Genomic DNA, 137,407 nt, shown 5'->3' with positions numbered 1-137,407 from the left:
AGGACCTTAAATCCCATCTGATTCCACCTTCCACCAGCCCAGGCTGCTCCCAGCCCTGTCCAGCCTGGCTTTACCCTCCCTTTACCACATCTGCTGCCTCTGGGGGGTCCCCCCAGCCCATTTTCCCAAATTCCTGCAGTGCTGTGCAGCTGCTCATGGATTGCTCCCAGCTGATGTATTTGATTTCACCTTCCTCAGTTCCTCCTCCCTGCAGGGAGGCTCAGGCTATTGGTTTCAGATCATTTCTCCCACTTATCAAGATCATTTGGAGTTGTGATTCAGTGCTCTGTACTGTTTGTATCTCTTCCCAGCTTGGTGCCCTGGACTTACATTGTACTCCCTGTTCCACCTGCTGCATTAATGAATATATTACAGGGAGGCTGATTGCAGGGAAATGAAAAAAATCTGCTTTTTCAAAATAGAAATTTGAGGACTGTCCCAGGCTGACAGTGCCCATCTACCCCATCCAGCCTCAGGAATAACCTCACCTTTATCACATCCTTCATGTCATTTCTCAGGTCACTCTTCAGCACCTATTTGGTGTCTCAATGCTTTAAATAACCACACACAAACATTTAGTCTGCTTTTGCCTATTCTGACCACGTTCTCTCTGTATTTACTCCATGTTTTGATAAACTCAGCTCCTTTGCAGCATTTGGAATCCACATCCCTGTGATTCCAGCTTTTTTTGACCACAATCTGCATGTGGTTGCAGTTTTTCTCCACATCAGCCTTGTTTGGACTGTGCACACTGCAGCCAACACTGGCACATCTCATTTTCTTTTGATGAAACTGCATTTTCAGGGCAGAACTGTGCCATCTCTTTCCTATTTTTTCCCCTAGCGAGCCTTAATTAGGAGAACAAAGTTGTTGAAAGCCTTGTCTTGCCCTTCTCCTCCCTTCCTGCACACAAAGTCCTTTCACTCTGCGTTGCTGGATTTTTTTGTCAGCAAAGCTGACAGATTGACAGTCATTAAATATAAAAATTTATTTTACACTACCCATAAATTACAAGTTTCAAATGAAGAATGACACTTGCTCAAGGCACTGAGTCTGATTCTTATCTCTTTTTTTTCCTACTTCTGCCTTTTTCTTATGAAGACTTAAAGTATTATTCTTTTTACTATGGTAATGCAAAAACCTCTTTTCTTGAATCTCAAATTAAAAGAGGCAAAGCTCGCTATGTGCCTGGGATAATGATTCAGCTATTGATCCAGAAGATGCTTTATTAGATTATTTTGAGGCAGATGAATGTAATTTAATACCAATTTATTTTCTATTCCTATGCTAGTCCAAGATACAATCTTTTCTGCATGAAATTAGCACTTTCTCCTTTCAACCTCAAAGAAACATTACACTGTGCTCCTTCCTTGGATTAGTTTGGGAAAACTTTTTCAGCAGAACATTGATCTGGAGAGTTCTCAATATTATTTTCTTTAAGACTTTAAAGCCAAGACCTCAGCTGGGACCAGCAGGTTTTTGCCTTGTCTTTCCTATTATGCATTAATGCAAGAGCTAGTGAAGAGAGATAAAGGGGAAAGAGATTCCAGAGGAGGAAAAAAGAAGCAAAAAGGGAAAACAGAGCAGGTTTAATGCAGGCAGAGAGAAGGGAGAGGAGCTGCATTATGTTTACACAGTCATCTGTCACCTCCAGGGGACACTGCAGGGTGGTCCTGCCCCACAGCAGCAGGACAGCACCTGGGATATCCCATCCTGCTGCCCACACCTCCCTCAAGCTGCCCCACAAACCAGGAACTGCTGCAATTACCAAATCCTGCCTGCTCCGGGGTCAGCTGGGCTCCAGGGTGGGAGAAAACAACAGGAGCCCAAAGCTGGGGATGACAGGAAAGGGATGGAGGGACTGCCAGCAGCTCACTGGGCTGGATCTGCCATGAAAACAGCTCCAGATTGAATGAAGATCATCAGGAACTGTGCACTGACCTCACAAAAGCAGAAAAACGAGGAATTTAAGGTTGCCAAATGTGGGCTTGCCCCTGGAATACCCTGAATTCCCACCCAGCACAGCCAGCCTGGCAGCTCCAGGCAGAGAAGGGAAGGGCTCCTGGACCTCCAGCAGCAGGAAAATGTCCTCACCCTGCTTGGAGAGTGCCCAAATGCAGCTGCCAGGGGAGCCCCTGCTAAAGCACTGCCAGCCAGAATTGCTGCCCCACTAATGAGAGCTCTCTGGACTCCAGGTCTGGGGTTAGAGGTGATTTCCTTCCTTTATTTCATCAGATCACAAGATCAGAGAACACCCTGAGCTGGAGGGACACCAAGGATCATCAAATCTCACTCCTGTCCCTGCCCAGCCCCCCCAGCAGCCCCAGCCTGGGCACCCCTGGCAGCGCTGCCCAAAGGCTCCTGGAGCTCTGGCAGCCTCGGGGCCGTGCCCATTCCCTGGGCAGCCTGGGCAGTGCCAGCACCCTCTGGGGGCAGAGCCTTGCCCTGAGCTCCAGCCTGAGCTGCCCTGGCCCAGCCCCAGCCGTGCCCTGGCTCCTGTCCCTGGCCCAGAGCAGAGATGGGAGCTGCCCCTCGGGAGGAGCTGCAGCCCCGGGGAGCTCTGCCCTCACTCTGCTCCAGCTGAGCAACCCCAGAGCCCTCAGCTGCTCCTCACAGCCCCTCCAGGCCCTTCCCCATCCCTGTGTCCCTCCTTTGGACACTCTCACACTGCAGTGCCCCCAGGAGCAGGAGCCAGGTGCTGTTTCCAGGGATGGGAGCCCAGATCAAGGCAATCTCACAGTGGTGTGTGGGCCCAAAGCAGCTTCTGCTCTTTCTGTGGTACACAAGCAGGCTGTGGCTCAGTCCTGAGGGATTTTCAGAGACCCCCAGAGTGGTTTGGGTTGGAAGGAACCTCCAGAGATCACCCTGCCTTCCCTCTGCCTGCAGGGACACCTCCCACTATCCCAGGCTGCTCCAAGCCCATCCAACCCGGCCCTGCACACTTCCAGGGATGGAGGAGCCACACTCCTCTGGGTAGAGGAGCAGCAGGAAGAATTCAGATACAAATTTGTTCTAACAGCTGCTGTGGGCTTCACTCCTACTCCTCAAACTTCCTGCAAAATGCCCCAAAAATCAGATTTCAGGGGCAAGAAGCAGCGTGTCCCACTCCATACCTGTGTCAGGATTGTTCCTGCAGAGCATTTCCCTGGCACAGCCTGGCTTAGGCACACAGAGCAAGATGAAAGAATCTCAACTGGAAATAAAATCACTGCACAGACCAAGGCAGCCTTCCTGGAGAGCAGTAATTGGAAATGCTTCCTTCAGTGCAAAGTTGGGAGTCACTCTCAACAGTTAAGTTTCAGGGAAGTATTATTGAAAATTATTATTCTTGTAAGACATTAACACTTCTGCATGTTCTAAAGGGAGCTTCTTCACAGCACATTTGCCAAGGAGATATAATCATGGTGGATTTTTTCCCCCCTTTTTCTCCTGCTTCTGTTCTAAAGAAGAATAAAAGTCCTCATTAACCAAGGGAAACTTATGAAGCAATATGAGAAAGTGGAGCACACACTTCATTTTTTCTGGACAGAGTCTCAGTCTGTTACTGATAAGAAAGGGAATGAAATTGCTAATTACAGCCTGGAGCAAGGAGGGCTTTAGGAGTGTCCTGCTGGAGCCTGAGCACCTGCTCTCAACAGGGAGAAAAGTCTCATCTCCAAAGGACACAGTGAAATTACCATGGCTGCAACCTTTTATGAGGCCATAACACCTCTCCACATTACAGCACATGGATTAAAACTGCTTTGATCCTGTTCTGCTTGTACCCACCTGGCTTCTCCCCTAGCCTGGCACATTTCACCTTGCAAGAAGCGTTTGTTTGAATTTTACAACCCGTTTAATAGCTTCAATTCCTGAAGAGATCCTTCCAGGAGTACAGTGCACTACCATAAAATATGACAAGGAGACCCCAGAGCTGCCTGCAGGTCTCACATCCACATCCATCCTGCTTTTTTCCCTCCCTAGCACAATTCCAGAGGTCCAAGAGGCTTTGCAATGCCTGACTGAGGAGCTGTGGAAATTAAGATGTTCTGTCTGAGGAACACAACAGCATCCAGGAGGCTCCTTGCAAAGACCCCAACCTGCACAACTCCTGGGCCAGATCAGGGACATGCTGAGGTCCCTTTTCCACAAAAAGCCAGGAATTTGAACTCAACAAAAAAGCAAAGCTGCATTTAATATTCTGCTGGTAAGAGGAAGAAACCAAATTAAACCTCTCAATTATTTGTGCGTATCTTTGATTAAAGAGCTGGAAAGTGATGCAGACAACTCCAGAACTCTTCTTTCCCTCTGTTCCCAGGCACAGGATGCTGCAGGATTCAGGATGACCTTGGTATAAACACGCAGTGACCAGCACTGGACCCAGGGAAGGGTAATTACTGTGCAGCACCTGGCTATCAAACTATTCCAATGAACTGGCACCATTTTATTTCCCCTAATGGTCACAAGAACATTTGTTCCTGAAGGTTTTCAGAATGATCTGGCAGGTAAAGCATCAGACTGGAGCCAAGAGGAGGAGCTCTGTAATGGGTTTTAACTTACCTGCTGTGACCTTCAGATATTGGCTGTCTCTCTTAAACTTTCTTTTATCAATACTTGATGGTCACTCTGCAGAGTCCAGACTTGCAAGGTGCCCAGCAAGACCTGCCAGCATTCCCAGAACAGGTAAGCAGGAAGAACCAGACTGAGCAGAGGCTTTGGAGTGAAGTGTTTTACTTTCAGGTGTCATAGTGCCAGACTTGTACCTCAAGCTAACAGCAGAATATACAGAGGATTCATTACAGAGAAACTCAAGCACCTGAAAATGTTCAGCCAGGATTTGTACAGCCAGAGAATTCTTCTTACAGGGTTTAACCTCTGTGCAGAGGTTTAACAACACACTGAGAAATGCAGTTTGGTCAACAGGAATACAGGTACACAGGTTTAACAATTACTGACACAGGCCAGCAGCTCTCTCCCTTTTCTATTTCACAGAGGGAAACTTCTCATTGAATATTATCACCATGGAAAGGGATCACTCCTGTGCCAGCTGGAAAATATCTATTTAATAACTCAGCACACATCTGACACATGGCCACTTCATGTCTCAACAAGCTCTGAATCCGTGTCAAAAGAGAAACTAAGAGAACTCCAAGGGCTCACTGAAATAATTTAACACATGGACAAGCAGGGCAGGGAAGGTATGGCTAAGAGCTGTACATTGCACCTGAAGCTCAGCCTGGACTCCCAGCAGAGCCAGGACTCTGCTCCCTGCTGCCAGCACTAGCCATTGATGCGGTAATTCACGTGGATCTCGGGTTTGATGTCACACACCAGGGACAGCAGCTGGGACATCACCACCTCCCGGTTCTTCTGGAAGTTCTGCTGGATTACACTCATCTTCTCCTGAGTCTCCTTCTCCACTTCAGTGGTGCAGCTGCCATGGGAGCCAAGGGCCTACAAACAGCAAAGGAAAAAAGGAATCACCATGCCAAGCTCTGTATTTTGTTATTCTGAAGCATCTCACGCATTAATCTTTTTTGAGGGAACATTAATGTTAATGTTAACATAAAATAAAGTACTGCTGCATTTTTTGCTCAGATTTCACCTTAAACTTGTCCACATATTTCATCATTAGCCCCTCTGCCTTTTATCCTCTTTTATAGAATCATCAAATGGTTTGGGTTGGAGGGGACCTTAAAGATTATCTTGTTCTGACTCCCTGCCATTTATCCCATGAGTTTCCAAGGTGTGGAGAGCCTGGTTCAAGCATGGCTTAAAGAAAGAGGCCATGAAGGTATACAGCTGATGGGAAAGTAAAAGGCAGCTGTAAAGCAGCAGTTCCCAGGCTTGATTTTGTAAATAACTAGGTTCTCAGACACCTTTTCTATAAACAGCAGGATTCTCAGACAGTCTTCTCATAACAGTCCTTGGCTGCTCTGGGATCAGATATGAAGGTTTTGAGAACTTTTCATATCACAGTGAGAACACAAATTTTGGTTTCAATAAACAACCACGGGTATTGTAAACAAAAGGAGGGGTTAGAGTTTTCTCTGTAACCTATCGTGAGCTCGGATTTTGCAATATGCATGAAGTTAATTAACACTATTATAAAAGATGACTGATTTGATCAATAAATCGGAGTCGATGATGATCAACAAAGATGGGTCGTCTCCCTTCGCTTTCAACACCAAGGAATGCCCAAAATACAGGTCCTTCTGTACAGACAGCTGGAACCCCTGGGCACAACTGCACTAGAGAGTGCAAGAAAAGTAACACCCAGGAGTCACTTCAAGCACAATTCCCCCCATCCCATTGCTCCTACCCTTGGAGAATCTTTATAAAAATCTCACCCTTCCCTTCTGGTGACCAGGGACACAGCAAGTGGTCTCTGCCATGTCAGCACCATAGGAAATGAGCCTGTGACAGGAGCAATGAGCTCAGTCTCTTTTGGACACTGCTGCACACAGCAGCTTTTGGGAGGCTGTCACTCAGGAGCTCATTAAGCTCTTTCCCTGCCAGTTGAGACCAACACACCCTGCCCTGAGCCACTTCCACGGGATTTTCTGGGACACGTGGCTGTGCCTCACAGGAAGGCACTTGGGGAAGTGCTCTGCTGTAACTCACTCCACCCTGAGGGTGCAGCCAGGGCAAGGCAGCCCCAGGGGCTGGAAACAAGAGAGTGATGGAGAACACCAACCGCTGCCTCCTTGGCCTTGAACTCCTTCTCCCTCTGCAGGCGGTACTGCTCGATCTCGGCCTGGGCCTCCTCCTTGGCCTGCTTCAGCCGCCGGTTCTTCCCTGCTCCACAGCACACACCAAGGCAAAGAAACAGGAGAAAACAGGAGAGCGTGTTTTCCTCATGCACAGCCACCACCACAGTGTCTGCTCCCTCTGCAGGAGCAAACCAAGCTCCTCCCTGAGTGTGCTGATGTCAGGAGGAGCCCAGCAAACCATGGCCAAGGTCACTGAGCCAGGAGCTGCCACCACGGAGCAGTGAGAGCAGGGGGACATATCAGGCAACATCAGGTCTGGCTTAGTCACAGGATGAGTCCCAGACTGGTTTGGGCTGAAGGAACCTTAGAGATCATCCCATCCCACCCCTGCCATGGCAGGGACACCTCCCACTGTCCCAGGCTGCTCCCAGCCCCAATGTCCAGCCTGGCCTTGGATCCAGGGGCAGCCACAGCTGCTCTGGGCACCCTGTGCCAGGGCCTGCCCGCCCTGCCAGGGGAGAATTCCCAATTCCCAATATCCCACCTAACTCCACTCTCTCTGTCACCTTCCATATAAAAAATCTCTCTCCCTCCTTTTTTTTTTAAGGCTCTGGAAGGGGCTCTGAGCTCTCCCTGGAGCTTCTCTAGGTGAGAACCTCCAGCTCTCCCAGCCTGGCTCCAGCCCTTGTAGCAGCTCTGGAGCCTCCTCTGGATCTCTGCAGAAGCTCCAGCTCCTCCCTGTGCTGGGCCAGGGCTGGGGCAGCTCTGCAGGTGGGGTCTCACCTGGGCACAGGCACAGGGCACAATCCCCCTGCCCTGCTGCCCACGCTGGGCTCAGCCCAGGCTGTGTCTGGCCATGAAGGCACTACAGGCTCATGTCCAGCCCCTCACCCACCAGAACCTCCAAGTTCCTCTCTGCAGGGCTTCTCCCAGTGAATTATCCAAGTGTGTACCTGTGTTTAGGATTGCCCCAATCCACGTGAGTGTGCAGCTTTTGTGAGATCCCCAAAAAAAGCCCAATAGAAAGAGCATTAAACCTTAGTTTTGCCAGACCAGCTGTGAAACCAAGAGCAGTCCTGGCCATTGCCTCAACTTCCCCTCCTGGACTTCCCACCACATTCTTCCCTCCCAGATTATCACCACTGGAGTGAACTGCAAAAATCTGCCTCTTGCAACATTGTCAGGGGGTTGAACTGCAAGCCAGAGCAGGCATATAAACAGGGATATACATATGTACTTGTTTAAAGCAGAAAAGATTTGCACACTTGGGAGTCTTTGCAACCAGAATTTCTCTTGCACAACAGGAGAACCGAACTTGGATCTATTAGGAATGAACAGCTCTATTAATTACTGATATGGAAACAGACTAGCTCTATTAATTACTGATATTGAAACACACTGTTGTCACCACCTGAAGGCAAGAAGGACAGTGAGAGGCACAGCCAAGCCCCAACCCAAGGCCAGGTTATGGTGACCATGCCCTCCAGAGAGCCAGGAGCCCCCAAACTCCTGAACTGGGCTCTGCCAGGAGGGTCCCGGTGCGGCTCCGACCCTCACTGAGCCACTGAGCCTTCCTGGGGAGCCTCCAGCGCTGCTTTCTTGGGGTCCCACAGATCCCCGAGCACCCTGGGGCAGGGCTGGGGGATCCCCGAGCACCCTGGGGCAGGGCTGGGGGATCCCTGAGCACATCCGGGCTGGGGGATCCCTGAGCACATCCGGGCTGGGGGATCCCTGAGCACACCCGGGGCAGGGCTGGGGGATCCCCGAGCACACCCGGGGCAGGGCTGGGGGATCCCCGAGCACACCCGGGGCAGGGCTGGGGGATCCCTGAGCACACCCGGGCTGGGGGATCCCCGCTGCCCGCCGCCCTCAGCGCCGGGCCGCAAGGCCTGAGGCGGCCGCGCCAGGCCAGACCGGGCCGGGCCGAGCTCTCTTGCCACCACATCCCCGCGGCGGGGCCCGGCATGCCGGGCCGCGCCGTACTCACTCTTGCGGGCCTCGGCCACCTTCTCCGCAGCGCGTTTCTCGGCCTGCAGCAGCTGCTGAATCCCCTGCGACTGGCTCGCCATGGCGGCCGCTTCGTCCGGCCGGGCCGCGGCAGCGTCTCTGCGTCACGCGGGCCACGCCCACACCGCGCCGGCCACGCCCTCTGCCACGCCCCCTCATAGTGATAATCCATGGAGCGCGGTGTAAGCCCCGCCCACAATTCCATATCTGGCGTTAGGCCACGCCCACCAACACTCGCATTACCGTAGCCGCGCTCCTGTGCTGCTTGGCCCCGCCCCCATACGGCCAGGCCACGCCCCGTGGTTGTGAGGGGAGCCCCCGGCCGAGGCCGGTTTGGGGCCTCTCCGTGCTCCGCTCCTGAGCCCCTTCGGTGCCCAAAATCCACTTAAACCCCTGCAGGAAGGCGCTTCTGGGGTTTGGTTTGGTTTCTTTCGTGCTTTCTAATCGCTGAAACTGCGGCAGCCCCTGGATGAGCAGTGACAAGGGCACCAGGGATGCTTTGGTCTCTCCTGGGCTGTGGCATCTCCTCCCTACTGCTGGTGTCACCCACCTGTGTGATACCAGAGCCACTGGTGCTCTGAGGGCTTTAAAACCATCCTGGACATCCTTGGCCAGGGGCTCCCAAGCATCCCCCAAACACCCCCATCCCACCCAACCCTCACCCATCACATCCCAGGGGCCATTGAAAGCCCTGAACGCGGGTCCCCCGGCACTTTCAGAGCATAAATTACAATTATTGTCAAATAATATCGCTCTGATGAAGCCTCTGAGCCAGGACAGTGACTCATCGCTGCCGGGAGAGGCGGGGGGGGGCTGCCGGCCCGCCTCCTCCATCCCCCGTGATGGAAGGGACAGGAGACAATGAATCAAATGCATATTTATAGTGCTGAATAGGAATTATGAGTGTTTTCAGGGTGACCTTCAGCTGGGCTCAGCGGTTAAGTGAATGGGTTTAGCGTGCCCATCCATTCAGGGGGATTTTTGCTTCAGTGAAAGATAAAAGGAAAGATGGGGAGAAGAGCTCAGACCATAATTTTGGGGTTTGAAGGAAGGCTCGGGTGCTGGGATGGGGCACTGGGAGCTGTGGCATCACAGCCAGGCTGTACTGGCTGAAGGAAAACCCAGGAAATCTGGTCCTACATCATCTGTCACAGATGGGGCAGCTCCAGCAAGGGGACACGCTCAGGTTGTCACAGGAAATGGTTTGGGGTGGAAGGGGCATCATTTACTTCCAAACCACCCTGACATGCTGTCTCTATTCCAAAATATGTCACAGCCAAAAAAAACCTGGTGGGGTCAGCTGGGGCAGATCCAGGCTCCTTTAGAGCAGCAACAACCCAGAAATGAGATTCTTCTCATCTGACCCCAAGCCCCAGAAGCCCCTGCCCTCCTCTCACCTCACACCAAGGCCACAAAATCATTAAAGTCTCCCTCTGACCCCCTGAGCCCCAGTCCCAACCGAAACCCACCATGCTCATTAGCTGCTCCTGTGTTGTCAGGAATGTTCCCTGTTAATTAAATCACTTGAGCTGAACCTAGAGGTGACCCCAGAGCAGGATGCTCTGAAGGGGATACCAGGGATCAAACAGGGTTTGGAGCAAAGAGGTCCAAAGGGGTCTGGCTCTGCCCTGAAGCCACAGGCAGCACTGGGGTTTGTTTTTTCTCCTGGGTGATGGTGATTTTCACACTCACAGCTTCGGTCTGTAAGGTGATAATGAGAACACTGCCCTTTTCTGCCCCCTGAAATACTTTGGTGCTGATCACACTAAATTTTCAGACAAAAATCCCTCCAAATTTCAGCTCTAGGTTACTTTAAAAAAAACACGTGATGAGTTTTTAGCTATTTCATTTTGACAGTTAACAAATGGAGACAACAACAGTTCATAATTAAAACAACAACAGTTCATATTTAAAACAATCTTTTACTTGGTTGTACTAGTTTACAATTGCCCAAAAGCTAATTGAAACCTCATGGTGTGTGTCACATGAAACGCATGTGAATCCAAAAGCTGTTGGAACAACTTCCCCATTCACTTAATGTTTGAAAAAAATCACTTCTTGCTGGTTGCAAAAACAAAAACAAACCAAAACCCATCATTTCCAACCCTCAGACTTGCACAGGTATAAATAAAAGCTGCTGGAACCACTTGAATTTTACCAGAAATTGGTTGATAATTAATTAGCATCAGGAGCACTTCTGAGCTTGGCTTTTATTCCCTCAGACTCAGGGAACATGGGCTTGCCACTTGCTATTAGAGGAGGCAGCTCTTGCTGACACTGACATTGTCATTCCTTTATTTGTCCAGCACTGGGCAAAAGATATCAGAGGATGATAAACTTCACCAATCCTAAATTTCATGCACCTCACATTCATCAGAGATTGAAGGAAGGATATTTATAGGAGGCTGAGGCTGGTCATGCTCTCTAGGATGGGAAAACAAATTATTAAAATAAACAAATGAAAGGATTTTCTTTTTCTTTTAGCTGTTTTCACAGTTCACAATAATGAAAATTAAATTAAACACATCTCTTACTTATTTGTCATTCTTTTTCCAAAAGCTTTTTTATTTTCCTGCAAGCAATAAATACTTATTTGTATTTTAGAGATGCATCTCTTCTCATTCTGCTTTTGTTCTACACTGGGTCACAACTCCAAGCTTGTGTCACACAGGTTCCTGAAATACCAGCAGATATTTCTAGATTATAGGGCTTTCTATATTTCTAGAATCAAGGAAAAAAAAAAAATACAGCTTGTTTTTGCTTTTCTCACATGCCATGTCTCATGATCCTGCTGTCATTAAAGATTCCCAGACATATTTGGGAAGAATGAGACTTTAAACAGTGTCTGGCTCCTTTCCAGAGCAGGTAATTACATTTTTTCCTCTCTAAATTCTCTTGCACTTTCAATTGGATCCGTTATTATTCTCCATTCCCCGAGTTAAACTGTTATTCTGTGCAATTGTCTGCTCTTTCAAAGAGGTTTTGTGTTCGCCCCTGGGAACTGAGCTGATCTCTCTCTTCTGAGGTTTAATTCATTCACAGAAATGCACTGAGGTGATGCAGCTGCTGGATGTTGATAAAACATCATCGGTTGATTATTAAAATATGGTCGGTGAATGATTATTAACCAGCATTCATATTTTGGATGAATTTTTCATTTATGAAAAGAGTATTAAAATCAAAGTACTGCATAACAGTAGAATTTACATAGAAAAATCAATTAAACCCTGAAATGCACAAATTGGTGCCACTTATCTGTACCTGACCTGTGCCAAGAATTTGGCCCAAATATCCCAAAATGAGAAAGAAAGCTCCATTTATCATCCGGAGCTGCTCTGTGATCAAGGACGATTTAAAGCCTGGAGTAACCCGATTGCAGTGATGGAATTACACCAGAATGGACTTACATTGATATTGTAAGGATTGATTTTTTTAAAAGCAGTTTAAAGAGCCATATTTCTGTGTCAGCCCCTGTTCTCCTCCTTCAGGATAAGAGAGCTGCTTTGGGGTGATGCTTGGCTGTGCCAGTGCTTTACATCACCCACCAGGCTCAGTTTCACATAAATCAGGATATTTTGTAAGAGCCAGCGTGGGAGCTCTGTTTATATGTTCTTCTGTTGGGATGAAGTGTCAGCAGAGCTTATTAATTCCTTGTCCACCAAAGGAAATCTCCATTCCTGTTTCCCTGACATCCCCTGGCCTCCATCCTTAATCAGAGGTCAGGTGGCCTTTGCAAAGGATGTGGCTGGGAAGATAAATGGACACGAGACTGAGTGTTCCCCATGGGGCATCTGTGTCCAATCCACTGGGATTCCTCCATCAGGGAAAACCTGGGAGGGCCCTCATGAACCCTGGTCTGGACCAGGATTTTTGGATGTGACAGCACAGCAAAGCAGCTCCTGAAGTAACTACAGCAATAAACAGCATCTCCTGTTGTCACTGACATATTTTATTAAAATCCTTTTGCTAGGATTTTTCTCCTGAGAAGCTGAGAAGTCTCAGAAAAGAAATGTAAACAATAATTATCTGATTGCTTGGAATGTGGTTTAGAGGTTGCTTACCAACAGGTGAATCTTTGATTGGTTCCATGTGAATTGTTTTTACTTAATGACCAATCCCAGTCCAGCTGTGTCAGATTCTCTGGTCAGGGGTTTTTATTATTATTCTTGTTTTAGCCTTCTGATGACGCTTTCCCCATTCTTTATATAGTTTCAGTATATCATTTCTTTTAATATAATATATATCATAAATTAATAAATCAGCCTTCTGAAACATGGAGTCAAGATTCTCATCTCTTCCTTTGTCCTGGGGATCCTCAAACACCACCACATCCTGTAATGGGCAGCACCAAAGTTTTGTCTGCTGAAGGCAACTTCCAGTTCTTCACTAGAGCATTACCCCCACTCCACAGGGAAGAAACACACAGAAAATTTTCATTTTCCCCCACCATAAAAGATCTTTTGGCTTTTCAGTTCCACTTTCTCTGCTCCAAATCCCTGGGTAATGTCACTGTGCACCGTGGTGCAGTCACACTGACTCGCAGTGATGGATGAGACAATCCCTGTGTACGGAGATTGTTTGGTGCTCGCAGCTCTTTGAGTAAATGACACAGCACAGCACAAGCTTCATTATCAATATTGCCTGGAAATATCAAAAACATTGGAGGCCGCAGTTTAATTTGGATGCTTATCATAAGCTCGGGAGAAATGGAAATGTGTGACAATAACAAAACACTACAGCAATGATGCCAAGCAGCCTCGAGCAGCTGATGAATTTCCAGGCCATGAGGGATGGAGCTGCGGGTGCAGGGGGATCCTTCTCCAGCACTTGTTCAAACAAAAGTGATGCCTGGAAGTGACAATGTCTGGAGCTCCAGCAAATATCCCTGCAGCCTCTGGGGCCTGAGGAGATGTAGAACAAGAGTTGCTGGTGTCATGGGACTGTTCACATCACTCAGCTGCAGGGCTCCTGCCTGCTAAATGAAGCAGATTTTTCTCCATAAAGGCAGTGGAGCGATAGACTCTTCACTGCACAAGTTCAACCAAACGCTTGGAATTACCCCAGGAAGGTGAACTTCCCTCTCTCCCAGCTCAGAAAATTTGGAGACTGAAGCCAGACAACAAATAGCTCCTCCAGGAAGGTTTTTCAGAGGTACATAAGCACCTAGGCATGCAGATAGGTACCTAGTGGAACTAATTTGTTTACAACATTCACGGAAAAATCTTAATAACCAATGTCTATATTTAGCCTTAATGCCTTTGAAAATCCAAGCTCTACATCGCTGTGCTCACTATCCCCATCCACTGCTGCAGGACTATGGGAAAAAGCCAAAAATAAACCCACAGCCTGCACGACCTGGTTCTGATTTTGTCAAAACCAACCCAAAGGCTGCTGCCCAGTTTGGACTCTTAATTACCCAGCTCATTACAAAATCAAGTCCACTCAGTTTACCTGAATTACCCCCTGCTTCTCCCACTGCTCTCCCCTCCCCAGATCAAACCCCTGCTCCATCCTGCTTGATTTCCATTGTGATTTGCCAGACAGCTCTCAGCTGCAGGGGAAAATAAAATCAATCTATTTTTCCACTCCCTCATCCAGCACCTTCACGCTCTGCCCAGCATTGAGCCTCACGCTGGCAGAATGAGCTCCCCAGCAAGTGGCCACCACCAAAGCAGCCCAGGGCCATTTGGTCACAGAATTTCAGAGCTGCTGGAGCAGGGGCTGCAATGATCTGCCTGACTGTGCCACAGGCTCAGGAGCAGAGTTTGGGCTCTGTGTAATGGGATTGCACTTCAGTGGTTTCAGGATATTAATAGCAGGATTAACCTGAAACAGCTGCAGTAAAAAATTGATTATCAAGAACAATAAATCACACATGCAAGTAGCCTGGGGCTTTTTTGCATTGCAAAGCCATGAGATTCTCTACAGGACTGTAAATCCCCCAGAACAGAGCAATACCTAGGAAAAATCCAAGCAAAATATGATTAAACTATTTTGGGAATGCAGAAGGCAAAGGAGGAGAAGGCTGCTGGATTTTACAGCTCTAAGATACAGACACAAGTAATGTGACTTCTTTTTCCTGCCCCTCTCCACCTCTACCTGCTGACCAGTTATTTCTAGAAGACTTTGGGAATGACTTTGCAGGGCCTGGAGCCAGGACAAGATGTGGCTGTTCTGGGCATGAAGGACATGGGAACGAGTGTGGCTACTTCAGCATCCAGCAGCTGAGTGCTGGCCTGCTCACCCTGCATCCCAGAGCCCTGAGCTCCCTGGATTTGCTCCTGCAGTTTTCCATACACAACCCCTGGAATGCAGAAGGGCCACTGCCAAAGGCTCAGCCCACAGGAACAAGAATCCAACAAAGCTGCAATGTTTGAAGGACACTGAAGTACCAGATACCCAAATCCGCCCCACAAAATCCACAGCTGGAACGTGAACTGTCATTTCCATGCAGGCACAAGTGAATAATTCCTGCACGTGGGCTGAGTCATCAGCTCCCAGCTCCTGATCCAAACAGGAAACATTGAGTGAGCCCCAGGAAGGGCCCTGCTCACACCGAGGGAGCTGAATTATTTCTTGCATTGGGGCAGAATCCTTGTATATATACACACAATATCCCTTTCCTGTCTTCCCCTCATTTAGAGAGCACATGGAATTCAGGGCTGACACTCAGGATGGATTGCACTGAGCTAAAAGAGACACCAGATACACATTTATTTGCAGAAAGCCCAAACTTCCCTGTTTAAATCCCTTGGCCATGACTGATGGTTGGTATTTAAACAAGAACATTGCGTTTTCTGAAGCACTTCATCCACTTTAATTAAAAACTTGTATTTCTAGAGCAGGACAGGTGTGCTGTACACCAGCAGGAAGTTACAGTCCCCACTTTGGGTTGCAGGTGGCTTTTTGCAGTAACCAGCACATAATCACTGCTAAACTGGAATAAGCACCATCGATTGCTGTCTCTAATAGAGGATATGGTTTTAAAGGGCTCACAACAGCAGCCTGCTCAAGCTGATTGTATTTATTGATCCAGACTGTGAGGACTGTAATCACGTGTGAAGCACCAGGTTATTCATCAGCTGTTGGTTATTCAAAAGGAGAACCCAAAACTGCTCAAATGGCATCAAAGAAGAGCAAACGCTGCTGTGGGAGGGCTTTGTCACCATCCCATGACTGCAGAGGGCGGTGGGGATGCTCCAGGCAGAGCTGGCTCCTGACCTCTGCTGGGTAAAAGGCAGAGCAGGAAAAGCCAAGCCCCACACCTCCCACAAAACATCTCACCACCAGAAACAAGAGGGGAGGCAGCCTCTGGCTTCAGGTGCCTGCACAGCAAAGCAAAAATAGCAGCCAGCAGGTTGGGCAGCCTCTCATCTAAATCAGATGACAGGAGTTTCCTCTTCAAAGCTGAACCTGGCTGCTTTGGTGGCAAACACCTCCTTTTCATGCCCTTTTTAACTTGCCTCTTCTCATCCAGTGACTGCTGCTGCCCAGGCTCTGGAACTGCAATGTGACAACACAACTGATCAATGATCACTCCTCACCCTTTTTTTTTTTTTTTTGCCATATCACATGGCATACACCACCCCACAGCCTGGGCACAGCATCACAGCTCCTTGGGGCATGAGATCCCTGCTGGGAGCAGCAGAAAGGAGTTGTTGTTCCAGGGAGGATGAACAGGGAGCATCCTCACTGTCTTGGTTTGAACAGCCAGGTGTCTGCTAAGGAAGGCAGGAACCTCCCATGAAATGGAAAATGTAAACTCCTCCCTCTGAATTATTATCATTTTGAAATTAAGGGGCTCTCAGGTAAAGATATGGGAGCAGGAATAACAGTTCTTTATTAGGGAAGAAAATATAAATAAAATAAACAATGCAATACAAAACACCACTGCCAGAGTCAGACCATGCCCTGCCCCCTGTGTGCCAGGGCGGTGTCCCAGCCCCATCCCAGGGGGGCTCAGCCCTCCTGCAGTGCCAGCTGTGGCTCTGCTGCAGCAGGGATCCTGCACAAGGGGGGAGTTTTCCTCTGCAGCTCCAGGGCTGCTGCAGATGGGCCTGGGCTCCCTCTGGCCATGCAGGGCAGCAGAAAGCTGCTCCTCTGGCAGTGCAGGGGGCAAAGGCTGCTGTGCTGTGCCAGGCTCAGATTGGATCCAGGCAGGAATGCTTGGCTCCTGCCCTGGGCGCAGCATCTCCCCATGGGATGCTGGGGTTGGATCAGCCCTGCAGGGACACTCAGTGGCCATGGACAGCAGAGATCTCCTGGAGGGAGGGTTGGCTGTGGGAGAGAGAAAGGAACAACTGCCCCATGGACAGCAGAGAGCTGCCCCAGCTCTGACAGATGATGATAGAACACACAGCCCCATTTCCAACCTGAGGCATTCACCAAGGAGAGCACGGCACCTGTGTGAGAAGGAGAGGAGCTCTAGGTTGGTCAGGAATCATTTCCAGACATCCAGAACTCTCATTTCCAAATAGGTCCCCAGGACACCAGTCAGGAACCCAGGCACAAACCCACACATGACACAGCACAGCCTGAGCCAAGAGCTGAGCTGAAATTCATCTCCTGAGCCCTCCAGAGAGAGCCAGGAGTGACACCCTGGGTGGGGCTGCCCAGGGCAACCAGAGCCAGGTGGAACACATGGATGGAGTTTCTTTAAGGACTGATTTTGTTTCAGAAGTCCTAAATTACCCTGGCCAAAGGGTAGGATGTGCAGATGAAGCGTGTACCCTGGCTGTGGTACTGTCCTCCCCTGTGTTCCTTGCAGTCAGCAGTGTCAGTGGCTGCTGCCATCTCTTCTTTCCCCAGATCACTCTGTTCTCTTCATCTCTGTGTTCCCCAGCCTCACTCCAACTTTCCCACCACAGCCTCACGACAGATGCTTTTCCCAAGGAGCACTTATATGATTTAATGCCTTTCTGGTGCCCAATCAAACATTCTACTTAAAGAAGTCCTAAATTAGCCTTGAGTGTTCCTTGTCAGATCATTAGCCACGTTGGCTTTCATGCTATTTTCCACTTAAATCTGGGCTTTAAGGGTTTTCTCTCTCCAAGCTGTTCTAAAGACTCCTGTGCTATATATCAAATAAAAGGTCTCAGTTGCTGTTCTGGTGTCACAACACCCCAGTGTTGGGGATTTTTGCAGTGTCCTGATGTGACACTTAGACTTGAGCTCCTGTCTGCTCTGTGTTGCTGTTTATAGCAACAGCAAGCGCTCAGCCTATTAAAATTTGGGGTTTTCTGTGCCTTCAGGAGAAGGAGGTGACCAGAGTCTGGTGCTTGGGGAATGAGGATCTTTGGTGTAGCAGGCTGATATTTAAATATGCATCACTACAGACAGTCCTGGTTTTGGAGGATGTGTCCCTATGCCCCAAATCAGGGAAATTATTTGGTTCTTAGAAAGCCAAAGGAAGATCAGTGGTGTTTGCAAAAAAAAAAAAAGTATTTTACAATTTGCTGCAGGCTGCATAGTCACCCATGAGAGAACAAGCCTTGCTTTTTCTAGAATTTCTTGTTAAAATCCCTGCCAAGTCCCCTGCCTAAAGGGTAATTCAAAATTCCCAAGGTTAATAATGCTAGCAGCCTCCTGGCCTATGGCTCTGCATTTTTATACATATCCCAAATGCATCTCATTTACCCCTTAAATGCTCTGGGTTGTACCAGGGGGAGAAAAGCTCCCAAGATCAAACACTGAGCAGTGTCTCCTAATAAACTCTGCTAAAATGCTGTGGAACAGGGCTCATCCTGCAGGGAGAGCAGCTCAGGAGCTGCAGGAACAGCCTGGGTGGTGCAAACAGAGCTGCAGCCTCAGCCCCAGCACTGACCACTCACAGAGACAAATTAATTCCAACAATAATTACTGTGCCAACACTCAGCAAATATCCTGTCACCAGAAACTTGTTTGAAACTAAAAATCTCCATTTTCTTGGGAAGGAAAGGCTCATTCTGAGCCAGCAAGGCTGTGAGCAGTGCAAGGAGACAGAAGGAGGGGTGGGAAGCTGAGGTGGCATTGGAGACTCTACCCTTTGGTGTCCCCAAATAGCCCAGAGGGAGCTGCAGATGGGACTCACCCAGCCTGAGGTTCCTCTGCAGCTCTGAGAGCCTCTCTGTGCTATGGGAGCAAAGGGAAAAAGGGGGGAAAAAAAGGGGAAAAGGGGAAAAAGAACCATTTCCATCAAGCAGTAGAGAAGGGGTCACCCAGCTGCATCTTCCTCCATAAAAATCCTGCAAGGGAACACGAGAAGGAACTTGGATAAGGAAAAATTGAAACCCTGGGAGTGTTTATTGGTAGCAGGAGAAAGGGGACTGGAGGCTGTGAGAAGGGAAGGCTCCTGGCAGAGCTCAGGGAGGAGAAATTGGCTGCACCAGCCTTGGGTTGTGTGGATTGGAAGAGCTGGAGGTTTGCAGGGAGCAATAATACAGTAATAACTTCACAAAGCTGGGGAAATGCTGGGATCTGGGACAGGCACACTGCTGGCAGGGCAGGGATGGGAGGTTAACACAGCCCCTGTGGGCTGAGGTGTGAACACAGATCCTGCTGGAGCCCCAAAACAGCAGCCTGGCTGCCTTCCCAGCCCACCCTGCCTGTGTCCAGGGAGGAGGAGGGTGACAGGAGCTGTCTGTCTCTCCTGCCTGGCAGCTGGCAGCTCTCCTCCTCCTTTATCATCCTGCCCTGCTCATTGCCAAGTTTTTATGCAAAGCAGAAAAGCCTCATTAAGTGATGCTGAGAGCACTCCCCTCTTGGTGTTAGATGTGACACCCATCTAAGTGAGCAAAATGTTCTGGCTGGGTTAATGCTTTGTGCAGGTACAAAATGACTGGGGAAGGTGCAGAGTGGGATGAAATCCGGCCTGGGGAGGAAGGAGAACTGACTGAGCTTGCAAAGTATGTCAGTCTCAAAGCTGGGAAACAAGCCCAGACATCCTCATTGTAAGTCTGATATTCAGCTGCACATGCCAAATGCCTTCTGACTTCCCTGACAGAGCTCCAGGGAGCAAATCCAGAAGGACAGTGACATCTCCTCTGGTTTAGCAGCATTTCCTGCAGTACATGGACAGGCAGAGCTCGGTTTCATGCTCCAAGCCCCATCCAGGCAGCCTTTGGAGGGATTCCCTGGGGTCTGGTCCTCAGGGGTTCAAGAAGCATTTCGGACAATGCCCTCAGGCACAAGGTGGGATTGTTTGGGTTGCCCTGTGCAGGGCCAGGAGTTGAACATTGATGATTCTTGTGGGTTCTTTCCAGCTCAGGATATCCTAAGATTTTCAATCAGGCAGCTCTGTTGCAGCCAAAGGTGCTGCTGCAATTGATACTGGGTGAGTTTGTCCTCATGGCTGGAACTCCCTCTGTCCATCACTTTCAGGAGCATCTGACCCAAAAAGTGTCAGCTCAGACCAAATCCCTGTGGCAGATGTTGTGCTGTGTTCAGAGATAGGGTGTGTGTAGGAGTGTCGGGGGTAGGATGGTCGGGATGGACAGAGATGAGAGATCTCTGCAGCCTGGGCTGGAACTTGGGGTTTATTGCAAAGGGCCTGGGTGCAGGGCCCTGCTGGGAGCTGCCAGACACAGCTCAGAGCAGGACTGAGAGAAGAGAGGGGGAGAGAGGATGAGAGGGTGAGACAGTAAGAGAGCAAAAGCGTAAGAGAGTAAAAGCGGTAAGAGGGCCAAGTTCTCATTACAATACAATAAATATTCTTCTGTGTTGAATATTCTCATTCTCACTAACCAATCTAGTCCAATATACAAATCCTACAGCATTTCCATACAGCCTATAAGAATCATTACATTACCATAATGTGTTACATTTTAAACCCTGAAAACTCCTCTTTGGGCCCCTTCTGCCAAGCTGTAGGGTCTGCTCTGACCCTTGGGCCTGTCTGCAAGCAGAGGGTGTTGTTCCATCAAAAGGGGATCACCTTCAGCTGGCCACACCATTGTTTTCCAGTTGTTCAGTAACTGAGGGATCTCAAAGCTTGCTTTCATTTCAATCTCACTTATAGTTTCCATATTTTCAAAATCTTTTACCAGGCAATCACATTTATAGGGCTTTCCTGTTTCATCTTCCCCAACAGGTGGGAACTGGAGCACCCCCAGCCATGAGCTGGGCACCCACAGAGCCTGAAGAGCTTGGGGTACCTCTGGAAGGAATCCAAGGGACCAGTGTGCCACAGGGCTTTGATTTAATTGTTTTTCTCTGAAAAGGGCTGTGCTGAGGGTGTGGTGGGAGCAGAGGGCTGGGACAGTACCTGTGCACCTGCAGGGAGTCCTTCCTACCTGGGCAGCTACAGGGAGCACCAGCACCTTGCACTGCTGGCAGGGGGAATGGCAAATTCTGACTCTTCTGGATAATAGGAAATGAGGTGCTGAGATGGAGAATCCTAAATTAGAGCACTCTGGGCATTGCCAGTGGTGCTTTTGGAGCTGCTGGGAAGCAGGAGTGGTAACACCTGTGCACAAAGAGCTCTGGGAGCTGCTGCTGAAAAGCAGGAACTTGGAGCTGCTGGGGGAAGATTCTCCTGAACTGGTGCCTGAGTGAATCCCAAACACCTCAGAGCACCTGCTGCCCCCAAAATGGGGCAGACAAGGATTTTATCTCCCTTTTCTTGGTAGTTCCTTAATTATGGACATCTCCAAAGGTTACAGAGGTGGTACCTGTGCTGTTGAGTCTTGCACTGGGAGCAAGAGTTCATTTGCTTCTCCTCTGCTTAAGCCGTGTAAAAATTGTTTCCATCTGTCTGCTGGAAAGCGGAGTAGAGGATGTGTAATTGCAGAATTTGTCAGATAAACCAGTGTTTAAAGTATCCCTCCTCCCTGCATCCCATTCCATCTCCTCTCCCTGTCTCTTGTCTCACTCAGGATGTTATTAACTCTCTCTCTGCAGCCATGGCTCTGCTCACAGCACTGCATTAAACCAAGCAGAGCAACAGCTGCTTGAGATGCAGCAAAATTCATCTTTGCTCTCTTAGCTGGAGGCCTTGGCCCACACCAGGGAGAAGGTAAGAAGCAATTCATCCAGGAAAGCTGGGAAATTCAATCTGTTGTAGCAGGGAGGGAGGTTTAGGCCCCATGAGGACCCTTCTGCTCCCACAGTCCCTGCTGGCATTGCTGCTTTCCAGCAGGGACACAGTGACAGGCAGATGTTGATTTGGAGTCTTCATTCAGCTGCCCAGGTGAGCAGCTACTCAAAGCCTACTCTGAATTCAGTTATCTTAATATGGTTTAGGTTGAATGAAGATATTTTTATTCCAGGCTAAATGAGGTGTTTTTAATGTCAGCTACTAAATTATCTCATGTAATCTGCTCGCTGCCTCCTGCTGAAGCAATGAGTGTCTGTGCTTGGGAGAGGCAGAGTAATTTCCCTGCAAATGTCTTCAGAGCAGCACGACTGTGACCTTACACTCTGAGACATGTGACAGAGGTGCTGTGGAGCTGCCAGGAGCAGAAATCCCTTCCCCAGCCCAGGGGGGATCCAAGAGGAGGCAAAATAATTCAGGAGAGGGCTGAGACTTGTTGCTGGTTCTGCCTCTGTAGAGAAATCATCTCCTCACTCACCATTTAGATTTTATTTATTTACCAGTATTTTTTAATGGGAATCTCATTGATGGTACTTAGGGGCAGAAAGTGGATGGTGGGGTGGGCAGCTCTAGCTCAGGTTGTACAATCACAGACTGGTTTGGGTTGGAAGGTGTTGCAGTGTGTCGTAAACTTCCTTCCCCACGTGTGTCTATACCACTCTCCCTTCCCCCTTGCCCCCATGCTGAGTGAGTCCTGTCAATCAGGCTGAACATTCCAGCAAGGCGTCGTGTGGTTGGTCAAGTTCAAAGGATGCCCCTATGCCCAGGGGTCATTGGCCTGTCTGGGTGTCATCTTCCCCTGAGACCCTGCCCCTCTCACCTGGTTGGTGCTCACCTGTACCTCCCCTCCCCCTGTCCCTGAGCTTAAAAAGGTGATCAGACCATGCGGCTGAGGTTCTGTTGGAGCAGTTGCTCACGTTCAGACCTCTGTAACCATGGAATAAACCTCTGGACGTTAAACCCTCCAGCAGAATCCTCTCCTTTTTCTCTTCACCATCGCCTGAAGCCATTCCTCCTGAGGTAAATGGGGTTCCTAACAAGCCTGGACTTGTTCAGTGCCCAGCTGCAATCTCCAGCAAGCCAAGGTATCTCTGGGGTGATACACCGCAGTTGCTGCCTTTGGCCCAGCAGCGAGGGTCAGACTGGCCCAGGCACAATCTAACTGGGAATATTGGGATTCATATTCCAATAGAAGGGACCTTAAAACCATCTTATTCCACCTCCTAGAGACCAGCTTGCTCCAAGGCCCATCCATCCTGCCTAGATCCAGGTTCAGGCTGGTAATTCAGCAATTGACTGATGGCAGCAGGAGGAAGGATGTGCTGCACCACAGCAGCCTGAAGCTTAGCCCCTCTTCTTCTCTTCCCAGCTGGCAGCTCTTCCCTCTTCTCCCACAGCAATTCCCTGACTCATTCCATGTGTGTGTGGATGTGTGTGGAGCAGTGGTTCCTGCAAACCCTTCATCCTCTATGGGCTGCTGAAACCGCGGCCACTTATTTTGTTTCTTCAGCTATAGCTGTGCTGAGAAGGCCCCAACGAAGGAGGAATGATGAAGAGGACTCTATTGATATTGGGCTAATTTATTATACTTGATTATTATACTTTATTATTCTATATATCTAAAACTGAATCTCCCAAGCACTCAACTCTGCACACACTGCACTGGATCTCGTGACTGTCCTAACACACACACACACACACCTGGCCCTGATAGCCAAGGAAACAAAACATCCTCACTTTGGGTAAACAATCTCTATACTGCATTCTACTTTTGCACAAACACAGGCACAGCAAATGATAAGAATTGTGTTTTCTTTCTCTGAGGTTCAGAGAATGTGAAACCCAGAAATATTATTGAGAAGAATTGTGCCTTGCTTTTCTCTGGGAAGAGAAATGTGGCTACATTCAGCACCTTCCCTATCCTTTCAAGGAGTGTGTGAAATCAGGGCCTGGGCTCTGGTGTCTCTGTGCCACCCCTGTGTCACAAACATCTTTTCATGAAAATCCTTTTCTTAGGATTTTTTCTCCTGAGAAGCTGGGAGGCCTCAGGAACAAAATGTAAACAATGGTTATCTGCTGCTGTGGAATGCAACAGGTGCATCTGGGATTGGTCTCATGTGGTTGTTTCTAATTAATGGCCAATCACAGTCAGCTGGCTCTGACTCTCTGTCTAAGACAAAAACCTTTGTTACCATTCTCTCTTTTTCTATTCTTAGCCAGCCTTCTGATGAAATCCTTTCTTATATTCTTTTAGTGTAGTTTTAATATAATATATATCATAAAATAATAAATCAAATCTTCTGAAACATGGAGTCAGATCCTCACCTCTTCCCTCATCCTCAGATCCCTGTGAACACGGTCACACCCCTGTGGCAGAGCTGGAGTGTCCCCAGGTGCCCAAGTGACCACTGTGCAGTGCTCAGGGTGGATTATCACGTCACAGCCCTGCAGTGGCTTTGCTGCCTCAGAATTAAGTCCCTGAGGGACAGAGCCCTTCTTACTCCCTCCAGGAGGGAAGTTGTGCTTCCAGTGAGAGGAACCTGCCTGCAAACAGGCTGGGCATGTTCAGCCTCTGGAAGTGGCTCCGGAAGCAGCTCGGGCTGAGCCAAGCAGGGAACTCCAGCACCTGGAGAGAGATTCTGAGTGGGGTTATGCAAAGGGTGTTTAACATTCACAGCAGTGCTGGCTGCAGGGTGAGCTGCTCCTCCTGCACGGCTGGGAGCTCAGGGAGGGCCACAAAGGCAGCTCCTGGGGAAGGAATAACATCATTCCCTACAGAAATCCTTTCCCCAGTCCAGGGGGGATCCAAGAGGAGGCAAAATAATTCAGGAGAGGGCTGAGACTTGTTGCTGGTTCTGCCTCTGTAGAGAAATCATTTCCTCACTCACCATTTAGATTTTATTTATTTACCAGCTTTTTTTAATGGGAATCTCGTTGATGGTACTTAGGGGCAGAAAGTGGATGGTGGGGTGGGCAGCTCTAGCTCAGGTTGTACAATCACAGACTGGTTTGGGTTGGAAGGGACCTTAAAAACCATCTCATTCCACCCCCTAGCTCCTCCTGCACGGCTGGGAGCTCAGGGAGGGCCACAAAGGCAGCTCCTGGGGAAGGAATAACATCATTCCCTACAGTAATCCTGCTGGCTTTACCTTCTGCATCCAAAGTGGTGAGATCAGGTGCCATCTAGTGTAAACCCTTCCTCTTAAAGCACATCTGACTCCATCCACTTCTTTCTGTTATTTCTTCCTTTCCCTGCTTTCATAAGCAAGCTCTGAAACCCTCAACTGCTGGAACAAAAGCAATTCAGCCTTTTCCCAGGAGATTCTGCAGCAAAAAGCTCACCAAGTCCTCCTGGTGTTGTCTGCAGTGCTGAAGGGAAGGTAAGAGGGAGATCTACAGCAACACAAATTCCACAGCCCTGGGGAAACCAAGATGGGATGGGATGGGATGGGATGGGATGGGATGGGATGGGATGGGATGGGATGGGATGGGATGGTTCAGTCTGTGGCTGGGGGATGGCACAGCTGCTCTGGGCTGTCCCACATGTCCCTGGACAGGTCTTCTCCCTCTGTGGCATCTACAAAATGGTTGTGGAAATGGTTTGTTGCAGGGAAGAGTGAATGGGCCTGATGTTCCCTCCCCCTGGACAGGATGTGTTTGTGACCATTTCCATGTGCCCTGCCCTGGGTTTCAAGGCATGAGAGCAGATTCCACAGCCCTCCCACCCCTGCTGCTCTCTGTGCTGACTGTTCCTGGGTATTCCCTGATCAAGGTCCCTGTGGGAGGAGTTCCAGCCCTTCCAACCCCCCCAACCCCACCAGCAGGTCACTGGGCACTGAAGGCAAAAGGCTGATACCCCTCTTTGAGTGAGAGCTCCTATAAATCCAGCTGGCACAGATCAGTGCAGGATATGTCTGTAAATATTTATTCTTTTCACTCCTGCCATTTGACTCAACAACCATCGACTCCTCATGCTGCCAAGGTGTTCTGTGCTTACTGAACTGGAGTGTGCCTGCTCATGCAGGGATACACAGCCCCAAACTCCCTCCTCGTGCAAAGGTGACTGGAAAATACTCAGTGGAACCCCAGTCAGAGGTGTAAAATCATGGGGAGAATTAGGGCAGCATGAACTGATATGCCTTGAATGTTCCCACCAGGGGATTCCTCCTCTTTCCCGAGGACCCGGGTTAGTTTAAACAAACAAACAAACAAACCAACAAAAAAAAAAAAAAAAAAAAAAAAAGGAAAATCTGTTCTTGATATTAAAGTCTTGAGTTCTCCTAAAGTGACAAATGGCCAAGAGAAAACAGATCAAACAACCCTCTCAGAGATGTCATCACACCCAGAAGGCAGGGGCTCAGTCCGGCTGCGAGAGCTTTGCTCGGAGCAAATCCCGGGATCTGGAGCTCCAGGGCACGGCAGTCCTGCCTCGGGGGAGGAGAATGAATATTTCCAAATGTAATCGGAGTCACTGGGGAAATGTGACAGGATTTAAGCGATGACATAACACGCTTGTCTTGTCTTTGCTGCCGGTGCTAATGAGCAGAATTGAGAGCATTAGCGATCCACCCAGGGGCATTAGCGCCTGCGGGGCACGGATCGCAGCCCTAATTGGTCTCATCCTCGGCTGCCATCCTTTTCCTGCCCGCTGCTCTGCAGTTACTCAGGCTTTACCACAGCACTGCCCATCACCTACACCTGGTTGTAGCCGGGTTTTATCACTTTGTCTCCCTAAGAGACGCCAGAGTGCTTTTTCCTGCCTTCTGGGTGTGATGACATCTCTGAGAGGGTTTTTTGATCTGTTTTCTCTTGGCCATTTGACACTTTAGGAGAACTTAAAGGCATCCAGAACAGATTTTCCTTTTTTATTTATTTTGTTTGTTTGTTTATTAAAACTAATATTTGTTCTCCCAAAAGCCTCATCTCTGCAAGAAAACCAACAAACAAACAAATAAACAAACAAATAAAAACCTGCAGAGGAAGGACCCAGGATTTAAGCTTGTCCTGCCTATTTTTCCTACCTCTCCAAGCTCCCAATTCCTCACTGTGGGATTTGCAGTGGAACCTCACAGATCCCTATCAGGAGGTCTGGGCTGGGCACAGTGCGATGGGTAAGGGAGGGAATGGTGCCAGCTTTTGGGCAGGAGATTGGGCCTCTGGCATCTCCCTGGTAGTAGGAAATGAATTTTGAAGAATCAAATGGCCGATATGATGGATTAGATGTCTTTGCCCCACTACATTTAATCGATGGCAGTGGGTATTTATGGCATTATATACTACAAATCTATAATGATTAGCACCTCATTAACTTTTTCTTTTCATTGTCTTCCTGCAGGGTTGTAATAAGGGAGCCCAGAGCTCTGCATCCCTCTCCAACCTGGCAGGGATGGGTTTGCAGCCTGGAGGAGATGACAGCGAAGCTTTGGATGAAGAGTGTGACCCTGCAGCCCCATTATCCTCTGAGTGAGTGGAGGAATCTCAGTGTAAATCATCCCCACCAGGAGAGATGCTCATTGTTCCAGCCCTCCAGGATCTCAGTCCTGTGTTCCTGTGGCAATGGTTGAATTGGGAGCAGAATTCCCAGCAGTGGGAGTGGGGATTGAGGATGAGTTTCCCGGTGCTCTGGCAGCATTCCAGGGCTGTCACAGCAGGACTGAGATGCTCCCTGGGGAATTTTGGTGCTGCACTTTCCCTGGGGCACAGATAGATGCACAGGGAAAGGAACAGTCTCAGTGAGGAGCTATAAGGAGCACCCCCTTTCTGCCCTGGTGTTTGTCCCCCCAAATCTGTGCAATCAGACCTTGCAGCTGAGTTCTCCTGCTGGCAGGGCTGAGTTGTGCTCCTGATGCAAACTGCAGGGATAGTTTGTACCACTGCAGTCACTTCCACCACTGCAGAAATGCTTGGGAAGCTGGCCCATAAATCCTGCCAGACTGACAGGCTTCCACAACAAGACTGATAAACGTATTTGAATTAGTAAATGTTTTCAAATGAGATAAATACCTTCCAATTAGATTAGCTCTGTGTGAGTTTGGAAACTCCCAGTGTGAGTGAAGCCCCTGGTTTTCCCACCTGCTGAGAGGCTGAACTTGTGCAAATGAGCTCTGCAGTGCTCAGGTCTGATGTGAAATTGTTGGATATATTAACAGAGCTCTTCAGAAAGGGACTGTACTTCTCCCAAATTCATTTGGCACTAACCAGCCAGCCCCTGACATAAGAAGGATGTGGAGCTGCTGAAGTGAGTCCAGAGAGGACTGTGAAGGTGCTCTGGAGATGGAGAGAGCTGGAGTTGCTCAGCCTGGACAAGAGAAGGCTTCAGGGAGAGCTCAGAGCCCCTGCCAGGGCCTGAAGGGGCTCCAGGAGAGCTGGAGAGGGACTGGGGACAAGGGATGGAGGATCAGGACACAGGGAATGGCTCCCACTGCCAGGGGGCAGGGCTGGATGGGATATTGGGAATTGGGAATTGTTCCCTGTGAGGGTGGGCAGGCCCTGGCACAGGGTGCCCAGAGCAGCTGTGGCTGCCCCTGGATCCCTGGCAGTGCCCAAGGCCAGGCTGGGCAGGGCTGGAGCAGCCTGGGACAGTGGGAGGTGTCCCAAGATGATCTTTAAGGTCAACCCAAACCATTCCATGGTTCTATCAGTGAAGCATCCCTGCCTGAGTGTGAGTGCTGCACTCCAAGAGCAGCCAAGGCCTCCAGCAGGGTGAAGTCTCTGCCTGAAGGGTAGAGACTGGGCTGGGCAGTGATGGACCCAGCAGGAGGAGAATTCAGGGTTGGAGACATCACTTTGCACCTTGTGACCCCCTGAGCACAAAATCAACCCCAAATCATGCAGGAAGGCCCCACTGAGGACAAAGAGTCTGTGCTCCCCCTCCATGCTGCAACTTCCCAGGCTGTCCTCTGCCATCAGCTCATCTGTGGGAATGTTGGATTTGTTCTACAGAGTGAATAAACCCAGTCCTGTGCAGTAAATTATTCACAGCTCCAGGGCTGCCTCCTTATGCAGATGCTCCCCATGGCAGGGCTCCCTGTGGTGAAGTTAGAGATGAGAATTTGACTCCATGTTTCTCAGAAGGCTGATATATTATATTATATTATATTATATTATATTATATTATATTATATTATATTATATTATATTATATTATATTATATTATATTATATTATATTATATTATATTATATTATATTATATTATATTATATTATATTGTATTGTATTGTATTGTATTGTATTGTATTGTATTGTATTGTATTATATTGTATTGTTTTATTTTGTATTGTATTATATTGTATCGTATTGTTTTATATTGTATCGTATTGTTTTATATTGTATCATATTATATCATATCATATCATATTATATTATATTATATCATATTATATTATATTATATTATATTATATTATATTATATTATATTATATTATATTATATTATATTATATTATATTATATTATATTATATTATATTATATTATATTATATTATATTATATTATATTATATTATATTATATTATATTATATTATATTATATTGCTATTCTAAAACTATACTAAAGAGAAAGGAGACATCAGAAGGCTAGAAAAGAATGAATAATAAAAACCCACGACTGACCAGAGTCCTGACACAGCTGGCTGGGATTGGTCATTAAATTAAAACAATTCACATGCTGGGTAAACAATTCTCCAAATCACATTCCAAAGCAGCAAAACAGGGAGAAGCTGAAGCTTCCCAGGAGAAGAAATCCTGGCAAAGGGATTTTTCATAAAATATCACAGTGACAGCTCCCCAATGCTAAAATGGCCTCAGAATGGTGGAATCACAGAATGGGTTGGCTTGGAAGGGACCTTAAATCTCATCCAGCTTTAAGGGCAGGGACACCTGCCACCAACCAGGGTCCCAAAACTCCCCTGTCCCAACCCAAGGACAGGCAGCCCTCAGGAACAGCCTTAAACCCCAAACTGAACAGCCCAGGTGCCCAAATCAGAGTGGCACTGCCCTGATCCTGTGCCCGTGGCAGCTCTGCCTGTCCCTGACACCCAGCCCCACGTCGTGACTGAGCCATGATTTGTGCTGGGCATTAAAAGGAAAAAAAAAGCAGCTGATGACGCAAGTGGCTTTTTCTTTCAGGCATTTCAAGCAGGACTGGAGAGTGCATAAGTGCAAGAAATTGCTGGAGAGGGGAGGAGGATTGCAGCTCTTAAATCATCTGCCTCTGCCATGCAGGGTTACACTCAGTGGTGTTGGCACTGTGGAGAGATCACTGCAGGCAAATCAGGGGGGAGCTTCTGCTCCTTGCACAGGCTTTTTCATCAGAAAATGGAGCTTTGTTTGAATCTGAATTGCTTTGACTTACTTAGGGTTTTACTAAGTATTACAGCATTCCTTGAAATGAAAATATGGCTGGGGATACAGGTGAAACTATTGCTGTCTGTTTGATTTGATTCAGTTTTTAATCCACACTATCTAAATGACTGATAAACTCTAACCCTGTGCTGTCCACCCCATGGAAACATTAGGGTTTGGTGCTAAAATTCTCATCTTTGATGTTCTCTTGCACAGTGGAAACCACCAAATTCCCACTCAAATGAAGCTGTTTGGGGCTGGCTTTGCTTAGGTGCAGTCTGTGTGGCACTGAGCTTTAGGAGATTTGTAGATATGCAGATACAGAAGGATTTAAGGAGTGTCAGAGTTTCCTACCCCCTCTGCCTGCTTGGACCCAGCTGGGATGTGTCAAAGTGAACTTGGGCTGATGAAGCACAGCAACCTCCATTCATTGGGAGCACCCCTGTTGTGAGAGGTTTATGCTCATAATGCAGAGCTCAAAAAATCTCCCTTGAAATGATGATTTCTCACAGCTCCTACAGCTTTCCTTCAAATCCAACTTCTGCCTGTTCTATCTGGAGCTGAGATGGAGCCTGCTCCCTGCACCATGGGGAACTTGTGAGCCTGCGCTGTGCTGGATTCAGCTTTGCTGCAAGGAGGAATGAACGGTGCTGGAAGCCAAGGCACCCAGGAATTCTGCTGGAAAACCCTCTGGATGCTTCTCCCTCTGCACTGGGAGCACTCAGCTGCAGCACTCAGCTGATTCCTGCACATGTCCAAGCTGTGCAAAGCAGCCTGGCCAGGGACAGAGGATTGGGAGCCAATCTGCTAAACAGGGATTTAGCCAAGAGGCAGCCCCAAGTGCCAGCCCTCTCCTAATACTCTCTTAAGCAGCACAGGCAGCTGCTGCTTCCTCCCTGGCCCTCCTCACAGTTCACCTCAGTCCTCCAACTGCAGCAAGGCATTTCCAAGCAGAATTAGGTTTTGTTGGCTTCTTGCTACAGTGCCTTTTAATTAGGAGCACAGCTGCTCTGGAAACACGGAGCTCACTTTTCAAAGAGTGCCTCTGGAAAGTGATTACAGTGGATTAAAGCGGAAAGGTTAGGCAATTTATTCAGGTGGCACTTAGCAAACGCGTTGGATTATTTGGTGCTGCAAGGATGATTTAAAAACTCCCAAGAATAACATCTTTTTGGGCTCCTGCTGGCCTTGAGGGACTCTGCTGGCAAGGCAGGTGGCGGAGGTGAAAGCTGCGAATGAGCAGTTCCCGGCTGCTCTGGAGCTCTCCATTGTGCTGAGGTCCCTTTGCTGGTGTCTGTCGGATCCCTGCAGTTATCAAAGGCTCAGTTCAGCCAGCAGCTGTCCCAGGAATTATTGTGGACTCTCAGTGTCCATGATTCTTGCCTCCAGAGGATGTTTGTAGGTGATGCTGTCTGTACCTGGCATTGATCCTCTGCCCTGAGCACTTGCTGCCAGCTCCCCCCTGGCAGAGCTCCTTTTCCAAATCATCACAGAATCACTGAGGTTGGAAAAGATCTCCAAGATCATCAAGTCCAACCTTTGACTAGTCCCCACCTTGTCACCAGCCCAGAGCACTGAGAGCCACATCCAGAAAGGTTAGGCAATTTATTCAGGTGGCACTTAGCAAACGCGTTGGATTATTTGGTGCTGCAAGGATGATTTAAAAACTCCCAAGAATAACATCTTTTTGGGCTCCTGCTGGCCTTGAGGGACTCTGCTGGCAAGGCAGGTGGTGGAGGTGAAAGCTGGGAGTGAGCAGTGCTTGGCTGCTCTGGAGCTCTCCATTGTGCTGAGGTCCCTTTGCTGGTGTCTGTCGGGTCCCTGCAGTTATCAAAGGCTCAGTTCAGCCAGCAGCTGTCCCAGGAATTATTGTGGACTCTCAGTGTCCATGATTCTTGCCTCCAGAGGATGTTTGTAGGTGATGCTGTCTGTACCTGGCATTGATCCTCTGCCCTGAGCACTTGCTGCCAGCTTCCCCCTGGCAGAGCTCCTTTTCCAAATCATCACAGAATCACTGAGGTTGGAAAAGACCTCCAAGATCACCAAGTCCAACCTTTGACTAGTCCCCACCTTGTCACCAGCCCAGAGCACTGAGAGCCACATCCAGACCTTCCTTGGACACCTCCAGGGATGGGGCTTCACCACCAATGGTTTGGGTTAGGAGGTCCATAAAGATCACCCTGTCCTACCACAATGCCAGGAGCAGGGACGCCTTCCACCATTCCAGATTGCTCCAAGCCCTGTCCAAGTTGATCTTAAACACTTGCAGGGATGGGACCGCCACATCTTCTCTGGACACCCTGTGCCAGGGCCTCCCCACCTTCAAAGGGAACAATTTCTTCCTAGGCAGCCCTGAGGAGCACTTTGATGTGGTGAGACTCTGCCCCTTGGAGCCCTGCACAGCTATTGCACCCAATGGGGGCATTCATTCAGCAGCAGCACCTGGGCTGAGGAAGGTTGGAGAGGTTTTGCTCAGGTGGGAACACTCCTGAGCCCAAGACTTGCATGAATCCTCTGGCTCTGCATTTGGGAATGATTCTGGTTCTGGAAAGCTGCTCTTGTGCTGCTCCCTCTCAACTGCCTGGCTCTGGTGTTTACAGAAATTGAAAGGATAAAGCCCCAGAAATCCATCAGATTCACTTCAAAGCTGAGGCTCCATGAGAACACCTCAATCCTTTTCTCTCCAAAGGGAAAGCAGTGGGTGCCCCTGTCTGGAGTGTATGGAAATGATCCAACTTGCCAATGTGTGAACAATCTAAACATAAAACTTCTCTGAGGAGAAACTAAACCAGGGGTCTCATCCAAAGGGAAGGCTCAGAGCTGTCCTGTGGCAACAGCAAGTGGATGGGGCACCCCAAGGATGAGCAGTAGCTGCTGCCAGGGCAAGAAAACAGAATTATTCCCAAATAGCTGCTCTGTCACCCTGATTTTTTTAAGATTTTCTAAGCCTTCTGATGTTTACATTCTTGTAAAAAACTTTAAGATTTTCTAAGCCTTCTGATGTTTACATTCCTGTAACAAACTTTCTCACACACTTTGTAAATAATTTATTGTTTTGTATTCTTTTATGGAGGAGGAGAAATTTGATGGACTGTTGGTTTGTCCAGTGCAATTGGAGAGGTGGCACTGTCACCTTCCAACCCACTGTCACTTTTGGAAATCTATAAATGTTGGAGTCAGAAAATAGACTTCCCTTTTTCCACCTTGAGAACAGCAATGTGTGCTGGTGCTGTTTTGAGTGCTATAGTGACAACTGCTCTGTGTGTTTCTGCTGGGTAGCACAGGATTGGAGTTGTGCTGGTATAGCCATGATATTTTCTGAAAAATCCCTTTGCTAAGGATTTTTTCTCCTGAGAAGCTGAGAGGGCTCAGGAACAAAATGTAAACATTGATTATCTGCTGCTGTGGAATGCAACAGGTGCATCTGGGATTGGTCTCATGTGGTTGTTTGTAATTAATGGCCAATCACAGTCAGCTGGCTCAGACTGTCTGGTCAGTCACAAGATTTATTACCATTCCATTTCTTTATATTCCTTGTTAGCTTTCTGATGAAATCCTTTCTTCTATTCTTTTAGTATAGTTTTAATATAACATAAATAATAAAATAATAAATCAGCCTTCTGAAACATGGAGTCAGATCCTCGTCTCTTCCCTCATCCTCAGACCCCTGTGAACACGGTCACATGCTGGCACTGGGAAAGTGACTTTGTGACGTTCTGGAGCAGAGGTCAAAAGCTCAGGGAGCGAGTGGCACCACAGGGCAGCCCTGGTGGCTCTGGGCATTGCCAGGCTCTGCTGCAGAGGGAGGGGATGGATGTGCTGCTCCAGGCTGGAGCAGGGGCAGCTCTCACTGCATCTGCTCACGTTCACACGTTGGGAGCCTTGGTGTAGGATTGAAAGAGGCTGGAGGAGCTCAGCCACTGCACTGGTGGGAGCAGCAGTGCTTTAAATAGAGTCTGAGCGGGACTCAGCACTCCCATCGTGTCTGGGTGCAATTCAAAGACTTGCAGTACCTTGGTTGCCCTTCTCTCACTTTGTTTGGCTGATGTAGGCGTATTTTTGTTTTCACTCGCTTCTCTGTCCTATATTGTCCCTTTTCTTTCCAGTAATGTTGACTGCTCCATCTGCTTATTTATCAGCCCCAGCTCGAACGCGAATTTCAATTAGCAATCTGCTTTGTTTAGTTTTGTTTTAAACAAGGCATTGAGAGCTCCAACAAAGCTTTAATACATAAAGCTACTTGTAATGCAGCTGTTTAAGCTCTTCCATCATATCCATGAACAAAATGAATTCTACTGCTATCAAGATTCATCTGATGAATTAGGTTTAATCCTCCTCTACTGTAGCAGATGGAAGGCACTTCAACAAAGACAGAAAGATTTCAAATGACTGAGATGGAAAATGGTCTTTGCTCAGGTGTTCCACAGATATAGAAGAGACTCAAACCTCACATAGTAAGAAATAATTCATCCAGCAAGCAGAAAAGCACTCCCTGGATTTCTGCACTCATTCCTGATCCTGATGCTTCTCTTTTGGGTCTGAGGTCACAAGTTATGGGTGTTGAGGCAGGGGCTACCTGTGCAGGAGCATTCTAGATGGGAATGTGATTCTCTGCATCCCACCTATGCAGGTTTGCAGTACCGTGTGCCTGAGGCCCTGCCAGCTTCTTAAGCATCAGATCTGGACCACCAGGATCCCTCACAGGAAAGGCTTCTCTGTCCTGGTTGTGTTTGCTAAATGAGGAATTATTTGCTGGGAGTTTGAGGTGGAATCCAAACCCAACGTAACAGAGTGGTTTGGGTTGGAAGGGACCTTACAGATCATCCCATTCCATCCCACCGCTGCCATGGGCAGGGACACTTTCCACTATTGCAGGTGATCCCAGCCCTGCCCAGCCTGGCCTTGGGCACTGCCAGGGATCCAGGGGCAGCCACAGCTGCTCTGGGCACCCTGCGCCAGGGCCTGCCCACTCTCACTCAATTCTTAAGAACAATTTCTTTCTAAGATCTAATCTAAATTTCTCCTTTTTAAAAACGGCTCCCCCAATCATAGATTCCTTCAACACCCTGTCAGTAGCAAATGTGTCAGAATTCTGTTTAGGTGTGATTAAAACAAAGCCTGTGCACCACAACTCAGCAGTTACCGTGCCCAGCACTCTGAGGTAACAACAATCCCACACCTGGCACGCCGGGCAATGGAAAAACATCCCCGCGGCTCAGGTAACGCTTCGTGCGCCGGGCCAGCCTGTTCTGGGCTGTAAACCGATCCCTGCCCGGTGTCCTCTGCCGCGTGTCCTCCACCCCGAGCGCGCTCGCCATGCTGGGATGGAGAGAAGCTGCGGGAGCTCCGGGATGGACGCGATCCATCCCGGGAGGGCTGAGGACGGGTGCCAGGACTTTCCCAGCTCCCGGCTGCGCTGAGCCGCGGGCAGGGCAGAGCAGAGCTCGGCGCGTTGATGAGCGCTGATGAGCGGGCGCGCTAATTGCGGGTCCCGCGGGGGCGGGCGCTGGGGCGGGGCGGGGGGGTCCGGTCCCGCCGCCGGGGCCGCTCTGTATAACCGGTCTCCCGGCAACGGCGGCCGCGTCACTTCCTGGGGAGCCGCGGGCGAGCGCACGGCCAGGTGGAGCGGCGGGGCCGGCCGGTGTCGGTGCTGCCCGGGGGGCTGCGCTGCTGCCCCGCCCGGTTCTGCCGCCGCCCGCTTCGGGCGCGCTCCTGCCCGGCGCGCCCCGCTCCGGCCGCTCCATCCCCCGGTGCGCTTTTGGTGCCGCGGCGATGAGCGCGGAGCTGGACGGCGTGTCCGTGCACTCCTCCTCCTCCTCGTCGGGCTCGCTGGGCTCGGCGCCGGGGCCGGCTCCGCGGCCGCTCTCGGCGAACGTGCGGCGGCTGCACCAGGCGCTCACGGCGCTGCTGAGCGAGGCGGAGCGGGAGCGCTTCATCCTCTGCCTCAACGCCTACCACGGCCGCCGCAACGTCTGCGACCTGGTGCGCTCCCTGCGCGCCCTCCTCGACGGGCCCCGGCGGCGGCAGCTGCTGCCGCTGCTGCGCCTCGTCCTGCCGCGCTCCGACCAGCTCCTCTTCGACCAGTACACGGCCGAGGGGCCGTACCTGCCGCCGCCCGGCCGCCCCCCGCCGCCCCCCGCCCCGCCGCCGGTGCTCCCGGGCGAGCTGCGCCAGGTGACGCTGCGCCGGAGCAAAGCCCACGAGGGTCTGGGCTTCAGCATCCGCGGCGGCGCCGAGCACGGCGTGGGGATCTATGTGTCGCTGGTGGAACCCGGCTCTCTGGCCGAGCGGGAGGGGCTGCGAGTCGGCGATCAGATCCTAGGGGTCAACGGCAAGTCCCTGGACAGGGTGACCCACGCCGAGGCGGTCAAGGTAAGGCGGCTCGCAGCGGCTCCGGTGGTGTTTTCTCTCCATCCCGCCTTGTCCCGAGCTCCGCTGCGCGCCCCGTCCCGCTCTGCCTCTCCGGTGCCTGTTGGTGTCCCCCCGCTCGTCCCTTCCCTCCCTAGGTTTTATCCCCGTCCCTCCGCATCCCTCCCCGGCTCCATCCCCATCGGCCGGTGTGTCCGGAGCCTCCGGTGCCGCTCCCCGGGACGCGGCGCTCGGAGCCCGCCGCCCTCGGCGGAGCGGAGCCGCTCCGGGTTTGCATCGTGCGGGATCCGCCGTGCTCGGAGCGCGGCCGGAAAGTTTGCGGCGGCGATAGCGGTGTCACCCACGGCAGGGACCGGGCACGGCAGGCTCGTCCTGCGCTTTTGTCGCGCCTCTGAAACGCGGCGGTGCCTGCTCGCGGCTCGCCTGCAGCCTGGGATGCTCGTGGAAGCTGGAAATCTGCGTGAGACGGGTTTTGAGGGACGTACTCCAGCCGCTCTAGTGGGTTTCTCCTCGCAAAGATGGGGAAACTGAGGCACGGAGAAGCAGAGCAGACCCCCCCCCAAAGGCTGCCCGAGGCAGGAGCAGATCCCCGATTCCCCTTTGAATGTTCCAGGGGGAGAAGGGGAACAGTTACACAACTGAACTGAGGGCTCCCGCTCTCCCAGCACAGCTCCCCGTGCCCCGGCGACCTGTTGTAGCCCGAAACAGCACGGGGGCTATCGATAAAAGCTTTAATGTGGGGGGAGAACTCCATAAACTGTGGGATTTTCGCCTGAAACGCGGGGTTCTGAGGCAAATCCAGGTCTGAGTGTCCCAAACCGTTCCCAGAGCTGAGCTCGTGGCTGGTGGGCTCCGCTCGGAATGTTCCCGAGGCACAAACCTATCGAGCTGCAGAATCGACTTTTGGAGCTGCAATTTGTAGGCAGCGTATGGAGAGCTGGGGTCTGGCGTGACAAGGCTGTTCTCCAGCTGTTTGTGCTTTAATTTTTCCATAATAAGCTAAAGTGGTTCTGTTGGGAGCCTGTTCCATGTGGAGCCTTCCTCTGACAGCACATTAATCTTGCTCAGCTTTGAACACTTCTTCCCTGCCGACCTGTGTGTTCCCTACCCCGGCTTTAAATCAGTGCCCTGGGCAAGGGCACGACTTCCAGGCTGGAAATGACTCCCTGGTAATCCTGACAGAACATGAAAGGTTTGTAGGAATTGCTTTCCTCTTGTTCCTAATGATAGGACAACAGCAGGGTGAGCTTTCAGCTGTCAGTCTGCAATTTTGTGGCTTGGAGATTGCAACCCCCACGTATTTTGGTTATAGCATTGGGATGGAGAGGAACCAGGTGTCAGGAATGCTCTACTCCATGACTTCATCTCCAATTCATCCCACTCTGCTGGGTAATTCACATCACTTTCTGTTTGTTCTCTAATATAATGTAATTGATGCCTTTTAGACATTATTAATTTTGAGTGAAACTAAGTGCTTCCTGCACAGAAATAATTCCTGGAGGACGTGGCTTGCCAAGAGCTATATTTTGTTAATATGATCCTGATAGGAAAAAGCAGCTTAGAAATTGTCTCCTTGTGAACTGAACTTCTTTCAACAACAAATTCATCACTTTCCCTGTGCTGACACCTTCCTGAGCTCCTGGGTTCTTTCCACATCTGGGAAGGGTTTTTATGACCCATGTCGTGGTGGTGGAAACATTTTGCTTGGGAAGAGTGGCAGAGTGATTTACAGTACAGCTCTAATAAATCCTTGGGCGACCCTAAAATGAACCGAGTGTTAATTTGCCATCAGATGCTGCATTTGGGAGGGGGAAATGAGGAGATTGCCTTCAGTGATGCTCAAGGGCAGCATTTGAAGGTTGTAGGTACAAATTTGAAGGTTTGAGGTACTCAGCCCGATGTTTTGGGTGTCATGCAGAGTGGCAGAGCTGCAGGGACAGGCGGTGGTGATGAGTGGATTTGTTTTGTGCTCGGCTTCCCCTTGAAACCTGGGAGCTGGGGTTCAGGTGGGTGCACTGACAGCTCTGCAAAGGCTCTCCTCAGGCAGAGCCAACCTCGCTGTGTCCTGCCCTCCTCACTGGTGGCTCTTGATCTGCCCTGCAGTGGGGCAGTGTTGGATGGCCAAAATCAGCTCCCTTGCTCAGAGCTTGGTGCTCATAACCCCAGGATTGGGGATTTGACCCCTTTCTTGGCTGCCCACTTAAGAGTTGGACTCGATGATCCTTGTGATGCCTTCCAACTCAGAGTATTCTGTGACAAACCAGAGCTGGCTTGGTCCTGGCATTCGTGCACACGCTGTAACGGAGACAGAGAAAGCTGAGGAGAGAGACTTGGTAACCACAAGCCCCTGGCTGTGTGGCTGATCTCTCAGACACTCTGCGCTCCAGAGGAGGGGCTGTGCGAGCTCCCTGGGGCACACCGCGTCCGATCGGAGCTCAGCTCGGTCCCTGCGATGCTCCAGCTCCTCTTTCCCCCTGTCCTGCAGCCAGCAGCTGTCTGACCGGGGAGCCCTGCTGTCCATCACAGGCACGGCGTGCTGGGCTGACAGGAGCTGTCAGAGCTCGTTCCTGGGGCCGGGGCAGGCTCGGGAAGGCTCCGGGCTGAGCGTGACCAACTCCCCGAGCCGCGGATGCTCGGGGTGCCCGGCCGGGGCTGTGCCAGCTGCTCGGGCAGAGCAGGGAATAAATGCAATGTCTGCAATCGTTTGTGCAGCCTCGGATGAGCCTTCCCACGGCAGCCACTGCGTTCCTTTATCACTCGTGGTGGCTCTGTTGCCTTTCTGTGCGTTTCTGGAGCCCCAGCTGCTTTTATCCCTCCTGTCCAGGAGGAGAGAGGCTCTGCTGTGGGGTAGTGTCACTGTCTGTTGGGAAGGATGAAAGTTTGACAAGAAAGTCTCACAGATATGTGTGCTTAGCAGAAAGATTTTTGAATGTAGAGTCTGATGAAGGAATAGAGATGGAAGCAAGTTTTGATATAGAAGAAAAGAATTGCTGAGCCAGTCTCACTGGATAACCAAGGAGGCAAAGGGTGTGTTAGTTAGAAGGGGTTTTTATGGCTTAGAGCAAAGGATAAACCCACCCCAAACAAGGAGATGTTTTTACCAAGCAGAAAGATAGCACAGGCAAACAAGCCTGCCAATGTGGCAAGTAGAAAAAAGGTCTCAGAACTTTCCACTGCAAGAAAACTGAAAAACAACTTCTAGCTGAAACTGTAATGTACAGACTTTTAGTGATTGGAGAACAGTAACATGAATATGGTAATTACAGTAGTTATGATGGGCTATAGATAATAGTTAAGGTATAGATTGGTTCTGCTGTATTAAGGTGCTCAGCAAAGAAAAGTCTCTAATGCATTGTAACCAAACCCAAAGGGTCTCCAGGCCTGCCTGCAGCTGGAGCTGACAGCTGTGGGCACAGCTCTGTCACCCACCACCCTGGGCTGCTGTAACCTCTTGGATGGAATAAACTGCATTTTGGAGAGCCCCTGGAGTCCCACATCTCTCATTTGGGCTCTTAGAGCTGTCGAGGCGGTCATGACACAAAGCAGAGACCACAAGCAGCCTCAGATGGCAACTCTTTATTATCGAGCATGGCTGACCTTTTATACAGTTTCTAATTTTTTATACTTCTACCTTGACTATAAAAGGCAGAATAATAAATCAACATAACCCCATTGGTGAAAAGTTACAGTGACTTCAGCTAACTTTCTAAAAATACTTTGTCCTGTGGCAGTGTTTGCAGGGGTCCCAGGATGAGGGAAGAGATGAGGATCTGACTCCATGTTTCAGAAGGCTTGATTTATTATTTTATGATATATATTACATTAAAACTATACTAAAATAATAGAAGAAAGGATTTCATCAGAAGGCCAGCTAAGAATAGAAAAAGAATGATAACAAAGGTTTGTGACTGACTGAGACAGCTGACTGTGATTGGCCATTAATTAGAAACAACCACACGAGACCAATCCCAGATGCACCTGTTGCATTCCACAGCAGCAGATAATCATTGTTTACATTTTGTTCCTGAGGCCTTTCAGCTTCTCAGGAGAAAAAATCCTAAGGAAAGGATTTTTCATAAAAGATGTCTGTCCCCAACAGGCCTGCTGTTAGCCCCTTCCACAGGGTAGCAGCAATTTCTGTTCACTCCTGGAATTTTCAGGCATCGCTCAGTGATGCACCCGAAGTGAATCAAGATGAGAGCTGCCACAACACCTGGCTAAGGGACCCGTGTGATGTCCCAGCCCAGAACTCACTGACTGCTGTTTGCAGATGTTTCCAGCGTCAATGAGATAAAAAGTGGCATTCTGCCTTCAAGCACAAGATTACCTCAGCACTCAAATCAATTCCCTTAATGACCAGCTCCTTAACCTTTACGTGAGCACGGGAGTTTTATGCCTTGTCTGCTCTGAGCTCGGCTGTGCCATCCAAATCCAAATTAAATGACTCCATTACAATTACAGCTCCATCATTGCAGCATTCATGAGTGCACTTTAGCAAAAGATCACCAGCATTTGAATTATGGGGTAAGTGGAGAAGTTATTGTTGTCTGCCATATTTTTAGAGCTGGCTTGGTTTTTATCAGCCTTGCTCTTTAGGATATTATGTCTACACACTATATATATATTTATTTTACTATTTATGGTGTATATGCTGCTGGATTTGAGCATATACTGCTATATTTTAGCAGTACTGCTGAAAGTTTGTATTGATAAGCTGTCATATTTTATCCAGAGAACTTGATAAAATCAAGGTGTTTGTGGCTTTAGACCATCAAAATTTCACCCAGGGAGGTGTTTCCCCAGTGCTCTGGGGTTGGCATTAAATTCTTACTCCTTTCTTGCTTTGCTGTAGGTTTTTTATGTCCTTTGAATAAAAAGACATTTAGGGAGGGAAGGGACAAGAGGAAGTGGAAAAAATTCCTGATTTAGGATTTGGCTTAATGAGCTACACCAGCCCCAAAGAGCTGCACTGGTCCCACCACTGGCCCAGCTATTCCTGGCAGATGTGGATCAGCTTGAGTGAAATCCCCAAAACTTCACTAATTTGGATGTGCTGGGCTGGGGGAGTTTGGTTCTTTGGTGTTGGTGTAAATCTGTGATGGCTTTGCCAAAGTCACTGGGCTGGAATTGAGTTTATTCTGGAGGAACTGGAGTAGTTCAGGTGCCCTGGCTTGGGTTTTTTATCTGTGAGAGAGGCTGGAGGGGCTGGGGAAGGCTTGGTTTGAGGCTGACAAGGCACAGGGCTCTGGGATGTGGCACTGCCAGCCTGTCCTGGTCCCTGTGAGGGAAGGGGATTGCATCAGGGGGTTCCACCCCACACCCCAGCCTGGGATGGAGGGGGATCTCATCCCCAGCCTCCACCATCTCTGCTCCAGCAGAGCTTTTCATTCCCTCCATCCCTTCCATCTCCTGCTCTGATGGAAGCACCAAGTGGGCATATTAAAATCCTTTCTATGTCCTTTTACTGTGGGTTTTCCTGCTGGCAAACAAGGTGATCTCTTCAGAAATTTCAGTATTTCATAAGAAAGGACTCCAGGTGTGGGATTGCCGAAAGACCTCTGAGAAATGACAGCAGAGATGTGCAGCCCCGAGCCTCAAACATATTTAGAGCCATTTTTCTTTCCAGCCAGCTTCCAATGAAGCAAATTTCACACCGCTGTTTCTTGTGATGCCAAATTAATTGATCACCACGATCTGACACTGCTGATTTAATCACCCCAGCACTGGGGGCTCAGAGCACTGAGTGCAGCTTGGTTTGGTTGGGTTTGACCCTTCCAAGTGCTTGGAGCTGTGGCTGATCAGCCAGAGCAGAGCTGGGATGGCTGAGGGATGCAGGCAATGCACTGAACCCTGGTTCTGTGAAGGTTTCAGCCCTGTTCCTCTGATCCCTGATTCTGTGAAGATTTCAGCCTTTGGTCCCTGATTCTGTGAGGATTTCAGCCCTGTTCCTTTGATTCTGTGAGGATTTCAGCCCTGTTCCTTTGATTCTGTGAAGATTTCAGCCCTGTTCCTCTGATCCCTGATTGTGTGAGGATTTCAGCCTTTGGTCCCTGATTCTGTGAAGATTTCAGCCCTGTTCCTTTGATTCTCTGAAGATTTCAGCCCTGTTCCTTTGAATCCCTGATTCTGTGAGGATTTCAGCCTTTGGTCCCTGATTCTGTGAGGATTTCAGCCCTGTTCCTTTGATCCCTGATTGTGTGAGGATTTCAGCCCCATTCCTTTGATTCTGTGAAGATTTCAGCCCTGTTCCTTTGATCCCTGATTCTGTGAGGATTTCAGCCCTGTTCCTTTAACTGCTGCGTGCTTATCGAGGCTGTGTGTTTTTAGAAGGCACTAAAGAAAGAGGTTTGAAACTTCTCCCTTTCCCCAGGGATCATGGGGGAGCTGGTGTATGGAAAAGGAGGATGTGACTAGCATCCACCTCAATAATTAGAGTGGTAATCCCTTCCTGCATTTGCTTAGAAACAAAAACCCCAAAACTGCACCAAAAAAGCACTCACAGCTTGAAAGGCAGGTGCTGTGTGATGCCAGGAGCTCCTGCTCTGCCCTTCTGTCCTGCAAGCACTTTCCAGTCAGCTCCTGTGCTCAGCTGGACTCAAGGGAGTGAGTGGGAAGTGTAAAGGCACCAGGATTTCCCTCTGGGAAAAAGGAGGAGGGAAAATGGTCACTCTGGAGCTAGGAGGCATCTGCATTTAAAATGACTTTTAAAGCTCCTTGAGGAGGAGGGCTGATGGCAGTGGAAGGGCTGCTCTGGTTCCAGGGCAGATCTGGAGCTGTGGTTTGAATTCCTGGTGTGACTTGGGCTGGGGTGAAGCTGCACACCCAGCCAGGGCTGTGGGAACGTGAGTTTGGCTGCTCCATCTCGCTTTGGAGTTTGTTGTATTTGCTGCTCTGCCACTGGTTTCCCTCAGTGGACAAGTTCCTTAGTCATCTGTTTCCCTTCATTTCACCAGCAAATCACAATCAGCCCTAATGAAATCAAATGATTTTATAGTGATGCAAAAGATTGGAATGAGGGCCTTAATGTCTCCTCTCCTCATAATGCAGGGATGATAGGACTTGGCACCAGCACTGGCTTGTTCATCAGGGTTAGCATTGTCAGGGCATCCTGGAGTTCTTGCAGCATCTCTGTTATTTAGTGGGCTCCTTGTAAATAAACAGTTTTGGCTCAGCAGAGAAATTGATAAGATAACCTGGAGGATAAAAGCTTATTTCCTTCTAGTGGCCGTTGGAAGAAAACAAAAGCGTCAGAACTGGTGAATTAAAATATCCTTTACCCAGCTCCCCTGTCCTCAGGGATGAGGATGGATTTTCTTGACACTTTCCTCAATGCCATGGAGAATTATTCAGCTCTAAATGCCCTCACTTCGAGTGACAAAGCACCTGCTGTGTGATTTACCTTGGGTTCTTTGGACTGGATGCTCTGAGTTCTCCCTGCCAGGAGCACCAGGTGCTGGGTGAGGACAGGTGTAGCAGAGCCCTGGGGGAGCTCTGGTCATGCAGGTGCCCCAGAAAATGCCCCGGAGCCCCTGGGGCTGGGAGAGGCTGGAGGGGGCTCTGCGCTGTGCAGGCTCTGCCTGGATGCCCTCGGTGCCTCATGCACTGTTGGGGAAGATGAAACAGGAAAGCCTTATAAATACGATTGCCTGGTAAAAGATTTTGAGAATATAGAAACTGTAAGTCAGATTGAAATGAAAGCAAGCTTTGAGATCCCTCAGTTACTGAACAACTGGAAAACAATGGTGTGGCCAGCTGAAGGTGATCCCCTTTTGATGGAACAACACCCTCTGCTTGCAGACAGGCCCAAGGGTCAGAGCAGACCCTACAGCTTGGCAGAAGGGGCCCAAAGAGGAGTTTGTAGGGTTTAAAATGTAACACAGTGTGGTGATGTAATGATTCTTATAGGCTGTATGTAAATGCTGTAGGATTTGTATCTTGTACTAGATTGGTTAGTGAGAATCAGAATATTCAACACAGAAGAAGATTTATTGTATGGTAATGGGAACCTCACTCTCTTACCCTTTTACTCTCTTTCCCTCTCATCCTCTCTCCCCTCTCTTCTCTCAGTCCTGCTCTGAGCTGTGTTTGGCAGCTCCCAGCAGGGCCCTGCCCCCAGGCCCTTTGCAATGAACCCCAAGTTCCAGCCCTGGCTGCAGAGATCTCTCGTCTCTGTCCATCCCCACCATCCTACCCCCGATGCTCCTACAATCCAGCATCTTCCTCACTTCCCCACATTGATTCTTCCAAAGTTTTCCACCCAGCCATTAACCCTGTTTAGACAGTATGGCTTTGTCTGATGGCAGTGTCATTTTTAGCCAATATGATGCTTCACATTACTCCTTCCAGCATTGCTTGGATTGGAGCAGAGAGAGAAGACCCGAGGAAGCAGGAAGCAGTGCTTCAATCTGCATCTCCATTATGCCTCTCCCTGCCCTGAAAGCACCCAAACAGCTTTGGGTTTGCTTTGTTTCCACAATTATGTGGAACTCTCTGCTGTTTTTAGAACCGTCCTGGGCTTCCCTGAGGGCTGCCCTGAGCAGGGAGCAGCATGGAGAGGTGGGAGGTTGCAGGGTGGGGATGGGGATGTGTCAGCCCTTGGAGGGCTTGGGGAGAAGGTGCTGGAGCTTAGATTTCACTTGACCTTTGCCGTGAAAGGGACATGGGCTTCCCGATGCCTTGGGGCTAAATGTGTGCAATCACCATAATTATACATCGATTTGCATTGATTTGCATAAGTGCCTCTACTTGAAAGCCCAACTGCTGTCCTTTGCCTTGGGAGAGGGGGAGAGGTTGGACTGTGCCTCCTGCAGCTCCTGTTTGTCCTCCTGCAGGGAGGCTGTGTCACCCCTGTGGCATCCCTGGTGTCACCCCTGTGGCCCCTGGACCCTGGCACCGTTGCTGTCCCTCCATCTGTGCTTCCCTCAGCCTCCTCCTGTGTCCTGCTCTCCCCTCCTGTCTCTGGGTCGCCTTTTCTTCGTTCCACTTCTCCCTGTTCAGAGCATCCCAGGCTCTCTGTTCCTCTGCTCACATCCAGCTCCCTGTGCTTTTTCAGGCAACACAGGGCTGGGATAGACTTAAAATCATGGAATCCCAGACTGGTTTGGGTTGGAGGGAACTTAAAGCTCATCCTGATCCATAGGCAGGGACACTTTCCACTGTCCCAGGCTGCTCCCAGCCCTGTCTAGCCTGGCCTTGGGCATTCCAGGGATCCAGGGGCAGCCACAGCTGCTCTGGGCAGCTTGTTCCAAAACCTCTCTCTGCACTCTGGGGCAGGGACAGTCTCTCCTTGCTTCACCTGGCAAATTTGGCCTTACCCAGGTGTGCAGTGGGAGCTGCAATAGCCTTTTATCCATCCTGCTTGCAGCTGACCCCTGGAGCAAACATTTTGGGAGCCGAAAATCCTGTGCCTGCTGTCCTGTCTCGGCAAAGGAGCCTTTCAGCTGATGTGGCTCAATCATGTAAAATATCCTGCTCCCCTCCCCAGCAGCCACAGGGAGCTGCTTCATTCCCCCTGACAGCATCATTGTTTTGCCCAGTCCATCTGATCCCACAAGATTAAACACCCTCCCTGAGTCCAGCAGGAACGCCCTGGAATGGAGCTGGAAAGAGCGGCTGGACAAACTTCTGCCATCGCTGCTGCACGGAGCCGGAACGCGCTGTAAAAGCTCCCCCTGCCTCCCTCCTGTGGAACTGATGCCTTGGGAGGGCTGAGCCAGAACAGAGGCTGGACAGAGCTAAAGAATAAAGCAGGGATTTATTGAAATATTTCAATGGATGCACCTTGGGCAGCACCAGAGCCCAGCCAGGGCTGCACCCAAGATGAACCAAAATGGCCCCAAAATGCACGGCTGGGCACGGGGTCTGTCCCTGTGATCAGTTCTGCTCCATTTGCACCTTGCAGTTCATTGTCCCATTCCAGCTTTAGCCCAGGCAGTCCCACCCTGCTTGTTTTTCTCTCTCCAGCCCACGGTGTTTGTGCTCTTGGGGCTGAGATTTGGATCATTTGTCCTTGGTGCCCAGCTGGAGCAGGAATTGTTTTGTCTCCCTGCTCTGTGCACAGAGCTCACCATCCCCTGATGTAAACCCAGACCCATACACTAAAACAGCACAGAATGTGAAAAATAGAAAATCTAAACCTGAGGCATCAGTATCTCAGCATTTCTTTCCTTTTGCAGCTTTATTTCTAAACCTGTGCCTTACTTTTTGGGGTGTCATGCTGTCAAATTCCTGGTAATAACTTCCACACTGACCTTTGGAGCTCACCAGCAGAGCAATGCCCATTATCCCATAGCCATTATTCCATAGCTGTGGTATTTTAGGGGTCCCCCATGGCAGGAAGGAAATGATTAATCTCACTCCATGTTCTTAGAAGGTTAATTTATTATGTTATTATATTATATTAAAGAATGCTATACTAAAACTATACTGAAGAATAGAGAAAGGATACAGACAGAAGGCTTAACAAGATACTAATGAAAAACTCATGACTCTCCAGAGCTCTGACACAGCCTGACTGTGAATGGTCATTAAGTCAAAACAATTCACATGTTGGATAAACAATCTCCAAACCACATTCCAAAGCAGCAAAACACAGGAGAAGCAATCAGATAATATTGTTTTCATTTTTCTCTGAGGCTTCTCAGCTTCCCAGGAGAAGAAATCCTGGCAAAGGGATTTTTCCAGAAAATATAACAGTGCCACATAGCCATTTTTTCATGCCCATTATCCCATGCCAAACCATCTCCAGGAGGCTGTTCCTGCTGGAGGAAAAGCAGCTGGAGGCTGTGCTGAGGAGGAGGATGGCTCATGGTTAATGCTCCCAGTATCCAACTGGGATCTTCCCACTCTGGGCTGCTCCTTTACTGGGGAAGGTGAAGGGAGGGGGCTGTCCCTGCCCCAGGCTGCCAGGAGCATCCTGGTGATTCATTGCTGTTCCTTTCTGGCAGCTGTGCTCCTTCTGGGGGGATTTTTGGAGGTGTTTTTACCTCTCAGGGCTGTTTGGAAGTGGGGAATGGTGAAGATGGGAGAGGAAAGCCCTCGTTGATGTGAGACCTGCAGGGTCTGGAGCCATCTCTATAAAACCTCTTGATATAAAACCTATGAAACCACCTGAAGGGTGGCAGCTGCCCCTCTGGATCCCAGGAAAGAACATGATGTACTGGGAGCTGTTTGGGTTTTATGGGGTTTTTTGAAGGTAATTGTGGCACATGAGATGTGTGTTTCCTATTTTGATCAGTTTAAACGATCTCCTTCCCTGTCAGAGGGCTTGATAATTAAATGGAGCGTTGTTAGGGGATCAGTGGCCTCATGGAATCAATCTGCCCCTCTCTCTGGCACTTGCTGCTTCTGCTGACATTTCTGGGCAGTCGGTGACTGTTTCCCTGCTAAAGGTTTTGGCACTAATTCCCAGATACACATCAGTGATTTCTGTAAGCTGGGCTGCTGGCAGGTGAGCTTGCACACTGTGCTGCCAGCCCTAAACCTCCCACCCCGTGGTCCTCAAACACAGCAGAGACTGGGCAAAGCCAAATCTTATCAGAGGCTGCAAATCCCTGCAGTGGCTTGAGAAAGGAGATGGAGATGCAGCCTGCACTGCCTGATTCTGCACAGAGCATTGAGGAGGTGGAATTTCTTAAATCTTATTGTTATTTCTTATTTCTTATCACCTTCTGGGTGAGGTTCAGTGTGCCCCTCATGTCCCAAAAACCTCACAGGGTGAGTTCTCCTGTGGCTTTGGGGGTATCTCTGCAGTCAGTGCACACAGGACAATTTGTGTGTCTGGGAGGAAAAAGTTTTCCCTTGTAGAATTCCCACCCAGAGCCTGTCCCTTGTGATGTCCCCCTGGGCTGGGCACTGCTGGGGCCACCTCAAATCCTCTGTCCTGTTCTGGGCCCTTCAGAGGAAGAACTGGAGCAATTCCAGGGAAGAGAATGGAGCTGGGGAAGGGTCTGGAGCCCCAGGAGAGGCTGAGGGAGGTGGGAAGGGGCTCAGCCTGGAGCAAAGGAGGCTCAGGGGGCCCTTGTGGCTCTGCACAGCTCCTGACAGGAGGGGACAGCCGGGGAACAGGGAGAGGAGCAGAGGGAACGGCCTCAGGAGAGGCTCAGGTTGGACATCAGCAGGAATTTCCCCATGGAAAGGGTGATTAAACATCAAATGGGGCTGCCCAGGGAGGTTTGGAGTGCCCATCCCTGGAGGTGTTCAGGGAAGGACTGGACATGGCACAGGGATCCCCTTCCCTCCCTTCCCCAGAGAATCCATCCTGGCAGGGAGGAGAAGGAGCAGAGGAAACCTGGGGGTTTGCACCACACAGGAGGGACTGGGGCACAAGAGCAGGGATTGGGCACAGGAGAGGTGTGGGATCTCAGCACCTCAGGACTGATGTGCAGAGTGACCAAGACCACCCTTGGGGGGCTCGGGAGTCCTGGAATGTTGCCAGAAGTGTCTGGTGGCTGGACTTTGATCCTGCACGGGAGATGACACCTGTATGAGGATGGGAGGATTTCACTGGGTGAATGGTGAAGGGATAAGTTAATTAGAGTGTAAGACACAGGGTTTAGGATTTCTGTACAGGGGGGTCTAAAGAAGTAAGATGGAGGAATTGGGGCGTGTCCTGTCCTCCTTCTTCTTCTTCTTGGCCTCCATCTTCTGTGGTGATGTTGGCACTTTGGGATTGGTTATTACTAAAAGTGCACTGGTTAATAAGGGCAAAAGGTATTGGGGAAAATTGGTAAATATTGTATACGTAATTTTAAGTGTAAAGATAGGTGACCACCCCGGGGGCGCTCAGTGTGCTCATGGCTGGCTGCTGTGCAGACCTCTGTCGGGCTGAGAGAAAATCTTTTAGATAAACAACTAATAAACACCGAGACCGAGAAAAACCCTGAAGCCTCTTCTCGTCCTTTGAAGCGCGGGCTGACCAAGGCCATCCCGAGCCTTTCCAGGCCACCTAAACAGCCGAGAAACCGACAGGGAGGGGACTGAGCACAGGAGGAGGGCACAGGAAAAGGGACAGGGCATAGGAGAAAGCACAAGGCACAGGAGAAAGGACGGAGCACAGGAGGAGCATCAGGCACTGGAGAAGGGATCAGGCCCAGGCTGGCTCCACCCTGGAGTGTCACAGCTGCCCCAGGGACAGGGCAGGGGTGGCTGCTGAAGCCTGGCAGAGCCATTTAGCCTGAGCCAAATGTCACCCCCTGGCAGGGCAGGCACAGCAGCAGAGCTGCTCTCTGGGGGCACAGGGAAATTAGCAGGGATGAGAGGCCAGAGATTTACACGGGGATTGTTATGTCCCCCTGCAGCTGCCTTGACAGGGCCACCAGGAGCAGGGATCTGGGCTCAGGGAGATGTTTTATGCATGAAGGTGACAGCAGAGAGCCCGAGGGGAGGGGAGCAGCTGCACAGAGCCAGGGCTCCATCCAAGGGGGGCACAGAGTGAACAGAGCTGGGAGAGCCAGCAGGACACTGCTGGTGACAGTGTCTGCCAGAGAGGCAGTGCTGCAGCAGGCTGGGGACACTGCAGAGTCCTTTGTACACTTACTGAGGTCCCCCCCTCAGTAAGAGTATAAAGGGATCCCTTGCCCTGGTAGCTCTGGGGTAGGTGAGAAGGGTCCCTGCCACCCCCAGCTCACTGGTTTCTGTGGAGTTCAGCCCCTCCTGAGCCTGGCTTTGGCTCAGGAAGCTGCTCTGTGCCCTGAAGCCTGGCACAGCCACGGTGCCCATGGGAGAGGGGAACCCTGGAACGGGCAGAGGGCTCAGAACCTGCCCCACCATCCCAGAGAGACCTGGGCAGGAGGGAGCATGGGGAGCAGCCCAGCTGGGCTCTGAGTGCCCAAGGAGGGAGCAGATCCCTACCTGAGGGCCTGGGGAGCTGCAGGAGCAGGGGCTGGAGCTGGGGAGCAGTGTTGCAGACATCTTTTCATTAAAAATCCTTTCTTAGGATTTTTCTTCCTGAGAAGCTGGGAGGCCTCAGGAACAAAATGTAAACAATGATTATCTGCTGCTGTGGAATGCAACAGGTGCATCTGTGATTGGTCTCATGTGGCTGTTTCTAATTAATGGCCAATCACAGTCCAGTTAGCTTGAACACTCTGTTCGAGATACAAACCTTTATTATTCATTCCATTCTATTCTTAGCTAGCCTTCTGAGATGAAACTTTTCCTTCTATTCTTTTTAGTATAGTTTTAATGTAATATATATCATAAAATAATAAGTCAGCCTTCTGAAACATGGAGTCAACATTCTCATCTCTTCCCTCACCTGAAAACCCCTGTGACCACCGTCACAGAGCAGCCAGGGGGGCCAATGCTCTGTGGGTGTCCCCACTGGTTTGGCAGTCCTTGTGGCACATGGTGACCTTGGGGCATGTGACAGGTCTGCAGCCAGGTTTGCAGTGTGGGATGGAGATGCTGAGCTGGGCTCTGAGCTGGAGTCTCTGTGCTCTGGCAGGGAGGAGCAGCAGTGCTGCCAGTTCAGGCCTGGGATGCAGCCAGCCCTAATCCTGACCATTTACCCTTTCCTGAGGAGCTGCTGCTTTTAGTCCTTCCCAGGCACAGGCTTTGCTCAGCAGGGACAGCAGAGCTTGCAGGGCAGCTCATCAAAATGATGTTTCTGAGAGCAGATATGCAGTGCTGGTGTCCCTGAGGCCTCTGGAGGGATCAGCACTTACAGCTGTCCCCAGGGAGAACTCCTCTGAGCTAATTGAAGTTTCTGTGTCAGCTCCTCACAGTGGAAGCTGGAGGGGCAGAGCAGCTAATCACCTCCTGTGGCCCCCAAGGCCATCTCTGTGCATGCTGGTTTAAGTGTGAGGATGTGTTGAGTAATTATTCCTTCATTAATTGACTGCTTGTGCTGGGACAGGCAGCTGGTAGCTCAGTGGCTGAATTTCTGGGAGTGCTGTGCATGTTCCCTGCAGGCACCAGGAGCTTCTCCAGGCTGGGGCTGAGCTGAGCCTTTGCCCACACTGGTTTTGTCTGCTGCCAGCACAGTCACTCAGAAGGCTCCAGGGGGACCTTGGAGCACTTTCCAGTGCCTAAAGGGGCTCCTGCATTAGGGGAAGGTGAAGTGAGGGGGCTGGAGAGGACTTGGGACAAGGGTGAGTGCTGCTCTGCTCCAGCACTGCCCCCTGTCCTGCTCTGACTCCTCTCCAGAGCTGTTACACGATAGAGACTACGTACCATAAAGGAAAGATGAAATAATAATGAAAAATAAGCTATAAACAGCAAAGATCAGCCCTTGTACCTTTTGCATCATGGTCTAGCAAGAAAAACCAAGCAAAATGAATTTAAGTTTGCCATCCCAAAACCCAAGCGAGCTACTTACGAGCAGCTATTATGGAGTGAACCTGTCTCTGTGGCAAAAAAGACCCAGGTTCAGCCCATCCTGGCCGTGGCTCTGCCCACCTCACCTCCCCATTCTGCTCCACTCTGCTCTTTCCTGGCTGATGGAAAAGCTTTTCCCTGTGTTTTCTCAACAGCAGCTTTGCCTTCACTCTGCTGCAGCCAGGAGAGAACAGAAAAATCCCAGCTTTTTATGCAGGAGAACCATCCTGGGGAAAGGATTTCTCAGAAAATGTCATGGTGACACATTAACCCCTTGTCCTTGGCTTGACACAGCTGGACTGGGATTGGCCATTCATTAAAAACAATTCACATGGAACCAAAGAACTTCTATTTATTAGAAGATATTTTTTAGAAGATACCATGGTGACACATGTCCCAGACATTAATGACTAGGACTGGTCATTAATTAAAAACAATTCACATGGAATCAATCAAAGATGCACCTGTTGGGAAGCAACCAGACCACAATCCAAGCAATCAAATAATTATTGTTTACATTTCTTTTCTGAGGCTTCTCAGTTTAAAAATCTTGGAGAAGGGATTTGTCCGGAAATAATCATGGTGACACATTAACCCCTTGTCCTTGGCTTGACACAGCTGGACTGGGATTGGTCAATAATTAAAAACAATTCACATGGAATCAATCAAAGGTGCCCCTGTTGGGAAGCAACCTCCAGACCACAATCCAAGCAATCAAATAATTATTGTTTACATTTTTTTCTGAGGCTTCTCAGGAGAAAGATCCTGGTGAAGGGATTTTTCAGAAAATATCATGATGACACATTAACCCCTTGTCCTTGGCTTGACACAGCTAGACTGGGATTGGCCATTCATTAAAAACAATTCACATGAACCAGTCAAACATTCACCTGTTGGTAAGCAAACTCCAGACCACAATCCAAGCAATCAAATAATAATAAAATAATAACCTCCAGACCACAATCCAAGCAATCAAATAGTTATTGTTTACATTTCTTTTCTGAGGCTTCTCAGGAGAGAAGTCCTGGGGAAGGGATTTGTCAAAAATATCATGGTGACACTTTAGCTCCTTGTCCTTGGCTTGACACATCTGGACTGGGATTGGCCATTAATTTAAAACAATTCACATGAAACCAAAGATGCACCTGTTGGCAAGCAACCTCCAGACCACAATCCAAGCAATCAAATAATTATTGTTTACATTTCTTTTCAGAGGCTTGTCAGGAGAGAAATCCTGGGGAAGGGATTTGTCAGGAAATATGATGGTGACACACTAACCCCTTGTCCTTGGCTTGACACAGCTGGACTGGGATTGGCCATTAATTAAAAGCAATTCACATGAAACCAAGGATGCCCCTGTTGGGAGCACGTTTCAAGCAATCAGATAATTACTATTTACATTTCTTTTCTGAGGCTTCTCAGCTTCTCAGGAGAACCATCCCGGCGAGGGGATTTTTCAGAAGGTACCGTGGTGGCACACTGACGCGTTGTCCTTGGCTTGCCTTGCAGGTGCTGAAGGGCTGCAAGAAGCTGAACCTGTCGGTGCACTCGGTGGGGCGCATCCCCGGGGGCTATGTCACCAACCACATCTACACGTGGGTGGACCCGCAGGGCCGCAGCGTGTCCCCCCCCTCGGGGCTGCCCCACCACCAGCACAGCTCCCTGCGCAGGGACAGCGAGAAGAGGAGCCACCTGCAGCTGCTGCAGGAGGGGGATGAGAAGAAGGTGAGCAAAGGGGGGGGTCACACACAGCCCTGGGGGGCTCCTCCCATGCAGCTGCCAGCTCTCTTTGTGCCCCTGTATTTTAAATCAAAGGTGACACTGATTAAGGGGTCTTGGGAGCTTTTCGGTTCTCTGTGACCCTGAGATTGTTAAAAGTCTCTTTTCCCAGCCTGAGCACTTGAAGAATGAGCCGGAACTCTTCAGTTCTCCATCTCAAGGTTGTTTTTGTTCCTTGTCTATAAAAATTTTCTCCTGTCCTGCTGAGGTCCATCCGGCAGGACAGTTCCAGGCGCTCTGCCTGCCCCCAGGGCAGTGTTATGTCTTTATACTAAAAACTACATGTACAATGTTTACAATTACTTTCCAACACCTATCACCTGTGTTAGACAGTGAGCTTCTACTCTAAACCAATCCCAAAGTGCCACCATCACAGCAGAAGATGGAGGCCAAGAAGAAGAAGGAGAAAGTCTGGACACACCATGTTCCCTCCATCTTGCCTCCTGAACCCCCATACCAGAAACCCCAAAATCTACTTTTCCATTCTGTGATAACTTCACTACTATTCTACTTAAACTGTTGTGGCTTGCTGATCTTCATCTAAGGTTGGTAATTTGCTCCACGGGTCATAATCAAACCCACAGGTGTTTTGGGCTCTGTGCCAGGGTCTCTGAGCCCCCTGGCAGGGGTGTTGGCCATCCTGGACAGCCAGAGGGATGTTCTGGGTTCCCACAAAGGGGAGAGAGAATGATGCATCTGACTCCATGGATATTAGAAGGCTAATTAATCACTTTATTATACTGTACTATGTACATTGTATCTAAACTGAATTGCCCTGCACTCACCCTTGCTCACAGCTGCTCACCCTGCACTCATCATCTCTGATTCTCTCCTCACTGTCCCATGACAGTCCCACACACACCTGGCCCTGACAGGCCAATGGAACCAAACATCCTCAGTGTGGCTAAACAGTCTCCATATTGCATTCTGCTTTGGCACAATACAGGCACAGCAAGCAAGATAAGAATTGTGTTTTCCTTCTTCTCTGCTTGTCTCCCAGCTTCCCTCTGTTCAGAGGCCGTGTGAATACCACACCCCTGGGCTTGTCACCTGTGTCATCCTGCACTGGGCTGGCTCTCCTGTGTCACAGAATAATGAGGTTGGAAGAGACCTCCAAAATCATGGAGTCCAACCTATGCCCTAACACCTCAACCAGACTATAGTACCAAGAGCCATGTCCAGTCTTTTTTTAAACACATCTGTGATGGTGTTCACAGGGGTTCTTGGATGAGGGAAGAGACGAGCATCTGACTCCATGTTTCAGAAGGCTTGATTTATTATTTTATCATATATATTATATTAAAACGATACTAAAAGAATACAAGAAAGGATTTCATCAGAAGGCTAGCTAAGTATAGAAAAAGAATACAATGATAACAAAAGCTTGTGTCTAGGCCAGAGAGTCCGAGCCAGGTGACTGTGATTGGCCATTAATTAGAAACAACCACATGAGACCAATCACAGCTGCACCTGTTGCATTCCACAGCAGCAGATAATCAATGTTTACATTTTGTTCCTGAGGCCTCCCAGCTTCTCAGGAGGAAAAATCCTAAGGAAAGGATTTTTCATAAAAGATGTCTGTGACAGGGAATGGCTTCTGTAGTGACACCAGGGCAGTGTGGCCAGTGCTGGGCTCTGACAGAATGAAACCATCAGCACATGGAATTTCCAGCCCTGCTCCCTGGCTGGGAGCTGCCCTCCTTTAGCAGCCCTTGGTGTAAGGGAAGCCAGCACAGGCTGCAATATTTGATCTCAGGGATTTGATGTCTCCTCTCCCTCACACTTCCCAGGGCCAGCCAGGCCTGCAGAGCTGTCGCTGCAGAGTCACAGTGCTCAGGTGCCCATGGAGGGAGGGACAGACGGACAGAGGGACAGACGGACAGGGAACCACATCCTATACAAGCAGGACGTGCTGTTTCCACCACATGTAATATGTTTCTAATAATGTTCCCTCATTGCCCCCATGGAATATCAGGAGTCAGCACTGCCTTCCCAGAGACACAGAATTGCTTGAAGCCTTGGTTATTTCTATCCTTTTATCCTGATATCACTCTGTCTGTGCCCAAAATGTCCTCAGCTCCTGCAAGGCTCTGTGACCTTCCCATATCAGCCAGAGGGGCAGAAAAATCTAATCCAGGGTGAGGCAGTTTGCTGATGAAATATTCATGTGGGCTGCAAGGGAGAAGGGCCTATTATTTTTATTTTAAGGAGAGGAGGAAAGCAGGTTCTGCTGGCTCTGTCCCCACCCCTGCCACCCAGTGTCACCTTGGCAGAGCAGCAGCAGCTCTGGGGGGTTGTTTCTGTGCACATCCCTCCTTCAGTCCTGGCTGGGTGTGGGTGTGAAAGGCTCAGACACCTGGAGCTGGGGGTCCCCTGCCTGTGGGGTACCAGTTGTGGTTTTTCTGAGGCAGGATTGAAGGCACTTGAGACAAGAATTCATGTTGGGACTCAGGTGTTTATTCTTTCTTATCAGTAAAACAGTCTCGCTGCTGTGAGTTTGCAATAGTGCAGAGCTCTGGGATCTAGAGATCCTTGTTTTCCATGGCTATGCTGTGTGGGACAGGTGCTGGATTTCCCAAATTTAGCATTTTCCTGTTGTGATTGGTGAGTTCATGTCTCATCAGAGCCCTGTGCCCCCAGGGGGAGTCTCCAGTGGTCAGGAAGTGTGAAAGGAAGGGTTTGCAATATTGAAATGCTGCTGGAGCCAGGCCAGACAGAGCAGCAGGTGACAGCCCCAGCCCACCCCAGGATGTCACAGCCTGCTGAAAAGCTGGGAACTGCTTCCCATGCTCACCCTCTGCTCCAGAGCACTCGGATTTTTATTGCCTGCCCAGGCTTAGAGTCCTCTGGATTTGTCACAGCAGCAGCAAGAGCCATTTGTGCTGTGAATTGTCATTGATGGACTTGTGGGATTGACAGCTTATTTCATTAAAAGCACTTTGGAAAGCCTCAGATAGTGAGAACTCAGAGGTGCTGCTGAGCTGGAGGAAGATGAAGTGTGCAGAGCACTCTGGCAGTGCTGGGAGTTCTCTGAGAAGCACCATTCCATCAGCTGAATTGGTGCCTTAATGTGCTTATTGCCAGGGGAGCTGCTTATTCCTGCAAGCTTTTGGTGCAGCAGAAGAAAGAAAACATAATAAAGGGAGCGAGAACATCTCCTCAGCTTCAGGCACTTCTGGAGCCAAAAGTAGCAGTAATTATTATTAAAAAAATAAAATATCAGTGCCAATAATGTGTGGTTTGAATGTTTGAGACACTGCTGGTGCCTAGTTGAGCATGAAGGATAAGAGATGCAGGAGAGGGAAGGAAGGGTTTCTCTCTATTAGTCTGTAATGACATTTGCAGTGGGAATGAGCCAGCTCCCCACGTCTCTCACTGTTTGCTTGCTCTGACCTTGCTGGGTTTGGTTTTGTTTACAGCTTGAGGGATATCCAGGCTGGTGGGGGGTGGTTGAGTTGTGTGAGACGAATGTGGGATGGGAGCTGCGATGGTGTTCACAGGGGTCTGAGGATGAGGGAAGAGATGAAGATCTGACTCCATGTTTCAGAAGGCTTATTTATTATTATATATATTACATTTATGCTATACTAAAAAAAATAGAAGAAGAGGTTTCATCAGAAGGCTAGATAAGAATAGAATAGCAAAGAAGGAATGATAACAAAGGTTTGTGGCTCAGCCAGAGAGTCCAAGGTAGCTGACTGTGATTGGCCATTAATTAGAAACAACCACATGAGACCAATCCCAGATGCACCTGTTGCATTCCACAGCAGCAGATAATCAATGTTTACATTTTGTTCCCAAGGCCTCCCAGCTTCTCAGGAGGAAAAAACCTAAGGAAAGGATTTTTCATAAAAGATGTCTGCAACAGGGAGCCACTGGTGCACAGTGTCCTGGGGATTAAAGGCAGGGAATGGTTTGGGTTGGAAAGTTCCTTTCAATCCCATCTAATCCAGCCCCTGCAGTGAGAAGGGGCATCTTCAGCTTCATCAGATTGTCCTGAGCCACATCAAGCCTGCCCTTCCATGTTTCCAGGAGTCTTCCTCTGCCTCGGGCATTCTGTAGTCCTATCCCAGCAGATTTACCCAAAAATTCCATTTTTGTCACAGCCCAGCCCACCCTGAGGGCAGCACTTCCACCTCTTGGTTATTTCAGGCACTTGTGATGCCTTGTGCAGTCTGCCCTAGAGCAGAGACTGGACAGAGTTAAAGAATAAAGCAGGGATTTATGGAAAGCATCTCCTCCATGGATCCACATTGGGCAGCACAAGAGCCCAGCCAGGGCTGCACCCAAGATGAACCAAAATGGCCCCAAAATGCACAACCAGGCACGGGGTCTGTCCCTGTGATCAGTTCTGCTCCATTTGCACCTTGCAGTTCGTTGTCCCATTCCAGCTTTAGCCCAGGCAGTCCCACCCTGCTTGTTTTTCTCTCTCCAGCCCACGGTGTTTGTGCTCTTGGGCTGAGATTTGGATCATTTGTCCTTGGTGCCCAGCTGGAGCAGGAATTGTTTTGTCTCCCTGCTCTGTGCACAGGGCTCAGCATTCCCTGATCAATGAAGCCCAGACCCACCCACTAAAGCAGCACAGAATGTGAAAAATAGAAAAGCTAAACCTGAGGCATCACTTTAAGCAGAAGCAGCACCCAAAATTGATGTTGGTGTTTACCAAGCCCTGCCCTGTGGGGAGGCAGCGCTGGGCTCAGCAGGAGATGGAGCTGGGATGGGCACAGGACCTGGTTTGGTCACTGCCCCAGTGCTCTGGGTCACCCCCAGCCCTGGGAGCTGCTCCCTGTCCCCAGTGCTGGACATTGGGTGGCAGCCCAAGTCCTGGTGTGGCTCGTTATAGAGCAAGAGTTCTATTATCATTACATTGCAAGGGTTCTATATTGCTGGAGTTTCATACCTCCTTGATATTTCTCGTAGGCAGCTCCTCAAGGCACTGACTCTTCCTTATGCTCACAGCAGCCAACTGACTGCAGTTCCCCTCAACCAACCAACCCACTCTTTTATAACACTCTTCTTCTTACTGGCTGCAGCTGTGGCCTGTTAACATCAGGCTGCTCCTAATCCTTAATAATTGGCTCAGCTGCAACTCTTTAGGGGGTAAGATTACTTTCTATACTTCCTTTATTTACTTATGTTCCATCCCCTACACTAGGGACGTGCCCTCGGCACAGGGTGACAGTGGCACAGCTCTGGTGGCCCTGGCACCCCCCAGGGGCCCTCAGGACTCAGTTGAAGGCTGTGAGGCAGCCCTGCCTCTCCACCCTCGCTGTGTGCACAATGTCTAGACACAAACTGTGGGGTTTCCTTGGGAAGCAGGAGGAGGATGAGCCCTGCCAGCCTCCCCAGGCGTTGTTTGTGTTGTGTGGTAGCAGCAATGGCCTGGAAATTGCTGCCAGCATGGCTGGAACCTCCTCAGCCACCCAGCTGTGTGCTGAGCCTTACTGGGGCAGGCTAATTCCTGCCTGAAAGGCCTTTTTCTAATGGCAAATTGGAATCTGTCAACAGGTAATTCCATAAAGCCAGACAGCAGCAATCCTGTGCACAATCAGCTCAGAGCAAGTCCCTCACTGATGATGGCATTTTTATTTCCACCCCCCCCCTACATTTCCTGCTACAGGAGATGGCAGATGTTTCAGCCTTGAAACAGAAATTAAAAATGTGACCTTGGACTTCCTAATGGTTCTGTGTGATGCACACAGGAGGTGCCTGGGGCTGTGGATGGCACAGGGAAGGTAGTGATGTGCTGTGCAATGCCTGGCAGAGGGTGGGGATGGCCTTGCCTCAGTGTTACTGTGCCTCCAGGACCTAAAGGGGCTCCAGGAGAGCTGGAGAGGGACTGGGGACAAGGCATGGAATGACAGGGCACAGGCAATGGCTTTAAGCTGAAGGATGATGGGATATTGGGGAGAAATCCTTCCCTGTGAGGGTGGGCAGGCCCTGGCACAGGGTGCCCAGAGCAGCTGTGGCTGCCCCTGGATCCCTGGCAGTGCCCAAGGCCAGGCTGGGCAGGGCTGGGAGCAGCCTGGGACAGTGGGAGGTGTCCCTGCCATGGCAGGGGTGGCACTGGATGGGATGTAAGGTTCTTCCAACCCAACCCATTATTTTATCTGGGATGTCCTCAGTTTCCCCCACAGAACAGCTGCCTGTGTTTGCTGCCTGGTTTAGGATGGTGTCAGGACAGTCTGGTTTTAGGAGCTCAGGGTGATCTCAGCTCTCCCTGAGGGAGCTTCAGCCAGGGGGTTGAGTGGAAGCATAAAGTGGAAATGGCACCAAGATGCCCTCTCTGGGCCAAGCCTTGGCACTGGAGTGTTAATCACATGGGTGCCAGCCTGAGGGGAAGAGCCCAGGTACAGGGGCTTGGCCTAGGCAATGCTGTGCTGAGGCTCCCAGAGGGACCCTGGATCACCACTGGGAACAGCTGGGAACATCAGCCTGGTCTCACGTTAAGCTCCCTCCTTGGGCACAGCTGGGCTCGTGCTTCAGTGTTGTGACCGTGTTCACAGGGGTTTGAGGATGAGGGAAGAGATGAGTCTGACTCCATGTTTCAGAAGGCTGATTTATTATTTTATGATATATATTACATTAAAACTATACTAAAAGAGTAGAAGAAAAGGTTTCATCAGAAGGCCAGCTAAGCTAAGAATAGAAAAGAATGATAACAAAGGCTTGTGGCTGGGCTCTCTGTCTGAGCCAGCTGACTGTGATTGGCCATTAATTACAAACAACCACATGAGACCAATCCCAGATGCACCTGTTGCATTCCACAGCAGCAGATAACCATTGTTTACATTTTGTTCCTGAGGCCTTTCAGCTTCTCAGGAGGAAAAATCCTAAGGAAAGGATTTTTCATAAAAGACATCTGTGACAGTGTCACCCCAGAGCTGTGTGTGGGCTGTGGGGCCAGGCTGGCAGGAGGGTGACAATGTGACAGCCAGCAGGCAGGGCCACCCCTCCTGTCACCACCCCAACTGTGCCATCACTGCAGACCCTTGGAAAGGAGAGTGCAAATTGTCCCCTGTGGTCCCCAAGCCCTTGGCATGGAGTGGCTCAGCCTTTGCTTCATACTGGCAATCAGCCTATCCTGTGATCCCTTAGGATTCCAGCTATACAAATACATTCCATACATTTGTAACCCTGCAGTTCTTTAGTGTGTAACTCCAAACTCCACACACAGTGTGAGCTGCATCTTTCCCATTTGGGGCAGACACAACAATTCCTCTCCAGGCCTGGCAATCAAGGACACCTCACTGCCTCAGGCCCCAGAGATGGAAACAAAAGTGAGTTTTGGGGAGCAAACTTGGGGTCAATGACTTCATTACCTGAAGCTGTAATTGGCAGATTAACCCCCAATAATGGCCCAAACTTATAAAAGTGTGAAAACCTGTGAAACCATCATCCATTGGTTGTAGGGTGTAGGTTGTACATCCAGGGTGTAGGCCCTGGGGGGGGTTTGTCTGCCCTAAATGTACCTGAAGGCTTTTCAATAAATAGAAATGCTTTTTATTGCCTTAATTCTGTCTGGCCTCTGGTTTTAGGTAGCCCCAAAGGCCTCACCTTCCCTCCCCAGGCTGAGCCCAGCTCTCTCCCTTCCCCAGCCATTCCCAAAATCTGCAGTGAGTCCCTGAGCTGGCTGCTCCCTGCTCTGCCCTGCTGTTCCTGGCAGCTCCTGCTGCAGCTATTAGCTGATTAAGAGATGCAGTTGAGCCCTGAGCAGCCCAGCTTTCTGGGCTGCCAGCAGGTTTGCACACACAGCTTGGGTTTTTTGGTTTTTGTGGCTCCAGGATTTCTGTATCTGTGCCTTTCCTGCCTCTGGAAGTGCAGGTTTGCACACACAGCTTGGGTTTTTTGGTTTTTGTGGCTCCAAGATTTCTGTATCTGTGCCTTTCCTGCCTTTGGAAGCCCAGGTTTGCACACACAGCTCGGGTTTGCTGGGTTTTGTGGATCCAGGGTTTCTGTATCTGTGCTTTTCCTGCCTCTGAAAATGCACAGGTTTGCACACACAACTCAGGTTTTCTGGTTTTTGTGGCTCCAGGATTTCTGTTTCTGGCTCAAATATTTCTGTTTCCTTGCTTTTTCTGCCTCTGGAAGCACAGGTTTGCACACACAGCTCAGGTCTGCTGGTTTTTGTGGCTCCAGGATTTCTGTATCCATGCCTTTCCTGCCTCTAGAAGTGCAGGTTTTCACACACATCCTGGATTTGCTGGTTTTATGGCTCCAATATTTCTGTTTCCTTGCCTTTCCTGCCTCTTGAAGCACAGGTTTGCACACACAGCTTGGATTTTGTGGTTTCTGTGGCTCCAGGATTTCTGTATCCGTGCCTTTCCTGCCTCTAGAAGTGCAGGTTTTCACACACATCCTAGATTTGCTGGTTTTGTGGCTCCAAGATTTCTGTTTGGGGCTCCAATATTTCTGTTTCCTTGCCTTTCCTGCCTCTTGAAGCACAGGTTTGCACACACAGCTTGCATTTGCTGGTTTCTGTGGCTCCAGGATTTCTGTATCTGTGCTTTTCCTGCCTCTGGAAGCACAGGTTTGCACACACAGCTTGGATTTGCTGGTTTTGGTGGCTCCAGGATTTCTGTATCCATGCTTTTCCTGCCTCTGGAAGCACAGGTTTGCTCACTGCAGGGCAAACCATCCTCTGACACCCCTTGCAGGTGTTTATATGAACTGGTGACATCCTCTCAGTCCTCTCTTCTCCCACAGGCTCCTCATCAGAAAGTCCCTCTCACCTGATGCCTTCACATTTTAGCCTTTATATTTTTCAAGCCCTGTTCTGCATTAGTGTATGATTCTAAACTCCATATAAAGTGTTAATTAATGATCTCACATTTTGGCCAGGCCAAACAGAGCAGCTCACGTGGCAGCACCTGAGGAGCAGAGGCACAGGGGGTATCTCTTACTCCATCTGATGCTCTCCCAAGGTGGGGGAACAGCTTCTCAGCTTACCAGGATAGTGTTGAAGGGAAATGGAAATGTCAGCCTGCAGAGCTGCCCCTCCTGGAGCTACCCCCAGCACACAGAAATGTCATTCAGGGACTTACAGGTGGAATTTTGCCATTCCCAGTCTGTTCTGGTGTGATCTGGGATTCCAGGCATCTTGCTGCATTTCCCTAACTTGTATTTTTTCCCATGCTGGGGGATTTTTTGAGAGGCACAGTCACAGGGGGGTGAAAAACTTACAGCAGGGAAATCCTAAATTTCCCTGTAACAGCACTTCAGTAAAGTTGAATCTTTTCCTAATTTTCAAAAACACTCAGCCAAGTGTTCTGTGGTTCAGAGCAAGGTTTCCCTGTGAGGAGAAAACCAAAAGTGCCCTTGGAAGTGACAGGCAGCTGCTCCTTTGGGTGGGTTCAGTGCCCAGCTCATCTCCCCAGCCTGGAGCATGAAGGTCTCTGTAATTCCTTTATAATCTTTCCGTGCTAAAACTGTTTCCAGCACTTTCTGCCCTTTAAAGCAGGGAAAAAAAAAACAAACCAGGGAACATCAGGTTTTTCAGAGAAGGATGCTGGTACAGGTAGTTGATGTTTTACAATTCTTATTCCAGCTTTGCATCCATTTCTCTAAATCCAGAATTTGGAGCCTTAGATGGATTTATGTCCTGCTGCTGATTTCTGTGTTTCTGTCACCGAGACAGAAAATGGGTTTTCAATTCCAGCCACTCTAAGGCTGGCCTGAATTCCCTCTGTGATGCTGTGTCCTCTAGAAAGATGGATTAATTACTGGCTTGAAGCTGGGAATTATTTTTCCATCCAGGTAAATGTTCAAGATTTTGGTTTGACTTCAGTAAAAGGGTTTAAATATAAAAGCCCTTCACAAACAGCTTGTTTCTGGCTGTTTCTATCAGTGTGAAACACATTTTGGCTTTTCTCATTTGTTTTTATTCCTGCTGTCTGCTTTTATCCAGAAGTGACTCAAAACTTGGGAGCAGAGCAAAAAAAAATAACCCTGGAGTTATTCATTTTAAAAGTGTCGTGCAGAGAGGGAACAAAGGCCAATTTAAATGGAGAGTCCTCGAGGGGGCTGAGCACAGGATTGCTCTGCCCTTCAAATCCCCACCTGAACACCCAGATCTTGTCAGGCCCTGTGAGGAGGAGAGGGTGGATGAAGGCAGATGGAAGCTGGGTTTGTAAATCAGCATTTGGTGGGGAGAACATCTGCCCAGGTGCTGCTGGCAGGTTGTGGGAGGTATGAAGTGGCTGCTGCAGGATGTGCTGCATCTATGGAAGGGTTGTTAATTGGAGATAATCAGGCACATGATTATCCCTGTGGGCTTTGTCCTGTGGGGAGAGCCTGGAATGGCCCTGCACAGTCAGCTCTGCCCAGGGAATGGCAAAGGGCTGGAGCTGGGACATTCCAGGCTGGGTGGAGGGGGATTGTGGCATTCACATTCTCTGAAAAAATCCCTTCACCCAGGGTTCTTCTCCTGGGAAGCTGAGCAGCCTCAGAGAAAAGGAAAACAATTCTGATCTCATTTGCTTCTCCTGTGCTGTGCTCATGTGGAATGTGTTTGGAGATTGTTCACCCACAGGTGATTGTTCCATTGCATTCTGCTGGGAGTTGTTTTCACTCTTTGGCCGATCAGGGCCAAGCTGTGTCAGGACTCTGGAGAGAGTCACGAGTTTTTCATTAGTATCTTGTTAAACCTTCTGTCTGTATCCTTCCTCCATTCTTTAGTATAGTTTTAGTATAGCATTCTTTAATATAATATAGAACATAAAATAACAAATTAGCCTTCTAAGAACATGGAGTCAGATTCATCATTTCCTCCCTTTGTCCGGGGGACCCTGAAAATTCTTATCTCATTTGCTTCTCCTGTGTTGTGCTCATGTGGAATGTGTTTGGAGATTGTTCACCCACAGGTGATTGTTCCATTGCATTCTGCTGGGAGTTGTTTTCACTCTTTGGCCAATCAGGGCCAAGCTGTGTCAGGGCTCTGGAGACAGTCACGAGTTTGGGTTGTTGGGGTCTTCAGGGTCCTTGTGATGATCATGAGGCAAATGAAGGGAACTTTGGACTGTCTCTTACAACCTCTAAGAGGAGAGAGTGGAAAACTGCTGTGAAGCAGCTGGCCTTTAATAAGTACTTTTTATTGTCTTTATCTGCTCTAGCCTCTGTTCTAGGTAGCCATTCCAACACATCACACCTCCCTGGGTTGGGGGGGGAAGAGTTTCCATTAAAGATCCTGGCTGACAATCCACCCCACGTGCTGCCCCTACGTGATGTAGCTGAACCTCTCATCCCCCAGAGCTTTTCTTCCTGTTTCCCAGTGCCTCCTCAGTCCCACAGGAGCTGCTGTCCAGCCCAGCTCTGTGGCTGTGTCCCACCCCTGCTTTGGACACCACATCAATGTCTGTCCCTGTTCCCTGCAGGTGAACCTGGTCCTGAACGAAGGGAAATCCCTGGGCCTCATGATCCGAGGAGGGGCAGAATATTCCCTGGGCATCTACATCACAGGTGTGGACAAGGGCTCCGAGGCAGAGAGCACTGGCTTGAAGGTGAGAGTGATCCCAGAGGGGGTGGCAGGTGACCAGGAACGTGTCCAGGTGAGTTTGGGATGTCTCCAGAAAGGGAGACCCCACCTCATCCCTGGGCAGCTGTTCCAGGGCTCTGCCACACTCAGGGAAAGAATTCCTTCCTCATGTTGATGTGGAACTTGTTGTGTTTTAATTTATTGCTCCTCATCCTGTCACTGAAAAGCTGTCACAGACAAACTTTTATGAAAAATCCTTTCCTTAGGAATTTTTCCTCCTGAGAAGCTGAAAGGCCTCAGGAACAAAATGTAAACATTGATTATCTGCTGCTGTGGAATGCAACAGGTGCATCTGGGATTGGTCTCATGTGGTTGTTTCTAATTAATGGCCAATCACAGTCAGCTGGATCAGACAGAGAGTCTGAGACAGCTGCCTTTGTTATTCATTCTTTCCTATTCTATAGAAAGCCAGCCTTCAGATGAAACCTTTTCTTCTATTCTTTTAGTATAATTTTAATGTAATATATATCATAAAATAATAAATCAGCCTTCTAAAACATGGAGTCAGATCCTCATCTCTTCCCTCAACATAAGACCCCCGTGAACACGGTCACAAAAAGCCTCTGGCAGCATCCTCTGACACCCCTTGGAGGTGTTAATATGGATTGGTGGGGTCCCCTCTCAGTCCTCTCTTCTCCCACAGGCTCCTCATCAGAAAGTCCCTCTCACCTGATGCCTTCAGATTTTACCCTTTATATTTTTCACACCCTGTCCTGCATTAGTGCATAACTCTAAACTCCATATAAAGTGTTAATTAATTGTCTCCACATTTTGCTCAGACACAACAATTCCTCCAGGCCTGAAGCTCAAGGATGCCTCACTGCCTCAGGCCCCAAAAATACAAATAAAAGTGTTTTCCTTGGTGGTTTTTCTGTTCCCTGGGTTTGCTGTACAGGGAGAATCTCTGCTTTTATTCCTTTTGCATAAAGGAATGCAAAAGGAATAAAATTATTCCCCTGGCAGTGAGCTCAGCAGAGGAGATGTCACAGGGACAGTCCCAAGAGCAGAATTCCTGTCTGAATCCCTCCATGCCTGCTTGTAACACCACCAAATAACCACACTCAGCACCCAGAGCAGTTCCAGTTCCCTGCCCTGTCCCCCCAGGTCCTGCCACTGCTGTTTGCACACCTGAGCCTCTGCTGGTTGATTCTGGAGATCCCCCCTCACTGCTCTGCTCTCCAGGCAGTGATTTGTGTGTCCAGCAGGCTCGTGCTGTGCTGGATGCCAGCCTTGGTGTGATTTCAGATGCTCACAGCTGCTTCCCCCCCTGATTTGTGTATGCTACAGGCTGTAAATTCAGTGCTGCCTGGGGGTTTGGAGGTAAAAAAAGGCTTTTTATGTCCTGCTGTTAGACATGGTGGGGTATAGATTGCTGCTTCAGGTGGTGGTGGAAGGGATGTGATGCCACAAGGAAGCAAGAACTGGTGGATAAATGTGATTTCCAGGTAATTTGTTGCTCTCTGAAATGGAAATATTGTGGGATTGCTCAATGTGTGCTCAACACAGCTTGGCTGGGTGGATGGGAAGGTTCCTGCTGGCTTCCCAGGAGTGGATCCTTCTGTGGGCTTTGCTGTTTTCACTGAGTTTGTTACCAGAATGGAGCTGATTCTGAGGTGATGTTTAGATGAGAGAAAAGGCAGAAATCCTTCCCTGGCAGGGTGGGCAGGCCCTGGATCCCTGGCAGTGCCCAAGGCCAGGCTGTATGGGGGTTGGAACAGCCTGGCACAGTGGAAGGTGTCCCTGCCATGGCAGGAATGGCACTGGATGGGCTTTAAGCTCCCTTTTAACCCAAACCAATCTGTAATGTTGTCAAACATTTCATTTTTACCTCCTTGTATCTATTGCACCAAATCAGAATTTCAGACTCTTTAAATAAAAACAAAAATAAATAATTAATGTTTTACACTCCCCTTAAATTTTGATGGAAGGACAACCAAAAACTACTGAAAGTCAGACAAAACTAAGGAACTTTCTCTGAGGCCCAGAAACTTTTCCCAGCTCCAGGAACAAGGACCAAGACCCTGAGATGAGGGTCCCAGAGGAGCTGGTGCTGGTTCAGGTGCTGCTGTCCTGCTCCCTCAGCAGGCAGAACTGCAGCCAAACTCAGTCAATAACTCAATATTCATGGGCTTGCCCTTGGCCTTCTCGATGTTTATTCATTCATGAAACTTCTGCCAGTGTGTTCTTGGGGCATGGTTGAGAATCTGCTGCCTCCAAGGAAGTTCTGAGAGTGGAGAAGTGGGGGTTAGAGGAGGAGGAGGGTGAGTCAGCCTTGTTTGCTTTCAGCCTCTTGTCCTTCCTGCCTCCTTCCTGCTGTCCCCAGAGGTGCTGGCACGAGCTGAGCTCCTGATGCTGTTCCTGGCCCTGCTGGCCCTCATTTCTTCCTTGCTCATTTTTCCTGCTGCTGTGTTTTGTCAGGATTGGGGTTCTTTTTTGTCCTTAAGCCATTTTTGTTTGCTCTCCTTGACCTTTAGATCAGAAATGGCAGATTCCAGGGAGCTTGCTCTGAGCAAACAACTCAGTATTGAGTTCCCAGAACGAGGGCTGGGGGGAAAATCACGATCCATATTTATCCAGATATGAGAGGAGAGGGAAAGGGAGACTCTAAATAGGAAGAGCTGAATGATTTTACCTCAGCACTGGCTGTCATAGAACAAAGAGTAATTTAGGCTGAGGATATCCAAGATCATCGTGTCCAACCATTCCTCCAGCACTGCAAGGCCAGCACTGCCCCATGTTCCACATCCACATGGCTTTTAAATCTTTTAAGGGATGGGGACTTTGGAGTCCTTTCAACCCTTTTGGTGAAGATTTTTTCTGAAATATCCAAGCTGAGCCCCCCTGGCCCAGCCTGAGTCCATCCCCTCTCCTCCTCTCCCTCTTCCCCGGCTGTCCCCTCCTGTCAGGAGCTGTGCAGAGCCACAAGGGCCCCCTGAGCCTCTTTTGCTCCAGCCTGAGCCCCTTCCCAGCTCCCTCAGCCTCTCCTGGAGCTCCAGACCCTTCCCCTGCTCCATTCCTTCCCTGGACACGTTTGGTGTCATCTGCAAATTCCCCTGAGCCCCTCATCCCAAAGTCACCCCTTGAAAGCTGCAGTGATCTTTGAGGTCTGCACACAGACAAATGTCCTAGAAAAAGAGAAGATGGGATAAAAACCTCGTGGCTTGTCAGAGTTTGGGCATGAGCTACAAAATGACAAAATCACTCAGGAGGTTGTGGTTGTGGTACCCAAGATGTGACATTTCTCCTGGTCTTTCCAGTGGTGTCACCTTGATGGGGACAGAAATCTCCTCTGCTGTGAGGCCACCAAAAACCTCCCCCAATCAGTGCCACAACTATTGGAAAAGCAAGCAACCCCCCTGGCAGGGAGGAGTGATGCATCTGACTCCATGGATATCAGAAGGCTAATTAATCACTTTATTTTACTATATTATTCTATACTTTATTACACTACATCTAAACTGAAACTGCACAAGCACCCCCAACTCCACAACTACACCTGCACCACAACTAAATGCTGTGACTGTCTGCTGACAGTCCTGACACACACACACGTGGATGCAATTGGTCACCTCAGGTAAACAATCCCCAGAATACATTCCACGTGAGCTCAACAAGAGGAGCAGCAATTGAGATAAGAATTGTTTTTTCTTTCTCTGAGATTCCTCACTACGATTCCCAGAAAATATCCTTGGAGGTTGTGCCTTGCTTTTCTTTGGGAAGAGAAATGTGGCCACAAACAGGCACTGTCACCTCAGAGAGCCCCTTCCCTCCCTGGGCTCTCACATCCCCTCTTTGGGCTGCAGTGTTTGGGGAAAGGAGCCATTTTCAGCCAGCCATGGCCTCCCATTCCCTGTCCTGTGTTGGATTTGCTGGGAATGTCCCAACAAAGGCTGGAATGATGCATCTGACTCCATGTTCTCACAAGGCTAATTTATTCCTTTATAATACGATATTATATTAAAGAATGCTATACTATACTAAAGAATACAGAAAGGATACTTACAGAACGCTAAAAAGATAATAATGAAAACTCCTGACTCTCTCCAGAACCCTGACACAGCTTGGCCCTGATTGGCCAAAGAGTGAAAACAACTCCCAGCAGAATGCAATGGAACAATCACCTGTGGGTAAACAATCTCCAAACACATTCCACATGAGCACAACACAGGAGAAGCAAATGAGATCAGAATTGTTTTCCTTTTCTCTGAGGCTTCCCAGCTTCCCAGGAGAAAAAGCCTGGGTGAAGGGATTTTTCCAGAGAATGTGAATGCCACAGGTCTATCCCGGACCCTTCCCACATGGATCATCTGCCCTGAGCCATTTCCCTCCTGGAGAAGTTGAGCACTCCCTTATTTACTGGGAGCCTTCACTTGGTCGATTCCAAATTGATCCATACATTTTCCTGCCCATATCTTTAATTTCTTAAGGGCTTTTGGTAATTATTTGTGCTGCAGAGAGGCTCCTTCTACTTTAGTGCTATCTCCAGTGTCATTTAGCCTCTCTGCTGGCACTTCAGTGGCATTAAACAGGACTGGTGCCAGTGCCTACCCATTTGGCATCAACCCCTTGGCCCTGTTATTCCCAGCTCAGTTTGGTGTCTTTTAACCTTAACTCACATTTAAAATCTCTTGCCTATTTTTCTGTCTGTGTGATTGACTTTCTCCCAGAGCAAATTCTGATTATTTTAATCAGAAAGTGACTTTTTTAGAGCAATTTCTGATTATTTTAAAGAGAATTTTTCAGAGCAAACTCTGATTATTTTAAAGGGAATTCTTCAGAGCAAACTCTGATTATTTTAAAGAGAATTTTTCAGAGCAAACTCTGATTATTTTAAAGGGAATTTTTCTGAGCAAATTCTGATTATTTCTGCTGCTCAGAACCCTTGTCTGAAGCCCATCATGTTTCTCTTGACTGCACCTCCCCTTCCCCACTGTCTCCAGAAGGAGAAGGAGCCAGGGCTGTCATCAAGGTGTAATTTCCAAACTCTCTTTTTCTCATGGTCTGTCACCTTTTGCGTGTCGTGTTCAGCCCCTGCATTTCAGGCTTCAATTTTCCCTGGGAAATGAGAGTAATCCACATTTTCAGAGGTGTTCAAGCATTCAGCACATCCTGGGTATCCACCCACCATTAGCTGAGCACAACTGAAAAGGAGTTCCTGAAATATCCAGGGCAATAATTTTCCTCTGTTTTATTATAACTTTTTTTGTGTGTGTGTGTGTCTTATTATTATTTCTTTTATTCTGTGCCAGTTTGGAGCTGTGAATACAGCAAATCATTTCTCAGGGTCATCTTTTGTTTTAGTCGATGGTTCATTTGCTTCTCTGCACATTTTTTGTTACTTTCCTATTTTCCTTGACTTTGGAGGGAAAATATAATTATCTATGTTAATTAGCAAAAATCCAGGGCCCCTCTGGTCTCCCTGATGATACAAGAGCGTGCCAGGCTCCTCTTGGTTCACTCTTAAAAGGAGAAATTAAAGATTATTAAACCCGTGTAACTGTCCTGAACCAAAAAAACAATGAAAATTTAATCCCTGCTATGGAAAAACATTAAAGATTCATAATTGCAATAAAACTGCCTAATCAAATTTGGATTTTTATTGTTTTGGTGCTGCAGTGAACTCTGTGCTCCTTGTTTGAGCAGCAAAATCCACTCCAGGGGACTCCTGATGGATCAGAAAGGCCTGGGAGATATTTGTGCATCTGAGTTGGAGGTTTCTTTTGGCATTTCAGCCCGTGGCATAATTCCCAGTTACTGAGAATTTCAGATTTCTGTGCTGACAGGCACTGACCCCCAGGAGAACACTGCATTTAACCTGAGGCCATGGAGGAGCTTCCAGAAATGGAATGATAGAACTGGGATTGTGGGTGAGGAGTTTGAACAGAAGTTTGTGATATCACAGGGTGGAAAACTCAGAGTTTAAGGGTTTAGAATATAGTAATATATATAAAGCAAGATGGAGATTTTAGGGCCAAGGCTGATCCTTGTTCTTCACCTTCTTCTTCACATTCTCCTTCTCCTCCTTCTCTTCCACCTTCTTCTCCATGGGTTTGGGTGGTTTTGTGTAATTGGATTAAAAAGTCCATATTGCAGGCCACGAGTGGGTGGTTGGTTATTAGGTTAAAAATAAAAATAATTTCGGTGTCATCTCTTAATTGGATAGTTTATCCTTAAAAGGCCTTGTAGAGAGAGAGAGATGGCTCCATTTTTAGTGTGTTAGAGTGAAGTGCTGTAGAACTCATGGTTTGTGAGACTGTAACAGAGATAAGAGCTAATAAACATCTGAGTCTGAACAAGAAGTATCATCTTGTGATTTAATCCTGACCCTGGCAGAAAAGAAGCAAAGAATGCATAGGCAGCCAGCAATTTTCTGACAGTGGATTTAAAGCTGACAGAGCTCAAAGGGAACCCGAGGTATTTGTGGAGCCCCATGGCTGGGGTCATTTGTGTCATTTGCCTTCCCCTGGATCCCTCCCTTCACACTCCTGGGATGTTTTAGGTCACTTCCAACACAAACCATTGAACTTTATGGTGAAGAATGAGGCAAATCCACGCAGGGTCCTTGGATGGAGCTGAACATGGAGCTGAGCTCTGCTGCATCTGGACTCAATGATCCTAAAGGCCTTTTTCAACCCAAATGACTCCATGATGCTCCTTCTCCTTTTTCCTCCCAGCACCACTCTGAGCATCCTCCCTGAGCCTCCTGAAGGGCAAACAGGAGCCCTTCCCTGGTTTCTCATTATTGCCAGCCTTATTTTGTACAGCTCCATCCAGCCCCCCACATGATCTCCTCTCTAAATTTAACAGGCCTTATCTCTTCCATCCGTCCTTTCACAGGCACCTTCATCTGCCACTGAGCATTTGTTTCACTTCTCTGCAACTTTTCTCTCCCTGTGTCTCCTTGGTGGCCAGGCAAGGAGAAAATCCCTGCTGTGTTTTGGTAGAGCTGAGCTGAGGCCTGTGGTTAAGCAAAGATAGGAAAGGGCAGTTTCAAAAATGTGGTTTATCAGGAATAGGGTGAATTGTGATACAGGAGTGAGGAGGAGCAGCCCTGGATGCTCTGGGAGCACAGAGGAAGAGGACCTGGGAGGAAGGGTGAAACACCAGATGGGTGCTGTGTCTCAAACAAGGCCAGGCTGTCAGGGAAGCTCCTGGTTCCAGCAAGGGCCTTGCCCACAAAATGAAATCTCTTAGGGGAGGAAACAGCAGAGGAGAGATGGAATGCAGCTGTGCCAGATGTGCAGTTTGTGATGGAGGCTGTGGTGAGCCCCTCCCTGCTGCATGCAGAGATCTGAGGGCTGGAGCCTCCACAGATGGTTCCTGACATCCCAGAGCAGCAGCAGGGACTGGGCTGGAGGCCTTGATGTTCTTTGGGGCTGGTCGGGTTGGTGGAGGAGACTGGGCAGATCAGTCTGAGCTGGGATCCTCAACAGGCCCCTCCAGCCTCACTGGCTGCCAGCTGGAGGGATGATCTGTGGTATTTTCAGGGTCCCCTGGACAAAGGGAGGAAATGATGAATCTGACTCCATGTTCTTAGAAGGCTAATTTATTATTTTATGTTCTATATTATATTAAAGAATGCTATAATAAAACTATACTAAAGAATGGAGGAAGGATACAGACAGAACGTTTAACAAGATACTAATGAAAAACTCCTGAATCCTTCCAGAGTCCTGACACAGCTTGGCCCTGATTGGCCAAAGAGTGAAAACAACTCCCAGCAGAATGCAATGGAACAATCACCTGTGGGTGAACAATCTCCAAACACATTCCACATGAGCACAGCACAGGAGAAGCAAATGAGATAAGAATTGTTTTCCTTTTCTCTGAGGCTCCTCAGCTTCCCAGGAGGAAAACCCTGGGTGAAGGGATTTTTTCAGAGAATGTGAACTCCTTCCAGAGTCCTGACACAGCCTGACCATGATTGGTCATTAAGTTAAAACCATTCACATGTTGGATAAACAATTTCCAACCGCATTCCAAAGCAACAAAACACAGGAGAAGCAAATGAGTTAAGAATTGTTTTCCTTTTTCTCTGAGGCTTCTAAACTTCCCAGGAGAGAAATCCTGGGCAAAGAGGATTTTTCAGAAAATATGACAGTGATAATGATCTCCATCCAGCAGCATTGTCCCTGGTCCCCCCAGCTGCTGCATCCCACTTTGCAGCTGGCTTAGACTGGGCAGCACCTCCCTGCTGGGACAGGTTATTCCCAACAGGAGAGCTCCAAGGACACACCAGGCTCAGTCCATCCTAATTCCACAGGTGGGAGACCAGATCCTGGAGGTGAACGGCCGGAGCTTCCTGAGCATCCCCCATGACGAGGCCGTGAAGCTGCTCAAGTCCTCGCGGCACCTGATGATGACGGTGAAGGACATCGGGCGCCTGCCCCACGCCCGCACCACCGTGGATGAGACCCGCTGGATCAGCAGCTCCCAGCTCGGGGAGACCCTGCTCAGCTCTGCAGGGTAAGGGGCTGGGGGGCTGGTTTGGTTTGAACAGCCAGGTGTCTGCTAAGGAGGGCAGGAACATCCCCTGAAATGGAAAATGCAAACCCCCTCCCTCTGAATTATTATCATTTTGAAATTATGGGGCTCTCAGGTAGAGATATGGGAATAGGAATAACAGTTCTTTACTAGGAAAATTAAAAATACAAATGTAATAGCACAAACAACAACAAAAAAACACTGCCAGAGTCAGAGCAGTCCCTGCCCCCTGTGTGTCAGGGGGTGTCCCAGCCCCATCCCACGGGGGCTCAGCCCTCCTGCAGTGCCAGCTGTGGCTCTGCTGCAGCAGGGATCCTGCACAAGGGGGGAGTTTTCCTCTGCAGCTCCAGGGCTGCTGCAGATGGGCCTGGGCTCCCTCTGGCCATGCAGGGCAGCAGAAAGCTGCTCCTCTGGCAGTGCAGGGGGCAAAGGCTGCTGTGCTGTGCCAGGCTCAGATTGGATCCAGGCAGGAATGCTTGGCTCCTGCCCTGGGCGCAGCATCTCCCCATGGGATGCTGGGCTTGGATCAGCCCTGCAGGGACACTCAGTGGCCATGGACAGCAGAGATCTCCTGGAGGGAGGGTTGGCTGTGGGAGAGATAAAGAAACAACTGCCCCATGGACAGCAGAGAGCTGCCCCAGCTCTGACAGGTGGGGACAGAACACACAGCCCCATTTCCAGCCCAAGATGGGCTGTTTGGAGGAGGTCTGTCAGCTCAGAGCCCGTGGGAGGATGGGGACCCCCAGCCTGTCCATGGAGCTCCCCGTTCTAGGGTCTGGCTCCTGCATCAAGGAAGCATCTCTGGCCTGTAGGGTGGAGCAGGTGTGGACAATGTTGTGCTGTCTGATGTCACCATTGAGTCAGGAACAGGAATGTAGGCGACACAACTCTATGCATTTTCAGAAGGCATAAAATCTCCTTTATTTCAAAACTTCACATTTTTATAGGCAACATCATTCACCCAGAACCTGACTGGTTCTAATAACACCTGTCACCCCATTTGTTAATTAGCAGCAGCACCATCTTTCCATGAACATCACGTAGAACACATTCCACATGTTCACAAACACCATCTGCAGAGACTTAACATAAGAATTGTTTCAATTCTTTTTCCCTGAGCTTCTCACAGCTTTTCCCAGAACAATGCCTGGGAAAGTTATCTATTTCACTCTCTGACCAACTTGTGACAGGCACTCAGGGCTAACTGATCTTCTCCCTCCTCACAGGGCAGTGGGTGACCATGCCATGGACGTGGCAGCCAGGGTAAGACATTCCTGATCCTTGTGAAATTATCACTGATAATTTTCCATGGGAGGGAGGGACCCATGCTCCTGGTTACAGCAGGGATGCTGGTTTGGGATTTTAATGGGCTTTTCTCCTCCCCATGCTGTGTTCTGCAGTGTGACAGTGGTGTCCCTTCTCCTGTGCCTCTTTAAGCACACCTGGTGCCCTCCAGCCTTCATGGGCAAGGGGCAATGATCACCCATGGACAAGGACCATGGGGACCCCTCCACCCTGCAGAGGTGACCATGACTGGCCTCATGGTGGCTGTCTGTGTGTCCTGGGAGCTGCAGGGGTCTGTCCCAGCCAAGGCAGAGCTGAGCCAGCCCTCCCCAGCTCACCCCGTGCTGTGCCTGCAGCTCTGTGCCAGCATCTCCTCCTTGCAAAGCACGTCGCTTTTAAATGGAAATTAAGCAGGAAGGTTTCACAGGTGGCTCTCACTGATAACAGCTTTGCACTCTTTGCTGGCAAAACATGTTCCCCAGCCTCAACTCCTCTCTGTCTCTGGGATAGTCAGGGTCTGGTCTGGTTCCATAACCCTGTGCCAGCTCTGTCTGGGAGGAAACACTAAGGGCCTCCCCTCAGAAATCCCTCTCAAAGGGAAAAACTCTTTTATCTGCAGCCAGGCTTGTCTCTCCCTGGGAATTCTTTGGTTGCCAGTGGCTCTTTCTTCACTAGGGTCTGCCTCAAGCTGGCACTGGGGGCAAATGTGCCTTTTCCACAGGATGGGGAGCTGGCCTGTCTCCTGTGGCCCCAGTTCCCCCAGTTCTGGCAGGGAGGAACAGGAACACAGCCTGGGGTTAAATCACTGCCTGCTGGGGGACAGGATCTGCACTTGCTGAACAGGGATGGGAAACTCAACTGGTGCTGCATGGACTGAGGGAATCAGAGTAGCACAGAATATCCTGAGCTGGGAGGGACTGAAGGGATCCCCCAGCCCAGCCCCTGTCCCTGCCCAGCCCCCCCAGCAGCCCCACCCTGGGCACCCCTGGCAGCGCTGCCCAAAGGCTCCTGGAGCTCTGGCAGCCTCGGGGCCGTGCCCATTCCCTGGGCAGCCTGGGCAGTGCCAGCACCCTCTGGGGGCAGAGCCTTGCCCTGAGCTCCTGCCCTGGTTCAGCTCCAGCCATTCCCTGTCCCAGAGAGCAAAGCTCAGCTCCTCTGATCTTGGCTCTGGACTTACCCAAACAAGAGGTGACACTGAAAGGCTAATGGGGGGTACCTGGGGGTACCTTCCTCCTGTCCTTCCCAAAATTCTCCTTGCAGTCTGACTCCCAGCTCCTGTGCAGGCAGTGCTGGCAGGGAGGGCTGGTGGCAGAGCCCAAAGCAGGCACCCTCCTTGGCCCAGCTGGCTCAGCAGAGCTCTGCCCTCCTTCCCCCTGCCCCAAGGCTGTCCCCTGTGCCCTGCAGCCCGTGTTCTACCGGGGGCTGGCCGGCTCGCAGGTGACCCTGAGCACCATGGTGAACCAGAGCCGCGTGATGCTGGAGGAGCAGGCCCGGCACCTCCTCAACGAACAGGAGAGAGCCACCATGGGCTACTACCTGGATGAGTACAAGGAGGGCAACATCTCCGTGGATGCTCTGGTCATGGCCCTCTTCGAGCTGCTCAACACACACGCCAAGGTGAGCCTGCATCCCCACAGGGCAGGGACGGCTGCTGGGGGCTGCTGGGCTGAGCAGAGTCACTGCCACTGTCACAATGCTGTGGGCATTGCCACCGTGTGGGCCCTGTGCCTCCAGGGTGATCTGCTCAGGGAGAGGGGGAGGGAATGGGAGAGAAATCCACATTATTGTGTGTGATAGTGTTCACAGGGGTCTGAGGATGAGGGAAGAGATGAGGATCTGACTCCATGTTTCAAAAGGCTTGATTTATTATTTTATTATATATATTACATTAAAACTATACCATAAAGAATAGAAGAAAGGATTTCATCAGAAGGCTAGCTAAGGATAGAAAAAGAAAAAATGATAACAAAGGTTTGTGGCTCGGCCTGAGAGTCTGAGCCAGCTGACTGTGATTGGCCATTAATTAGAAACAACCAACATGGGCCAATCCCAGATGCACCTGTTGCATTCCACAGCAGCAGATAATCAATGTTTACATTTTGTTCCTGAGGCTTCTCAGCTTCTCAGGTGGAAAAATCCTAAGGAAAGGATTTTTCATAAAATGCATCTGTGACAATCGTGGAACGAGCACAGAATTCCACCCTGGTCTGGGTTGGAAGGGACTGTAAAAATCACCTTGTTCCACACCTGCCATGTTCCACACCTTCCACTACCTCAGGGTGCTCCAAGCCCTGGCCTTGGGCGCTGCCAGGGATCCAGGGGCAGCCACAGCTGCTCTGAGCACCCTGTGGGGATGCAGGCTGGTGTTCCGTGGCAGAGGAGCTTCTGGTATCATTTATGACCAAACCTCCTCCATCACCTGCCATTGCCACTGCTGACCATGGTGGGAGGGAGGCCCCCAGCTCCCCAGGAACGTGACTGTGCCCCAACCTGGCTGTGGCTTTGTGTGCCTGGCCAGTTCTCGCTGCTCTCCGAGGTGAGGGGGGTGATCTCCCCACAAGACCTGGACCGCTTTGACAACCTGGTGCTCAAGAGGGAGATCGAGTCCATGAAGGCCCGGCAGCCCGCGGGGCCCAGCCCCGACTCCTACTCCATGATGTCCTACAGCGACACCGTCTCGTCCTCCAGCAGCCACTTCACTGCCACCACCGTCAGCTCGGCCAGGGTAGGTCCCTCCTGCTTGATGCCTTCCTTCCAGCCCCTCCTCCTGGCAGTGCTACAGCAAGCTGCTCTCCCTGGGCTGTGTGGTACCTGAAACAAGAATGTGTCTGCTGGCTGTACTGTCCGCTTAGGAGATAATGGTTGGGTTTTTCATGGAAAGGCATAGAGTATGATTTGGATTATCCTACATTTCATGGAGTGTCTGATGGGGCAGAGAGTGCTGCAAGGCCATTTCACCCCTCTGGGGGCCCTGTCCAGCTTCCCCCATGGGTTCCCAAGGCTGTTGCTTTTCTGTGCACTCTGGGTGGTTTGTGGGTGATGCCATGAGGTGCTGGGTGTCTCTGTGCCCCTGACACTGAGGTGCTGCTGTGCCCTGCTCAAGGGCTGCATGTCCCTTTGATGCCTTGTGCAGCTGGCCTAGAACAGAGGCTAGACAGAGCTAAAGAATAAAGCATGGATTTATTAAAAGCCTCCATGGATGCACCTTGGGCAGCACAAGAGCCCAGCCAGGGCTGCGCCCAAGATGAACCAAAATGGCCCCAAAATGCACGGCCGGGCACGGGCTCTGTCCCTGTGATCAGTTCTGCTCCATTTGCACCTTGCAGTTCATTGTCCCATTCCAGCTTTAGCCCAGGCAGTCCCACCCTGCTTGTTTTTCTCTCTCCAGCCCACGGTGTTTGTGCTCTTGGGCTGAGATTTGGATCATTTGTCCTTGGTGCCCAGCTGGAGCAGGAATTGTTTTGTCTCCCTGCTCTGTGCACAGAGCTCACCATCCCCTGATGTGAACCCAGACCCACACACTAAAGCAGCACAGAATGTGAAAAATAGAAAAGCTGAAACCTGAGGCATCACCTTCCTCCCAGTGCGGGACAGAGCCTGCCTTGCTCCCAGAAATCCACTGGAGCTGTGTCCCCACAGAAATCCCATCCCAGCTGTTCAGCAGCTTCTAAATCACCCCTAAGGATGCTGGCTGCCTGTTCCCCATCCTAGTGGGAGCATCAGTGGCCAGGCAGCTGCATCCCATTGCCACCCACTCTCAGCACTCAGCAGCAGCAGCAGCACTCCCACGTTTCTGCCAGGCCCCTGTCGCACGCACTGTCTAATTAAGTTACTGTAATCACCTCAGACTGTGCAGGCACACAGCCCCCAAATTAATTTCCTCGCCATAAAATGCCTTTCATCATAAATGCATTAGTAACCTTGGAAATTAAACCCTTCATGGAAAGAAGGGGGAACAATGGGCTCTGTGCTCAGCGAGGAAAGCAGCCCACGATGCTGGGATGGGGCTGGGGAGGGCCCACCCAGCACAGCCCATGGGGGAGAGGGGAGGGGGCTTTCCTGGGGTCTGCCTGCCCGTGAGAGACCTCAGAGAGTGTCAGAGCATCAGAGCTGTGCTTTTGTCCTGTTAAATCCACAAGTGCCCACAGGAAAGCCACCTGCTCAGGTCAGGAGGGATTTCAGTGAGATCCTTTCTGGATCTGCATAAACAAAGTGAGTTTTGCTCTGCTCTCCAAGGAGCTGCTGGGAAAATTTTTCTGAGGGCAGGCACAGGTCTGCCAGGGTTGTGTGCTGAGTGTAACACCCTGTTCTAATGCTGTGCCCATGCCTGGGGCTGTGCCACATGCTCCAGGTGTGCCTGGTGCCCCACTATATGTGCCAGACTTGCCTGCCTGGGCCAGTGTGTGTGACCAGTGACCCAGCCCCACCTGGCACACGAGCCCTGAGCTCGGGGAGGGACACCAGTGGGGCACCACTGCTCTAAGAGCTTCCTTCCAGAGCACGTGTCCCCTGTGTCCTCTCTGGCCATGTGGCAGCTGTCCCCAGGGGTGGGAGAGCACACCCTGCTCCAGGAATGGAGATGATCCATCCAGGGGGATGGGAATGCTGCCACTGAGCATGGCCTGTGCCCACTCTTGCTGGAACAGCTGCCAAGCAAAGAGCACCAGCTTGTGGTGGATGGGTGCTTGGACAGCAGGAGAGATGTGGGCAGGGCTCCCAAAGTGATCCCTCAGCTCCTGCTGCTGTTCCCTCCCCAGCACCCCTGGGAGCAGGAGCTCCCTCCAGCCCTCCCAGCCCTCCCTGGCTGCAGCTGGGGCTGGCTTCTGGGTGAGGGTTCTGGGCTTGAATTCTGGGGTTGGATGCTGGGTGTGGGTTCCAGACTGGGTTCTTGGGCTGGGTTCTGGGTGTGGGTTCTGGGCTGGGTTCTGGGGCTGGGTTCTGGGGCTGGGTTATAGGATGGGTTCTGGGCTGGGTTCTGGGTCTGGGTTATGGGTGTGGGTTCTGGGCTGGGTTATGGGTGTGGGTTCTGGGCTGGGTTCTGGGGCTGGGTTATGGGATGGGTTCTGGGCTGGGTTATGGGTGTGGGTTCTGGGCTGGGTTATGGGTGTGGGTTTGGGGACAGCACCGTGCCAGGGTTTGCTCAGCTCTCTCCTTTGTTCTACACCCTCCCTGATGGCACATTTTCCCTTTTGTGCTTGTTTCCCTCTGCTCTCCCCTGGCACAGGAGCGGCTCCTGTGGCTCATAGACCTGATGGAGGTAGGGCTGCAGTGCCTGGGGCAGGGGGTGTGGGCAGGGGAGGGGTGGATGGGCTGCCAGGGGTGTGGCAGCTCCTGCAGGGCCCCCTGTTTCACCCAGCCCTGCTGCTCCTCCTGCCTGTGCACAGAGCAGCTCCTTCCCCCAGTCCCTGGTCCTGCAGTGCACACAAGGCTCAGCTTGAGCCAGACCCAGCTGGACCTGAGAGCCACAGACACCTCAGGGATGGGTTTTGGAGGCAGCAGCAGAGATGGAGCCTGGCAGAGCCCTCCCTGCTGCTGTTCTGGGTGGGCAGCCTGGCTAAACACCAGCAGAAAATCATGGAATGGTTTGGGTTGAAGGGACCTTTGAACCCATCTAATCCAGCTGCCCTGCAGTGAGCAGGGACATCTTCAGCTGGACCAAGGTGCTCAGAGCCAATGTTTGATGGTGCTCAGCCACTGTCTGAGGGCCACCAGCACCCTCCTGGGGATCCTGGCCTCCAGATGAGTCCTGCAGGGCAGAGATCAGCTGCAGCAGTGCAGGAATCAGGTGCAGCATGTCTGACCAGAACAGTGGGAATTCCTGATTGTTCTGGCATTCCCTTTGTGCCTACCTCCTGCCCAACCCTCAGTGTTGGGATGAAGGAATTGATATCCCTGGGGTTTTGGTTTTCCTCTCCACCACCTCCTAGCAAAGCTGATGCCAGCCAGAGGTGCCTTCTCCTCCCAGGGCTGGTTCCAGATGTGCTGCCTTGCTCCAGCTGGTTCCAGAGGTGAATCAGCTCCCTGTAATAGCCCACATGGAGCATTCCCACATGCTGGAAATTCTTCTCTCAGAGGATGAGGATAGGGACAGAGCGAAACCCCTGTATGGAGGTCATTTTGCATGCTTAGAGCCCCTAAAATCTGCAGGAGGGGCTTGTGGCTCCTCCATCCCTCCATCCCCTCCATCCTCCATCCCTCCAATGTTGCTGCATTCCAGAGTGGGAGATGGAAGGGAAGCTGGATTTATCCCCAGCATTTTGTTTTGGGGCAGTTGTTCAAAGCTGCCACCCTGCAGGGCTCAGGCTGAGGAGCTCAGCAAAGCTCTCGTTAGCAGTAAGTGGAAATTAGGGGACAGATTTGGAGCTGAGAGGTTAATTAAAGGTTGGGCTGTGTTCCCCGGGGAGGTGGCAATTTCTCCACTCTTTAATCTGCAAATGAAAAGTGTCTGCCTGTGTGAAAGATGCTCTGCAGCTCCATCTCTCCTGCTGGGCACTCTTTTTTAGGATAAGAAGGAGAAACATTTCCCAGCTGCTCTGAGGAGGGGCTGGAAGGGCCTCACCTGGCCCCAGTTCCCCTGAGGAACTGGAAAATAGAAGAGGAGCAGGAGGGAGCAGCCTTCTCAACACTCATTTTTCAGGGCAGTTGTTTCTGTGAGTCCTTCAAGGGAAATCCAGGAAGGCAGAGCCTCGAAATAGCCAATTCCTGAAAGCAAATGTGCTTAAAAGCCATCATGGTTTATGGCCCAGAGCAATCACTGTTTAATTGCATTTTTCCCCCTGAAGGAGTGAGGAAAAGCAAAATCTCCTGCAGGCAGAGGTGCCCTGAGGAGGAGCAGCAGCAGCATGAGTGTCCCTGGCTGGGGGGACAGGGCTGGCAGTGGCACTGAGGGGCACAGGGGCAGGGTGTGGGACAGGCTGGTCCTTGCTGTGAGCCCAGAGCTGGGACAAGGCCTGTGGTGGGCACAGGGCTGGGGGAGATGCCCTGGCAGGTTTAGGGGGCATCAGGCAGATTATTCCCATTTTAGTGGTGGCACAGCTGGGACAGTTTGGCTGCTGCCAGGCAAATTCCCCACAGCAGCTGGGGCTGGCCCTGAATCCCTGGCAGTGCCCAAGGCTGTGACCGTGCTCACAGGGGTCTGAGGATGAGGGAAGAGATGAGGATCTGACTCCATGTTTCAGAAGGCTTGATTTATGATATATATTATATTAAAATATATAATATATAATCTATATTATATATTATATTTTATATAATACTATATTATATGTAATATATAAATATAATATGTAATATATAATTATTAATGTATATTAATTATTAATTAATATTTCTATATTATACATAATTAAATATAATACTATATATTATTTTATGATATATATTATAATAAAACTATACTAAAAGAATAGAAGAAAGGATTTCATCAGAAGGCTGGCTAAGAATAGAAAAAGAAAGAATGATAACAAAAGCTTGTGGCTTAGACAGAGATTCCGAGCCAGCTGACTGTGATTGGCCATTAATTAGAAACAACCACATGAGACCAATCACAGATGCACCTGTTGCACTCCACAGCAGCAGATAATCAATGTTTACATTTTGTTCCTGAGGCTTCTCAGCTTCTCAGGAGGGAAAATCCTAAGGAAAGGATTTTCCATAAAAGATGTCTGTGACACAAGGCCAGGCTGGGCAGGGCTGGGAGCAGCCTGGGACAGTGGAAGGTGTCCCTGCCATGGCAGGGGTGGCACTGGATGATCTTTAAAGTCCTTTCCAACCCAAATCCTTCTGTGATTCTCTTTTAAAGTCCCCTGCCCATATGCTGGAGTAATGGAGGATGGGACCAGCCCGTTTCCCAAGCCAGGCCTTTACCTGTCACTCCCTGAACAAGCTGTTTCTTTGTGTTCTCATTCTCCAGGGCTCCTTCAGAAGCCACAGGGATAAAAGCACTTTATTTACATCAATGTTTTTGCTGCTCCTCTAATGGTCTTAATTGCCTCCCGTGTCTATTCTGGGACTCGAGCATCTCCTAGGCACAGCAGCAGCCTCCAGCAGCTGGGGGAGATGCAGAAGCACCCGAGTTTCAGCTAATCAGCTGTTTACCCTGCAATAAATAGCAGGCACTTAAACACAAACTGTGCCCTGCCCCATCCCAACAGCCCTGCCAGGAGCTGAGCTCTGCCTCCCTGAGCTGCACATGCTGAGGGAGAGGAGGCTGAGGCTGGGTTTGCCACCAAGGGAGCTGGGGATGATCCCCCCCTGGCAGAGGATTCACAGCTCTGCTGTGTCCCCACTCTGCCACCCCTGACTTCACCAGGTTTGGTGCACCCATGGCCTCTCCCTGGGCCCATCCCTACGGACAGATTCCCACAGGGAATCCCTTCTGGATTCCTGGAGCTGTGATCTCCTCAACACTGTGGTCTGGCATTTCCTGGTGACATTTTTGGGCTCATAAAGCAGCGGCAGCAGCCTCTCTTTGCATCTGAGACCCACTGCTGTGACCGTGTTCACAGGGGTCTCAGGTTGAGGGAAGAGACGAGGATCTGACTCCATGTTTCAGAAGGCTTGATTTATTATTTTATGATATATACTACATTAAAACTATACTAAAAGAATAGAAGAAAGATTTCCTCAGAAGGCTAGCTAAGAATAGAAAAAGAAAGAATGATAACAAAGGTTTGTGGCTGGACTTTCTGTCCGAACCAGCTGACTGTGATTGGCCATTAATTAGAAACAACCACATGAGACCAATCACAGATGCACCTGTTGCATTCCACAGCAGCAGATAACCATTGGTTACATTTTGTTCCTGAGGCCTCTAGGATTCTCAGGAGGAAAAACCCTAAGGAAAGGATTTTTCATAAAACATGTCTGCAATACACTCCACTGGGTTGCCGGGGAGGAGAGTTTTAAATTTCCATTGTTCTTCCTCTGGGGATAAAAAAAACCAAACAAACAGGTATTGAACCTGCAGCCCTCAGGGCTGGTCCCTTCCAAATTCAGCAAGAGCAGCTGATTTTGGCCTAGAGGAGCTCACCCCAAGGTGTCAGGTCCACAGCATGCTCTGAGCACGTCCCTTAGCTTGGGACAGCCTGTGTCCCAAAAAAGGCATCCTAAAGAGACAAAACCCCCTGGGTAGGGCTGGTCCTGCATGGGGAGGGGTTTGGAGCATCCCTCTGCCCATCCCCTGGCACTGTGCTGTTCTCCTGCTTCTGTGCCATGGCTCTCTGTTCTTGTGTGCCCTCCCAGAACACGTCAGAGCTGGAGGGAGCTGGGGACTGCCACCAGAGCAGCATCAACACCCTGCCAGATGTGTCCCTGGTAAGGCTGCACGCAGCTGGGGGGAGCAGGAGGCAAACTGGGGGTGCTGGGTGGTGCCCCAGTGCAGCAGCTGTGCCAGGGGAGTCACCGAGCACGGCTCCTCAGGTGGGGCAGGACAAGGATTCTGCCTGGCTGGAGAGGAGCAGCCTTGTGCAACCAAAGAAAAGCTTGGGGGGGGGATGTTCTGTGCTGGATTAGGCCCTTTTCTGACCCAGACATGGGGCAACTGAGAATAAAATAAAATAGATTATATACATATATATATATATATTTATATATTTATATATATATTTATTTATTTATTTATTTATATATAAATATTTTTATATATTTATATATATATTTATATTTATATATTTTATATTTATTTTATATGTAAAATAAAATATAAGATATATTTATATACACCTATTTATATATATACATTTTTATATATGTGTATACATATACATATATATAATATATGCTATTTTATGTTTTAGGTATTATTTTTATATTTTATATTTTTATTTATATATTAATACATGTTTTATATATTATTTTTATATATTTATATACTTTATTATTATAAATAAAATATAAAAGTTTTAAAACTTTCATTCTATTTTCAGTCTCATGAGAAAGGTGAGACAATACAGATGTTATAATTCACATCATCAAAATCAGAAGCCAACTATTTCTTAATTACAATATATTATAAGCATTTCTTAATTACAATATATTATAAGCCTATCAGGTGTTATGCGGCTGTGCTTATTTGTGAATTGAATTCTCATCGTCAGAGGGTCAGGAAGGTGTTTGTGTGACCCTGTCAAAGAGTCAGGAAGGTGTTTGTGTAGCACTGTAGGGTCAGGAAGGTGTTTGTGTGACACTGTAGGGTCAGGAAGGTGTTTGTGTAGCACTGTAGGGTCAGGAAGGTGTTTGTGTAGCACTTTTAAGGTCAGGAAGGTGTTTGTGTGACACTGTAGGGTCAGGAAGGTGTTTAACTCTGTCGAGTCACGAAGGTGTTTGTGTGACACTCTCAGCTCAGGAAGGTGTTTGTGTGACACTGTAGGGTCACAAAGGTGTTTGTGTAGCACTGTAGGGTCGGGAAGGTGTTTAACTCTGTCGGGTCACGAAGGTGTTTGTGTGACACTGTAGGGTCAGGAAGGTGTTTGTGTATCACCATCAGCTCAGGAAGGTGTTTCTATAACAACCATCTCTTCAGCCATGGTCAGTGTGAGGAGATGAACATGCACTGAGCCTGGGCATGGTGTCCAACAACCTGTGCTTGCTTTGGCAGGATGATCTCTCCTCCTTCCCAGAGGAACCACCCGATTTCAAGCCTCCTCCTCCTCCCTCAGCCCCGCAGCCCCTGGAGCCCTGCTCAGCCCAGCCCCGTGTCCCGGGCAAGGACAAGCCCAAGCGCCCCTCGTCCGAGTCCTCCCAGTCCGGCCTTTTCTTCGTGGCCCCCCGCAACCCCTCTCCCCCTCCCAACCCTCCTGAGAAGGACACGCTCAGCGTCACCTCCACGGCCACCGAGGATTCCAACCCCAGCGCCATCTACGCCACCATCTCCCCCCTGTCCCCTCGCAGCCAGCCCAAGGACAGCCCGCTGTCCCTGCTCAGCCAGCACCCCATCGGGCCCTTCCCCAGGGTGCAGTCCCCCAGCAGGCTCAAGAGCCCGTCCCCAGAGGGGCCTCAGAGCCCCCCGGCCCCGTCCCCTCCTCCGCCGCCCCCTCACCCCGCGCCCCCTCCCCCGGACAAGGGCAGCCCCTCGGCCGTGGGCAACCAGCATTTCATCATGGTGGAGGTGCACCAGCCCAACAGCGAGCCCGACGTCAACGAAGTGAGGCCCCTGCCTCAGGCCAGAGGTGGGTGGCACCTCCCCAGCTGGGAGAAACCATCCCTGGGGTGCTGGGAGGGAGATAAATGGGGCAGAGTTGGAATAATTGCTGTGACAGTGTTCCCACACCAAGGTGAGGCCCTCCCCAGGGCAGGGACGGCTGCTGGGCTGAGCAGAGTCACTGTCACTGTCACACTGGGGGCACTGTCACTGTGTGGGCCCTGTGCCTCCAAGGTGATCTGCTCAGGGAAAGGGGGAGGGAATGGGAGAGAAATCCACATTATCGTGTGTGATAGTGTTCACAGGGGTCTGAGGATGAGGGAAGAGATGAGGATCTGACTCCCTATTTCAGAAGGCTTGATTTATTATTTTATTATATATATTACATTAAAACTATACTAAAAGAATAGAAGAAAGGATTTCATCAGAAGGCTAGCTAAAAATAGAAAAGGAAAGAATGATAACAAAGGCTTGTGGCTCAGACAGAGTCCGAGCCAGCGGACTGTGATTGGCCATTAATTACAAACAACCACATGAGACCAATCACAGATGCACCTGTTGCATTCCACAGCAGCAGATAATCAATGTTTACATTTTGTTCCTGAGGCCTCCCAGCTTCTCAGGAGGAAAAATCCTAAGGAAAGGATTTTTCATAAAACATGTCTGTGACAAATTACCAACACAGCAGGATGGGACATGCCTGAGCTTGTCAGGCCCTTGGTGCTGAACCAAATAGCAGCAACTGTGGTGTTTCACCCCACAGACCCTTTGGGCTGGCTGGGTGTGGGGTGTTTCACCCCACAGACCCTTTTGCCTGGCTGGGTGTGTGGTGTTTCACCCCACAGACCCTTTTGGCTGGCTGGGTGTGTGGTGTTTCACCCCACAGACCCTTTGGGCTGGCTGGGTGTGTGGTGTTTCACCCCACAGACACTTTGGGCTGGCTGGCTGTGTGGTGTTTCACCCCACAGACCCTTTGGGCTGGCTGGGTGTGTGGTGTTTCACCCCACAGACCCTTTGGGCTGGCTGGGTGTGTGGTGTTTCACCCCACAGACACTTTGGGCTGGCTGGGTGCTGCACTGGGCCCGTGGGGACAAGTCCAGGCCTGCAGGAGCTCTGGTGGTGCTGGGATGGAGCCTCCCCCCATAACAGGGGCTGCTCCTCAGGTTTCCCTCTGTGGAGAAGCTTTAAGGCCATGGTGAAGGAAAGGAATTGGTTCTGATGGAGGGTTTGGATCCAGAGCTTTATTCTGGCCCACAGGCCTCTGAATGCAGCACCAGCTCCAACAGAACTCCCTGAGCCCATGGTTGCTGCTCCTTTGAACCCCGGGGAGAGGGGCAGGGAAGGGGCAGGGAGCCACCAAGCAGGGACAGGAGGGGAGGTCTCAAGGGACAAAGGACACCTGGATGGCCCAATGCCTCCCAGGGGTAGAGGGCATCCTTTGAATGTGCCAATCACTTGATGCCCTTCTGGAATGCCAGGATTGAAAGGAAGGGGGATCCAGTGATCAGAAGGAGAGGGAAGGGGGATCCAGGAATTCTCAGGGATGGAGAGGGAAGGGGGATCTAGAGAATCTCTCTGAGAAGGAGAGGGAAGTGGGATCCAAAGGGATAATCCCGGGGGTCCCGGAGCGTTCCCGCCCCGCCACCCCGCGCTGCGGCAGTGACACGAGTGGCAATGTCGCCCTCGCGTGGCACAGCGGCGTCACTGCAGCTTGCCCTTGCCCGCAGGGTGGTGTGGCTGCGTTAATGCAGCGCCGCGGGTGCATCAATGCAGCTCTGCCGCTGCTCCTGACCTTTCCAGCCTCCATCTGCACTTGGTCTTCATCCTCGAAGGGCAGAAAGCTCCTACATGGCAGCACCTCTTCACTTGGCTTGGTCCCTGTCTCCTCCCAGCCCCTGTTGTGGGGCATGGGGTGCATAAACTGGCCTCCAGCAGGGTCCCTGAATTCATCACTCTCTCCCTCCATCCCAGTTTGGGATCTGGGTGTGATTCCACACCAGAGTTTGAGGCCACTTGTCTCTGGATGCTGCCTGTGCACAGCTCTGCTCTTCTGACAGGGGAGTACAGTGAGGTTGGGGTTGGTCTCTTCTCCCAAGAAACAGGGACAGGACAAGAGGGAAGGGCCTCAAGGTGTGCCAGGGGAGCCTCACGTTGGATATTGGGAAAATCCCTTCACTGAAAGGTGGTCAGGCATTGGGGAGAGGCTGCCCAGGGCAGTGGTGGCGATCCTGTCCCTGAAAAAACCTAAAAGCCTTGTAGATGTGGCACTTGAGGACATGGCTTTGAAGTGGCCTTAGCAGTGCTGCTCTTGTGGTTGGACTTGATGATCTGAGAGTTCTTTTCTCTCGGGTTGCTGTTGATAATCGCTGCCCTGAGATGTGCAGGGTGTCTCTGCTTTGGCCCACGGGGCTGAAGAACAAGTCTGGACTCTTCACTTTTCAGTCTTGAGATTGTTTATTAATTCTTATCTATAAAATTTTCTTTCTGCCCAGCCGAGATCTGCTCAGCAGGGCAGCCACAGGCACTCCAACCGCCCCCGAGATGGTGTTGTCCTTTTATACTACAAACTACCTATAACATATTTACACTTAATTCCCAATACCTATCACCTATGTTAGACAGTGAGCTTCTACTCTAAACCAATCCCAAAGTGCCAACAGCACTGCAGAAAATGGAGACCAAGAAGAAGAAAGAAGAAGGACTAGACATGCCCAAGTTCCTCCATCTTGTCCCCATAACCCCAATGCCAAAAATCCTAAAATCTACATTTTCACCCTGTGAATATTTTATTATTACACTATTCAAACCTGTGTGACTTTCATGTCCTCATACAAAGCTGGTAACTTGCTCCAGGGGTCACAATCAAATCCCCAGGTGTTCTGGGCAGCATGCCAGGGTCTCTGAGCCCCCTGACAGGGTCCTTGGCAACTCTGGACACCCAGAGGGATGTACTGAGTTCCAACACTTTTCCCAGCTAAGCAATTCCAAGGTTCTGCAGGGCTGTGCTCGGGAACCTTGCTCTGAATCCCAGGGGAGCTGCCCAGCCCTGGGAGTAGGAGCCGCCTTCTCCCCGTGGCCTTGGGTGCCTGGCCCTGGCACTGCCCCGCTAACGCCGCGTCTCTCCCCAGCCTCCACGCTCTCCCAGCTGTCGGACAGCGGGCAGACCCTCAGCGAGGACAGCGGGGTGGACATCGGGGAGGTGGAGACGAGCGGCAAGGACAGGAGCCGGCAGCCAGGCCCCGGCAAGAGCCGCAGCCCCAAGGAGGCCACCAGGAGCGAGGGGGCGGCAGAAGGGGCCTCCAAGCCGGTGAGGGGGGCCTGGGGTGCTGCTCTGTGTGGGAGGGGGCACCGCTGCCTTGGCCAGCCCGTTCCACTCCCTCTGCCCACAGGCAGCAGCCGCTGGTCCGTGCACAGCTGGGGTATTCTCCTCTCTGCTGCAGGCAGTCAGTTCTCTGAAAGGGGTCAGGAGTGGCTGAGAGGGGCACTGTAGGGCTGATTCACTCCAACCTGGGTAAATCCCATCCCTGCCAGCTCCAGCCAGCAGCTACCTGGAGCACGGCTGTAAATGGACATCCACAAGCTGCATGAATGAAGTCACTTGTCACCCAAAGGGAAGGTGGCAGCAGGTGTCAGACATAACTCAGAGGGTTTCTGGTGGTGGTGAGGCTGAGGGACATGAGCAGGCAGGCAGGCAGAGAGCTGCTCTGCTCCTTCCAAATCCTTCCAGAGCTGCCCAGAGTTGGGATTTTAGATCAGGAGTCAGAAAGCAACTGCAGGGCTGTGTCTGTCGCTCTGTGGTGGCAGCAGCTTGTCCCTGCCTGCTGTGAGGCCCTGGCCGAGGGAGCACGGCTGGCACACGGTGTCCAGGCCCCCTTGGCAGTGCTGCCATCTGTCCCCACAGCCAGGGCTCCTGGAGCCCACGTCGTGTCTGATCCGGGTGTCCAAGAGCGCTCCCACCTTGGGCATCGCCATCGAGGGCGGCGCCAACACGCGGCAGCCGCTGCCCCGCATCGTCACCATCCAGGTAGGGCAGCTGGGAGGGGACAGCTCTGTGCACATCCCAGCACATCCCATCCCATCCCAGCACATCCCAGCACATCCCATCCCAGATCCCATCCCATCCATCCCGGCCTGTCACAGCCCATCCCATGGATCCCGTCCCATCCCAGCCTATCGCAGATCCCATCCCATCCCAGCACATCACATCCCATCCCAGGAAAAAGAAGTGGAGGTGAGGGAGCAGTGTGCAGGGCCCCAAGGGTCCCTCAGAGATGGAGAGGGAGGAGGGGTCCCAGGGGCTCCCAGGATCGTTTGAAGGTGGAGAGAAAAGTAGGATTAAGAGGGGGGTCCATCCCATCCCATCCCATCCCATCCCATCCCATCCCATCCCATCCCATCCCATCCCATCCAATCCCATCCCATCCCATCCCATCCCTCTCCTCCCTGGGCAGGCTGGGGAAAGCCCTGGAGCTGTGGCCAGGGGGATTTTGGAGATTTGTCCAGCCCTGCAGCTCCCCAGGCACCATTCTGCCATGCTGAGGATGGTGTCTGTGTCCCGTGGATGATCCCATTCCAGAACACACCTCCTGTGTGGGAGTCAGCTGTGTGCTCCAGACATCTCCGAGGGGATCAGGGCAGCCCTGAAAGCTTGGCTGCTGTCTCCAGATGTCTGGAAACTGCCAGACAGGGGATTGAGGAGGGGGAATGGTGGATGGGAGCCAGGGGACTGAGCCCTCTGGAGCTGTCTGCCTGTTTACTTGGGGCAAAATTCAAGTTATTTACAGCAAAAAAAAGCAGAGCCGACTCTGCCTTGGTTATTCTTGGCCATTCCAGCTGGCGTCACGCTCCAGGAGCAAGCAGGGGGGAAGCCAAATTCATCCCCTCTCTCCAAAAAGTGAAATATTTCACATCCATCACGTCAGATATGAAATACCTCCCAATTTTTTCCCCCTGCTTGATGCAGGGAGTGGTGGGATCTCAGGCTGCTGTTGATAATTGCTGCCCCAAGATGTGCAGGGTGTCTCTGCTTCAGCCCGCACAGCTGAAGAACGAGTCTGGACTCTTCACTTTTCGGTCTTGAGGTTGTTTATTAATTCTTATCTATAAAATTTTCTTTCTGCCCCACTGAGATCTGCTCAGCAGGGCACCCACAGGCACTCTGTGTTGTCCTTTTATACTACAAACTACATATAACATATTTACACTTAATTCCCAATACCTATCACCTGTGTCAGACAGTGAGCTTCTACTCTAAACCCATCCCAAAGTGCCAACATCACTGCAGAAAATGGAGAACAAGAAGAAGAAAGAAGGACTAGACATGCCCAAGTTCCTCCATCTTGTCCCCAAAACCCCCATACCAAAAATCCTAAAATCTACATTTTCACCCTGTGAATATTTTATTATTACACCATGCAAACCTGTGTGACTTTCATGTCCTCATACAAAGCTGGTACATTGCTCCAGGGTCACAATCAAATCCCCAGATGCTCTGGGCAGCATGCCAGGGTCTCTGAGCCCCCTGACGGGGTCCTTGGCAACTCTGGACACTCAGAGGGATGTGCTGAGTTCCGACAGTGGGAGTGTGGTCTGACCCCTCTCTGTCCTGCAGCGGGGTGGCTCGGCACACAACTGTGGGAAGCTGAAGGTGGGACACATCATTTTTCCCCCCTGGGAAAGGTGGGATGCAGTTTTTCCCCCCTGCTCGATGCTGATCTGACCCCTCTCTGTGTCCTGCAGCGGGGTGGCTCGGCACACAACTGCGGGAAGCTGAAGGTGGGACACGTCATCCTGGAGGTGAACGGCACGGGGCTGCGGGGCAAGGAGCACCGCGAGGCCGCCCGCATCATCGCCGAGGCCTTCAAGCTGAAGGAGAAGGACTACATCGATTTCTTGGTCACAGAGTTCAACGTGGCCCTTTAGGGGCAGGGTTTTTGCAGCGCTGGGATGGGGATGGAGGATGGCAGCGAGGTGGGACAGCGGCGTCCCACGGCCCCGCACGCGCACACACACCCCTGGCTTGTCCCCAAATGTCCCTGCGCCCGCCACAGGCTCGCTGCCTGCCTAGGGCACATCCCTTCAAGTTTCCATCCTTGTCCTCTCTGGGGTAGGGAATGTCGTCTCCCCCTCGGCCAGGCTGGGAGCGGGGCAGGACGGCTCGGTTCTGGGTGTCCCCGCTGTCATTTGAGTGCCACACACAGAGCAAGGCGGGCCCGTGGCTCAGGCTGCAGGGAGTTTCAGGGGGTTGCTGCTCCTTTGGGTGGTCCCCAAGGTGCCCAGGTGGGTGGTGCCAGCCACGGGTGGGGATGCAGAGAGAGCAACCGGAGGCCTTGTAAATCGCTGGCAATGTCGTTGTATTTATATATACAGAGCTTGTGCTTTTAATTTTTCAATAAATCTATCAGGGTAGAAAAAAGGCTGCGCTTGGGGGGTGCTTTGGGGCTGGGATGAGGGGCTAGGAAGGGGAAGGGGTGCCAGGATACTTTCTTTAATATCCTGGGAGCTTCCCAGGGCTGGCAGGGTGGGTGGGGGTGCAGTGGTGGTGGTGATGAGGGGATGCTTTATGTCAGCTCCATCCCACCTTGACCCATCCAGTCCTTATTCCCATCCCATCCCATGCCCAGTCCTATGCCCATTTCATTCCATCCCACCTCATTATTTCCCATCTCAATTTCTCCTCATTCCCACCCCATCCGTTCTCCATTCTCATCTCAATCCCTGCCAGGGATCTCTGAGATTCGCCATCCCATGGATCCCTTCCCTTCCCTTCCCTTCCCTTCCCTTCCCTTCCCTTCCCTTCCCTTCCCTTCCCTTCCCTTCCCTTCCCTTCCCTTCCCTTCCCTTCCCTTCCCTTCCCTTCCCTTCCCTTCCCTTCCCTTCCCTTCCCTTCCCTTCCCTTCCCTTCCCTTCCCTTCCCTTCCCTTCCCTTCCCATCCCATGGATCCCATCCCAATTCCCAGGAATGGGCAGCGCCCCGCCAGGGGGTGCCCGCGCTGCATAAATTATGCCAATGAAGTTCCCTCAACCACGGCTCTGATTGGCCGCCAGCGGCGGGATATGCAAATAAGGATGGGCGGGGTTTATGCTGACGACCTCTCCCTCCGCGCTCGGATTGGCGGAGTGCGGCGGGTATGCTAATAGGGGAGGCCACGCCCCCTAGCGCCGCGGGCCGCGCTTTTGTCCGGCGGGGCCGGGCCGGGCTGGATCGGGACAGGGATCGGGACCGGGACCGGGACCGGGACCGGGATCGGGATCAGAACCGGGATCAGGATCAGCACCGGAGCCGCCCAGCGCCGGCCGAGGAGGCGCCGGCCGGGCCCTCCCTACAGGTGGGCAGCGCGGGGTGAGGGCGCCGCTCCAGCGGTGCCCGCGGGCCAGATGTGCCCCAGCTGTGCTCGGGGGGACCAGGAATGGCTGAGCTGCTCCCTGCAGCCCCTGCTGCAGCTGGAAGGAAGGACAGAGCCTCCGGAGCCCCGCTGCAGCCACAGCTGGAGGCGCAGCTGGAGGCGCAGCCCGCGGGCCCCATCCCGGGGCCGCATCCAGAGCTCCCGGCTCTGTGAGCCCGGCTTTGCTGAGCCCGGCTCGGCAGGGCTGGCTGAGATCCCTGGGCTGAGCGGGGGCACCCCAAGCCCTGGCAAGGGTCCCAGCGGCCGAGGACATGGGACACGGCGGGAGGATACGGGACACACCGGGAGGATGCGGGACACGCCGCTCCTGACCGAGGCGTGTCCTCCCCACGCCACCGCAGCCTCCGTGGCCCCGAGGAAACTTGTCAGAACTTTTCTTCTGCCGGTGCCTCCTCCCCGCCGGGGCCGGAGGATTCCGGCAGAGTTTCGTCAGGGGCTGCGGAGGCGGCTCGGAGGCTCGGCCGGGGCTCTCGGAGGCTGCGGGGCCGGGAGCTGCCGCCGGCTCCTCCGGGGAAGTCTCCGGGGTAGGTTCAGCTTCAGTTCCGTGTTTTATTTAAAGGGCAGCCGTGCTCATGGCAGCCGCCGCTGCCCCGGGGTGTCGCGGGTGTCCCGTGCTCGGCCGCAGCCGCTCGGTGCCTTCCGGGCGCGGCTGAAATCGCTTCTTAAAGTTCAAGGGCAGGCGGGGAGCGCGGCAGGGCAGGCGCTGCCCGTAAGGGCTGGGAGAGATGGGGATGAAAAAGGTCCAGGGAGAGCTCAGAGCTGCTGCCAGTGCTTAAAGGGGCTCCAGGAGAGCCGGAGAGGGACTTTGGGCAAAGGATGGAGGGACAGGATAGAAGGAATGGCTTCACACTGGCAAAGAGCAGGGCTGGGTGGGATATTGGGGATAAATTCTTTGCTGTGGGAGGTGGAGGCTCAGGGAAGCTGGGGTGGTTCAGCCCAGCACAATCTCCCCGGCCGTGTCCCCGCTGCCTCTCTGCCCTGTGCTAAGAAGGGATCTCCGTGGCACCGGCTGTGGTGGGGACAGCGGCAGCGCTCTCCAGACGGGGATTAAGGCTGTCTGTCCTTCAGAGCGGGAATTACGGCCATCCGCCCCCGGCCCTGCGGCTGTTCAGCTCGGGGGTGTCCCCAGCCAGGACAGGAGGGTCCGTGTGCCGGGGAGGAGGGAGGAAAGAAGAGTTCTCTGCCTTGTTATGGGGCTTTGCTTCGGTGCAAGTGCTGGAAAAATGACATTTCCGTGGTGTTTTGGTGCCTCTCCGTGGGGGTGTGCCGGTATGGGGGGCCCCTCCAGCCGCTGGAATTGGGGTGACACGTGGGCTGTGCAGTGATGGTGACAGGCGTGTGCTGTCAGAGGACCAGGGAGGTTTGTCAGGCTCTTCCTCGCTGTGATGGTCCCTCCCTCGTTCTAGTAGGAAATAATGCAAGCTGAGAGTGCAGCGTTTCCGCTTCTCTGCCCTCTTTCACGGCTATTAAAACGGGGCTCTGTGGGCTTTAAAAAAGGGTTTATACACCAGGAATTTCTCCCTCCTGGAGCGCAGACGTGCCTTGCCAAGTTTCAGCCCGAGGCCGTTCTGGCCTCCTTCAAACCTCTCTTAAAAGAGATGCAAAACATCCGTCCCTTGTCTGGGACGGGGGTTAAGCTCCCCCTGCATCCCAGATGGGCACAGATGTGCGAGAGGGGCTGTAACCCATCCTAGGCAAGGGATTTTTGGGACACAGAGCAGGAGGGTAATTCCACATCACTCAGAGAATGTGGGGATGGAGCTGCGGGGTTTAGAGCCCCCCCGTCCCCCCTGCTCTGCCCGGGGCTGACAGGGCAGTGAAGGCAGAGTGACAGCAGCCCTGTCCCCCCCTCGCTGTCACCGAGCGAGCCCTGGGGCGGAGGATGCTCCTGTCTCCTCTGCTGTCAGCCCTGATCAACCCAGGAGCCGCGATGGCTCCGTGCTGGCCTGCATGGCTGCGGCTTCCCTGCACACACGGGATGAGCTGGGCGGGATCAGCCTCGCACCTCGGGCATTGCCCGGGGCAGGGATGGGAGGGGATGGGATGGGATGGGATGGGATGGGATGGGATGGGATGGGATGGGATGGGATGGGATCAGGGCAGGGAGTGGGACAAGGATGGGGTCAAGTCAGGGAGTAGAACAGGAATGGGATTGGGGCAGAGAGTGGGACAAGGATGGGATGGGATGGGATGGGATGGGATGGGATGGGATGGGATGGGATGGGATGGGATGGGATGGGATGGGATGGGATGGGATGGGATGGGATGGGATGGGATGGGATGGAATGGGATGGGATTGGGGCAGGGATGGGATGGGATGGGATGGGATGGGATGGGATGGGATGGGATGGGATGGGATGGGATGGGATGGGATGGGATGGGATGGGATGGGATGGGATGGGATTGGGGCAGGGATGGGATCGTGGCAGGGATGAGATCAGGGCAGGGAGTGGCACAGGGATGGGATGGGAGGGGATGGGATGGGATGGGATGGGATGGGATGGGATTGGGGCAGGGATGGGATGGGATGGGATGGGATGGGATGGGATGGGATGGGATGGGAGGGGATGGGATTGGGGCAGGGAGTGGGATCAGGGATGGGATTGGGGCAGGGATGGGATCGTGGCAGGGATGAGATCAGGGCAGGGAGTGGCACAGGGATGGGATAAGAGATGGGATGGGGCAGGGAGTGAGACAAGGATGGGATCCGGGCAGGGATCCGAGCAGGGAGTGGGACAGGGATGGGATTGCTGCCTGCAGAAAGGATCAGGGGTTTGGAAGGACAGACAGAAACCTGGCAGCACCCAGCAATACCGGCAGCATCCCCCCTCATCTGAGCCCCTCTGCCCTGAGCCACAATTTGGGACAGCCCTGGCTGGGATTTGTAGGGCAGGAGAGGATTTGAGGGGCTGGGGCAGAGCAGAGTTCAGGATTTTTAGCTGAGGCTTTTAAATTTGTTTTTAGGTTTTGTTGCAAAAAATCCTGGCTTTCAAAGAGGAAAATTAAAATATATGGATATATTTCTGCACACACATTTGGGATTGTTTCTGTTTGATTTGTGGCTGCTGAGCACAAAGCCACATCATTTTTCAAGCTTTTCTGTGTTCCCATAACAGAGAGAAAATCACTTAGAGGGGGGGAAGAATCAGAAATTTTTTTGCTCTTGCCACCATGACCATCAGCAGAGGGATTTTCTGGGAAAGCAATAACTGAGGCTGGGTTTGGACTGCTGTGGGCTGTGCATGTGGGAATCACTGCTCAGAAATGGGGTGACAGCATGTGGGTTAGGCATGGCCTCCTTCAAGAAATGCAAAATCCCCATCCCTTGCCTGGGATGGGGTTAAAGAAACACCAGAAATGGGTTGGGAATGTTTTAAATCCCTTTATCCCAAGAGAACAGGACCCCCAGGTGATGGGGTTTTTTTTGAGTTAGGTTTTATGTGCTCATAGAGAAAGCTTAGTTACTTTTAATGGTATAAAATTAGTAGGGTGGTTTTTGAGGTAGTGCTGGAAACAGAAAAAGTTTTAATAAAAAGCAAAATAATAAAGCTCTTATAGAGAAAAACTGAGTTAGGAGTAAGAGGGTTTTGTTTTTGGTAAAATACTCCACAAAAGTGATTTTTTTTTCCTTTGTTCTCTTCTTTTTTTAGTGAATTACTTAGGTGGGACTTTTTGGCCTTTGTCTAATTGGGCAGCCCCAGGTTTGAGGTGAAGTCCTAAAGGTCTTGTGAGGTGTCTTTTTACCCAATTGAGGAGAGAAACTTGTGGGTATTTTGCTTTTTTAAGTAGACAAAGAATAATTTGGTCACTCTGTCAATAGAAAACACATTCCTATACCCAGGCTGCTTTCTCCCAGCACTCTCCTGTGGGAACCCTGAGTGTGGTTTTTGGGGTTCCTCATGGCTCTGGGATCCTGCAGGGCTCCAGGTGGGATGGGAGGCACTCAGTGGGGATCTCTGGGATGTGTGCAAGAACTTGGGGCTGGAAACATCCCAGCCCAGGGAGGAGCTAAAGCCAAAATCCCAATTTGGTTTCAGTAGCTCAGAGTCTGAAGAGTCCCATCTCCCCCGGTGGCAGGAGAAGCTGTGGAGCATCTCCAGGTGTGGGGAATGGAGTTATCTACTCATTATGGGGGGGGGGAAACCTCATGCAAACCCCCCAGGAGGTTTGCAGGACCCTAAGGGATGCTTTAGGGGTTTGCTCCCGCTTGAAATCCCCAAGGATGCAGGCAGGACTAGGAGCAAGGCTGGTGCAAGGATGATGCCCTTGGTGGCAGGCAGTGCTGGAAAATAACCTCAAACCCCACAAACACCCAAGGAATTTGCAGAACTGAGGCTTGGGAGGGGATCAGAGGACTTTTCCCAGAGCATGTGGGTGCTGTGGGTAGGTTTAGTCCTCATCACCCCCATCCCTGAGCCAGCAGCACCCCAGAATCACCACAGCACCCTCTGGCTAAGAGCAGCCACCCCAGGGATCGTGCTGTGGTTTCATTAGCATGTCAAGCTGTCCTCTGCGTGCCACTAATTACACATTAACGAGCTGGCTTAATTGGCTGCCTGTGGATGTGCCAAGACAGGCCGCAGTGGCTGGGTGCAGCCACAGCATCCCTGGGAGCGTGAGCAGCATCCCAGCATGGACCCTCCCTTTGGAAATCTGGGGGATTTCCAAGGATGGCTGAATTTTGGGGCTTTAAAGCTCAATTTTGGGTCTCCTGGAAGATCCGCTGATGTTTTATGGACCAGCTGCTGATGGTCCCAGGGATCTCCCTCCCCTCTCTTCCTACAGCATTTTGCTCTGAACTGGGTTAAATAATGAAGGTTTTGGTAGAAAATGCTGCGGGAGGAGGGCTCAGCCCCCACTGCGCAGGGCCGGATGGGGTTAAAACTTCTGTGGCCACCTGCAAACTTGCAGGAAATATCATTTCCTCCTTCTGCAAAAGCTGGGCTGCCCCACAGGCACAGGAAGGTTTCGGGGGGCTCGGTTTTCGTGGGGTCACAGTGATGGGGATGTCCTGAGGCTGCTGGTACAGGGTGAGTGTCCCTGCATGGGGCTGGAGGTGCCTGGTTTGGCTCCCCGGGGCAAAATTTGGGTTTATGGGGCTCCAATCCAGCAGAGGGGTTGGAAACCCCGTGGCCTTTCTTGCCACACTCCACATTTGGGGTTTTGGCATCCGGCTGCTGGCGGAAACCCCGTGTGGGGGTGAGGGGAGAGCTCATGCTTTGGGATCATCAGGAGAATTTGTGTGTCAGGTCTCTGCTGTGACCCCACATCCAGAGGGCTCTTTGGGGTGCTCCTGCTGGTGGTGCCCAGGGTGTGTCTGCCCAGCTGGGGTGACATCCACAGGGTGCCAGCATGGGCTGGGTGTTCCCGGGGTGGGGGGGACAAACCTTTTGGGGTGGCCCTGAGGGGCTCCTTCCCCACGAGGACCTCAGTGCTGGCAGAGATGTGGCAGCTCAGCTTCAGGGTGGGATGCAGTGTGTCCCCACCATCATCGGGGGTTTCTCTCATCCCCGGGATTTGGGGGACAGGGAAGACTCTCCCAACGTGGGGGACATTTAGGGGTGGCTCTGAGGGGCTCCTTCCTCACGAGGACCTCACGGCTGGCAGAGATGTGGCAGCTCCAGCTTTGGGGTGGGATGCACAGTGGGGGGGTCTGATCCGAGGGTGTCCCGTCCCTCCCCATCATCGAGGGTTGTTCTTGTCCCCGGGATTTGGGGGACAGGGAAGACCCTCTCAGTGTGGGGGACAAACCTTTTTGGGGTGACTCTGAGGGGCTCCTTCCTCACGAGGACCTCAGTGCTGGCAGAGATGTGGCAGCTCCAGCTTTGGGGTGGGATGCACAGTGGGGGGGTCTGATCCGAGGGTGTCTCCCCCGTCATCGGGGGTTTCTCTTGTCCCCGGGATTTGGGGGACAGGGAAGACCCTCTCAGTGTGGGGGGCATTTAGGGGTGACTCTGAGGGGCTCCTTCCCCACGAGGACCTCAGTGCTGGCAGAGATGTGGCAGCTCCAGCTTCAGGGTGGGATGCACAGTGGGGGGGTCTGATCCGAGGTGTCCCCCCCCCCGTCATTTATAAGGAGCGCCCCCCGAGGGTTGCTCTTGTCCCGGGATTTGGGGGACAGGGAAGACACCTCAAACAGAGCCCAGCACGTCCCGCTGAGCATCCCCCCCTCTCCCCCGGCCCCCCCAGGACGCGGCGGCGATGCTGTGACCTACATTCGCGACAAGGAGGTCCCCAAGCCGCCGCCACCGCCGCCGGGCCATGAAGCGACACAAGTGAGGGGCCATGGCCAGCCCGGCACCATGGCTGCGCTGGACGCAAACAGAGCTGACGCGCTGGCACGGCAAAGAGCAGGAGGAGGAGGAGGAGGAGGAGGAAGACGACTTTGAAAGGCGGATGGACGAGGATGGGGTCATCGGCCTGGGGGAGGGCGCCAGGAGCCCCCCGTGGGGTGAGTCCTGCCCACAGAGGGTGGTCCCCAGTGTCGCCGGAGCCGCTGGGGCGGGGGACGCGGGCCGGGTGTGGGAGGTGACAGCCCCGCCGTGCCGCTGTTTTGCAGGTGGCAGCGAGGAGCTGCAGGAGGGGTCCCCGGCACAGGAGGGGCGATGGCAGCCGCGGCAGGAGCCGGCCGAGGAGGAGGAGGAGCGGGGCAGCTCCGGGGGCGACGAGGGGCCCTGGGGGGCGGAGAGCGATGGGGACCCCTACCCCGAGCTGTCCTCGGGGGGCTGCTGGGGCTCGGGCTCCAGCGGCAGCCCCGAGGCCGTGAGGGACCGCCGGGCTCTGTGCCAGCCCCGGGGCTGCAGCACGGACGGCGGGGACACCTCAGGGCTCTCGGACACCAGCCCTGGCCCCGGCACCCCGTCCCGCCAGCTCCGGGGCTGGGGCACGGCCGGGGACACCCTCGGGGGGCACAGGCAGGAGTGGAGCCCCAGACGGAGCCTCCCCCTGCAGCTCTCCCCCGATGGCCCCGAGCGCGTCCCCGAGCCCCAGAGGGCTGGCACAGGGATGGCACCCGCTGGCGTGGCACCCGCCGGGCAGCCCCAGGGCACCGGGAATGCCCCGGCACCCCAAGGGCACGGCAGATCCCGAGTGCCCAAGAAAGCAGCGCCCGCCGTGGTGCCCCCCAAGGCCGCCCGGCAGTCGCGGTCCCTGAGCCCCCGGAGGCGAACGGGTGCCAAGGGGACAAAGGATCCCTCGGGAACGGGCACCGAGGGCACCCAGTACGGCCGAGGGCGCCTCAACCACCCCCTGCCCGACCTGTCCAAGGTGGAGGCGCGGGTGAAGTTCGACCAGAGCTACCGCCCGCCCCGGGGCCGGGTGCTGCCCGCCCGCCCCCGCGGCCCCGTCGGCTTCAAATCCCCGGCCGAGATCGTCCGGGAGGTGCTGCTGAGCAGCGGGGAGGGCGCGTCCCCGCAGCCCCCCAGCACGGCCGGGCTGCCGCAGGAGTTCAGGTCCCCCAGACAAGCCACGGCGCTGGTGCAGCAGCTCCAGGTAACGCCCGGCTCCCCCCGTACAGCCACACTGGGGAGGGTCTGCAGGGTGGGGGGACATGGGGGTGTCGCTGCCTCTGGGACCCTCATGGGGTGTGGTGCTGGTCACACTTTCCCCGTCCTGCATGGAGCTGGCGAGGAGGGAAGGAGCAGGGATGTGGGCAGTGCTCGGCCTGGGGACAGGATGCTCTCGTCCCCCCGGGATGGCGGTCACCCCCACAGAGCTTGTGACCCTCAGGATGTTTGTCCCCCTGGGAGGAGAGGGGGCAGAGAAACGGGAGTCACATCAGCACAGAGGGGTCGGGTGTTTTGGAGAGGGGGTTCCTGCACCCCACCCATGGGACTCCGCCCCCGTGCCGGGTGCTGTCCCCTCACTGGTGTCCCCTCCCCGCAGGACGACTACCACAAGCTGCTGACCAAGTACGCCGAGGCTGAGAACACCATCGACCAGCTGCGCCTGGGCGCCAGGGTGGGTGGGGGCTCAGGATGCCTGGGGGGGGGTCCCCTCTCTGCTCCCCCTGCCCTGTGGTTGAGTTGTGCCTTCCTCCCCCGGCCCTCCTCCTCTTCCTCCTCCCGGGGAGCTGCGGTTGAGCGGTCCCAGCCCAGGGAGGGGGGTTGAGCCCAAAGCAGCCGGGGAGCACCGTGCCCCCCTCGCCTGGCAGGGTCCCCTCTGTGCCAGGCGGTGGCAGAGCCGGATTGTCCCCGGAATGGCGGGGCACGTCTCTGAGATGGCAGGAAGCGCGTCCCCGTGTCACCTCTGCCACGGCGTGGGTGGGGAAACTGAGGCAGGGCTGTGCCAACCGCCCCCCGCACGCGTGTCCCCACCTTCACCGCACCCACTGCTGTGCCATGGGGTGCTTCGGGGTGCCCCGGGGCACGGTGGGTGGGTCGGGGTGCAGGCTGGCTGCCCAAACCCGCTCTCCCTGCCCAGGTGAGCCTGTTCTCCGACCCGCCGCAGCCCAGCCGCAGCCTCGCCGTGGGCACCGTGAGCACCGGGAGCCGAGTGATGACCCTGAGCATCCCCCAGGCACGGACAGCGGCTCTGGGCATGGCCACAGCCCCGGCCTCGCCAGCTGCAGGTGTGTTCATCTGTGTCCCACAGCCCCACACCTCGCAGGTGTGTTGATCCACATCCCACAGTCCCAGACCTTGCAGGTGTGTTGATCCATAGCCCACATCCCACAGCCCCACACCTCGCAGGTGTGTTGATCCACATCCCCACAGCCCCACACCTCACAGGTCTGATGATCCATATCCCACACCTCGCAGGTGTGTAGATCCATGTCCCCTGCCCCGCTCACCCCCCTCCCACTCCAGTTCTGGGAGGATTGTCCCCCACAGCCCCTTCCCCACTCTGGTGTCACCGGTCCTGCAGTGTCCCTTGTCCTCGTGTTTTCTCACAGCTGCAGCCCCGGGAGTGTCAGAGCAGGGGGGTTCACCCCAGCCTCAGTCCCCTCCTCCAGCGGGGGGGTGCTGCCCCACCTGCCCCGGGCCCTGCTGCTGCCCCGGCCCCCGGCTCACCCGGGCCCTGGCGGGGCAGAGCCGCCGGCTGCAGGCACAGGTGAGGACTGGGGGGCTGCTGGGGGGCTGGGGCATGGAGAGGTGCGGGAACAGGGAGCTGTAGAGGGGGATACTAGGGGGGCTGCATGGAGAAGGGCTTTTGGGGAGTGCTGGTGGGGGCTGTGGGGCAGCAGGGAGGGGATTTGGGGGGAGTTCTGGGGGGAGACTATGGAGATAGGCTGGGGAGGCGCTGCTGGGGGCAGCTGTGGAGGGGGTCTGAATGGGAGGGGTTGGGGGAAGTGCTGTGGGGAAGAGGGAGTGTTGTGGGGTGCTGGGAAGGGAAGGAAGGAGAGGGGGCTGCGGTGGGGAATTGCATTGGAGCAGTCTCTGGGGATGTTTCATATGTGGGGTCTAGGGGGTGCGGGATGGGCACAGCAGGGCCAGGCTCAGCCCATCTAACCCGGGCCAGGTGGAATCCTTCGAAAGCTGGGTGCGTGCAGGGACCCCCACGCCCTCAGAACAGCTCCAGGTGCGTCAGCCCCTTCCCAGACCCCTGTCTGGGGGCGTGGAGCGTGCCCAGGGCCCATTGGACAGGCTCGGACCGCGCTCTTGTGCCGCAGAGGATGAGGATGCTGAAGGACGCGCAGGATGCGCTGGAGCGGGAATACCTGCGGGGCCGGCAGCAGCTCCCGGCGGCTGCGGGGGGGTTCGATCCGGACCGGTACGGGCTCCATCCCCCTGCCACCCCCTCCCCAGAGCCCCTGGAATGTCCCCGGGGGCCGCTGTCCCCCCGCACTGACGGCTGGTGTCTTGCAGGGCAGTGGAAGGGGAGATTTACCGCCTGGGGCTGCGCCTGGAGGGGCTGAGGGAGCGGCTGGAGCCGGGGGGCAGGCGGCAGCCCCTCCCTCCGTCCCTCCCTCAGCTCCCCCCGCAGCCCCGCTGCCCCCCAGCCCCGTCCCCACCACCGGCTGCCCACTCCCCACACCCCGAGGTGAGCTGGGGGTGCAAAGGTTCCCCACCCCACTGCATTTATGGGGGGTTGCCCCTCTTACTCCCTTGTGCCCACAGAGCCCTGCGCTGGTGGAGGATCCTCGGGGGACAGCAGGGGACAGCGAGGGGGTGGCAGGGGGGCTGCCCTGGCCCCTCTGGCACAAGCAGCACCAAGTGGAGGAGGATTTTGGGGAGCTGCTGGAGCAGTGAGTGCCCTCACAGCAGCACAGGGGGGGACACTGACACGGGGCATGTCCCCAAAGCCACCCCCTCCTGCCTGTGTGTCCCCCCAGGTACAAGCACTTCAAGTCCTTGCCAGAGTCACTGAGCCTGGAGCAGCTGAGCCTGGTGGGGAGCCAGTCCCAGGAGGAAGTGGATGCACCCACGGCAGGGGATGGTGGCCCCAGCAAGGTCCCCTGCAGGACACGGTCACTCGAGGAGGAGCCCAGCCTCGAGCCCTTGGCAGTGTAAGTGCTGTGTGGGGCGGGGGTGAGCAGGAGGTTTGACATCAGGTCTCCAGTTTTATTTACCTTAGGGTTAACAACCTCCATGGCACAGCTGGACAAGGACATTTCCCCGTGCCTGGGGTTGCTCTGCCCCATCATTCCCGCTCCATCCCCTCCCCACAGGCCCCTCCCACAGAGAAGAGCTGCGACTCTTCCCCCCAGAGGACCCCCAAACCTGGAGCAGACACTGGGCCACCCCTCCCCTGCCCCTGCTGAGGAGCCACCAGCCTCTGCCAAGCCCCCCCTGGGGGTCTCTGGGCCACCACGGGTGTCCCTGCCCCTCGGTGGGACAGGCAGCGGTGCCACCCAGCCTGGGCCCCGCAAGGTGAGTCCCTGGGGCTGGGGGTCCCTGCCTGAGAGCCCCCCCAGAGCCTCCTGGGCTGCTGGGCACTGTCTGCTGTCCCTGTCCCTCTGCAGGAGCAGCGCATCGTGTCCCCAGAGACCGACAGCGGCTTCGTGGGCTCGGAGGCCAGCAGGGTGTCACCCCCTGTGCACACCCCTGAGCACCATCCCCCCGGCCCAGGGTACGGCCCTGCCTGGGGGATTTGGGGGATTTGAGGAGCAGGGATGGTGGGAGAGGCACTGAAGGTGTGGGGAGCAGGGATGGTGGGAGAGGCACTGAAGGTGTGGGGAGCAGGGGTGGTGGGAGAGGCACTGAAGGTGTGGGGAGCAGGGGTGGTGGGAGAGGCACTGAAGGTGTGGGGAGCAGGCTTGGAGATGTGCAGATGATCTTTCAGTTCCTTCCAAACCAAGCTGCTGTCCTGCAGTTCAGTGATTCTGTCAGCTTTGCTGAGAATCATCTTATGGAATCAGTTTCCTGATACCTGAGCTAGCAACACTTTCTTCAGCTCGCACTGCAGGAAGTGTACTCTTTCTCACATTGTGTTGCCGTGATGATGCTCTCGGGGTATAAAGAGAAGATAGTTAAAAAGGAGTAGCTCTTTTTTGAAAGACCAGCTCCCGTGGCCAGGGGGAGCCCTGGGGCTGCCTGCATGACCTGTCCCTTCTGCAGGGCTCCGGGCTCGCCGGGACCCTCCGTCCCCATCCCCAGCAGCCTCCGCACCCCACGGGAGAGAGAGACCACCCCGCTCCCCTCCGAGACAGCACTGATGGGCATCTACCCCCCGGGGGGCACAGGGGGGCCCCCCAGCAGCCCCTCTGAGAGCAGCTCCCCCCCTCGCTGGGCTGAGGGCAGCGAGGTGGGACCCGACCCCGACGGTGATGGCAGTGAGTACACGGGCCTTGGTGAGGGTGAGAGATCTGGGGAGCCCTGCCTCTGTGGCTCTGGCTTTTGGGGTTCCCAGGCCTCCTTGTGGTGCTGGAGTCACCCTCCTTGGAGGGAGGTGTATGCCAGTCTCTGCTCACTGTGCTGCCCTTGCTCCCCAGCTCACACGGACTCGGAGGTGGGAGCCAGGAGCTGTGCCAGCGCCGGTGGCCGCCCCCCAGCCATGGCCAGGACCCCCACCAGCCCCCTGCCCTCCCCCCAGACGCCATCCCCCACCTTCCTGTCCCCCGACCTGCCATCCCTGGACCCGGCTCACTGTGACCTGCTGGGCTCCCGTCTGGAGCGCGAGTGAGTGGCTGTGTCCCCAGACCGCCTGGGTGACACAGGGACCCCCCAAAGGCACCCACTGGGCACTGGACCCCAGCCCAGGCTTGGTTTGGGGAGGGTCCCAGCTGCTGGGTGCCGGTGGTGGGGATGGGGGCTCTGGGAGGGGGGTGCTGATGCTCACCAGCACTGTTGGGGTGCCTGCTGGCTGCACCCCCTCACTGGGCCGTGTGTCCTGGGGCAGCCAGGCCATCCGGGCGCTGCAGGACGAGGTGTGGCGGCTGCGGCGGAGGCTGGAGGAGAGCCTGTGCCACTCCCGCAGCTACCCCGAGGGAAAAGCCACTCCCCGTGTCACCCCGGCCAGGAGGCAGCCGCTGGCCAGCGCACCATCGGCCCCGCAGGACGCGGCACCCTCGGGGTAGGTGGCAGGGGGGACCCGGGGGCAGCGTGGGGACACCCCCAGCCTCAGCCTGTCCCTATCCCCATCGAGGCGTTTGGCTTGAGGGGACTGCCAGCCTGGTGGGTGGAGGCGGTGACAGTGGAGGTGGTGACACTGGAGGCGGTGACACTGAGGCGGTGACAGCATTTCTGTCCCCTGTGCAGGCAGCCGAGCCCCCCGGTGCGGGGCAGGGCAGCCCCCGGGGTCACACCCATGCGGAGGGGGAGATCGGCATCGCTGCCACGGGACAAGCCCGAGCTGGCCCTCGGTAAGTGGGGTGGGGACAGAGGGGACACGCTCCTCCCTGCACGCCACTTGCCTTCCCAAGGATGTTGTGGGCCTGCAGGACTGTGGGGTCCTGGTGGTGCCACGCATCCCACAGTGCTCAGCCCCGGGCGGCTCCTGCAGGTCTGGAGCTGGGTCCCGGCGGATGCCACCCCCCTTCCCTGTCCTCTGCCACAGCCTCCGAGTCAGAGCCCGGGCCCCGGGCACCCCCTGTCCTGCGGAAGCACCTTGGGAAGCCCCCGGGGCCGGTGACATTCCGGGGACAGCACACAGGTGGGTGCTGGTCGGTGGTGGGGCTGAAGGTGGCTGTCCCCACCCTGGGGACCCTGGCCATGCTCACGCTGGGGTTTGGCAGGGACACGGTACCAGGCGGGGACAGCACGTGCCACCCCGGCACCCCGAGAAGAGCCGGGCACCTCGGGGTGTCCCCGATGTCACAGGGGCAGGACGGCATCAGGTGAGTGGTGCCCAGCCCCTTCCCTTCCCTACCACCCCTAACAGCTGCTAATGACTGTAATTAATTAACTGGAGAGGCTTAGGGAGGGGACAAACCCATTCCTCATGGCCTGAGGCTCTCCCCCGCTGTCTCTTGGCCAGACCCCACTGTCCCCCAGGGGGACCAACCTGGGCAGCTCTGGGGGTGCTCTGATCTCGTGGGGGTCTTGCAGGGGTCAAGCCCCCCTTGGCATCTGTGTTTGTCTGTGCCTGTGTGGGCAGAAATACCTGGGATTGCTGGGATTTCCTGGGATTGCTGGGATTCCCTGGGATTGCTGGGATTCCCTGGGCTTCCAGGTGTCACTGGCAGCACTGTCACCTGTCCCCAGCCCTGTGCCAGGTGCCACTGCAGAGCCCACCTTTGCAGAGCCCCCTTTCCCTGCAGGGAAAGCCCCCTCCCCATCTCACCAGCCGCCCCAAACCACTCAGCTCTTCCCAGCCATCCCTGGCTGGCAGTGTAGGGGACATTGCTGGTGTCCTCTCTCCACAGCTGCATCTGGGGCAGGTGACATCCCCCGGCAGCCCCAGCACAGCACCCCCAGGAGAACGTCCTGCCCCACCTGCCGGGCACCCGCGGGCACCAGGGACACAGCCACACATGGTAGGTGACAAGGGTGACACGTCCTGGCACAGCTCTCACTGCTTGGGGGCTGGCTGGTGGGACAAGGAACAACCTCAGCCCCCTAACAATGCCAGGGGACTGTGCCCACCCAGTGTGGCACAGGGGAGGGTGGCACTGGGGCTGCCACTCAATGCACAGCCCTGGGGACACTGAACCCCCATGGGGACGCTGAACCCCCATGGGGACATCTAACCCCCATGGGGACACCAAACCCCCATGGGGACATCTAACCCCCTTCCTCCCTCAGCAGAGCATGGCCTTGGTGGCTCCTGTCCCCCAGGTCCCCACGCTGGAGCCGAGAAGCTGCAGCAACCTGGAATTTGGTACTTGGCAGCCCCCCCTGCTGCCACCGTCTGCCTGGCACCCGTCCCCCTCGTGCCTTACGTGCCCTCCATGCTGTAAGGATGCCCTGGGGCTGGGAGGGGGCTCAGGGGCATCAGCATCCCCAGGGGTGGAGGGAGAACCCAGAAGGAGCTGTCCCCACCCTAGGGATCCACTCTGGGGTGACACTGCCACCAGCTCCTCTGGGGACAAGCTGTGTTTAGGGGGTGGTGCTGTGGGGTGGGCTTGGAGGAGATGGGGAAGAGGGATGGAAACATGGTGGGGTGGTGGCACAGACCCCATCACTGAGCTGTGTCCCTTCTTCTTCCCAGCTACTGCTCCTCAGCAGTTCCTACCTCAGCCCCAGCCATGGCCGGGGTCCCCCTCGCTGTCCCCGCGGGTGCCCGGCGGGCAGAGCGTCCTCCCCGGCCCCAGGGCCACCAGCGCTGCCTGAGCCTGGAGCTGGAGGAGCTGGAGGAGCTGAACTGGTGCCTGGGCCGGGCTGTGGAGGCTGCCCAGAGCGCCAGGCTGAGCTCCAGCCGCCTCAGCCGGGCCCTGGCCGCAGAGCTGGGCCGGCCGCGGGGCCTGCGCAGCTCCTGCCTCTTCTGAGGGCCCGGCTGGCACCTCCGGGGCCTCTGTGACACAGGAGAGGGAGATGGACCCCTCAGCATCCCTCACTGTGTGCCCCCTGTCAAACCTAGGGCCAGAGGTACCTCCAGGCCCTCCGTGCCACAGGAGAGGAGAATGGGGCCCTCATTGTGCCAGCATGGCATGCCCCCTGTGAGACCTGGGGCCTGAGGTGCCTCCAGAGCCTCCGTGCCACCAGGAGAGGATGGACCCCTCACAGCATCCCTCACTGAGTGCCCCCTGCCAAACATGGGGCCAGAGGTACCTCCAGACCTTCTGTGCCACAGGAGAGGAGAATGGGGCCCTCAGTGTCCCAGCATGGCATGCCCCCTGCGAGACCTGGGGCCTGAGGTGCCTCCAGACCCTCCATGCCACCAGGAAGGGAGGATGGGCCCTTTATTGTCCCTGCACTGCGTGCTCCCTGCCAAACCTGGGGCCAGCAGTGCTGGAGGCACTTCCAAACCCTCTGTGCCCCATCAGGAGAGGAGGATGGGCTCCTCACAGCATCCCTGCACTGCGTTCCCCCTGACAAACCTGGGGCCAGCAGGGCCAGAGGTACCTCCAGACCTTCTGTGCCACCAGGAGAGGAGAATGGGTCCTTCAGTGTCCCTCACTGTGTGCCCCCTGCCAAACATGGGGGCAAAGATGCCTCCAGACCCTCTGTGCCACCAGGAGAGGAGGATGGTCCCCTCAGTGTCCCTCACTGTGTGCCCCCGGCCAAACCTGGGCCACAAGTGCTGGAGGTGCCTCCAGACCCTCTGTGCCACCAAGAGAGGAGGATGGGCCCTTTATTGTCCCTGCACTAGGTGCCCCCTGCCAAACCTGGGGCCAGAGGTACCTCCAGACCCTCCATACCACCAGGAGAGGGGCATGGACCCCTCATTGTCCCTCACTGTGTGCTCCCTGCCAAACCCAGGGCAGCAGGGCCAGAGGTACCTCAGAGGTTCCTGCCCTGGCTCCCACCCCAGTCCTGCTGTCCCTGCAGTCCCTGCATGGCCTGTCCATCGGTCTGTCCCTCTCCAGGACCTCCCAAGCTGCAGGAGGGGGGAAGGTGTGGGCAGAATCCTCCAGCCTTCCTCAGCCCTATCCCCTGGGAGCAGTGAGGTGTCCCCCAAGGGCCGTGGCCACCCCACCCTGAGCACTTCTGGGGGTGCTCTGACCTCGTGTGGGTCGAGCCCCCTTGGCAGCTGTGTTTACCTCTGTGCCTGTGTGGGCAGAATTCCCTGGCATCCCCTGGCATTCCATATTCCACCCTTTCCAGGCCTCCTCAGGGGGCTGTGCCCTGTGCCCTCTGCCCTTGGACTTGAACCCAGCAGGATCCTCCCTGGGGAAATTTGTTTTTTTGTTGTTTTTTATGTGAATTTTTTAGCTAAATCACTCTTTGGAGTGTTGATTGATGATCTATAATATGTGTGTGTGATATATGTGTATCTATAAATGGATATATCTAGATATAGGCATATCTATATTTAGTTTTATGTCTATAGAGAGACAGATATAAATAGATCTGTGTATGTCCAGATCTGTATCTGATTCTATAGATATATCTTTCTACAGATACATATATATATAAATATTCTGGTTTGCATTTCCAGCACAACCCTTAGGGCATTTTTGGGGTTCTTTTCTGGTCATCCGTGGATGTGGCCACCCACAGCATCATCCAGGCAGAAAATAAAATGAAGGATTTGAGGTTTTCCCCCTGGGATCCTCAGGGAAGCTGGGCTGGTGGAGGAAAAGTCACCTGAGACCAAAGCAGGTGTGGGGCTGTGGAGCCCCTGTTCCTCCCAGCTGGGTTTCTAAGGAGTTAATTCCTATTTTTTAGGGAAAAGGATGTGGTTGGGGCAGCTTTTCCAGGGATGGGTCCAGCCAAACCCCCCTGCTCCACCCCTCAGCCTGTGTTCATCTGTAGGACCTACCTGAAGTGCCAGTGTCAAATGTATTTATTTTTCTTTTATTTGTTGTACAAATTCCCACATTTGGAGGGAGGGATCAGTGAAGGACTCAGGTCTGGAACCTTCCAAGCTCCCTCTGAGCCTGATCCTGACATGAGCCCAGAGAGGATGGGAATGGGGCTGTCCCTTCCTCCTTTTTTGGGCCGAGAGGGCTGGGTTTGGGGGATTTTAAAGAGGCTTGGGGAATTTTAAAGAGGTTTTATTGTCTCTGGTTGCCTCTGCTCATGCCTGTGCCCCAAGCTGGAAGCTGTGACTCCCCCAGCCCAGGCAGGGCGTGATAGGAAGATGTGGAAAGTGTGGTTAATTATTCCAAATGCAGTAGCCAGGACCAAATGTTGTTTTTTTTTCCCTTATCCCCTATTTTTTAACGCCCAGCAGAGCCACTGGGATGGTATTTTGTACGAAGAAATCACCTATTTTTGAAGGAAATAAATGCAGTTGGATGACTCGTGTGCTGATTTTCCTTCCCAAAGCCTCCTCCTAGGGGGAGGTTTGGCATCACCACACCAGGAGCCCTCCCTTGGGGTTAGAAGGAATATTTTCCCATGCCTTTTCCCTGTTTTTCTGGCCCTGAGGGAGCAGCAGAGCACAGCCCCTGTTGCACTAGGGATGGAGATCGCTTTTATTTAGTCACTCGAGTGCTTTAGTACAGAAGAACAGATATACAGAGATGATACATGTTTGTGCTTCAACACTTTCAAACATTTAGATTCCAGTAATTTCAAGGTAAACAAGTTCCAAGACAGACTAGATTAATTTTTTTTTTTAAAGTTTTCCTTTTTGATAAATTATTTTTTATATAAATAACTGTAACAGAAAAAATAATAATAATAATAATAATGTCCAACATACAAGATCCTGAAGCATTTGCATTGCTAAACCAAAGAGGAACAGAAACGGGCTGGGAGACCAAAGGGGAACCAACAAATATCAGTGCAATGATACAGCCTTTGCCCTAAAAATATATATTTAACTTTATGGGCAAGGAGCAGACGGGAAAGGAAGGGAAAAGGGGGGGCTAACCACCAACGAGGCAAGAAAGAGCAATTTTAGGGTAGGAAAAGGGGGCTCACAGCCTTCAGGGGGAAGAGAACAAAACCATAGACCCCAAAATATTGCAGTGCATCTAAAGGCAAGGGAACAGGGGGGCAATCCAGGGGCGTCAAATAAAAACCCAACTAAAATCAGAGGTTTGGGGAAATCACTATACACCAAGCTCGTAAGAACGTCACAAGACACAGTCATTAATATACACAGAGTCCAGAGGGTTTGGGGGGGGCCTTGGGAGTTTGGGGGGCCCCAGAGGGATTTTGGGGAGGGCCCAGAGGAGTTTTAGGGAGGGCCCAGAGGGGTTTTGGGGGTCTCAGGGTGACGGCACGCTCAGAAACGCTTCACCACGGGACGACACGAGCGGAGCTGGGCACGGGCACCAAGCTCCCATGGCGATGGATGGATAGAGAGAGGTATCCATGGAGAGATAGCACACATATATATATATATATAAAATAGCTTTTTATTTTATATATATATATTTTTTTTTGAAGGAATTCCCAGAGAGGGAGGCAGGGCTGCAGCAGGGCTGTGCAAGCAGACGGGCCCCAGCTCCCAGTTTTGACCGGTTTGGTCCCTTTTCACACGGGAATTACCACGCTGTGAAGCGTCCTGGCTGCACTCCCACACCACCCCCCTCCCAAAGTCCCACCCAGATGTTGCTGTGCACATCTGGCAGGAGCACCCACCGCCCCAAAAGCCATGGGACAGATGGTGGTGCCAGCCTGGTGCCCGCCTGAGCAGCGGCTGGAGCGGTGTGGGGTGTCCGTCCATCTGTCCTCCCGTCCACACAAGACCCCAATGAGGAGCATTCCCCCAAAAAAAAAGTGTTTTTCTGTCATTTTCCCCACCATATTCACTAGCAATGGGCAGGTGGTTACTCAGCAATGAGCTCCTGGGCGCTTCCCACAGCTGCAGCTACAAATATATAGATTTTTTTTTTTCCTTTTTCTCTTAAACACAATGCATCCATTTTCTTAATATATATATATATATATAATTTTTTTTTTTGGCTGTTATCCCCTCCCTGTGGATAAAATGAGATGGGGGAGGCGCTGGGAGGGGAGAGGAGGGGATCAACACAAGAACAAGAGAGAAGCTGGGGCCCACAGGGTGCAGGGTGGCACCCGGGGCCGGGCGCCCGGCGGGGACGTGGGTCGGCATCGAGTGGTGACAGCGTTTCCTTTTAACTGCTGCTCTCTTCCTCTGTTTTATTGAGTTTCTTCAGCGTGTCCAGCAGTTTCTGTGGGGTGAGGATGTGCGTGGACCCTGTGGGAGCAGAGGAGAAGGGGTGCAAGGGGATCAGTGATGGTTTGGGAGCCCAGCCCATCCCCGTTGTCCTAGGTCCCCCTTACCTGGCGGCGCCGGCCCCGCGCCGCTGGAAATGCTTGCGAGGAAATGCAGTCTGTGGGGAGGGGGAGGGCTCTGGGGGCATGGAGAACGGGAAAAGGACCAGGAGGAGGGATGGAGGTGAGGGATGGAGCTGGTGGGATGAGGCAGGGGCCGGGAGGAGCCGGTGCAGGGGGGTTGTGGCACTGGGGTCACTGCAGGAGGCACTGCTGGGTGCAGGGGTGGAGTGCAGGGGACAGCTGGCATGGAGGGACCTTCCCCAGGCCCCCCCAAGCTGCACGGAGCATCCTGGGGACACAGAGGTGGCCGGGAGGGTGGGATGGGACAAGGAAAACAAGGCAAACTCCCCTTGTTTGGGGGTCCCCCAGCACGGTGCCAGTGGGGGTCCCACCGTGCTGCCCACTCTGGCACCGCAGGGAGCAGCACACAGGGCACGCTGGGGTGGCACTCACTGGTGAAACCAGCAGGAGCTGAACCCCAGAGCAGGGTTTGGGGGTCTGCAACGCCACGAGGCTCCTGCCTATCCAACAGCAAAGCTGAGCTGAGCGGGACTCCAGCCCCAGGGCACCCCAGAGCTGGGGGGTCCCAGCAGTGCCCAGCCCAGGGTGAGTGCTGGGGTCTGCACTACAGCCCCTCTCCCCCAGCCCCGCTCCAGCCACTCCCAGGGCAGAATTTGGGAGCTCTGTCCCCCCATCCGTGGGGCAGGCAGGACCCTGACCCCTCCAGCCCTGGTGAGAGGGAGCTCATGGCATGAAGGAGCTGGCCAGGGGACATGGCTGAGGGGTGATGGATGCTCTTCCACCTGGTCGGAGGAACCGCAAGCATTTTCTAATCAGAGAACCCAACAGACCCCACAGCAACAATTAAAAAAAAAGAAGAATCAAAGAATCAAAGAAAACCCTTCGGGGAGGAAGAGTTTCTTTTTCATTAGTAAGCTGCCTTTACTTGGTTTCTTTGGCTCACTCCATTGCTGGAGCCTGATCCTCAAATGATACCCTAGTGGAGTCCCTGAAGTCGGGGTGCCTCAGGTCCATGAGAAATTTGGTGGGAGTGAGAATGTGAGTAGAACCTGCAGGAGAACAGAGCGGGGCTGACGGCTGCGCCGAGGCTCCCCCACCACCACCACCAGCTGCCTCTGGGGGGAGGAAGAGGAAGGAGGAGGAGCTCGGAGCTTTGGAGGCGCATGCAGGGGATGGACCCTGGAGAGAGGCGGGATGAGATGCTGACAGGCAGGATGGAGCTGGCATGGGTGTCCGGTTACAGGGACACAGCCGGGGCAGCAGGAGGGGATGGAGGCTGCGATGCTGCTCCCGAGGAGCAGGGGAGATGCTGGGGATAGGCTCCACCAGGCAGCAGATCAGATGGTAAAGGACACCTGCCTGTGCCCTACAGGGTGTGGATCCAAGCTGTGCTTCCCTGAGGAGTTCTAGAGACCTAAGAGCTCCTTGCTGGTAGAGCATCCACTGTGTCCTGTGTGCCTCACCCACAGAGAGCAGAGATGGGAGCTGACCCTGTTGCAAGACCCTGAAAAACCTGGCTCCTGTTTGCACCCCTCTTCATTTTGCACTTTTCTTCCTGTAACGCCCCCAAAACCGAGGAGCAATCCGAGCTGCCAAACCTCCCCTCTCACCCAGCCCTGCTCAGACAACACCAGCCAGGAGACATGAAAAAATGGAAGCAAAAATGAGGATGTTTGGAGTGACACAACCCCGATGGGGAAAGAGGGCACACACAGGGGGTGACCAGAGATGTCCGGAGAAAACCCTTGGGCAGAGCTGCAGCTCCCGCAGGCTCTGGAGCCGGGGATTGGGGATGGAGTGGGATGAGCAGCCAGCAGGAGGGGCCAGCCCGGGCCAGCACTCACCTATTAGCACCTCCCACTTGCCGCTGGCTTGTGTCACCTCGTAGGCGCAGCGCATCTCGTTCATGCTCACCCCGCCCAGGATGAAGATGATGAGGCGGGGCCCGCTCCGGTACTCGCCGGGGGCCTTGTTCTTGTGCCAGTGGCCGTAGCGGGCACTGAGGAGAGGAAGAGGAGGGTGAAGGACGGGCACCACATCTCAGTTAAATCATACAGACATTGCTGTCACAGCAGGGCAAGCCCAGTGATCCAGCCACGAGTGCTGCTCGCTGTTACAGGGAGGGAAACTGAGGCATGTCGTGTCCAAGGTAAAATGAGGAATGTGATTCCTAAAGGGGAACTGAGGCATGGGATTCCTAAAGGGAAACTGAGGCCCGGGATGTCTGGAGGGAAAATGAGGAATGGGATTCCTCAAGGGAAACTGAGGCACGGGATGTCTGGAGGGAAACTGAGGCATGGGATTCCTAAAGGGAAACTGAAGCATGTTGTGTCTGAAGGGAAAATGAAGAATGGGATTCCTCAAGGGAAACTGAGGCACGGGATGCCTGGAGGGAAACTGAGGCACCAGGTGTCCCAAGGGAAAACAAGGAATGGGATTCCTAGAAAGGAACAGAAGCACAGGATATCTGGAGGGAAACTGAGGCACAAGATGCCATGGGGGAAATAGAGGCATGGGCTGCATGAAGGGAAGGTGAGGCAAAGGGAAACTGAGGCATGGGATTCCTAAAGGGAAACTGAGGAATGGGGTGCCTCAAGGGACACTGAGGAATGGATACTCCAAGGGAAACTGAGGCATGGGATGCCTGAAGGGAAATGAAGGCACAGGATTCCCAAAGGGAAACGGAGACACAGGATATCTGTAGGGAAACTGGAGCACGGGATGACTAAAGAAAAATGGAGATACAGAGTGCCTGAAGGGAAACTGAGGCACAGGATGCCTGAAGGAAACTGAGACAAGGGATTCCTAAAGGGACACAGAGGCACAGACTGCCTGGAGGCAAACAGACCCGGAGTGCCTCAAAGGAATGCACACATGAAGTGCCTGAGGGGAAACTGAGGCAGGATGCCCTGCAAGCATCTCCCAGAGCTGCTGCTGGCTGCAGCCCCAGGGGCTGTGTGGGGTGGATGGTGGCAGGGACTATGTGGGCACAGACAGTGACCCAGGTGGGCAGGGACAGGGCAGAGGGGCACCCACCTGACGGCAGTGGTGCTGAAGGAGGCGGAGGAGCGGGTGGAGATGTACGGGTAGTGCTTGGTGTCCAGCTTGTCATCAATGGCATCCTGGGGACAGACAGACACAGGCCTGGGGTCAGCGAGGAGCCAGGCACAGCCCCAGGCCCCACAGCCCCTCTGCAGCCTGTGCCCAGGGTTCCCTTCTTGAGAAGCTCAGGAGCAGGTGCTGAACTGGAGGCTCCAGCCACAGGATACCCCTCCAGCACGAGGCACCCTCAGTGTCACCCAGGGTCAGTGCCACCCAGGGTCAGTGTCACACAGGGTCAGTGCCACCTGGGACACCTTGCTGAGGTGCTGCTGCCCTGGGCACGCCTATCTGTCCTCAGAGTGAGGCTGAGGGGTGTCCTGGGGGTGCAGCCACCCTGTGGTGGGGGTGGTGTGACACAGGAAAACATGAGCTCTGTGCTTTTGGGACCCAAGGGAGCTGTGGCTCTGCTGGTCTAAGTGCAGAGGCAGCACTGCACTGCCCAGGACTATCCCAGTGCACAGCTCCTGAGGACACATCTGTACAGAGCCATGCCTGTCCCCTGGTCTGCCAGGACATGGGCAAGGCTTTGACAAGGCCACCCAACCTTGGTGGCCACGGTGGCACACACACAGCCACCTAAGTTGTTATTGCATTTGTAATCCAAGGATGCTGGCAAGCCTGGTTTGGGCCATGGAGACTGAGGGGAGACCTCAGTGCAGTCTGAAACTTCCTCAGGAGGGAAAGGGAAGGGGCAGGCACTGATCTCTGCTCTCTGGGCCAGGGACAGGAGCCAGGGCACGGCTGGGGCTGGGCCAGGGCAGCTCACGCTGGAGCTCAGGGCAAGGCTCTGCCCCCAGAGGGTGCTGGCACTGCCCAGGCTGCCCAGGGAATGGGCACGGCCCCGAGGCTGCCAGAGCTCCAGGAGCCTTTGGGCAGCGCTGCCAGGGGTGCCCAGGCTGGGGCTGCTGGGGGGGCTGGGCAGGGACAGGGGCTGGGCTGGGGGATCCCTTCAGTCCCTCCCAGCTCAGGACATTCTGTGCTACTCTGATTCCCTCAGTCCATGCAGCACCAGTTGAGTTTCCCATCCCTGTTCGGCAAGTGCAGATCCTGTCCCCCACAGGCAGTGATTTAACCCCAGGCTGTGTTCCTGTTCCTGCCTGGCAGAACTGGGGCACCAGGGTGGGGTTGTTGGTGTGCCTGTGCAGGGCTAGGGGCTGGATTTGATGTTCCCTGGTATCCCTTCCAACTGTGACTCTGTGCACCCTATCTGGGGCCAGGAAATTCTCCCAAAATATCCCAGGCAGGAGCAGCCTGGAGGACGCACATCCCGAGAGGTGGCAGGGTCTGGGCTGGGAGCACCCAGCTGTGTGCTGGTCCCTTCCTGGGTAGCTCTGTGACCCCCTGCCCTGCCCCCAGGCCTGTCCTGGCTGCTGGCTCACCTCCATGATGTCCTTGATCACCGGGGTCCACCGGGACAGCTGGTAGGTCTGCTCGCTGATGCGCTCCTTGCGTTCCGGCTTGCTCCGGCGGCGCAGCGTGGACTGGGCACAGAGCACAGGGACACCCTGAGCCCCAGCAGCACCAGGGACAGCCCCAGGCCACCCCAGGGGGACAGGGCAGAGGGGCAGGGCCAGGGGAGGAGCACACTCACGTCTGTGATGATGGGCACCCCGAGGTGGGCCATGTTGGTGATGATCTCGCTGTCCTCTGCCGGGATCTGAGCGTGCTGGATCAGCTTGTTCAGGTTCTCCTCGGTGATTCCTGGCAATGCAACAGGGGGTGTTCTCCTCAGGGATGTCTCAGAGGGGACACAGCCCCTCTGCTGCCACCTCAGGACACTCAGCCTGGTCAGGGAGGCAGAGCTGGACTGTCCTGGCCAGACCTGGCTGTGCCTGCCCACACGTGCTCACCGTTCTTCAGGAAGATGTAGAGCAGGATGATGCGGATCTTGTCATAGGTGCTGACATTGCCATCCAGCAGGATGGGGACAATGGCCCTCATGGGGTCCTTGATCTTCTCACCTTCAGCATCGGTGCCCATGGCCAGGTCCTGCAGGAACACGTGCTCAGCACCACTCCATGCTGGGAGGGTGGAGCCGTACCCCCCATGGCTCCACGGCAATGAGGGGAGGTGTTTGGTACCTGCTCAACTCGGCACAGCTTGTCCACAGTGCCCTGGTAGTGCTTCATGCAGTCCTCAGCCAGGTGCAGGTGGGTGGAGTACTGGGGACACAAGAGTGGTCACCCCTGCAGGGCTGGCAGCAGCTCAGGGTCCCTGTGCCACCAGCCATGGCCAGGGGACAGCTGCCACTCCTGCTCCCTCAGTCACTGAACACACACTGTCCCTTCCCCTTACCTTGCTGAGCTCCTTCTGGTACTGTGGCATCTTCTTCAGCATCTGGGACAGGTCCCTCATGGTGGTCTGTGAGGGAAGGGGACACGGTCACTCACCCTCAGGGACCTGGGGGCCACCAGCAGGGAGGGGGTGACCCTGCCAAGGACTTCTGTCCCCGTGTGAGCCCCCCGTGGGGGTTTGGTGACACCTGATGTGTCACTGCCAGCTCTCCTCCCCTGAAGCTGAGGCAGGAGGGGTGTGCAGCTCTGCAAACTGGGCTGTGGCGGGGAGAAACCCCCTGAGGATCTCCTTGTGGGAGCCTCGTGTGCCTGGCTGAGGCTCAGATGGTCCTGGCCACCTTCACAGCCCTCACTGCCACCAGGGTCCCCTCACTGCCACCAACTCAGGGAACAGGGACAGAGCAGCTGCTGAGGGAGGTGCACAGACCCTGTGCTGGGGGCAAACTGATCCCTGGTGCAGGGCTCTCCCCAGCACCCCATTTCCCAGCAAACTGATCTCTGGGTGCAGAGCTCTCCCACAGCACCCCATTTCCCAGCAAACTGAACTCTGGGTGCAGGGCTCTCCCCAGCACCCCATTTCCCAGCAAACTGAACTCTGGGTACAGAGCTCTCCCCAGCACCCCATTTCCCAGCAAACTGAACTCTGGGTACAGAGCTCTCCCCAGCACCCCATTTCCCAGCAAACTGATCTCTGGGTGCAGATCTCTCCCACAGCACCCCATTTCCCAGCAAACTGATCCCTGGTGCAGAGCCCTCCCACAGCACCCCATTTCCCAGCAAACTGATCCCTGATGCAGAGCTCTCCCCAGCACCCCATTTCCAGAAAATTGATCCCTGGTGCACAGCACCCCACAGCACCACATTTCCCAGCCCCAGGGGTAGGGCTGGCATCCCACAGCCATTTCCCCCCCCCAGGAACCTGACCACCCTTCTTCTTTGGCACAGTGTCCCCAGGAGACCCCAGCAGGTGCCAGCCCGTGGCTGAGCCTGTCCCCAGCTGGGTGGCTGCATCAGGTCACCTTGTCACCCGTGTTCATCCTCTTGCTGGAAGAAAACTCCTTCAGGGACCGGGTCACCTCCCTGCAGAGAGCAGGAGGGCAGAGCTGTGAGTGGGGAGGGTCCCTCACAGAGGGCTGGGTGACAATGCCAGGCCAGTGTCCCCCCCAGGGCCACTCACTGGGACACCTCGGCGATGTGTTTGTGGCGCAGGGTGACCCACAGGTCGTCATCCTCATCCAGCAGAACCTCCTTGATCCGGGCCTCACCAATGCCACTGGTCTCGTACCTGGGGTGAGGAGAGGGGTGTGACACAGGGGACAGGGCTGAGGGCACACACAGCCCCCTCACTGCTGGGTTTGGGGAGATGGGGGGACACGAGGGCTCTTCCTGGCTGTGCCAGCAAAGTGATTTCAACTGGGATTGACCTCTTCCCCTCTGGGACCCCTTCAACTCCTAAATGTTGGGAAGGGGCTGAGGGCTGAGGGGTGGGAAAGCCTTTTAGTCCCTGTCCTGCCCACCAGGGCTGCCAGAGTGCAACACTGGTGTCCCCAGTGGAGGACTTGTAGAGGATGGCAATGGATGGAGAACCCAGTGGATGGGGAACTCAATGGATGCAGGACCCAGTGGATGCAGGACCCAATGGATGGGGAACCCAATGGAGGGGGAACCCAATGGATGGAGAACTCAATGGACGGAGAATCCAATGGATGGAGAACCCAAGGGATGCAGGACCCAAGGGACGGAAAATCCAATGGATGGGGAACCCAATGGATGAGGAACCCAATGGATGGAGAACCCAAGGGATGGAGAACCCAAGGGATGGAGGACCCAAGGGATGGAGGACACGGTGGATGCAGGACCCAATGGATGAGGAACTCAATGGATGAGGAACCCAATGGATGGAGAACTTGATGGAAAATCTAATGGATAGAGGATGGCAATGGATGCAGGACCCAACGGATGAGAAACCCAATGGATGAGAAACCCAATGGATGGAGAACCCAATGGATGGAGAACCCAAGGGATGGAGGACCCAAGGGATGGAGGACCCAAGGGATGCAGGGATGCTGAGCCCCCAGCTGCTGCTCTGGCACTGCCCCCAGGGCTGCCACAGGGGCGGGGGTGCCCTGCACTCACTTGTAGACGTCGTTCTCGATGGGCAGCAGGTCGTAGCTCATGGCCTGGAAGGTGAGCTCGTGCAGCACCGGCGACGCGGGGTCAAAGCCACGGTCCAGGATGAGCAGCTGGGAGCGAGCCTTGTCCGGACCCTGCGGGCACAGCAGAGCCATCAGCACCACCCTGGGGGCTCCCTCAGCCCCACAGCTGCTCTGGGGGCCCCACAGGGCAGGGACTGATGGGACTGCAGGAGGGGAGCATCACCCCAGCACCCTCCCCACTGCCAGCAGTGCTCACCTCACCCATGGTGGGGTCATCAGCCTTGTAGGCATCCAGCTTGTCCTGGATCAGCTGTGCCAGCATGGCATTGTCCTTGTAATCCCTGGGGAGACAGGGGACAGGTCAGCCCCACAGGGCACAGCTTGGGGAGGAGATGTTGGGTGCCCCGTGCAGCATCCTTGGCTCACGGGAGAGCAGGGACCTGAGCAGGTTTTGTTGTGCACTCCCACTTCAAGTGGCCTTGATGCCACTTAAGATTTCAGAGTCCCAACCCCCTCCAGCTCCCCAGATCTAGTCTGAGCCTGTTTACACTGAGCATGGCTGTCTGTCTGTCCGTGCCACCCCATGCTCTGACCAGCACTGGGCACAGCAACCCCATCCCTGCCCTGGATGCCCACACTGATCCCATCCCTGCCCTGGGTGCCCACACCTGCCCCATTCATGGCCCTGGATGCCCATCCTGGGCCCATCCCTGTCCCTAGATGCCCACACTGATCCATGACCCTGGATGCCCACATTGGCCCCATCCATGCCCCTGGATGCCCACACTGATCCCATCCATGCCCCTGGATGCCCATCCTGGCCCCATCCCTGCCCCTGGGTGCCCACACCTGCCCCATCCCTGCCCCTGGGTGCCCAGCTGGCCTCACCCGCGGTACCGCACGGCTGGGTACTCCTTCAGGGTGGCACAGAGCGTGGCAATCTGCTCTGCCAGGCGCTCCAGGATCGGGTTCTTCATCTGGGCCTTGTGTGGGCTGTAAAAGCTCTGGAAGGAGTCAGCTGAATCCAGAGAATAAACCTGGGGGTGCAGAGGCAGGGAGGTCAGAGGGGAGGGATGTCTGCTGTAGAGCTGGGTTTGGAAACCAGATTCATGCCCAGATGGACCCAACTGAGCCTGGGACCAGGCAGCTGGAGCTCAGAGATGCTCAGGGCATCCCTCAGAATTCCCAGCTCCAGCTCCATGGTAGGATCCCTGTCCATGTGTCCCTCCCAGCTGAGCAGAGGAGGCAGGAGACCCCTCCCAGACAGGGAAACAGAGATCTGGGGCCAAGCAGAAACACACTGCACCCCAGCCCCAGTAAAAACCATGTGAAGATGCCCAGGGGTCACTCCCTAGGCATGCTGAGCATTGAAGGGTTAATGGCACCCAGCAGGTCTGGCCCCTCGTTCCTTTGTCCCCAGCAGGGTCAGATGGCCCAGTGTCACAGACATCTTTTCATGAAAATCCCTTCCTTAGGATTTTTCCTCCTGAGAAGCTGGGAGGCCTCAGGAACAAAATGTAAACAATGATTATCTGCTGCTGTGGAATGCAACAGGTGCATCTGTGATTGGTCTCATGTGGTTGTTTCTAATTAATGGCCAATCACAGTCAGCTGGATCAGACAGAGAGCCCAAGCCACAAACCTTTGTTATCATTCTTTCTTTTTCTATTCTTAGCCAGCCTTCTGATGAAATCCTTTCTTCTATTCTTTTAGTATAGTTTTAATGTAATATATATCATAAAATAATAAATCAGCCTTCTGAAACATGGAGTCAGATCCTCATCTCTTCCCTCATCCTCAGACCCCTGTGAACACGGTCACAGCCCAGGGCCAGCTCCCTGGTGCCCTTGGCTGGTGGCAGAGCTGGCCAGCACAGCTGTGGGCACGGGGCCAAGGCACAGCACCCGCTAAATCCCCCTGGGATCAGCCTGGGAAGGCATCTGAGGAGACAGGGAGGGAGCAAGGAGCCAGCTGGGGGTTACACAAACCCTGTGGGCTGCACAGGGACCTGGAGCCCCCCTGGCCATCCCCCAGCCCAGCCCAGGCTCACCTGGGACTCGGAGGGGAGGAAGGCAATGTTGATCTCAGTCAGGGTTTTGATGACCTTGGCGGCACGGGATTTCACCAGCTCGTTGAACAGGGCGTCAGGACAGGCTGTGAGGGAGGAGGAGGAGGAGGAGGAGGAGGAGGGAGGTGCTCAGCATCTCTCCATCCCTCACCTCTCACCCCTCCCCACCCCTCTGGGTACTCACAGTCAGTGAAGAAGACGTGGGCAGCTCTGTACTTGGAGGTGGGGGGATCCTTGAAGTCATTGATGAGGGAGTGGATGGACTGCAAGAGAGAGGGAGCAGCTGGGCTGGGCAGGGTGGCACTGTGAGCCTCCCTCCTGCTCAGGGCAGGCTCTGCACCTCCATCCCATCACCCTGCTGGCACCACTGTGTCAGAGCTCAGTGCATCCCTCTGGGTGTCCAGAGCTGCCAAGGACCCTGTCAGGGGGCTCAGAGACCCTGGCATGCTGCCCAGAGCACCTGGGGATTTGATTGTGACCCCTGGAGCAAGTTACCAGCTTTGTATGAGGACATGAAAGTCACACAGGTTTGAATGGTGTAATAACAAAATGATCACAGGGTGAAAACATAGATTTTAGGATTTTTGGTATGGGGGTTATGGGGACAAGATGGAGGAATCTGGGTGGGTCCAGCCTTTCTTTCTTCTTCTTCTTGTTCTCCATTTCCTGCAGTGATGTTGGCACTTTGGGATTGGTTTAGAGTAGAAGTGCACTGTCTAACACAGGTGATGGGTATTGGGAATTCAGTGTAAATATGTTATATGTAGTTTGTAGTATAAAAGGACAACACAGAGTGCCTGTGGCTGTCCTGCTGAGCAGAAAGAAAACTTTATAGACAAGAATTAATAAACAACCTCAAGACCAAAAAGCAAAGAGTCCAGACTCGTTCTTCAGTTGTGCGGGCTGAAACAGAGACACCCTGCACATCTCAGGGCAGCAATTATCAACAGCAAGTCGAGACCACTGGAGCCAGGATGCTCCCCATGGGCACAGCTGCCCGTGCCAGGCCTCACCCTCACCCTCACCCTGTCCCTGTGCCCTCATGCACTCACCTTCTCGGAGGGGGTGATGAGGTACACGGCCTCCAGGCTGGGCAGCGGCTCCCGGCGCTTGTTGATGTCTTCCACAACTTGGGGGGAGAACAGGGGTCAGGGATCAGGGCAGGGGGGCTGTGGGCAGGGCACTCAGCCATGCAGGGCTGCTGGACACCCCGTGGTGGCTGGATACCCCACAGCCATTGGATTCCCCATGGCAGCCCCTCCACAGCCAGAACACCCCCAGCCCAGCCCATCCCATGCCAGCCCTGCTGGAGCTGTGCCTGTGGGCACCTGGCCACATCCCAGGGGATCTGTCTGTGCTCCTGCTCCCTTGGTTTACCCTCACACCCCCCTTCACCTGAGCTCTGCTGTCCCTCACAAAACCCCACCATCCCCAGCACCTCCCAGGATCCAGCCTGGCATTTCCTTCTCCTTCCCAGGTTTTGCAGGGAGCCATTTCATTATCAGGCTGATAAAAACCAACACCTGGTCCCCTCCTAGAACTGAAGGGCTGCCAGGAGACAAAGTGTTCTGGCTGCTCCAGCCCCAGCAGGCAAGGAGGCACCTGTGGAACTCCAGCCTGGCACCAGGAGCCATCCATGGGAGGCAGAGTGGCTCCATCCCAAGTGATACAGGGCTGGATGGGGGCTGTGCCATCCTCCCTGTGCCAGCCTGGAGATGCCTTTGTGGGTGTTCTGGTGTGCAGAGGGAGATCTGGCCCTTCCCACAGGGAATGTGGAGGCAGGAGGGGGAACTCACTGGTGATGCCCTCTGTCATGATGTCAGTCATCTTGCAGCAGGACGAGAGCATGCGCATGCTCAGCTGGTCCACCACCAGCACCTGGGGACAGGAGAGCACCCTGAGCATCCTCTGAGCACCCTGTGAGCACCCCATGAACACCCTGTGGGCACCCCATGAGCTGGGGGCACAGCAGGACCCTCCCCACCCTGCCCCTTCCCCGCTTCCTCCCCTCCCTGGGTTCAGTGCTCACCTTCCACTCCCCCTTCTTCTTCACCTTGCGGATCACATCGTGCATAATCTCTGCAAGAAAGGGGATGTGGGCAACGGTGAGACCCCAGAGTCCTCCCTACAGCACCCCAGGGGCTGCACTGGGGCACCAAACCCCCACCCTTGTGCAGGGTCACACTGTGTCACTCACACTGTGCCCTAACTGGGGGTGAAGGAGGGGATGGGGGTGGTTTTGGGGTGCCCAGGGAGGGGTGGTGACCCCCTAGCCCTGTTTTCTCTCGTGCTTGGCACTCACAGACAGACCCCAGTGTCCCTCCTACAGCAGCCCAGGGCCTGCTGGCAGCACAGGGGCTGCCCTGGGGGCACCAAACCCCCACCCCTGTGCAGGGTCACACTGTGCCAGGCACACTCTGCCTTTTCTCTCGTGCTTGGCACTCACAGACAGACCCCAGGCTGGCTGGGGGGGTCCCTCTGGGGAGCCTGGGGGCAGCCCCACGAGGTTCAGCCCTAATCCAAAGTGCTGGGAAAACAACAGCAGCTTAAGAGCTCCTTTTAGAAACAAGAATCAAGCGGCCTGAGCCTGTTCCTTGTAATCCCTCACAATCCCATTTCACCTCCCGTGGCTGCTGGGCTTATGCAACCAGGCAGGACAGCAGCACCCCAGGAGCACCCACCCCAAATTCCCCTGCTCCTGCTCAGCCCCCTGGGACAGTTCAGGGACATGAGCAGGTGGCAGTGGGACAACCTTTGGGGCTGGGTGGCAGGAAGGGGGGTTCAAGCTTTGCCCTGCTGCCCAAACATCAGTTTTGGGGGACAGAGGTGCCCCCCAAACCCTGCAGGTCCCCTCTGACCCTGGTGTGTGAATCTCTGTCCCTCACAGAGCTAAACCTGAGGAAAGGAATCAGTGTCAACTCCTCCCACAGTATTTCCCCTGGATTCCATCCCTGCAGGGTTTGCTCTGAGCCCCTGGTGCCAGGGACAGGGATGGAAATGCCCAATAAAACCCCAGTTAAGGAACATCTCTGAGCTAGAAACCAGAGGTGTGAGGGTGTCACCCTGCCAGCCTCAGCCCTGGGAGCCTCCCCTGTGGGTCACCCCAAGGGTGCTGCTCCCCTGGGTAAAGCCCAGCAGGGTCCAGAGCTGGCACTGGTGCCAACAGGGGTAACACAGGAGCCTCTGAGTGCTGCTGTCTGTCTGTCTGTCCTGCTGCAAAACCTGGAGAAAACCTGGAGCAAACAGCCATTCCTATCACTGCAAGGTAGGAATGCACATCCATCACCTTTCCTACCCAAAGGTGCCCTTAATACATAAATGTCGCAGACATTTTTCTACAGAAATCTTTTTTTTTAGATTTCTGTGTCTTTTAGAAGGCAGAAGCCTCAGAAGGGAAGGTAAACAATTGTTATCAGCTGCTGTAGAATGCAATAAAATTCACCTTAATTAACTCATTTTCTATGTTTATAATTAAGGGCCAATCACCAGTGCAAGCTAGAGAACTGAGTCCCTAAACACAACTTTGTTTGAGATTCTTTTCTATCTATTCTTAGCTTAGCTAGCAGCTCTCCAAACCTCTCTCTATATTCTATTTAATATAATCATAATGTATTATATATAATATCTTAATAAATCAAGCCTTCTAATCAAAATACAAAATTCACCATCTCTCTCTATCACCAGCTGCGACCCACACAGGTCGCTGCAATACATAAATAACTAAATCTGCCTGCAGGGAGCCCCAGGGGACACTGGCCTTGCCCTTGGTCACATCCTTTGGCCTCCCCATGGGGAGAGGGGACACAGGACAGCTCTGGGCTGGGAGAGGGGATGGAGGGTACCTGAACTGGGCAGGCAAAGCTGCTGCCTGTGCCCACGTGTGCTGCCCACCTGTAGCCACCAGCTGCAGCAGGGATGGTCCTGTGTGGGCAGGAGCTGGCACTGAGGGCTGCCCACGCAGCCCAGTGCTGCTCCCTGTGACAGCAGGGCACAGCTGGCAAGGAGCTGTGCCAGCTCATCCCTGCTCCTCCTGCCATGGCTCACTTGGCTCCTGCCCCAGAGCGAGCAAACAGCAACAACAGCACTGTCTGCAGGGCAGCACTGAGGCTCCATCTTCATCCCATCCCAGCAGCTCCATCCTCATCCAATCCCCACAGGCTCCATCCTCATCCCATCAGCTCCAACTTTGTCCCATCCTATCCCACAGGCTCCATCATCCCATCAGCTCCCATCCCATCCCATCCTACAGGCTCCATCCTCATCCCATCCCATCCACTCCATCATTATCCCATCCCATTGGCTTCATCCCATCCCAATGGCTTCATCCCATCCCACAGGCTCCATCTTCATCCCATCCCAATGGTTTCATCCCATCCTACAGGCTTCATCATCTCCATCTTCATCCCATCCCACAGGCTCCATCCCATCCCATCAGCTCCATTATCCCATCCCATCCTACAGGCTCCATCCTCCTCCCATCCCACAGGCTCCATCTTCATCCCATCCCAATGGCTTCATCCCATCCCACACACTCCATCTTCATCCCATCCCAATGGCTTCATCATCTCCATCCTCATCCCATCCCACAGGCTCCATCCCCATCCCATCCCAATGGCTTCATCCCATCCCACAGGCTCCATCATCTCCATCCTCATCCCATCCCACAGGCTCCATCCCATCCCATCTGCTCCATCATCCCATCCCATAGGCTCCATTCTTCATCCCATCCCAATGGCTTCATCCCATCCCACACACTCCATCTTCATCCCATCCCAATGGCTTCATCATCTCCATCCTCATCCCATCCCACAGGCTCCATCCCCATCCCATCCCAATGGCTTCATCCCATCCCACAGGCTCCATCATCTCCATCCTCATCCCATCCCACAGGCTCCATCCCCATCCCATCCCAATGGCTTCATCCCATCCCACAGGCTTCATCATCTCCATCCTCATCCCATCCCACAGGCTCCATCATCCCATCCCATCCCATCCCATCCCATCCCATCCCATCCCATCCCATCCCATCCCATCCCATCCCATCCCATTCCATCATCTCCATCCCATCCCATCCCATCCCATCCCATCCCATCCCATCCCATCCCATCCCATCCCATCCCATCCCATCATCTCCATCCCATCCCACCCCACAGTTCCATCCCAGTACAGCCCAGGGGCCCTGCTGGAGCACCATGCAAGGGCTCAGCAGAAAGCAGCACCCAGGGAGAATTCCTGCCCCTCCCTGCAATGCAAATCCAGCTGGGGAAGGAAGGACAAGGAAGGAAGGACAGAAGGAGGCTGGGAGGAGCATCCTGTGGCCCAGGGGATGGTGTTCCCATGAGGGAAGAGAGCCCAAGGGCAGGAGATCCCAAAAAAGGCTCCCAAAGTGCTGCCTCAGCTCCCCCAGCGTGTCCTGGCTGCAGGGACATTGTGGCTCTGTGGGAACACCCTGTCCCTCCTGTGGGAACACCCTGTCCCTCCTGCACAGGACGGGCTGGATGGATGGGGGATGTCTGAGGGGGGAGCATCTGCCTGGCTGCACAAAGTGCTGTCACATCCCCAGCCCCACCCTGGAACCAGGATGGGCCTCAGAGCAGGAGCTGGGCACCTCAAAGAGCAATTTCTCTGAGCTTGGTAGGTTTAGGGGGTCAGTCCCTAAATCCCTGCTCCCTGGGCACACTCATTCCCTACACTGATGTCTTCTCCTACCCTGGGACAGATCTGACTCCAAATTTTGGCTCTTCCACAAAATTTGGAGCCCAGAGCCCAGGTAGGGTCAGCAAAGAGGCCGATCCACAGAGCATCCTCCAAGGAGCTCCAGGGTCCTCCAAAGGGCACAAAGTCCAGCAAAAGCTGGAGGTTGGTGTCACATTTAGGGAGCTGTGACCATGAACTTCCCCTCCTGGTGTCCCTGCAGCAGCCACTGAACCCCAGCTCAGGGAAGAGAGCTCTGCACTCCCAGGGGAAATGGGAGAAGTGCTGATCTCTCACTCCACATCAGCAGGCCAGATGTTGCTGTCCATGTCCTCAAACATCTGGCCAGAAAGGGTTTTTAGGCTCTAACATCAGCTGATGATGCTGACAACCAAGTGTTTCATCTTGGAGATAAAACCAGGTTTCAGGGAGGGAAAAAAATCCCTATGAGCATCTCATCCAGTGCCTCCAACACCTGGCTGGTCTGGACCTTCTACATCACATCTGCTTCCTTCAGGCTGAAAGAATTTAAATGACAATTTCTCCCATGAACAGGGAACACAGACAGCTCTGGATCATCCTCCAGCACCAGAGGATCAGCTCCCATCAGCTCCATCCCAGTCCACAACCTCCATCCCAGTAAAGCACAGGGGTCAGGACACTTCTGCTGTGAGTGGAGAACCCCTGGAGCAGTATGGCCCTAAATTGCCACCAGGCAGGGGTCATGGACACCCAGAGTCATTCTCAGGGTGACACACAGCATGGCTGTGTCCCCTGCAGCACTCCCAAGCAGGTGACACGCTGGCCTAGTAGGACTTGAGCCCATCCATCCCTCCAAGAGGCTCATCCCACGTTATTATACCCTGGCCTTGCCCCAGCCCTGCCCTGGACATGGAAACTGAGCCAGCCCCACGTGTCCCACTGGAGCTGGGCAGGGAGGGAGCATCCCTGCCACGCCAACAAAGCTGTGTCCCCAAGAGATGGACCCATCTGGGGTTCCCCAAGGGATGGATCCATGTTGGGGTTCCTCAAGAGATGGACCCATCTGGGGTTCTCCAAGAGATGGATCCATGTTGGGGTTCCTCAAGAGATGGATCCATTTTGGGGTTCCTCAAGAGATGGACCCATCTGGGGTTCTCCAAGGGATGGATCCATGTTGGGGTTCCTCAAGAGATGGACCCATCTGGGGTTCTCCAAGAGATGGATCCATGTTGGGGTTCCTCAAGAGATGGACCCATCTGGGGTTCTCCAAAAGATGGATCCATGTTGGGGTTCCTCAAGAGATGGACCCATCTGGGGTTCTCCAAGAGATGGATCCATGTTGGGGTTCTCCAGGAGATTAACCCTTTTTATGATGCCCCAAGAGATGGATCCATTTTGGGGTTCCCTTTTTATAATGCCCCAAGAGATGGGCTTATTTTGGGATGCCCATGGAAACAATTACCAATTTTGTGTGAGGAGTTACAAGACACAAGGGTTAGAGTAGAATGATAGTGAATTTGTCATAGGGTGAGAAAGTAGAATTTTAGAATTTTAGAATGGAAGTTCGAGAAGCAAGATGGAGGAATTTAGGCATATCCTGTCCTTCTTCTCCTTCTTCTTGTCCTCCATCTTCTGCTGTGATGGTGACACTGATGGTTTAAAGACATAAGTCTTTAAAGCCTTCCACAAGTCTAAGTCTAACATAAGTGATAAGTATTAGAAAATTATTGTAAATAAAGTACACACAGTTCTTAGTATAAAAAGTTAACACCACCCCAAGGGCAGGGACTGTGCCACAACCCAACCTGCTGGACAGATCTCAGCAGGTCAGAGAAGGAATGGAATAGATAAGGAAAAATAAACAACCTTAAAAAGCAAAACCAACAAATCTCAACAACTTCTTCAGTCGCAAAACTAAAACAAATCAACTTTCTAATACCTTGAAAATCATTTCAACCACAGAAACCTGAGAAGGATCTCAAATCCCAGGGCAGCTCTGGAGAGCTGGAAACCCATGACTCCATGGGATCAGGGTGAGGTTTGCTGGAGTGCCACCTCTCCCAAAAAGCTGTCAGGCTGCATCTCCAGACGGACACGTTTGGCTTTGGGTTGGCCTGGCAACTGCATTTGTGCAGCTTCATTAACTCATTGCTCAAGCCAGTGTGAACGCTGCACTGATCCGAGCACGGAGCGGAGCCCGTCCCCAGCGCCAACAGCCCCAGCTGGGGCTCTGCAGGTGCCTCCCCAAATCAAACAGGCACAGGGAGCTCAGGGTGGCAGGAACGGCCCCACACGGCCACCAGCACGTGGGATCGCTGAGAGGAGACAAAGCCCAGCTGATGTCCCCCAGCATGGCTAAGAACCACCCAGGGATGACCTGAATCTGGCCACTGCTGCACCCAAAACCCAAACAAGTCTCAAACACCTCCCCTTGAGCAGCCCAAGTCCTGAACACCCATTTCTCCCACTGGATTACGCCTGGAAGCCCTCAGCCTTCCTGGAGGACACATTTCTCACCCAGGAACGCAGGGATTGGTCCCAGTCATGTGTTTAACTCCTCCTGTTCCTGTCTGCACTGCTCTCATCAAGTGTGCCCACATTTATCCCTGCTGGGCAAAGCCCTGGGAGAGCTGCACGGCCCAGGGAGGAGGAGGAGGATGGAGACCTGGAGCTCTTGAACTCTGCAGAAGTTGAGTAACACAGCCAGAAGTGAAAAAGGGAAATGAACTGCATGATCACACCCATGAGCCCTCTGAGTGCCCTGCAGAAACAGAGGAAAATCCACAAGGTTTCCACTGCAGGATCAGGCACGGGGTGATGGCTGGGCTGTCCTGCAGGGCCAGAGCTGGATTCTGCTGATCCTTGTGGGTCCTTTCCAGCTCAGGATATTCTGTGGCAACTCCAGACAACTTCCTTGGATCAGCACAAGGACCTGGGAGCTGAGCAGAGTTTCCCTGTTGGGTACAATCGACCCACAGTCCGTGCTGAAGGCATCACCCTTCACCACCACATGTCCTCTTGCTCCAGATGTTTCCATCCCCAGCAGATGTTCTCCATGGCTGTGGTGCTTCAGTGCCCAGAGGTGTCACAGTGTCCCTGAGGGGAGGTGACCCCACATTCCTCTGTGTGGCCATGACTTTCTGAGCTCATTCTTCTCTCTGCCTTGAGCCAAAACGGAAGAAAACACCAACAAATTGTGGTGGGAATCCAGGCTGGGCCGGTCTCCTGTCCCTCAGGGACAGCAGGACAGGCTGGAGGGCAGCTGGCATGTGGCTGAGTGGTCCTTGCTGCTCCCTGACCCATCTGATGGGCTGCACAAAAGCGCCTCCAGCACAGGTGTGAGCACATCCCCAACGTTCTCTCCCATCCTGGGCAATGTGGGAGCCCACAGACTGCAGCACCTTCAGCCCTGCTCTATTTTTGCACTCTCCAGAGCCAAGCTCCCTCCCCGCACTGTGAGTTGGAGGGAGCAGCATCTGCTCCTCAGCGTGAGACCAAGAGCCTTGTGATGGTGATGATTCTCCTCTGCAAAGTGTTGATTCTGTGGGAAGGAGGAAGGAATCTCTCCTGGGCCGCTTTCTCCAAGAGGTGCAGAGCAATCAGACACAGACCTCACTTCTTTTTTCCTTTCTAAAAGGAAAGAGTCCAAATCCTCTCCACTGGTGGCTTTTTTAACCTTCCTGCACATGGTGGGTGGGTGCAGTCCTGCCAAACTCAGGTTTGTCACTCTTGGTCACCTTCCACAGGCACATATGGGCAGGAGTTTCTCAGCTCCTGGTGCACACGGTGCTCTGGAGACTGAAATTGTTCTGCAATGCTTGACATGGTGAACGCTGAATTTTACAAGGATTTTTTTCAAGCTTTTCCAACTTTGAGCCAACACCAGAGGTGAGACAGAGCCTGGTGACAGAGCTGCAGCCCCAGCTGTGCCCATTGCTGTACCCACACACCAGGCTGGCACTCTGGAATGCAGGAATTGGGAGGATGGGCTGCTCAGGGAGCCGCTGGACTCAGGGTCTGCTCCCACCCATGATGGGGACAGGGTGCAGAGACCCCCTGCTCCTCACCCACCCACCCTCTGAGGCCACAGCTGTGCCCTGTGCAGGCAAGAGGATGCCAGGGGCACCCTGCAATGATCCCTGTGCCCTTTGCTGCCTCCTCTTCCTCTCTGCCTGGCACAGCAGGCACGTCCTGTGGGCACTGAGACAGGCTCAGAACATCCTCCACGAGCAGCATCTGACCCTTCTGGGTGCCCTGGGCACTGACACAGGCTCAGAACATCCTCCACGAGCAGCATCTGACCCTTCTGGGTGCCCTGGGCACTGACACAGGCTCAGAACATCCTCCACGAGCAGCATCTCACCCTCCATGGCTCCCTGTGCCCAGCAGGGGCTGCAAGGTGCCCCAAACAGCCCGGCTGGGTCAGGGACCAGGCTGTGGCCCAGGCTGGCAGCAGCCCCAGCCCTGCCCTTGCAGGTGCAGCACAACCCAAGCCTGATCCCTGAGTCATCCCCAGGCAGGGCTGGACCCTGGAGAGGCCCAGCTGGGGACACGCAGTGACACTGGGCAGTGTCCAGGCTGGATCTGCCCGTGGGCACGGCCCTGGCAGGAGGCACAGGGCACAGGTGAGCTCTGGGGGAGGCTGGGCAGGTGAGGCTGCCCCGTGGGAGGATCACCTGGTGCCCTGGGGGAAAGGTGTTTTCCTGCTGCCTCTGCAAAGCGCTTCCTTATCCCAGGGCTCCTCCTGCCCACGACAGCCAAAGGAGCCTTTGGGGAGGCTGAAGGGTTTGGATCCACCATGGAATCACATCCAGCTGCGTGTCCTGGTGTCCTATGCCGGCCCAGAGCGGTGGCAGGCGCTGCACAGGTGTCACCCCTGCAGCAGGGCCCGTCTCTCCTGGCTGCTGACACTTCAGTGAAGTAAAACCAGCCTCCTCCTCCTCACTGCAGGCTGCTGCAGGAGAGCCACCACTGGGCTGGGCGGGGGAATTGGCCCTGAGAAGATCCAAGGGGCACAAGAGGTTTGGGGAGATGTGCATCAGTGAGAGAGGTGAAGATTTGGGGATGATGTCCCTGCAATGGGAGGGTCAGGTGAACATCTGGGGATGATGTCTGAGTAGCTGGGGGTCACCGAAGATTTGGGGATGATGGCCATGCAGTCTGGGGTCAGGTGAAGATATGGGGATGATGTCCCTGCAATGGGAAGGTCAGGTGAAGATTTGGGGATGATGGCCATGCAGTCTGGGGTCAGGTGAAGATTTGGGGCTGTCTGAGCAGTTGGGGGATCAGCGAACACCTGGGGATGATGTCCCTGCAGTTGGGGGTCACTGAAGATTTGGGCATAATGTCCCTGCAATGGGAGGGTCAGTGAAGAGTTGGGGATGATGTCTGTGCAGTTGGGAGTCAGTGAAGATTTGGGGATGATGTCCCTGCAGTTGAGGGGCAGGTGAATATTTGGGGGTGTCTGAGCAGTTCGGGGTCAGATGAAGGTTTGGGATGATGTCCCTGCAATGGGAGGGTCAAGTGAAAATTTGGAGATGGTGTTTGTGCAGTTGGGGGTCAGTGAAGATCCGGGGATGATGTCCCTACAGTTGGGGGTCAGGTGAAGATTTGGGGATGATGTCCCTGCAATGGGAGGGTCAGATGCAGATTTGGGGCTGGGTGTCCTCAGAGCTGCCACTCTCAGGTGAAATTTTTCCCAACCAGCTCCAGGGCAGAGGGGCCAGCTCTCCCTGGGAGGGGACAGCGACACAGCAGGAGGAGCTGCTCCTCAGGCACCACCTCTGGGGACAAGCACACTCAGCTCCAGGGCTGTGCAGACAACAGCCAGTGCAGGAGGATGCAATCACCACGGCTGGACACCTCAGGAAGGTGCAGGGACACCCCCAGCCCACACCCCACAGCTCTGGGCATCACAATCTGCTTCTGCCCTTTCCTCCTGCAGCCCTGGGCCACCTCTCCCCCTGGCCGCCGCCTGCAACCTCATCAGAGGCCTCCAAGCCCCATCCTGTTATGGCACCAGCTGGTCAGAGGAATAATCCGGGCCTGGAGGGAAGCCAGGGCAGAATGCAGCTCGGGAGGGGGGGCTGGCGGAGCGAGCCATGGCAACGCAGCAGCATCCTCCCCATCCATCCATCCCTCCATCCATCCATCCATCCATCCCTCCCTCTATCCTCCCCATCCATCCATCCCTCCATCCCTCCATCCATCCATCCATCCATCCCTCCATCCCTTCCTGCTGCAAAAGGAGCCCACAGGACACGTCCTGCCTCGGGGTCAGCCCCAGGCTTGGCTCTCCCGCTCCTCAGGAGCAAACATCTCCTGCAGGAAATCCTCCAGGGAGTGCCAGGCTGGCGCAGCCCAGGAACCCTCGTGCAGTGCCCAGGGACAGAGCTCTGGGGACCCTGCTCAACTCTGGGGGAGCACCTCAGCATGCAGCCCCCAAGGCAGGCTGATGCAGCGAGCCCAGCGCTCCCCGAGGGGGGCTGAGGAGCACCCAGATCGCCGTGGGGACCCCGGGGTGCCCCCCCGGTGCCACCCTCGCTGCTCTGCAGCATTTCTGATGCACAAGCGCGGCTCCCCCCTCGCAGCCACCCACGCGTCCCCAGCCCGGCTGCCCGGCTCCCCATCACCACTGCCAGCCGGGAATGATGTTTGCAGGGAGAGAACGGAGCGGTTTGTCACTAAACCCTGAAGGGGAGGATTAAGTCAGATTTCCCTGACGCTGCCTGGAACCTCTCTGTGTGTGTGTGTCTGTGTGGCTGTGCTGTCTCGCAGCGCAGAGACAATGAATGGGAATAGGGGACACGCAGTGGCGCTGCTCTCTGTCCCCTCTCGGGCCCTGCCAGGGGTCTGACCCCCCCTTTGCCATCCCCCCGGGCTTGGGGACAGCCCTGTCCCCTCCTGATACAGCCCAGCAAAGCCCCGTCCCCACGGCTGCTCCTGCAGCACAGCCCCACCGGGACACTGCCCAGCCTCTCCCGTCCATTTTGGGCTCGCAGCCCCATCCCCGCGGGCAGGTGACACCGGCAGGTGCCACCAGGGGGGTGGCAGGGCCAGACAGCCCCGGGGATCCCCCTCGTGTCCCCCCCGGCCATCGCCACCCAGCCGATCACACCACACCGGCCCGGCCGCGCCATCCGCAGCGCCCGCGGGAGGGCGGGGGAACGGCCAGGGGCACGGCCGGCAAAAACGCCAAAAACACCCCCAAAAACAGCGAAAAAACCCCAAATAAACACCCAGATCCGGCCGCGGCCGGCCACGGTGCCACGGAAATAAACCCTGCGAGAGGCGGGGAGGAGGAGGAGGAGGAGGAAGGCTCATGGCTGCGGGGGGAAGTTCCCACCGGTTCCTGCCCTTTCATTTTCTCCTTTTTTATTTTTTTTTTCCCCAATAATGCGGAGTTTTTTCGCTTTAATTTCGCCCCGGGGAAAGGAGCGCCCCTCCTTGCTGCTCCAGCCTCGGGTGTTTTTGGAGAACAAGCTGCCCCCCTTCGTTTCCCCCCGGGGAAATATCGCCTTGCACAGCCGGGAAGGAGGAAGCGGAGCCGGGGCCGATGGGGCCGGGCCCCCCCCGCGGCTCCCGGCGAGATTCCGGCCGGGAACGGAGCGGGACCCCCGGGCAAGGGATGCCCGAGGAGGGGGGACACACACAGGGGCACCCCCAGGGTGCGAGAGCAACGGCACAGCCGCGAAAATAATAATAATAATGATAGGAATAATAAAAATAATAATAATAATAATGATAATAATGCAACACAGCCCAGCGTTTGAGCGGGATTTGCTGCAGACAAAGCGGGAGGGCCCGGCCTGGCGCTGCGCTGGGGGAGGGTTTGGGGGGGTCTGCACCCCTCTGTGCCCCCCCCCAGGCCCTTTGGGGGATTGGTGACCACGGGGGGATAAATCCGAAGGGGGATAAAACCGAGGGGGGCTCGAACGTCTCCGGCTTCCTTGTCCCCCGCCCCCCGGCTTTTCCACCGCCGCCCCGTCACCAATCCCCCCCCTCCCCCAGCACTGCAGAAAAACCCCAAACACCCGCAAAAATTCCACAAACACAGCCCGGAAGGTGACAGCACCCCCGGCCCCCCCAGCCCACGACGCCCGCGTGTCCCCACGGGGGTGTCCCGTGTGTCCCCCCCGCCATCCCCGAGGGTCCGTATTGCGCATCCGCAGCATCCCCCCCACCCCACCCCACCGCACCCCACCCCGGCCGGGGCAGCCCCCCCGCCCCCGCCGCTTCCCCGCGCTGCCCCCCAGCCCCAACCCCGCGGGGGGGGCGCGGATCTTACTCTCTCCCACCACAGCCTTGAGTCCGATGGGGGCCATGGCTCGGCGCCGGGGGGGTTCGGGGGGCACCCAGGGGCGCGCACGGCCGGGCGAGGCTGCGGGTGGCGGCGCGGGGATGCGGAGGGCGGAGGGAGGAGGAGGAGGAGGAGGAGGAGGAGGAGGAGGAGGAGGAGGAGGAGGAGGAGGAGGAGGATGGTGGTGATGGGGGGGTCGGGGGGCCGCGGGGGGGGCGGTGCGGCGCGCTCAGCTGACCGGGGCGGGGCTTGCGAGCTGCGTCATCGGCCACGCCCCGGCCACGCCCTGCCAGGGCCACGCCCCGCGCCGCAGCGCAGAGCCCGCCGGCAGCGCCCCCTGGCAGGCGGGAACGGGTACTGCAGAGGGGGAACCCGTGCGAGGACAGGGGGACACGGACGGACAGGGGGACACGGACGGACAGGGGGACGCACACGAACAGGGGGATACAAATGGACACGGGGACACGGACGGACAGGAGGACACACACGCACAGGGAGACACGGACGGATACGGAGGCACACAGGGACACACACGGACCGGGGGACATACATGGGCAGGAGGACACACATGGACACGGGGACATGAATGGACAGGGGGACACACACGGACAGGGAGACACACGGACACGGGGACACACACGGAAAGCGGGACACGAACGAACAGAGGGACACGAACGGTCAGGGGGACACACATGGAGACGGGGATACACACGGACAGGGGGGCACAGACGGACAGGGGAATACACAAGGACAGAGGACCCACACAGACATGGGGACACACACACAGACAAAGGGACGGACATGGGGACACACGCGGACACGGGGATGAGAATGGACAGGGGGACATGAACGGACAGTGGGACACAAAAGGACAGGGGAACATACACGGACACAGGGACATGAACGGACACAGGACACACACAGACAGGAAGACACAAACGGACCCTCCACGCCCGGAGTCACCCACGGACACACAGACAGAACCCCCCGTAACCAGAATTAACACAGACACACCCCCTGCATCCCCCACTCACCCCTGCATCCCCCACACACCCCCAGCATCCCCACACACCCCCAGCATCCCCCCCAGACACGTACCCGGTGTCCCCCCGCCCCCAGAACTCCCCCGCACCCCGCTCCCCCCTTTGTGCACTCCAGGGCTCAGCGGTGCCACCAAAGCTGTGCC

At 53.4% G+C, this 137,407-nt stretch overlaps 4 protein-coding genes across 7 annotated transcripts; 2 read left to right on the top strand and 2 right to left on the bottom strand.

The window, feature by feature from the left end:
* Positions 1 to 4,693: 4,693 nt before the first annotated feature.
* Positions 4,694 to 8,821, bottom strand: ATP6V1G1 (ATPase H+ transporting V1 subunit G1). Its single transcript, XM_063174546.1, has 3 exons — positions 8,680 to 8,821; positions 6,677 to 6,777; positions 4,694 to 5,433 (listed from the first exon to the last, which is right to left on the bottom strand). The coding sequence occupies exons 1-3, from the start codon at positions 8,759 to 8,761 to the stop codon at positions 5,260 to 5,262; spliced, it is 357 nt and encodes a 118-aa protein (XP_063030616.1). The 5' UTR covers positions 8,762 to 8,821; the 3' UTR covers positions 4,694 to 5,259.
* Positions 8,822 to 35,871: 27,050 nt separating this feature from the next.
* WHRN (whirlin) lies at positions 35,872 to 92,436 on the top strand. 3 transcript variants are annotated; one of them, XM_063174562.1, is made up of 13 exons: positions 35,872 to 36,486; positions 53,311 to 53,526; positions 64,953 to 65,078; positions 73,377 to 73,579; positions 74,824 to 74,860; positions 76,319 to 76,498; positions 77,400 to 77,606; positions 80,106 to 80,138; positions 84,125 to 84,196; positions 85,479 to 86,049; positions 89,150 to 89,328; positions 89,923 to 90,045; positions 91,761 to 92,436. In XM_063174562.1, exons 1-13 carry the CDS (start codon positions 35,887 to 35,889, stop codon positions 91,941 to 91,943), a joined length of 2,730 nt encoding a protein of 909 aa, XP_063030632.1. In that variant the 5' UTR covers positions 35,872 to 35,886; the 3' UTR covers positions 91,944 to 92,436. The 3 variants fall into 3 exon arrangements, with proteins under 3 accessions (XP_063030632.1, XP_063030631.1, XP_063030633.1); XM_063174561.1 differs by having other exon boundaries at positions 76,286 to 76,498; XM_063174563.1 differs by lacking the exon at positions 91,761 to 92,436 and adding an exon at positions 91,633 to 91,744 and having other exon boundaries at positions 76,286 to 76,498.
* Positions 92,437 to 98,363: 5,927 nt separating this feature from the next.
* AKNA (AT-hook transcription factor) lies at positions 98,364 to 110,652 on the top strand. The gene is made up of 21 exons (XM_063174993.1): positions 98,364 to 98,457; positions 99,617 to 99,878; positions 99,987 to 100,918; positions 101,312 to 101,386; positions 101,849 to 101,996; positions 102,321 to 102,478; positions 102,887 to 102,946; positions 103,038 to 103,237; positions 103,368 to 103,613; positions 103,701 to 103,874; positions 104,037 to 104,238; positions 104,331 to 104,437; positions 104,926 to 105,140; positions 105,300 to 105,486; positions 105,707 to 105,880; positions 106,066 to 106,169; positions 106,310 to 106,459; positions 106,542 to 106,643; positions 107,172 to 107,282; positions 107,551 to 107,701; positions 107,957 to 110,652. Exons 2-21 carry the CDS (start codon positions 99,713 to 99,715, stop codon positions 108,231 to 108,233), a joined length of 3,939 nt encoding a protein of 1,312 aa, XP_063031063.1. The 5' UTR covers positions 98,364 to 98,457; positions 99,617 to 99,712; the 3' UTR covers positions 108,234 to 110,652.
* A 152-nt stretch (positions 110,653 to 110,804) lies between these two features.
* STXBP1 (syntaxin binding protein 1) lies at positions 110,805 to 136,347 on the bottom strand. 2 transcript variants are annotated; one of them, XM_063174885.1, is made up of 20 exons: positions 136,210 to 136,347; positions 124,276 to 124,325; positions 124,043 to 124,124; positions 123,299 to 123,375; positions 122,431 to 122,509; positions 122,229 to 122,332; positions 121,067 to 121,215; positions 120,435 to 120,519; positions 120,159 to 120,289; positions 119,200 to 119,307; positions 119,042 to 119,102; positions 118,024 to 118,089; positions 117,810 to 117,890; positions 117,579 to 117,717; positions 117,320 to 117,429; positions 117,108 to 117,209; positions 115,663 to 115,748; positions 114,471 to 114,625; positions 113,552 to 113,675; positions 110,805 to 112,525 (listed from the first exon to the last, which is right to left on the bottom strand). In XM_063174885.1, exons 1-19 carry the CDS (start codon positions 136,244 to 136,246, stop codon positions 113,566 to 113,568), a joined length of 1,812 nt encoding a protein of 603 aa, XP_063030955.1. In that variant the 5' UTR covers positions 136,247 to 136,347; the 3' UTR covers positions 110,805 to 112,525; positions 113,552 to 113,565. The 2 variants fall into 2 exon arrangements, with proteins under 2 accessions (XP_063030955.1, XP_063030956.1); XM_063174886.1 differs by lacking the exon at positions 113,552 to 113,675 and having other exon boundaries at positions 136,210 to 136,345.
* Between the last annotated feature and the right edge of the window lie 1,060 nt (positions 136,348 to 137,407).

Source organism: Melospiza melodia, chromosome 22, assembly GCF_035770615.1.
Source record: "Melospiza melodia melodia isolate bMelMel2 chromosome 22, bMelMel2.pri, whole genome shotgun sequence".
Taxonomy (NCBI): Eukaryota; Metazoa; Chordata; class Aves; order Passeriformes; family Passerellidae; genus Melospiza; species Melospiza melodia.
The sequence above is the reverse complement of the archived record's forward strand: the minus strand, read 5'-3'. Positions and strand labels throughout refer to the sequence as shown.

Coding starts and splice junctions, on each gene's coding strand:
- ATP6V1G1 (XM_063174546.1), bottom strand. CDS start 8,761: ATGGCGAGCCAGTCGCAGGGGATTCAGCAGCTGCTGCAGGCCGAGAAA. Junction 6,778..8,679: donor GGTGGCCGAGGCCCGCAAGA/GTGAGTACGGCG, acceptor GCTGTGGAGCAG/GGAAGAACCGGCGGCTGAAG. Junction 5,434..6,676: donor TCAAGGCCAAGGAGGCAGCG/GTTGGTGTTCTC, acceptor TGCTGTTTGTAG/GCCCTTGGCTCCCATGGCAG.
- STXBP1 (XM_063174885.1), bottom strand. CDS start 136,246: ATGGCCCCCATCGGACTCAAGGCTGTGGTGGGAGAGA. Junction 117,891..118,023: donor ACCAGAAGGAGCTCAGCAAG/GTAAGGGGAAGG, acceptor TTGTGTCCCCAG/TACTCCACCCACCTGCACCT. Junction 117,718..117,809: donor AGCTGTGCCGAGTTGAGCAG/GTACCAAACACC, acceptor GTGTTCCTGCAG/GACCTGGCCATGGGCACCGA.
- WHRN (XM_063174561.1), top strand. CDS start 35,887: ATGAGCGCGGAGCTGGACGGCGTGTCCGTGCACTCCTCCTCCTCCTCG. Junction 65,079..73,376: donor CAGAGAGCACTGGCTTGAAG/GTGAGAGTGATC, acceptor CTAATTCCACAG/GTGGGAGACCAGATCCTGGA. Junction 86,050..89,149: donor GCCCCTGCCTCAGGCCAGAG/GTGGGTGGCACC, acceptor GTCTCTCCCCAG/CCTCCACGCTCTCCCAGCTG.
- AKNA (XM_063174993.1), top strand. CDS start 99,713: ATGGCCAGCCCGGCACCATGGCTGCGCTGGACGCAAACAGAGCTGACG. Junction 104,438..104,925: donor CACCATCCCCCCGGCCCAGG/GTACGGCCCTGC, acceptor TCCCTTCTGCAG/GGCTCCGGGCTCGCCGGGAC. Junction 106,644..107,171: donor CAGGGGCAGGACGGCATCAG/GTGAGTGGTGCC, acceptor CTCTCTCCACAG/CTGCATCTGGGGCAGGTGAC.